General features: G+C 32.4%; 19 protein-coding genes, 6 long non-coding RNA genes, 2 other non-coding genes and 1 pseudogene across 33 annotated transcripts in view; 14 read left to right on the forward strand and 14 right to left on the reverse strand.

Annotated features, from left to right (window-relative positions):
• Window positions 1-406, reverse strand: part of LOC146926636 (uncharacterized) — a 3,844-nt gene extending 3,438 nt beyond the window's left edge. The window contains exon 1 of the mRNA XM_085700150.1: window positions 1-406. This exon is cut by the window's left edge and continues 14 nt beyond it. Coding sequence (XP_085556276.1) covers window positions 1-160 — 160 coding nt within the window. The 5' untranslated portion in view covers window positions 161-406.
• A 4,690-nt stretch (window positions 407-5,096) lies between these two features.
• LOC146926637 (uncharacterized) lies at window positions 5,097-7,928 on the reverse strand. The gene is made up of 4 exons (XR_015005455.1): window positions 7,606-7,928; window positions 7,431-7,503; window positions 6,824-6,976; window positions 5,097-5,297 (listed from the first exon to the last, which is right to left on the reverse strand). It is a non-coding gene; the product is annotated as an uncharacterized LOC146926637 (long non-coding RNA).
• A 5,070-nt stretch (window positions 7,929-12,998) lies between these two features.
• On the forward strand, window positions 12,999-14,202 carry LOC146926638 (uncharacterized). 2 transcript variants are annotated; one of them, XR_015005457.1, is made up of 5 exons: window positions 12,999-13,139; window positions 13,303-13,374; window positions 13,470-13,534; window positions 13,625-13,683; window positions 14,070-14,202. It is a non-coding gene; the product is annotated as an uncharacterized LOC146926638 (long non-coding RNA). The 2 variants fall into 2 exon arrangements; XR_015005456.1 differs by lacking the exon at window positions 14,070-14,202 and having other exon boundaries at window positions 13,625-13,759.
• A 581-nt stretch (window positions 14,203-14,783) lies between these two features.
• LOC146926639 (uncharacterized) lies at window positions 14,784-16,732 on the forward strand. Its single transcript, XR_015005458.1, has 2 exons — window positions 14,784-15,321; window positions 16,223-16,732. It is a non-coding gene; the product is annotated as an uncharacterized LOC146926639 (long non-coding RNA).
• A 3,028-nt stretch (window positions 16,733-19,760) lies between these two features.
• On the forward strand, window positions 19,761-24,404 carry LOC146926640 (uncharacterized). The gene is made up of 4 exons (XM_085700142.1): window positions 19,761-20,204; window positions 21,476-21,654; window positions 23,111-23,474; window positions 24,065-24,404. The coding sequence occupies exons 1-4, from the start codon at window positions 19,818-19,820 to the stop codon at window positions 24,143-24,145; spliced, it is 1,011 nt and encodes a 336-aa protein (XP_085556268.1). The 5' UTR covers window positions 19,761-19,817; the 3' UTR covers window positions 24,146-24,404.
• A 1,637-nt stretch (window positions 24,405-26,041) lies between these two features.
• Window positions 26,042-27,971, reverse strand: LOC146926641 (uncharacterized). The gene is given in 3 exon segments (XM_085706946.1): window positions 26,042-26,327; window positions 26,489-27,321; window positions 27,961-27,971. Coding segments are annotated over 3 exon segments (885 nt in total). The 3' UTR covers window positions 26,042-26,286.
• A 641-nt stretch (window positions 27,972-28,612) lies between these two features.
• LOC146926642 (receptor-like protein 6) lies at window positions 28,613-31,889 on the forward strand. Its single transcript, XM_085700151.1, has one exon. The coding sequence runs from the start codon at window positions 28,646-28,648 to the stop codon at window positions 31,751-31,753; it is 3,108 nt and encodes a 1,035-aa protein (XP_085556277.1). The 5' UTR covers window positions 28,613-28,645; the 3' UTR covers window positions 31,754-31,889.
• A 465-nt stretch (window positions 31,890-32,354) lies between these two features.
• On the reverse strand, window positions 32,355-33,620 carry LOC146926643 (uncharacterized; annotated as a pseudogene).
• On the reverse strand, window positions 32,648-34,991 carry LOC146926644 (receptor-like protein 6). The gene has a single exon (XM_085708100.1). The coding sequence runs from the start codon at window positions 34,979-34,981 to the stop codon at window positions 33,770-33,772; it is 1,212 nt and encodes a 403-aa protein (XP_085564226.1). The 5' UTR covers window positions 34,982-34,991; the 3' UTR covers window positions 32,648-33,769.
• Window positions 34,992-36,222: 1,231 nt separating this feature from the next.
• LOC146926645 (uncharacterized) lies at window positions 36,223-39,796 on the reverse strand. The gene is made up of 6 exons (XM_085700152.1): window positions 39,501-39,796; window positions 39,051-39,282; window positions 37,971-38,198; window positions 37,170-37,877; window positions 37,027-37,086; window positions 36,223-36,527 (listed from the first exon to the last, which is right to left on the reverse strand). Exons 1-6 carry the CDS (start codon window positions 39,672-39,674, stop codon window positions 36,487-36,489), a joined length of 1,443 nt encoding a protein of 480 aa, XP_085556278.1. The 5' UTR covers window positions 39,675-39,796; the 3' UTR covers window positions 36,223-36,486.
• An 8,007-nt stretch (window positions 39,797-47,803) lies between these two features.
• Window positions 47,804-51,785, forward strand: LOC146926646 (uncharacterized). 2 transcript variants are annotated; one of them, XR_015005461.1, is made up of 7 exons: window positions 47,804-47,949; window positions 48,113-48,184; window positions 48,280-48,344; window positions 48,435-49,013; window positions 49,128-49,190; window positions 50,022-50,131; window positions 51,033-51,785. It is a non-coding gene; the product is annotated as an uncharacterized LOC146926646 (long non-coding RNA). The 2 variants fall into 2 exon arrangements; XR_015005462.1 differs by having other exon boundaries at window positions 47,811-48,014.
• A 2,782-nt stretch (window positions 51,786-54,567) lies between these two features.
• Window positions 54,568-59,211, forward strand: LOC146926647 (uncharacterized). Its single transcript, XM_085700153.1, has 4 exons — window positions 54,568-55,011; window positions 56,283-56,461; window positions 57,918-58,281; window positions 58,872-59,211. Exons 1-4 carry the CDS (start codon window positions 54,625-54,627, stop codon window positions 58,950-58,952), a joined length of 1,011 nt encoding a protein of 336 aa, XP_085556279.1. The 5' UTR covers window positions 54,568-54,624; the 3' UTR covers window positions 58,953-59,211.
• A 1,637-nt stretch (window positions 59,212-60,848) lies between these two features.
• LOC146926648 (uncharacterized) lies at window positions 60,849-63,013 on the reverse strand. The gene is given in 3 exon segments (XM_085706947.1): window positions 60,849-61,134; window positions 61,298-62,130; window positions 63,003-63,013. Coding segments are annotated over 3 exon segments (885 nt in total). The 3' UTR covers window positions 60,849-61,093.
• Window positions 63,014-64,476: 1,463 nt separating this feature from the next.
• Window positions 64,477-67,752, forward strand: LOC146926649 (receptor-like protein 6). The gene has a single exon (XM_085700155.1). The coding sequence runs from the start codon at window positions 64,509-64,511 to the stop codon at window positions 67,614-67,616; it is 3,108 nt and encodes a 1,035-aa protein (XP_085556281.1). The 5' UTR covers window positions 64,477-64,508; the 3' UTR covers window positions 67,617-67,752.
• A 682-nt stretch (window positions 67,753-68,434) lies between these two features.
• LOC146926650 (receptor-like protein 7) lies at window positions 68,435-71,724 on the reverse strand. The gene has a single exon (XM_085700154.1). The coding sequence runs from the start codon at window positions 71,698-71,700 to the stop codon at window positions 68,581-68,583; it is 3,120 nt and encodes a 1,039-aa protein (XP_085556280.1). The 5' UTR covers window positions 71,701-71,724; the 3' UTR covers window positions 68,435-68,580.
• Window positions 71,725-72,849: 1,125 nt separating this feature from the next.
• On the reverse strand, window positions 72,850-76,649 carry LOC146926651 (uncharacterized). The gene is made up of 6 exons (XM_085700156.1): window positions 76,198-76,649; window positions 75,756-75,987; window positions 74,593-74,817; window positions 73,784-74,491; window positions 73,641-73,700; window positions 72,850-73,288 (listed from the first exon to the last, which is right to left on the reverse strand). The coding sequence occupies exons 1-6, from the start codon at window positions 76,369-76,371 to the stop codon at window positions 73,248-73,250; spliced, it is 1,440 nt and encodes a 479-aa protein (XP_085556282.1). The 5' UTR covers window positions 76,372-76,649; the 3' UTR covers window positions 72,850-73,247.
• Window positions 76,650-82,256: 5,607 nt separating this feature from the next.
• LOC146926652 (uncharacterized) lies at window positions 82,257-86,269 on the forward strand. 3 transcript variants are annotated; one of them, XR_015005464.1, is made up of 7 exons: window positions 82,257-82,439; window positions 82,603-82,674; window positions 82,770-82,834; window positions 82,925-83,504; window positions 83,616-83,677; window positions 84,508-84,617; window positions 85,517-86,269. It is a non-coding gene; the product is annotated as an uncharacterized LOC146926652 (long non-coding RNA). The 3 variants fall into 3 exon arrangements; XR_015005466.1 differs by having other exon boundaries at window positions 85,615-86,269; XR_015005465.1 differs by having other exon boundaries at window positions 82,272-82,504.
• Window positions 86,270-88,921: 2,652 nt separating this feature from the next.
• On the forward strand, window positions 88,922-93,093 carry LOC146926653 (uncharacterized). The gene is made up of 4 exons (XM_085700157.1): window positions 88,922-89,365; window positions 90,622-90,800; window positions 91,794-92,157; window positions 92,747-93,093. The coding sequence occupies exons 1-4, from the start codon at window positions 88,979-88,981 to the stop codon at window positions 92,825-92,827; spliced, it is 1,011 nt and encodes a 336-aa protein (XP_085556283.1). The 5' UTR covers window positions 88,922-88,978; the 3' UTR covers window positions 92,828-93,093.
• A 2,873-nt stretch (window positions 93,094-95,966) lies between these two features.
• On the forward strand, window positions 95,967-97,347 carry LOC146926654 (lectin-like protein At1g53070). Its single transcript, XM_085700158.1, has one exon. It carries the CDS (start codon window positions 96,152-96,154, stop codon window positions 97,199-97,201), a length of 1,050 nt encoding a protein of 349 aa, XP_085556284.1. The 5' UTR covers window positions 95,967-96,151; the 3' UTR covers window positions 97,202-97,347.
• Window positions 97,348-98,082: 735 nt separating this feature from the next.
• Window positions 98,083-98,156, reverse strand: TRNAI-UAU (transfer RNA isoleucine (anticodon UAU)). Its single transcript has one exon. It is a non-coding gene; the product is annotated as a tRNA-Ile (tRNA).
• Window positions 98,157-102,080: 3,924 nt separating this feature from the next.
• Window positions 102,081-104,708, reverse strand: LOC146926656 (tubulin beta-2 chain). The gene is made up of 3 exons (XM_085700161.1): window positions 104,236-104,708; window positions 103,104-103,373; window positions 102,081-102,987 (listed from the first exon to the last, which is right to left on the reverse strand). The coding sequence occupies exons 1-3, from the start codon at window positions 104,627-104,629 to the stop codon at window positions 102,302-102,304; spliced, it is 1,350 nt and encodes a 449-aa protein (XP_085556287.1). The 5' UTR covers window positions 104,630-104,708; the 3' UTR covers window positions 102,081-102,301.
• A 3,252-nt stretch (window positions 104,709-107,960) lies between these two features.
• Window positions 107,961-108,034, reverse strand: TRNAI-UAU (transfer RNA isoleucine (anticodon UAU)). Its single transcript has one exon. It is a non-coding gene; the product is annotated as a tRNA-Ile (tRNA).
• Window positions 108,035-114,118: 6,084 nt separating this feature from the next.
• LOC146926658 (tubulin beta-2 chain-like) lies at window positions 114,119-116,903 on the reverse strand. Its single transcript, XM_085700159.1, has 3 exons — window positions 116,411-116,903; window positions 115,170-115,439; window positions 114,119-115,053 (listed from the first exon to the last, which is right to left on the reverse strand). Exons 1-3 carry the CDS (start codon window positions 116,802-116,804, stop codon window positions 114,368-114,370), a joined length of 1,350 nt encoding a protein of 449 aa, XP_085556285.1. The 5' UTR covers window positions 116,805-116,903; the 3' UTR covers window positions 114,119-114,367.
• Window positions 116,904-117,578: 675 nt separating this feature from the next.
• Window positions 117,579-118,586, forward strand: LOC146926659 (uncharacterized). Its single transcript, XR_015008137.1, has 3 exons — window positions 117,579-117,852; window positions 117,977-118,067; window positions 118,192-118,586. It is a non-coding gene; the product is annotated as an uncharacterized LOC146926659 (long non-coding RNA).
• Window positions 118,587-122,596: 4,010 nt separating this feature from the next.
• LOC146926660 (uncharacterized) lies at window positions 122,597-124,584 on the forward strand. Of its 2 annotated transcripts, XM_085700163.1 has the most exons (2): window positions 122,597-123,535; window positions 124,222-124,584. In XM_085700163.1, exons 1-2 carry the CDS (start codon window positions 123,007-123,009, stop codon window positions 124,278-124,280), a joined length of 588 nt encoding a protein of 195 aa, XP_085556289.1. In that variant the 5' UTR covers window positions 122,597-123,006; the 3' UTR covers window positions 124,281-124,584. The 2 variants fall into 2 exon arrangements, with proteins under 2 accessions (XP_085556289.1, XP_085556288.1); XM_085700162.1 differs by lacking the exon at window positions 124,222-124,584 and having other exon boundaries at window positions 122,602-123,800.
• Window positions 124,585-125,243: 659 nt separating this feature from the next.
• LOC146926661 (heme-binding-like protein At3g10130, chloroplastic) lies at window positions 125,244-126,442 on the forward strand. The gene has a single exon (XM_085700164.1). It carries the CDS (start codon window positions 125,518-125,520, stop codon window positions 126,262-126,264), a length of 747 nt encoding a protein of 248 aa, XP_085556290.1. The 5' UTR covers window positions 125,244-125,517; the 3' UTR covers window positions 126,265-126,442.
• Window positions 126,443-127,057: 615 nt separating this feature from the next.
• LOC146926662 (protein transport protein yos1-like) lies at window positions 127,058-132,394 on the reverse strand. 2 transcript variants are annotated; one of them, XM_085700166.1, is made up of 2 exons: window positions 132,241-132,394; window positions 127,058-127,466 (listed from the first exon to the last, which is right to left on the reverse strand). In XM_085700166.1, the coding sequence occupies exon 2, from the start codon at window positions 127,461-127,463 to the stop codon at window positions 127,230-127,232; it is 234 nt and encodes a 77-aa protein (XP_085556292.1). In that variant the 5' UTR covers window positions 127,464-127,466; window positions 132,241-132,394; the 3' UTR covers window positions 127,058-127,229. The 2 variants fall into 2 exon arrangements, with proteins under 2 accessions (XP_085556292.1, XP_085556291.1); XM_085700165.1 differs by lacking the exon at window positions 132,241-132,394 and adding an exon at window positions 130,136-131,242.
• A 1,349-nt stretch (window positions 132,395-133,743) lies between these two features.
• On the forward strand, window positions 133,744-137,603 carry LOC146926663 (fructokinase-like 1, chloroplastic). The gene is made up of 2 exons (XM_085700167.1): window positions 133,744-134,529; window positions 136,610-137,603. The coding sequence occupies exons 1-2, from the start codon at window positions 133,834-133,836 to the stop codon at window positions 137,300-137,302; spliced, it is 1,389 nt and encodes a 462-aa protein (XP_085556293.1). The 5' UTR covers window positions 133,744-133,833; the 3' UTR covers window positions 137,303-137,603.
• The last annotated feature ends 3,604 nt before the right edge of the window (window positions 137,604-141,207 follow it).

Genomic DNA, 141,207 nt, shown 5'->3' on the forward strand with positions numbered 1-141,207 from the left:
AATTAGCGATGAAAGAAGAAGCTTCGATCCGAAACAATTTACGAGTTTCAGTGAAATTGTTGTCACAGAGGTATCTATCAACGATGAAAGCGATCTGGATTGGAGTGACTTTGCCTTTGCCGAAGGATTCAGGTTTCTTGGATTTGGATTGTTTAGCCATTTTTGTTGTGTTTGGTTTTTGGGTTTGAGATTTGGTTTTTGTCGCTATTGTGAAATGTGTGTTGTTATTTATTTAGGGTTTGTGAAAAGTTGAAAAGAGTGAAGAAGGAGGGAAGAAAGTGTGGTTGTGAAAGGCGCGGGAGGGTTTTTTTGGGTTTTGGTTTGAAATTTATTGACTGTTTTGGCGGAAACTACAAAACAGAACGTTGCTAACCGCGCGGAGTACTTTTCTTTTTGGTTTTTGACTGATTCACTATCTTTTTCAATTGTGAGAATAAAGGGGGAAAATATTATCTAGAAAATGAGAGAGAGGATAAGTAGTATGTGAGAGAGAATCTCCTCAATGATAAAAATATTAATGTACTCCCTCTGTCTGGATGAACTATTTCACAATATACATTATTGATTTAATATACTTTGACCATATTTTTTTTACTAATTCACAAAGATAAATAATATTATGTAAGATGTTGTTGGATTTGTCTCGATGAATATTTTTACAATATTAAATTTTCATAAGTTTTTTTTAATAGAGAATTGAATATATCAAAGATAAAACATATGTATTAGTACGTGTGTCGAGGAGGAATTAAGTTTTGAGTTGACTTTTTCTCCCTCCAACTAGCAACAGACCCGTGCTAAGCACGGGCCCGTGCTCCGCACGGGTTAGGCGTCAAAGCGAAGGCTACGCTTCAAAACGTATTGTAATGTTATATGCATTGAGAAAAATAATAATGATAAAGTTAACGTTAATGATAAAAGGGAAAATTGACCTTCATTAAGATTTTCTTAAACACAAGCATCCCCTTTAGTTTTTTAAACACACTAATCTCCCTTTTTTTTTCTATCCAATTTCATTTCAATTGCAAATACATAATTTAATTTCAGTCATTTTGATTTCATATATCTTGTATTTGTTTTCTCTTTTGGCAATTAAGTTGAATGAGGTTTTTATTCCCCCACAATGGAGAAAAAACAACAACAATTATTTTTACCACCAAATAAAATCAAACACCGACAATTACATAAAATAGTAAAAGAGAATACAGAAATGGGACAACTCTTCTTTCTTTCCTTCAGTTCTTAGGAAGTTTAATTTGCTTTGGTTAAGCTCTTCCTTATCTTAAATCAGCAGAGAATAGGATTTTGGTGGATGGACATTGTGGTTGTTAACTAATGAAAAGGAAATAATATTTGATATATCCATTTTATTATGTTAAAGTTTCAAAATTAAACACCTTGAGGAAGGTTGGTGTAATTTACTAATGATAAAATCATTGAAACAGTTATTAATAAATATTACAAAAGTGGTAGACTCATTAATGATAAAGATGTTGTTATGAGTCCGTGTATGAAATATACAACTATATTATTTAGTGACTTATTGATCATTTATCTCGTGTTTTTTATAGTATACTTCTAGATGATATAATAATTAATAATCTACAACAATGTAAAAAATTATTTCATAATATGACATTAAGATAAACAAAAAAATGCAAATTATTTTTATGAAAGAAGCAATCTTAACAATGTGTAATTTTGTGAAAGGTAGTTTTTGTTTTTTACAAATGAAAAGTAGATGTATGTCTTGTAATAAAATATTAATCCTGTGTATAATTTGCAAAGGAGAAATATTTTGTAACATTCTTAAAATTGTGTTATTTTGTGACTATCAATCAGATATAATCGAATAAATTTAGATGCAAAAATAGCTATCAAATGAGAAATAGTTCTGTATTTTTTCTTTTTTATTTTCTCACTTAAAATATTGTTCCTTTGTTTTGTTAAGTATCGACGTTAACTGTTTCTTCCATATATACTTTTTATATTATTGATAACTGAAAGTATTTATTAATGTTTTTTATTAATATTTTTTATACTAAATATTTAAACAATTGTCATTTTTCATTGGATTGCCTAAAAAAGAAAAATGCGTGGGAAGGTAGTTTTATTGCATCCTTAAAAAGAAAAACTCAAGAAGGTAGTTCTATTACATCCTAAAAAGGAAAAACTCATAGGAAGGTAGTTTTCTTGCATCCTGTTGCATCAAATAGACCCAGTGTAAGATAAAATCACATGAACGTCATAAAAATTATTTTTAGTAAATGTAAATTAAATATAACGTTTGTTTTTATAGGAAAAAACGATTTTGTCTTTCAATAATTTAGATATTTTTTTTAGAGATTTTATAAAATAACATTATCAATTTTTTGTTTGTTTATCGTAATAACAATCACTTCTTTAAAAAAATAATTTAATGTGTTTGGATGCAACGATATAGTATAGACTTTTTGTTATAAAATTATCTGCATCTTTTGATTCATATTTTCTCCCCCTCTAATTTTTTTTTTTTTTGAAAAGTTACTATAATATCTTTTTATCTGAGGTTGTTTTTAGATTTTTTGTTGATCATGGTTTTAAAATAAAAATTATAATAAACAGATATAATTCTCTTTAAAGTGATGAAGATTGCTCTTCTCAATTAAAAAATTACTCTTCCACGCCTAAAATGACCTTCAATACCCCCAGCGACACTTAACTTTCGTTCGCTCCTTAACATTCAACTTAGGAGCGAACTGTAGTTAACTGCCGTTAAGAGTATTTTGGTCATTAACTTTCATAATTAGAGAATATATTTAGTTGTTGTTTAAATACAACTCTATAAAAAAAAATAGGGTTAATTATGTTTCTAGTCCCTATAAAATAGTGACCTTGTAAGTTTAGTCCCTACTTAATTTTAATAGCATTTTTAGTCCCTATAAAAAAAATTTACTTATAATTTTAGTCCCTGCTAAAACAAAGTTTGATTAATTATCCTTAAACTCTTAAATTTTTGAACGATTTTTTTGAGACAAGATTAGAACACTATGAAAGGTTCGTTTACTAAAATTTAGAATTTTCTGACATGAAATAAATTAAATATGAATTTTTTAAAACGACAAAAGTTAAAGATAAAAAGTAATAAAATCTGGATGTAGAAATCAAATTTTGCAATAATTTTTTGCGGACGAACTTTTAGTAATGTTCTAAACATGTCTGCAAAAAATTGTTCAAAAATTTAAGAGTTTAAGCATAAATTAAACAAATTTGAATTGAGTAGGGACTAATACTCAGTGCAGAAAAACAAAATTAGGGACTAAAAATGCTATTAAAATTAAGTAGGGACTAAACTTACAAGGTCGCTATTTTATAGGGACTAGAAACATAATTAACCCAAAAAAATATTGTCACAAAATCATCTCAATATTTTAACAGTTTTTTTCTCTCTCTTCTAAATATGATCAGTTGTTACATAATACACAAATTGTTTAAAATATGCCGAAATGTCAAATGATTATGATGTGGAAAAATTGTGTTTTTGTTGATCTTTAATTTCATAACAGAGAAGGAAAAATTGTGTTTTTGCCGATCATTAACTTTCATAATTAGAGAATAGATAAATGAGAGATTTTTTGAAAAAAAATAAGAAACTATTTTGTATTTTTATTATAAATTTAATCAAATAATTTTTTTAAATAATTTAGTTTAATTATATACAACTATATAAAAGGAGTTTTTTGTTACAAAATGATCTCAATCTTTTAATAATTATTTTCTCTCTCCTCGAACAAAATACACAAAGTATGCTTAAGTGTCAAATGATTATAATGGGACAAAATTGTGTTTCTGCAAATCATCGACTTTCATATTAGAGAAAAAAAAGTGTGTTTTTACTGATTGTTAACCTTCATAGAGAATGAATAATTTAGAGAATTTTTGAAAAAAAATATATAAGAATCTACTTTGTGTTTTAATAACATCACATTTTTTTAAATAATTTAATTTGTTTAGATATAACTATATAAAAGAATTTGTTTGTTACAAAATCAACTCAATCTTTGGTGAGTTATTTTCTGTCTCCTTGAAATATGATTTTTTGCTACAAAAGACTCATAATGATTAAAATATGTTGAGATGAGATGTCAAATGATCATGATATGACAAAATATATATTTTTTTGTCATTAATTTTCATAATTAGAGAGAGATTATAGGAAATTTTTTTTTGTTTGGGATTAAAATTAAGTTAGTTAATTCTTTTAAAAAAAGATTAAGTTAGTGTGAAAATTTGTTTTCATCGGGTTAAGATTAAGTTTGTTTTGTTCTTTCAAAAAAAAGATTAAGTTTTTTTTTTTGCAAAGAAAAAAAGATTAAGTTAGTGTGTTTTACTTGAGTGAGTTTGTTTTAATTTGTTTTTTAGGAGAGAAAAATCAGGTGCGATTGAACCAAAAGACACAAAAGGATATAATTTTGATGACGTGTCAAAAAATTAAGAAAGGGCAAGATTGTATTTTTGGTAGTCATTAAGTTTCATATATAGAGAATAGATTATACTCATAAGTAAATTTCACTGTGTGGTTATTTTGTTGGTGTCGTTCAAAAATAATAAAATTTATATCAAGTGTTATATTTTTTTTTAAGATATTATGTTTGTTGGTTTGTTGGTGTTGTTGAAAAAGATAAGTATGGTTCTTTTACATTATTAAAATGTTAAATATTTATTATTATTTGTACTTTTTTTTTTGAGAAAATTTATTATCTATACTTATAATTTTAATCAATTTATTTGTAACAAGAAAATGTGGTCCAATTTGAGACATGTAAACCAATTAATTTGTAAGAATTTTTCTTATATTAAAATAAATCATCTACAAATTGACCAAATGTTGGCAGCAATAACGTGATAATGATCAATCATAAAATCTCTCCACGAATCCGTTGGAAAAATTCAATGCTCTTCCTTGTCTTGAGAGATAAAAGGTAAAGTCAAAGATTGCAAGCCACCTCTGAGTCTTGGAATAGTTTTGCAACAAATCAACTTACTATTCAAAAATTAAAATTTTGAAAGCCTTCTTTATAACACCCATACTAAATTTATCTAGAATATTTAGCATGTGCGTTAAACTTAGTATTGGATACATTAAAATTACAATAAAAAAAAATTTCTCCAAATAAATTATAGAATTACTTGTCTTATACATCTGAAAGAGTATCAATGACGTTTACAAAATACATGCAATGACAAGTAAAACATAATTTTCCAGCTTCTTCTGCTACTTCATCACGAAATGTTCAGCTTGCGCACCACCTGAGAATCTGAAATAAAATAAAAGGGATTGGGGTGAGACAGGATGTCTCAGTGAGTTCCACCTATCCTAGGTTGTAGGCAATCACAGGGAACCTAGGATCGCCATCTGTCTCTAAACTTAACCCATTCCGGGTTTATACTGTTTTATCATGCATAACTGAGCGATCGGGGGATAACTAGGATCGCTATCTGAATTACTAATATAATTCTAATACTAATGACAAAATCATAAACATAATCATAATGTCTGTCATATTATGTTAGAAATGTTAGCGTTGAACAAACAATATTATCTGAGTTGATTTTACGGAATAAACCCAGGTGGAGTAACCCCGGAATTTATTCCACTCTGACCGGTATTAATTTCCAACTGGCGGGAACCCAACTGACGGGGATACCGGACTCCTCTGATTATTGTGGGGCCATCCTCACGGATAGTGCCCGTTCCAACTGGCGGGAACCTTTCGTATCCAACTGGCGGGATAGCGAAAGCCACATTTTAAACATGTTTTAATATTGTAACTTGAACTGATTTTCTGATAACTGAGTTAATCCTCAACTCTACTACTGACGGGGAGATAGAGAGGAATAACTTATCTTAACTGATTTTCTTATAATAACAACATTCTGAAACTGGTAATAAAGACGTAGTGATTCTGTCTTTATTCTGAAATTAATTCTGATACTAACCTATTTAGGTTCTAGGCATATCGTTGTCATATGCCATTCCTAAAAGGTTATAAGATATTCACATATCCTGATAAAACTAACTTCGACTAATTAAGCCGAAATTCCATATTTAAAGTTCCTTATTTTCCAAACTTTGGAAATCTACCCATGAATTGCTTTCATGGCTAATTCGTTCTAAATGCATCTCTTAGGTCAATGTACAATAAATATGTAATGGCACCTAAGTTGGAGGATTGCATAATATTCTTTGTCACATAGTAGAAAAATATAATTCTATATCAATGTGAACATGTTTATGTTACCATCCATGTTGGAGGATCCTAGAAACAATTTTGGCCACATAGTCGAATAAAATGAATATTTCATATTCTAGCCAAGCAATGGCTATATTTATGTATGCTAAACCTTATTATAAAATCATTTAAAAAAATGTAACCAATTTTGGTAACCAAGGCAAGTGTTAAATTCTAATATTTCCTCAACAATTTTATATAAGTAAAAGCACTATATGCCTTGTCTACCAATTTCCCCCAACATCTACACTAACATAAACATATTCCTAATATAAAGGAAAATTTAGAATGAACTAGTAACCAAAACATGTGACAATTCTATTTTCCAAATTATATATATGTGTATATCAATCTTCAATTCAAATTCTATCCTCCAACCTTAGGACTAAAGTGGTATTGCACATTAACATAAGAAATATTAGAACAAAACAATGGGATTCTAGCAATGCTATAATTATGCCAACATATTCTAGTAATTCATAATCACATATTAACATTCTAATGGTATAGTTTACTACCCAAAGGTGGGTTTTCTAACTAAAGGAACTCACCTTGACATTTTTCCGAGGTCTCCATGCTGCTTGGGTCCCAATTAAGCTCCTAATGTGCTCCATAAGCACTTTTCTCCAAAACAACTTAACCACAACTTATGGCCTCTGCGTGTTCCGAATTCATTCCAAACTTCAACCGACACAACCAAACACCTATGAACAACTTTCAGGTCATTTACTCAGCAACTTAAACTTCAAAATCTCTTATTTTGCAATTTCCATGCCCAAACCCGTATAGCTTTTTCTGCAGATTTTCAGCACTAAAGTCCAACTTCTAATGCATTTTCTGAATTCATTTCTATTCCGAAGTACATGAAACTTATATCCAAATTGAAGGGAATTTAGCATAGAATCTAAATATCCAATAATTACTTAATTCCAGGTTACACATTCAAACCCGTGACGAAAACATCACATATATGCCATTCAAATTACGTCTCAAAAATCATGAATTCCAATTTAGTCACTTATAACCACATCTAGCGGTTAATTCACAACAACAACAATTCATCAAGTTGTTATACCACTTTCCCATAATAATTTCTTAAATCCCAAGTCTATAATTTCCATCCATTCTCCAAAAATTCAAACTTAATAGTGAACTCACCTTGAATATGATTCCATAGCTCCTTATGCATCAAACAAATCACTACCACAATCACCACAACATAATTGCATTCCTAAAGCATAGAATTGAACAATTCAACAAAGTAACATTAGAGGTGATGGTGGTGGAGTTCAACCCTCATATGAAAAAAAGAGGAAGAAAGTTTGAAGCTTACCTAGTTATTATTCCACACATGGTTGCTCCAAAAAGCAAGCTTAGATATTGGTTTCCTTGAGATTTAGAAGTTAAATGAAGAATTGGAAAAATGAGAGAAGAGGGGCGATTGAGCTAAATGGAGAAAAGGTGTGATTTTTGAAACTTGGCTCTTGCTTAAACCACTCCTAAGAACTCATATGCATGATTTTTGTAGTGATTCCATGAAAGATTGAATGAATTTGGAGGTTGGGATTCATGGTGGTGAAGGGTCGGTTATGGCTAGAGGGAAGGAGGAGAAAAATGTTGACTTTTAGAGAGAGGAAGTATGTAGAAAAATGTAGAAAAACATGGACTTTGTAATTTAAATAATATTGAATGGCAAAGTTACCCTTTTACCCCTTGCTAAAAAAAATCTCATGGATAATTTGAAAAATAGCTGACACAGATAAATGACAGTGTTGTTAAGCGGGATATTACATTCTTCCAAGAGTGTTTTCATCTCTAGTATATGCAATCGACATTGTCTGGTATATTAAAATTTAAATGGAGATGATAAAACTCAATCAACGCTTGCATTCGTCTACTTAAGCAATCTTCACTGTATTTGCAAATTATGCATATCAGTTTTAGATTTTATTGACAAATGACAAGGTCCTCTTTCCGTTAAGACTAATCAATTTTTGAAGCAATTTGGGATGATCTACAATCAATATTCTTAAATGCTACTTTCAATATCACTCGTCGTTTTGAGTACACTTGTCTGATTCAAAATGAACATTTAAACAATAAGCCTTATCTTCGTCTATGATGTCTAAAGCGCGTTTAATTCTAAATATATTTCATTGTAGTACACTCGTTCTTCTCCCATAAGGGTTATTGAATGTTCTTTACTTCTACAATTAGTTGTGATTTTGAGCACGGTCAGTTAGGGTACCGGACACAACACTTAAAGGCACCAACTTTTTAAATTAAATAACACGTATAATATGTATAAATACTTGGAAGAAATTTTCTTTAATAACATTTATAAATGACTAAATGAGTAACAATTTTTGGTTTATTTTGAAAAAAATGAATGAAAGACAAAGAAGAAAATTTAAAAGAACACATGAAGAGAAACAAGACATAAAAAATAAGGTTTAAACGCACTTTTTACCCCCAAAGTTCACAAAAGTTGCAATTTTAGCCCCTTTTAAAAAAATGGCAAAAATGACCCCATGTTTACCTCCTTTTGCAAGAAAAAAAGGGTTGTTCTTGTTATTGTTTGAGAGATAAAGTAAAGAAAAGGGGAAATTGTTGAAGATGAAAATTAGTTTTGATTTTTGGTTTTTAATTGAATGATTTTATGAAAATCAAAAGGTTGAAAATGAGGATGTTTTGCCTCCTTTTTCCAAAACTTTGATTCACGTGCGCCTTTTTTTTTTTTGCTTTTTGATTTATTTAATTTCATTTATATATATCTAGCATTTTTATTTAATTTTTAATTGAAAAAAAACAAATGTGGCGTGCCATGTAGGCTTGACCAAGTTAAAATTGACGTTTTGCAAAAGGGGCTAGACATGGGTCACTTTTGCCATTTTTTTTAAAAGGGGGCCAAAATTGCAACTTTTGCAAACTTAGGGGTAAAAAGTGCATTTAAGCCAAAAAATAATTTATGCTAAAAAATAATTTATGCTAATTTTCAAAGTAATGAATGCAGCAATTATAATTTACCAAAAAAATGAAACATTACAAAAATTTATATAATTATTTATGAAAAACTTGTTTTTTTTTTGGTAGTGAAAAAAAAAACTTGTTATTTAAAAGATAATAGATGCATCTACATTGTATATAAAGAAAATACATGAATTTGGTATGGTTTTTTCCATTTCCAATTTTACCCTTCATTAAAACTAGGGTTAATAGTGCTTTACCCCTTGTAATATAGGTCATTTCCGGTTTTACACCCTGTAAAATGTTTTTTTTGATTTACCCTCTTTAAAATATTTTTGTTTTGATTTACCCCCCTAATAGGTCATTCAAAAACCAATTTTTTATTTTTTTTTCAGAAATTCTGGTTTTTGAATGACCTATTAGGGGGGGTAATTCAAAACAAAAATATTTTACAGGGGGTAAATCAAAAAAAATATTTTACAGGGTATAAAACCGAAAATGATCTATATTACAGGGGGTAAAACACCATTAACCCTTAAAACTATCTTTTTTACTATTTTATCCTTCTTATAATATAACTTAAACTATCGATTAAAAAATAGTTAAATTCCATTAAAATATGAACAACCTCACCACAATAGGAAGAATGTTATCTATAACAAATTACGCAGAAAATAAGACATGTTGGGTTAGATTATTTATATTTTATAATAATTTTATATTGTTGATATCATTGAAAAAGATAAAATTTTATATTAGACATATTGTTGGTGTAATTTAAAAAGATAAGCATGTTGTTACAATCTAAAATGACAAACATTAATACATATAATTTTAATCAAAATCTAACTAATTTCATACAAAATATTGTTTATAATTTACATGTGTTAACGCAATAAAATGAACGAAAAGATGGATACATCGTGTCTATCTGAACGCTAATAATATATAAATGTAACGAGGGTTATAATTTACCATCAATTTATAGTTGTAACATATATAATTCTCGAAAAAAACTAACATATAATATTCATTATCACATTACATGTGTGACTCTAATTTTATATTTAATACATAAAGAATTTTGAAAAATGATCCAGAATTCATACATGAAGTTAGTTGGTGGTATTTTTAGTGATTGATATGTTTGTAGTTGGTTGACGGTATTTTGACATTTGATAAGCATGACTCTTTATTTGACATTTGATGTGAATGACTCCTAGCGTCATATTCAAAACATGAGAATGAGGTAAATATCATTTGTCTATGATTTATCAACTATGGAAAATTTATTTATTTTAATTTAAATTTAATAATATATATTATTTTTGCTTTAATCTTTTTTTTAAATTAAAACTGTAACAATTAAATTTCTAAGTCAAAAGTAGTATTTTCAACTTTATATCAAGAGTATCCCAGTTTTTTTTTTTTTAAGGAAGAGTATCCAAGTTTGATCTCTAGTTAGAATAATATTTGATATGTTTTACTTACCTCCTCATTTAATTTCATACGATCAAAAACTCGTTTCTTTAAAAATTTAAAAGATAAAATCAAACCTTAAACTTCTATCAAACTTTTAGAACATTACCACTCAAAATGGCGAACTTGCTTATTAATTTTTTTTTCCAAATTCTTTTAGATGGCGATCATGCCTTTATTTTTTTGTTAGTTAGGATTTTTTAATTAAATAACTACCTTTTAATTAAAATACAATTCATGCAAATTGGCAGAATATATCGAAAACAACACAAATTCAACTTCATTAGAGTTTTGAAATTGATGGATTTGGGAACAAACTCACAATATTCGAGTTAATAGTATGAAACGAAAAACGTCTACAAAAGACTAACAAAATCAAAGTGACCAAAATATTCATGTTTCCATATTTGTAACACCGACAGCCAAATTGTATTCTTAACGGAACTAAAATCTAAGCTAAGGTGTCAATGTGAATCATATGAACACTACAACAAGATGAGAAATCAAACAGTGATGCATTGAGATGATGAACAAAACAACACCACACTGATACGTCGAAATCATAAAAAACATGAAAGTGAAACCTTGACAGTAAGACGAACCAATTATGTGTGGTACCACTTATTTAGTTAAGTAGGGGAAAACAACGTGATTTTACACCCAAAAAATTAATCATTATCACATACTCCCTCCGGTCTCAAATATAAGAAAAGATTCTTTTTTTAGGTTCATTGAGTAGTTAATGTATCTAGTCTACATTGTAAAGCAAATACATTAATTATTCAATGAACCTAAAAAATGAATCTTTCCTTATATTTGAGACCGGAGGGAGTACTTATCTTCGATGAATGAAGAAGTTAGGTGCAATGTAAAGCTTCCCTCTAAAAACCAGGCTCCTCGTAGTATATGCTTTCACTCTTTATTGCACTATCCTATTTTCAAATAGGAGCACGTTTGTGGACATTTTATATCAGTGAACACAATTTGAGAGAAAGAACGAGATAAGAGATTGATGTGATGTTTTTAAACTGAGGGACTTGGTGGGATATATAATGATTTTCCTTCTTATGTTTTATATTTAACTCATGATTGATCCCTTCTCACTTTTAGGGTCATTACTTCAGCTATCCTTGTCCGAACTTAATCATCATGTGATAAATAAAAGGTCAAATGAACATCAAAGATCTTTTAAATCTAAGGCTTTGTATCAGACTAATCTGTTTAGTTATTTTAGTTCAAATTGTTCCTTTATGTCGGTAAAAATGAAGAAGTTAGTCATTGAATTTAGGCTTAAACGCACTTTTCCCTTCTAACTTTTAAAATGTAATGATTTTGATCCCCTGTTAAAACATAGTAGAAATGATCCTTTATATTTAGCCGCTTTTGCAAAATATCAAATTTTAACTTAGTCAACGCCTATATGTCATGTCACTTAAGCGACAAGGAAGCCATTTGTGCATTTTTCAAATTTAAAATAAATGAAATTGTCACGTGTGTATTTCTATAATTAAAAATAAATAAATAAAAAAGATAGAAGCATGTGATCTTCTTTTATCCAATTTCCCTCACTTCTTCTTCTTATTATTCTTCATGATCTACATCATGTGTTTTGGAACCAGAAAACAAAATCCTTAAAAAAAAATCCAAACCATAAAACAAAATTCAACGGGGCCAAAATCCTCAAAATTAGCTTATTGCAAAAGGGGCTAAACATAGAGATCATGTTTGTTGTTTTTTTTAATAGGGGTCAAAATCGCTATTTTTTAAAAGACAAGGGGGGAAAGTACGTTTAAGCCTTTACTTTATTTATTTTCTGTAACAAATTGATCTCCTTTTTATCCAAATTTATTATAAAAAAATGCTTACATGACCATTTAACGTCACGGTGGAAGGTCCAAAAAATATTTAGAACACTAAACATGATTACTTAATACATTGTATTCTTAATTTAATCTTAATTTTGCAGATGAATTTCATCAAAAAACGTTATAAATCAAGTAATCGATTTATTTTGTTCCAAATAAGATTGAACAATAAACCTATGAATCCTAGTTTAGAAAGAGGTGAATTTATACCTACCAACTTAACAATCTTATTTACTAAAGCTTAACCCTTGAAGCTAACCCTAACCCTAATATTTTCCCTTTTCTGAGCCATTGGATCTTGCATATTTAGGCGCCATTCAATTTTAGTCATTGATCATATTTCATATTTATCTCTTCTATTTTTCGAAACAACTATTTCATATTTATCTCTACTTCAGCTTATCCCCCAAGCTAACCCCAACCCTAATATTTTCCCCAAGCTACGATAACCGCACTCCGCTTCACGGTGCTTCTCTCCACCGCTGAATCCATGTCACGAGATGCATAATCGAATTCGACGTCGGATGTCAACACTCAAGATTGTTGGAAAAACACGGTAATTCTTATCTTCCTCTACGTTTTTCTCTTTCGGCGTGTTCGCACCGGCGACAACCATTGAAGGTTCATTTGCAGATCTAATCTTATTTTATGTAATGGAGTTGCTGCAAAACCCTTAACAGATCTCTTGAGAATGATGTTTATTTCAATGGTGGTTGTAGGTATTGAAGTGACAGTATAGCTTCCCATGGTTCTCACACTACCGTTTTTCGATTTTTCTTTAACAAATAAATGTAAGTGTTTGCTGGGGTTTGGTTTGTATATCAATTTTGGGATTTTCGTGCTGGGATTTTACCAATCAAATTAATTTTTCTTTTTTCCTGTGAAGGTTTAGTGGCAAATTAGCTTTAACAGTTAAGTACATGTTTCTGTTTACTTCCCTTTTAGTTTAAGGTACTTTACTTCTTCATTGTCTTTTTTCTTAGATCAGAACTCCCTCATATATGTTTTCGCTAATCAAATTAATGTTTATGTTTTTTCCAGGTCATATTTGGTTCGCTCCCGACAAAAATAATTGAACACGGATGAGCTTTTTTAATGTGGTACTCATAGATGCGCATGTTTAGATTTGTATATCAACATTTTTCTTTTCACCTTATTCCTATTTTACTACTAGAATTTTTTGACTGAGTTTGTCTTTCAAAACTGTTTTGAAATCCACTGTTGAAGAGAGAATATTTGGTAATTAATTCTTTGGTTATGTTAAGAACTAGATTATGAGCGTATGCAAATTTATGAAAAGTTGTTGGAAATAAACTGAAAACAACTTGAAAAATGATTTATAATAAGGGATGTGTTTTATGATTTTGTTGGTTTTGCCTATCTACTTTGAGCTAAATATTTTGCGACTCTCATTTTGACATGCTTCAATGACAATGTATTGTCATACGTCTCAATGGTGATGACGAGTGGTTCTACGGTGATGAAGATAGGAATTCCAAGAGGACAGTGTGAAGATGATTAGAAGCTTTGAAGAGATATAGTTAAAGACTATTTACTTTGTTGAATACACCAATGCAACTTTTAGAACCTGTCGGCGACAATTGGGTTTCCACCATTGAGGTAGTGCTGAGATCTGCTTCTCTAATGGTAGTTGAATTTAGAGCAATTTAATTGTTTACTTTTCTTTGATTTTTATTGTTTTTGCTGAATTTTATTTTTTTTTTTCCTTTTCAGATCCTATCAATAGCATTTATCCTTAGAGTGAGAAATTTTTTTGGGTTGACTTTGCAAAAACAGGTTCGTTTCTTTGGGTATTTGAATCATTTTGTGTTTTAATGTTTTCAATGGTCTTATTTTCATTAGTAAGCTTTGTAATTAACTAGAGTTGATGCTTTAAAAGAGTTTAAGAGTAATCCATCATAAGTTACTTTGAGCAATTTCAGACCTTTTGGCTATCTGACATGAGTGATTAATATGTTTACTCTATCCAAGCAACTGATTGTTATATTGCTTTCAATTTGAAACATGGCCAAGGTAACAAGGTTCTACCTCATATTTTATTTGTTATGACTTCCAATGCGTTTATCTTATTGCATTGATGTAGCACAACCAAAATCTGGATATAGTAAGAAAATAATTAGTGTGTTTCTTAAGAATTCCATTGCAACGTTATACTAATCTATGATGTTTGCATTTTTAGCTTTTTTCCTTTGTAACGATTCAACGACATTAAATCACGTTATCTCTAAAATAACAAAAAACAAGTTTATTTAGGGGTCTTTTTCTTCATATCATTTTTTTTTCATATCTTAATTAGTGACTGTGTGAGACAATGTTTTTTTGCTACTTAATTACTCACCATGTTTCATATGCCTTTCTGTTTCATTGTGTTGTTGCTACTAAAAAATCAGGTTTATATTTTGTAGCTCCTTTTTTTTATTTCTATCTTCTGGTTTGGATGGCGATAGAAATTAGTTCATCCTCCCTGACTATTTTGGTCATCTTGATCGTTGGCTAGGCTTTAGAGCATGATGTTTTGTCCCTCATTCATTGTTTCTTGCTACAAGTTCCTGTTTTTCTCTTTTCTCTTTCTCTATGACAATTGTTCTTTCCATATGCACATTGAAGGATCAAGTATCTTAGGAGGGTTTCTGATTGTAGATCCCCTTTCTTGGTGATCTGACACCGGCTTTAATAAAGGAAATCAGTTGGCTGCACATTTGGCCATTATTTGCTTGGTGAGTCCGACCCAAAAATATTTTGATGATCTCATTGTTGCCTTTAATCATGTTTCTTCTGTTTAATCTTCTTAGAGTCTTCCTCATCACAAATCAAATTTGGTTATTTCTTTGTTGAAAAGTATGCTTTCCTGGTGATATTTTTTCCTTTAAATTTCTTCAATCATGTTTGATTGATTAACTATTATGGAGATTTAAGATAAACATGATAGTAGGATGATTTGGTTTGATCATTGGAGTGGATCTCTTATCCTTTATAGATTCACATTCCAGTCAATAAAATAAAAAAAAGCTTGAATTGGTCTCTTAAAATAGGTCCACAGAACCATTCAAGAATATTCTTCAATTCATCACTTAGCTAAAATGAAGCACTGCTTTTACCTTTAATTGTTTAACATGCTCATAAATTTAAAACATTTTGATTGCCTTATTTTATTTTCAGGCCATTTTGACAGGTTGTAAAAGTCTTATTTAGTATTGATGTAGATTTATAGAACAAAGTCTACATTTATGCTTGTGTTATGATTTTGGTAGTAATTTATTTTGATTTCCTTAGTTTGCTTCATTGATAGAGATGTTAGAAAATATAATATCTCATTTTGTATATGCACTGCACCAAGTTATGTGACTATAGAATATATTTTAGTAATGATCCTCTGCACATGGTTCCTTCACTTCCTTTAGGGAGAGGAATATAAGAGTAATTCTATGATCAACATAATGTAAAAATTTCAAAGTTTTATTTTGTGAAATTTATTTGTATTTTTACCCTAAAACAAATCTTAAGGTCTTATTTTCACTCATATTTATAGTTCATTTCAAAGTCGATCAGCCAGAAATCAGTGCTTCTAATACAATTATTATTACAAGTTGATTCTTCTTAATTTTTTTTTATATGTAGACGAGAATGCAAGTACTGCTGTGTTTGTTTTATGAGTGTAGTTAGTGCCTCGAGAGTGTCTTTTGAGGTAATGCTGCTGCTGTCCTATGGTGTTTCAGAGTGCTTCGGCTGTGGGGTGGTCCATGTACCGTTTTTGTTGCTGCTGTCATGACAGAACAGCAGCTGTTGGTGCTGTTTTCTGTCTGTTGCACAGCATGTCTGCTGTTGTTTTGGTTTGGACAGCTGCTGTCTGTGTTAGGAGCTTTCCTGGGGCAGTTTTGGGTTGGAAGAGGCATAGCTATGTGATTGAATTTTGGTGATTGTAATTAGAGTTGAGAGTCATAGCTTACTCATGGTTGAAAATCATAGCATGCAAACTGTCTCTGAGATAAACTGTGCAGATCAATTGTTGTGAGGTGTAAAATGAATATATCGAACTATCACGTGCAATGCGAGGCTGAAGGAAACATGCACCTGGGTTGTATATCAAACAGATATAGGTGAGGTCTTGAAAAATATTATTCTTTACTAGATTTTGTTTCAAAATCTATTTCCCAAATCAAATTATTATTGCAGTGACTTAGGCCTATCAATGAAAGTAATTGTGGCAAAACCTGACTTTAGTTTAAGTTATTTTATTAAGATGTATGTATTGTTAGTTCCTTATTAGTTAGTTATAATTGTACTTTTCTCTATCAAAGGCATTTGATGTACACATTTCGAAATGAATGTTAATATACGTGGAAATCAATGGATAATGGAGTAGTTTTCTTATGATAGGGTTTGTTTTAATTTATTTTTTGCAAGTGGGTAAATACACACCTTTTCAGATTTACTTTTGATACATTAGTTGACATGTAATTTTTCTTTTAAAGTTAGTTGACATGTAAATATAGCCGTTGAAGTTGTCTTCAGGTTGAGTTTTCCATGAATGGGTTACAAATTCTACTAAATTAGAACAGAGAGATGAAGATCCTATCAAAAATGAAAACAGTAATGAATATTTTTTATATTTTTCAACTGTATGTAGCCTTAAATTTAAACATACATAATCCAAATTCTTACCATATTTTCTCTCAACAAAAAAAAAAAATCATACTTAAGCCATTAAATTTTAGTCTTTTTTTATTTTAAACGTGATGATAGTCTTTAAAATATCATACAATTATAGTTTGTATAGAAAAAAGGCTAACAACTTTAGGTCTCCGTTCCTCAATTGTGGAGTAATTTGAGAGGCTAACTACTATAGATCTCTATAAAAAAAATGCGGATATGATTTTTGAGTAAAATAAACAACTACGCATCTATTAAAAATGATTGACATTAAGAGTTAGGTTAAAGAAGTGATTTATTATTGATGGTGTGTGTAAAGATTTAACATGACTTTAATTTTTTCTTATAAAACTATTCTATGTTTCTATATAAGTCGATGATCATATCGCCTATTTCATCACATTGTTGGATTTTGCTGCAAGTTTATATCTACAATGAAACAATACCATATATTTTGTTGATATATAGATTAGCATTTACATAATTTCGTATCGACTATTTCAATGATGTATATTAGGAAAATGATTCTTGGACACCCAAACTCAAATCTATCTGCGGTGAGAAAAAAAATTAAAAAGAGTGAAATGATAGATGTGATAAGTTAATAATATGATATAAAGAAATATATGGGAAGAAAATGTGTATTAAAAATGAAGGTGTGAAGACATAAGTTGTCTATATAACTTATGAACTTCACAAATAAGTTTTCAAGTGGAAGGTGGAACTCGACCTCTTAGATTAGTCGACTCATGAACCAGATACCAAAATTTTAAAAAAATTTATAAAATTTGTTTAGAAATATTAAGCATATTAAAATATAGTTTTTAAATGCCACTCAAAGGTTCCTTCAAAAATAATGCCACTCAAAGGTATATAAAGATGCTTTTAAGTTCTTTTATGTGTTTTTAACAGCACGGGTCAAAAGTCTAGATGGGTTGAAAATAATGATGAAGATGGTGATGATACTGACGTGACTTCAAATGTCGTCTATAGAAAAGTAGTATTTTGTAATGTATGATAATTAATGTAAAATGTACGGTTTTCGAACTTTATTAACGTCACTATGAAATGACTAATGTAATACATTTTTATCATATGACTTATTACACTACAATTCTAATGTACGATATTATTTATTCATGTTTGTTTAGTCGGTAGGACCCGTGCATTGCACGGGTCGATGATCTAGTAGACATTTACATAAACACTTTTTAATTAGTTTGATGGAAAGAGAGTAACGCTAAACCTAAATCACCCCATGATGCATATGGCCTAAATAAAAAGAGAAAAAATATTTCATACATCCCAAAATAATTTATTTACTCGGTTATTTCACACATATTAAAAAAAACTATATAAACAAGGGGGGGGGGGGGGGGGGGGGGGGGGGGTGGGGTTCGTCTCATTTTTTTTTCACACTTCCTCTCTCTATCTTAAAGTATTTGCACTTTAAAATGTTAATGTAATATTCATCCCCCCTATATATCTTTATTTATTGATCTTCGTTTTGGCATAACATTTTTACTAGTTATATAATTAATAAAGGTGACAACCGGTAATATAGGTTATTACATTACATCTATCCCCGTAATTTACTAGCCATCTTTTCACACTTCCTCTCTCTATCTTAAAGTATTTGCACTTTAAAATGTTAATGTAATATTCATCCCCCTATATATCCTTATTTATTGATCTTCGTTTTGGCATAACATTTTTACTAGTTATATAATTAATAAAGGTGACAACTGGTAATATAGGTTATTACATTGCGTCTATCCGCGTAATTTATGAGAAATTGAACGACTGCATGATATGTAGCATCTAATCAGTGACTATTTAGGGATTAATGGTTTTAATTAATTTTAGCCATTTTGAAATGGTAATGCTCGTTGTTGATGTTTTGTGAAAAGAGTAAAGAATATGCTATGGAGATGTAAGATACAACATGAAAAAGAGTTTGATGAAGTATGAAGATACAACGCTAGGAAGTGATACAAAGATATGTTGTTGTGGATCGTCCTGGGTGGTCGTATGATTGTACGAACTCATGTGGTCCTTGCTTATCATTGCTTAAGGGTCGAGTTCTATGAGCTGGCGCTAGTCATTGCTTCAAGCTCCCCTATTTCTTTGTTGGAGTGTAGTATATCCATAACTCTTCTTTATCTATTAATTTAACTTTTTCATGTTTTCATTTATGTCTTTTTTCATTTTTGTTTTTTGTGGTTAAGCTCGTATTGAGTTAAATCCTTTCTCGTGGTTTTGACATGACGAGGTTATGATATTCTTTGCTTAATATCATATCAATTTAAGTTTTTTTATCACTTAAGTCATTGAAGTTAATTAATTGTAACGAATTTGTCCTTTTAAGTATTATTCGTACCACTTAGGTCTTTAAGTTATTTAATGTAACTTTTAACCCTTGAATAACTTATATTTTTAAGATATTAAATCCCCCAAATTGTTAGGGTTAGGACTTAATTGGTATGGAAAACACTTGAAGACAATTAATAATAGAGATTGGTATGCTTGGAACTTTGGAAGCTTAGATAGATAGAAGTAGAAGATGAAAGGGATGCTAACGCTTCACCTATGGAATCCACCACCACGCTTCTACACCCCCTCTCTCTCCACCAAACCCCCTCTCTCAATCTCCGCCACCTCCGTCACCTCCACCTCCTCCCCGGAAATCCTCACTGCAAAAGAACGCAGGCGCTTACGCAACGAACGAAGAGAGAGCAACGCAACAAACTGGAAGGAAGAAGTTGAAAATAAACTCATTCAGAAAACCAAAAAAGAGAATAAATCATGGATGGATGAACTCAACCTTGATAATCTCATGAAGTTAGGTCCTCAATGGTGGGTTGTTCGTGTTTCTCGTGTTAAGGGTCAGTATACTGCTGAAGCTCTTGCTCGTTCTTTGGCTAAGTTTTTTCCTGATATCGACTTTAAGGTTTGTGTTTTTGTGTTTTTAAGGTTGCTGTTTTTGCTTTATGGTTTCAAAATGTTGTTTTGTGTTGTTCATTTTGTTATGGATAAGAATAGAAATGGTTCTTTTTATTGTGTGTAGTTTTTTCTTAACCATCCGGTTCTGAGGGGAAAAAAGTCTTGGGAATACGGTGTTTTGTCGGAAGTTAAGTAAAGTCTGGCTAATGATTATTCTAGTTAGGAATAGAACTTGGTTCTTCGAAATGATTTGTCTTTAACGGAGCTCATTAACTATTTGAGCTCAAATACTTGGTTATCATGTGTGTGTCTGTTTAGTTTATGTCTTTGTTTGAAGGAGACTTTGGATTTATGTGGATGGAGGGCTTTGGAGGCAGAGGGAAAGTATGTGTAAATATTGCGAAGTTTCATTTTTATTAGAAACAAGAAAAAAATGAATTAGGAGATTGAGTTGAATGTGAATCATTTAGGAGGTTGAGTTGAATGTGAATCATTGTTGGGTTGGGTATAACTCATAGTTTACGGATAAGTGGCCATGTCGCTAATTGGGGGGAGCGAGGGGGGAAGTGTCCGCAGTATGGCTCAAGGGTAATATTATAAACTAGACCGAAGTATTTAAACTCAAAATATAATCGCTTGAATAATAGGCATAATTGGCCGGATTCTGTGATGAAATCCTGTGCATTCTTTGTCTGATTTTTTCGTATCTGTTTTCTTTTGAACCAGGCTGTATGTTCTAACAGTTGATGTAGTCCTTTACGCATCCGTCAATTTGAACTTTAAAATGGAAGAAATTTTAAAATGATCATTGAAATTGAAAATTTTCGATCATATTGATCATTTTGGATACGTCAATTTAGTCTTAAATTAGTTCAGATGGACTAATGTGATTGAAAATTTTCAATTCTAGGAATCTTTTTGTAATTTCGTTAACTTGAGAGAGAAATTGCTTGATCATTAATTTCATGGACTGAAGGTGATTCGCTCATATAGTTTGTGCTGATCGTGTTTTACTCAACTCCAGACCAAACTGTGACGGTTCATTTTCCCTAGATGTTGCAGGGTTATAGACTAAAATATATTACATAAATTCATTTACAATAAATATTTTACCCTATCTTTTTTTGGTTTAAAACTCTCCATCCAAACATATTGATTGGAGCTTGTAGCTAACAACCCTACCAGCTGAGGAGATAAGAAAGCGAAGTAATATGATGAACAATTAAGAAATGTTGTTTGGTTGTTTATTTATTGATCCGTGGTAATGTTTGGTTTTAGGTATATGCTCCAGCTATCCATGAGAAAAAGAGATTGAAGAGTGGTTCCATCTCTGTAAAATCAAAACCTCTGTTCCCGGGTTGTATTTTTCTGAGATGCGAACTGAACAAACCATTACATGACTACATAAAAGAGTACGAAGGTGTTGGTGGCTTTATTGGATCCAAGGTTGGAAATACGTAAGCATCTTCTGCTTGTGTTTAATGCATTGCTAATTTTTGGCAGTTACATCTTTTGCAACATATAATTTTAGCAAAAAATTAGATCAAGTTCGCTATACCATGTTCATCAAGTCCTCTAACAAAACAATGAATTGTGAATAGTTTCAAAATTCCGCAACATATTTGAAGTTGTGTCTAGGAGGAAACGAAGCACATATGCGACACTGTGTCACCTACGCAAACACTGATAATAATTCAAAACACTGAATATAACTACATGTGTAAGTGTCGTGCCGGTGTCTGACTCTGACATGTATCGGAAAACAGACACACCTTTAATCGTAAGTGTTGGTGCTATATGGCTGGATGTCATTAGTTTTACTGCTTCCTATTCATTCATAATAAGAAGTATTAATATGCCATTATTTGATTTGAGAACTTGATGACATTGATATAGAACTTGATTCAAGTTTTGTCTTCTAGGTTTTTGTCGCCCTATTTTCTCTGAAATCTTTTTATGGATTGGTTGGGTCTTAAGCCAAGCAAAATACATAAACCGAGAAGTTGAATATTTATCTTTGATTGGTTAATTAATTATTACAGATCTAACAACAATCTACAAAACAATTCAGCGAAGCAATCATCTTAATGTAATTTATAGTTTTCCTTCTTGTTTCCCTTGGTTTATCTGATAGATTAATGAATGCTTAAAGCTTTGTTTTTACGATATACTTCATATGGTTATCAGTATCTTACGATACATGCCAATCGTGTCTCTATTTGATGTTAAACTGAATCCAATCGATAGGAATCTCTTGTATGTATCTATTTGGACACGAATCCCATCTCGAATCCTGATTCACTATGATGAATCCTGATTCATTCAATCGAATCACTACCTAAACTTAGTGTAGTCAGCCACTATTTTGTCAACTTTGTATAACCAACCCCTTTTCTTTTGTCATTTGATATATAATTTGAATCTTGAATTATTTTGAGGTTCATATATAATATATCATCTTATAATTTTGTTACATGACTTGTTTTTTTTATATTTAAAAGTGACATATTTTTATTGGCAATGCATCTTACAATTGATGCTAAGTTTCGATTCACGATTCAAAAAATAGGTATTATGATTCACGAGTTGAATTTTGATTTGATAACCATGATACTTTGTACCGAATGATCTACTTCTATAAAGTATACGTTATATTGAACGGTATACTTTCTTTGATTATAGTTCATACTGAGTGGTATTCATTATAACTTAACTGATTAAGTTGTGATGAATCAAGTTATTACTTACTAACCTTATTTTATAAGACTTTATATTGGATGGTGTTTTTTTTTGGATTTCGTATGCTTGTAATTATTAATTTCGGATATTAAAGAACCTTTTGTCTAATGTCTCAATGTATACTCTTTCCTGTTAAGCCTAAGTTGAACCTCTCAATTGTTTTATCATTTGCAGAAAAAGGCAGATTAATAAACCAAGGCCAGTAGCTGAGGATGATATGGAAGCAATCTTCAAACAGGCAAAGGTGGAGCAAGAAAATGCTGACAAAGCATTTGAAGAAGAAGAAGAAGAGAGAAAGGCTGTCGTAAACTCTGGGAATCCCAATAAAGAGTTAGAATCGGATGTTTCGAAAGCTATTGTCGATTCAAAGCCCAAAAGGAGCTCTAGAAAAACCTCTAACCAACTAACAGTCACAGAAGAAGCTTCATCAGCTAAAAAAAAACCTAAACTTGTCACAGGTTCTGCCGTTCGAATTATATCTGGATCATTTTTAGGGTTTGCAGGCACTCTCAAGAAGCTGAACCGCAAAACCAAAATGGTGAGCTTCCTCCTTCACTAGAATTAATTGAAATGAAGATTAAAAGCTATGCATTGACAATGTAAAACTTTTTTACATTAGCATCCAATCAGATTTCACCATGATATCACTTTGTGATATTACTTCCTAAAATATCTGCATAAACATCTATGTAGTTAGATTTGATTGGATGACTGTGTCAAAGAGTTTTGCATTGTCATATATAGTTGTAAAACTCAAAAGATAACACAAGTTTATGTGATGAAAATTGCTCGTGTCTATGTGAAACTTAAACTGGTTTTGAAAGTTTAAAATAATGTGTGATTTGATGGGTCAATGATAGGAAATAGATCAGAAATTTGTAATATTTATTTTTATACTGAAATGACGAGTTCACTCAAATCGGTTTGCACCGGTTTGCCCATGAGTGAATGATGTCATTCCCAATTTAGATACACATCAGATCAAATAGGCTGCTCGGACCGGCCATAGGTTCAGTTCTCGATCAGACTTGTCGGTCCTTTCCGAGTCTAATTACACTGCACAAAACACACAAATTGTATTTGTCTTTCTAGTTCTCTATATTAACTCATTTAACCGTCTTTATGCAGGCCACCGTGCATTTTACCATATTCGGAAAAGAGAACATAGTAGACCTAGATGTTAGTGAAATTGTTCCAGAGACTAACTAATGCCGTTAGGTTCTCTCCTTTTCCTGATGGTATGTTTCACTCTGAAAGTAAAACTTCGAAGAGTCGCGGACTGCGTGCTCTTTCAGATTTTTCCACTTGTCGATGAAGTCCATTTTTTAAAGAAAAGCTAAATGCATTTTTACCTAGTGCATACTTGTATATTATATTATTGTGAGACATGTACTGGTGCTTACTGAGCCTAAAATTTGAAGGGGATTTGTTGCAGTATGCGTTTGTTAATGAACATTTCATGACTGAATCTCTCATCCAATGTTTTAAAAAACAGTTGCAACCAAAAATGTGGCTGCAATGTTAAGGTTCCTGCAATTGTCTCACAACTTGTATCAATTTTTCGAAATACCAATATTCATCTGACTTCATAAAAGGGATAGAGGGTTTTGCAACATGTTCAAATGTGCTCAATAAAGAATTAGGATAATATGTACATTTTGTATTAGCTACTTAATTTTGTTTAAATTAAAATGTCAAAGTTTGTCATTTAACAGTTTCACAGGTCCGATACCATCATTTAGTATGGCCAAAAACCTTAACCACATAGACCTTTCTTATAATAGTTTAAGTGGTGAGGTTTCATCCTCTTTTCACATTGAAGGACTGCTGAATCTTGTTAACCTTGACTTGAGTTTTAATTCTATATACTAATTTCATTTCTCTGTCAAATTATAGTGTTGATTATGTTTAACTAGGCATGGATTATGCTGAAGAACTTAGAAGAGGTGGAATTTCCTTGATTATTTAATTGTAGTACATATGTATGAAGGATTTATAGTGCATGACTGTGGCTCTGAGTAAACATTAGTATAATAGATTGCAAGATACACACTTCTGAATTTATTCTAGTACACTCATTAGTAACTAATGCTACTACCACCTTAAAACTGTGTAAGTTTGTCCATATAGTCCCCACGAAAGAATCGTCAAATGACTGGAGTTGAGTGCCTGTTGGGATCTTCCCCACGAAATGATTGAAGGAGAGGTTCAAGTAAGAAAGGAATGACAAACTTGCAAGCTGCACTGGAATTTCACCAACCAAAGAGTTGTTTGACAGGTCTAATGACTCCAACTGTTTCTGGTTTCCTATAGAAGATGGTATTTCACCTGAGAGATAATTGTTTGAAAAGTTGAGAACATGAAGTGCTTTGAAGTTCATCATCACTTCTGGTATTTGACCTTCAAAATGATTGGATTTTAAATCAATGGTTGTGAAGATTGTTAGAATTTTTGCATACTTAATTTCTTGACCTTTATTGGAAACTGTTACACTATCATGGTAATATGAGTAGACGTTCTTTCCCATGCGGATGAATTCTGATTTAGAATCATTTTCATCATGCGTCATTTTTTCCCATGCTTTGAAATATTTTTCTGGTATTTTTCCATTGAAATTGTTTAAAGCAATGTCCACAATTTGAATCATTTTTCATGGCTTATTTTCTAAAATTTAAATCTCAAAATCATTTTATTCAATGGTACCACTAAAATTTGAATGAGTTTAAAGAATCTAATTAATTTAAATTTGAGTTTTTCTTCAACAAAAAGTTATTTAAAAGATATAATTATTTAAATAAGTTTATCTAGACTTATCACATCAGCACTGACATAGACGTATCTACTGTGATTTGAATTCAATTCCAAAATTCTCTAATTGGTATATTGTACATTAATTTCATTGCAAATCTTCAATAACTTTAACCTTCAAAGACAAATGCCAAGTGCAAATTCTGAACTCATAAGTTGATTCCTTGCATGTTTAGTCTTTCCTTCACCTCATTCTATTACAAAGTTTAGTTGTTTCACAGCATTTCAACCAGGAAAATATTGCTCCAAGAATTTTTAGACTTGAATGATAGACAATTAACCATGTTTAGCATCTAATAAGTCCAACTAAAAGTTAATCTATTGATTAAACCAGAACAAGAAAGGTACTTATCTACAATCACAAAAATCACTTTTAGCTTTTCCTTGATGGCCATTGACCAAACAGGTTCAAAGGTTAAGGAAAAAATTAATGGTGTTAACATCCTAAATCAATGATAGCTACATTCGTTGGGGCTATAACCATAAGAGTCTGTTGCAGCAACTGTAGCAAGTTGGCCTGAGTCATTCTTCAAACTCCCTCATTAACAATTCTCCTGATCTAAGCAGCTCTGGTTCTTTTTCTCTGAAAGCAAAATATAGCAGTTAATATTTCTGATAGATAGCAAAGTATTTAAACATATTGATGTAGAAATCACATCAACAATATTATACTTAAAAGGGGTAATATCATGTCATGAACTAACTATACCAAATTTTATACTTAAAAGAATTGCGTAAATTTACCTTGGCTTAAAATTGTTATGCTTCTTGTGAAGGTATTTGCTACATTTGAACAATCAGAGCCTGGAAAAGTGAAAAATTCAGTAAACTGTGGGAAAGGTCAAAATTAAGATAATTAAGATAGAGCTTCTACTGAAGTTGATGGTAGTTCCGGGATAACTTGATTATCATTTGAAACAATTGAAAAATCAACACCCTCACAAGAAAAATCCAGATCACTTAACATTTCAGCAAATGAGAAGTCTGAGCTAAACGTATCAAAATTAGGGAAATCAAGGTCACATAAGTGAACTTCGCTGTTAGACTCTGATGTAGAAATCTCATTAGGCAATGATTTGTCTGAATCAAAGCTCTGAGGCATATCAGAAGAATCAAAATTCAACCTGCTTCTTACATGATCCCTCTTACTTGCCTTGTCTGAATTCATTTTAACGGGTGAAATGCAATGACTACTCTCTATATAAGCCATTTGTTTTGCAGGGCTAACCATAACTCTCTTGGTTGAAATTACAGTGTAACAAGTAGATGTACCCTCTACGTTGCTAGGTGCAGCCTGAGAAAGCTCGGGAGGGGATATATTTGTATTGTTGTGACTGGAATTTGTTCTCGGAGGTGTCTTTGGAACTTTTGAATTGGTTGGGATAGAAGTTCTTGCCGGATTGAATAAGCATTTCACAACACTGGATCCTTGAACCTGTGTTCCACTTGGTACAGAGTTCGCAGCCGATGATTGAGTTGCAGAAGAAGGGTGATAAACTACTTGATGATTGACTGCTTTGTTTGATTTTGGCAGTGTGTCTTGACCTGAGAATGAGGACAGAATAAATATTTTGTATCTTTAATTGATTGTATCTATAAAAACTACAATATTGCAAGATTTAGGCCCGTTTGTTTAAGATTTTTTTCAAAAAAAATCAATTTTTGATGTTAAAAAAAATCACTTTTTTTATTTTCAATTGTTTGTTTAGGATTTTTTTATAAACCATTTTATCAAAAAAATCTATTTTGACACTAAAATGAAAATTCATTAGGATTAGCTATTCTCAAAATCTATTTTTTTTAAAAACAAGGAGGTAACACGTGTACAAGTTAAAACTTTTTTTTTTTTAAAATGGATTTTTATGGGTAGTAGGCAAACAAAAATAACTTCAGATTTTTTTAAATGGATTTTTAATTATTATTCTTATAGATTGTCATGACTATCTTGATATGTATATTAGCAAGTTCTTGGTGGCTATGTCATTGTTCAAGGGAGGGCTGATGCACCATGAATCTTTGTGGAGTAAAGGTATTACTTTTTCAGGGTGATGCATACTAAGAAATCTACCAAGAATTTCAATGAATCTAAGAGTAGTAAAAGTTATCAACCAGGGAGTTTGCAAAAGAAATGGAGAATTTCTGTGTATTTCATTCTTTAATTCATGATCAGCTTCCAATTTTTAAATGCTGCAACAGAAATTACAAGAAGTGAGTACAGTGTCACCATATATTAATTCTATTATTTATGACAAAAATGATTATACAATTCAATTCAACAACAAAAATCAAAATCTATAGAAATGACTATGATTACTGTCATTGATGTGGACTCAACTCAACTATTAGCAAAATCTTTGCAGATAATTAGGCTTGCAAGAAAACTGTCTATCTGCGATGTGGGTGCATTAAAGGTTGACAGCGACACTACAAAAGAGGAAGAACAACAACACAGAAAGTAACACAATAAGGATTTTTAAGTTTTCCACTTGAGTGCTAATTGAGAAATAGTGTTTGTAGAAGAACCATCTTCATTGAGTGCATTAGAAGCGGCTCCTACAAGTGACCCTACATTGATGTGCCTAATTGACTTTCTTGATTCCAATCTCCTACAAAGACACTCAATGTTGTCTTGCCCTTTTTAAGGTAACATTTTTCTCATCCACAATGGACGACCCAAAAAGATAATGTTTAATATGGAAAGTGGACAGCTATAATGGAAGACTTGGAAGTCATCATTAATATCACCTGATAGAAAAATGTGGTCATGTTCCACGAAATTTCTCTCATGACTTTTAGCCTGTTCCACAATACAAAACACATACAGATTGTGTATGCATATTTCTGAAACTCTATAAAACAAACCATTTGTGTTGTTGTTGTCACTCAGAGTATTAATCAACAATGAGATCAATTACATTACTTTCATTGTTTTCCTTCCTTATCTATTACTACTTCATTTTTTTCAGTTTCCAAACCTCTCTTGCCTCTACCAAATGTCTTGAGGATCAACAATCATTGTTGCTTCAATTCAAAAACAATCTCACATTTCATCCTGAAAATTCCACCAAACTAATATTGTGGAATAAAAGCATTGCATGCTGCAACTGGAGTGGTGTTACTTGTGACAATGAGGGATATATTATTGGCCTTGACCTGAGTGAAGAATCTATTTCTGGTGGAATTGACGAATCAAGTAGTCTTTTCAATCTCCTACATCTCAAGAAACTGAACTTGGCTGATAATTATTTAAATTCTTCCATTCCATCATCATTCAACAAGTTGGTGAAGTTAACTTATCTTGATTTGTCATATAATGAATTTGTGGGGCAGATTCCAATAGAGATTTCCCAGCTCACGAGGTTGGTTACTCTTGATCTCTCTTCTGATGCTGACACAAAACCTAAAATCCCAAATCTACAAAAGCTTACCCAAAATCTCACCAATATTAGGCAAATGTATCTAGATGGTATAAGTATAACATCTTGGGGACATGAATGGAGCAATGCTTTGTTGCCTCTACATGACTTGCAAGTGTTAAGCATGCATAACTGTAGTCTATCAGGACCCCTTGATTCTTCCCTTTCAAAACTAAAGAATTTATCCATCATTAGTCTTGCTGAGAACAATTTTTCATCCCCAGTGCCAGAAACATTTGCCAATTTTAAAAACCTAACCACTCTCAGTCTTCACAGTTGTGAATTGACTGGTACATTTCCACAAAAGATCTTCCAAATTAGAACATTGTCAGTTATTTACTTATATCACAACCCCAATCTCCGTGTTTATTTTCCAAACTACTCACTTGGTGAATATCTTCATAGCATTAGCGTGAGAAACACAAGCTTCTCTGGAGCATTTCCACAAACCATTGGCAACATGACAAGCTTAATCCTATTGGATCTTTCTCACTGTCAACTATATGGAACACTTTCAAATTCACTGTCAAACCTCACACACCTTAACTACCTAGACCTTTCTGATAATGATTTGAGTGGTGCAATTCCCAATTCATTGTCAAACCTCACACACCTTACCTTCCTAGACCTTTCTGATAATGATTTAAGTGGTTCAATTCCTTCATACCTTTTTACACTCCCATCATTGGAGAAGATTTGGCTTGCATCCAACCAGTTTAGTAAATTTGACGAATTCATAAATATGTCTTCCTCTGTATTACAATACCTTGATTTAAGTAGCAATAATCTATCAGGGCCTTTTCCAACATCTATCTTCCAGCTCCATTCACTTTCTATCCTCTATCTTTCCTCTAATAAGTTAAATGGGTCACTACAACTAGATGACCTTTTGAAGCTCAGAAATTTAACTGATTTAGACCTTTCATACAACAGCATATCAATCAATGAGAATGATGCAAATGCTGATCGGACTGCCTTTCCCAAATTTGAAACTATGTATTTGGCCTCCTGCAACTTGCAAACTTTCCCTAGATTCTTGAGAAATCAATCAACATTGATATCTCTGGACCTTTCAGCTAACCAAATTCAAGGAGTTGCACCCAATTGGATTTGGAAACTACAAAGTCTTCAACAACTTGATATTTCACACAATTTTCTCACGGAGTTGGAAGGTTCTTTGCAAAATATTACTTCCAACCTTGATATGATTGACCTTCATAACAACCAACTTCAAGGATCAATACCTCTTTTTCCTAAATATGTTAATTATTTGGATTACTCAACCAACAAATTTTCTGTTATCCCACATGATATTGGTAATTACCTGTCTTCCACAGAGTTTCTATCTCTTTCAAATAATAGTTTACAAGGAAGCATCCCTCATTCCCTCTGCAAAGCTTCGGATCTTCAAGTGCTTGATATCTCCTTCAACAACATTTCTGGAACAATTCCTCCATGTTTAATGACAATGACTAGTACCCTTGAGGCACTAAATTTGAGGAATAACAATCTAAATGGCTCTATACCAGATATGTTTACAACTTCTTGTGTTGTAAGCTCTTTGAACTTCCATGGAAATCTCTTACATGGGCCAATTCCCAAGTCTCTCTCCCACTGCACATCATTAAAGGTATTGGACATTGGATCGAATCAAATTGTTGGTGGTTTTCCATGCTTTTTGAAAAACATACAAACACTTGGTGTCTTGGTTTTGCGGAACAACAAATTTCATGGTTCCATAGAATGTTCACATTCACTAGAAAAAAAGTCTTGGAAAATGATTCAAATTGTGGACATTGCTTTGAACAATTTCAATGGAAAAATACCTGAAAAATATTTCACAGCATGGGAAAAAATGACGCATGATGAAAATGATTCTAAATCAGACTTCATCCGCATGGCAAAGGACATCTACTCATATTACCAAGATAGTGTGACAGTTTCCAATAAAGGTCAAGAAATTAAGTATGATAAAATTCTAACAATCTTTACAGCCATTGATTTCTCATCAAATCATTTTGAAGGACCAATACCAGAGGTGCTAATGAAATTTAAAGCAATCCATGTTCTCAACTTTTCAAACAATGCTTTCTCTGGTGAAATCCCATGTTCTATAGCGAACTTGACACAATTAGAATCCTTGGACCTCTCAAACAACTTTTTGGTTGGTGAAATTCCTGTACAGCTTGCAAGCTTGTTCTTCCTTTCTTATTTGAACTTATCCTTCAATCATTTGGTGGGGAAGATCCCAACAGGTACTCAACTTCAGTCATTTGAAGCATCTTCGTTTGAAGGTAACGATGGACTATATGGTCCTCCATTGAATGGAACACTATATGGTCAAGGGCCGGATAAGTTGCACTCACAGCCAACATGCGAAAGGTTAGATTGTTCAACTGACTGGAATTTTTTAAGTGTGGAGTTGGGATTTGTTTTTGGGCTCGGAATCATCATTGGTCCCCTCTTGTTTTGGAAGAAATGGAGAGTAAGTTATTGGAAACTTGTAGACAAAATTCTCTGTTGGATCTTCCGGAGGATGTATTTTGAATATGCAACTGATAGAGGACAGACATACAGAATTTTAAGGTGGTGATAACGTCAGTGCTAGGGATTAAAATAATGTTTTGCGTTTACATTTAAGTTGTACTTTGTGTTAGTCCTTTGTGTGTGAGTCATTGAGAATTGTGGTGATAGTGTTTCATTCAAAATAGAAATATATGTTAATTTATAACTATAAACATCATAATCAAACTGGAAGCACAAAGAGGATACAAATCCAAAATCAAGATATAGAGCCTTTAAAACTTTATATATGAACCCAATTACTTCATTTTGGTAAAACAATTGCTTAATTTGATTTTCTGATTGTCAGCTAGATAATGACATCATTTGACATACACATGGATACCATTCTCTGCCTAACATCTTGTTAACTTGTTCTCAATTGTTTTATTCACATATTTTTAAATTAAGATATCGAATTATTATGTTCTAAATTTTAAAGGTCTAACTCGGTTCCTGTGATTTCCAAATTTTGAAAGGTGGTGAACATAATTACACTAATAATGCAAGCTTTAGAAGTAGAAGTTTATCCAGCATAATAGTGTATGAGAGTTGACATACATTCTGTTCAAGGTCATGGTGATAAAGAATATTTTATTTACCATGAAATGGAATATACGAAAGCCAATGAATCATATATATGATGTCACCTTGACACTGCATTTTATTGTTTATGGAAAACCTTATTTCCATGGAATGACATTTCTGCTATATAGTTTGCATACAAAATTTTACATTAATTCTAAAAAAGTTTTGATTTTCATACAAAATGTTACGTTGATTATTACTTTCATTAAACTATAATGTTCTGTCATTCGCTGCTATGAGGGAGTTCCCACCTCCTTCTGGTTATAAATAACTTGCAATTGGAATTATTCTATTTACTTGTATCAAGGATCTGAATGTGGCTCTGAGTAAACATTCATATAATAAATTGCAAGATACACACTTCTAAATTTATTCTAATACACTCATTAGTAACAAATGCTACTACACTCCCATCTTAAAACAGTGTAAGTTTGTCTTCCTTGTTTTCCATATTCAAAATGCATCCAAGGGAATATCCAGCAAAGAATTTTGTCCATGAGTTTCCAATAACCTACTCTCCATTTCTTCCAAAACATGATGGGACCGATAACACTTCGAAGCCCAAAAATATATCCTAGTTCCACACTTAAAAAATTTCAATCAATTGAACGAGATAGCTTTCTTCTTCTACATGCTGGCTGAGGATGTAATTCCTGCTTTTTATCATATGATTTTCTAGTCAATGGAGTTTCATATAGTCCGTCGTTTCCTTTAAAGGAAGAATTGTCAAATGATTGAAGTTGAGTGCCTGTTGCTATTTTCCCCGTAAAATGATTGAAGGAGACGTTCAAGTACGAAAAGAACGACAAACTTGCAAGTTGCACCGGAATTTCAACAATCAAAGAGTTATTTGAGAGGTCTAGAAGATGGGATTTCACCTGAGAGTTAATTGATTGAAAAGTTAAGAACATGAAGTGCTTTGAAGTCCATCATTACTTTTGGTATTTGACCTTCAAAATGATTGGATGATAAATCAATGGCTGTGAAGATTGTTAGAATTTTAACCAACTCCATTCGTTGACCTTTATTGGAAATTGTCACACTATCCTGATAATATGATTCCTCATTCTCTTGAGAGTGTATAAAGTCTGATCGAACATTATTTCCATTTAAATTGTTGAAATCAATGTCCACAATTTGAATCATTTTCTATGGCTTATTTTCTATTGAATTTTAACATTTTGAGGAACCTGAAGTTTGTTGTTCCGCAAAACTAATACACCAAGTGTTGGTATATTCTTCACGAAGCACGGATAACCACCAACAATTTGATTTGTAATAATGGGAGTGTAAATAGGAAGGCAGGAATGATATCGTTGATAGAATTGTTACTTAAGTCAATGGTGACAAGATTCCACAATCTTTTAATGTCTAAGAAAGGAACATGGCCAGTGAATTTGTTAGATGACAGATCCAAGTTACTGAGGCGTGTGAGGTTTGACAATGAATTTGGAATGAATTAGGCCCCAACTTTCGTGTTAGGAATGATACCATTGATAGAATTGTTACTTAAGTCAATGGTGACAAGATTCTGTAATCTTTTAATGTCAAAGAACGGAATAGAACCAGTGAATTTGCTAGTTGACAGATCCAAGTGACTGAGGTGTGTGAGGTTTGACAATGAATTTGGAAGGGTTCCATTAAATTGACAAACAGAAAGATACAATTCAGATAAGTGCCCCAAGTTGCCAATAGAGCTAGGTAATGCTCCAGAGAAATTTGTGACACTGACTCTAATTCTACGAAGAGATTCACTTAGTGAGTTGTTGGGAAATGAACCACGGAGATTTTCGTTGGAAAATAAGTCAATAACAGACAATGTTCCAATCTGAAAGATCTTCTGTGGAAATGTACTGGATAATGCACAAAATGCAAGACTGAGGGTAGTCAAGTTTTTAAAATTTGCAAATGTTTCAGAAACTCGAGATGAAAAATGGTTCTCATCAAGAATAATGACTGATAGGTTCTCTAGTTTTGTTAGGGAAGAATCAAGAGGACCTAATAGACCACAGTCAGACATGCTCAATTCGTGTAGGTCACGCAATGGCAACAAAGCATTGATCCATTCATGTCCCTTAGCTGATATACTTACACCATCCAGATATAATTGCCTTAGATTAGTCATATTTTGGACAAGCTTTTGTAGATTTTGGGGGCTAATTGTCAGCCCTTGCAATAAAAAATAGTGAGGAGAAGAGATATCAAGAGTAACCAACCTTATAAGCTGGGAAATCTCTATTGGAATCTTCCCATGAAATCTAGCATCTGTAAGATTCAGATATGTCAACTTCTCCAGCTTGTTGAATGCTGATGGAATGGAAGAATTGAAATTGTTATAAGCCAAGTTCAGTTTCTGGAGATGTTGGAGATTGAAAAGACTACTTGAATCGTTAAATCCACCATGGATATCTTCGTCACTAAGGTCAAGGCCAATAACATGTCCTTCACTGTCACAAGTTACACCAATCCAATTGCAGCAAGCAATGCTTTTATTCCAATGTTTTAGTTTATTGGAACTTTCAGGGTAGTATGTGAGACTGTTCTTTAATTGGAGTAGCAATGATTCTTGATCAGCAAGACATTTGGCAGAGGCTAAGGAGATTTGGAAAGTGATATATATGCAATAGCAGAAGAGAAGGAAGGAAAACAATGAAAGTAATGTAATTCTCATTGTTGTTTACTCTTGCTGATAACCACAACACAAATGGTTGTGTTATAAAGTTGTAGAAACAACCTTCACTGAGTGGAACAAGTCCAAAGTTTTAAGGGAAATTTCTTTGAACATGATCCATGAAGATGTTGCAAAGTCAACTATGCCTTGCATTATTTCAAACTAAATGGGTGCTTTTCAAAATCTTATCTATGTTGGACAAATTTTCTTTTCGAATTTTGGATTACTGAAAGTCAAAACAATGACCCTACAATGTCTTTTGAAATAAATGCTTGACTACAAATCCACCATAACTCTAACCATTGACAAAGTATGTTGTTATAGTCATTGATTCTTTTCTTTCATAAGTATGTTGTTATAGCCATTGACAAAAAAATTCTGCACTCAATATTAGTCCTTACTCAATCCAAATTTGTTTAATTTATGCTTAAACTCTTAAGTTTTTCAACAATTTTTTACAGGCGTGTTAAGAACGTTATTAAAAGGTCCTCCGAAAAAAATATCCCAAAAATTTGATTTCTACATCCATATTTTTGTTACTTATATCTTAAATTTTTGTCGTTTTAAAAAATTCATATTTAATTTATTTCATGTTAAAAAATTATAGATTTTAGTAAATGAACCTTTCATAGTGTTCTAAACTTGTATAAAAAGAATCGTTAAAAAATTTAAAAGTTTAAGGATAATTAAACAAAATTTATTTTAGCAGGGACTAAAATTATAAGTAAATTTTGTTTTGTAGGGATTAAAAATGCTATTAAAATTAAGTAAGGACTAAACTTACAAGGTCGCAATTTTGTAGGGATCAAAAACATAATTAACCCTAAAGTCTTATATCTAAAAATTTAAACTCATTGCACTCAAGAAAGAAAGACAAATGCCAAGTTACTTAAAAATATATAATTCTTTAACTAAGTTTATCTGGACTTAACACATCAGCACTGATATAGACATATCTACTGTGACTTGAATTCAATTCCAAAATTCTCTAATTGGTATATGTACATTAATTTCATTGCAATTCTTCAATGAAATTGTATGAGATTGTACCTCACATAATCTAACTTTAACCTTCAAAGACAAATGCCAAGTGCAAATTCTGAACTCATAAATTGATTCCTTGCATGTCTAGTCTTTCCTTCACCTCATTCTAGTACAAAGTTTAGTTGTTACACAGCATTTCAACCAGAAAAATATAACTCCAAGAATTTTGAGACTTGAATCATAGACAATTAACCATGTTTAGCATCTAATAAGTCCAACTAAAAGTTATCTATTGATTAAACCAGAACAAGAAAGGTAGTTATCTACAATCACAAAAATCATTTTAGCTTTTCCTTGATGACCATTGACCAAACAGGTTCAAAGGTTAAGGAAAAAATTAATGGTGTTAACATCCTCAAACTGTTGCAGCAAGGATAGCTACATTAGTTGGAGCTATGACCATAAGAATCTGTTCCAGCAACTGTAGCAAGTCGGCCTGCGTCATTCTTCAAACTCCCTCATTAACAATTCTCCTGATCTAAGCAGCTCTGGTTCTTTTTCTCTGGAAGCAAAATATAACGCAGTTAATATTTCTGATAGATAGCAAAGTATTCAAACATATACATATAATATCTCATGAATATTCGAAGTGTTTAGATCTTAAAAAAATGTCATTTGGACTTGAAATGTGATAATGCACAAATTTGTCATCTATAAGATCTTTTTAGTTCAAATAAAGAGTAACCAATTGAAGATTTTGAAAAACAGTCTACAACAACAAATGTGGCTGTAACATCAAAGTCTTTGATGTCACTGCATGTGCATCGCAACCGCAAATGTGACAACAGCAACCATATTTGATTAAAACTTTCCACAACATAAATATCGCAACATAACCCTACCACAATTTTAAATCTTGGTTGAACTATCATATCGCAACACAACCCTACCACAATTTTAAATCTTGGTTGAACTATCATGTCATGGACTAACAATACCAAAAGCTTAAGTTGTTAAATCACATCAACAATTTTATACTTAAAAGAATTGAGTAAATTTACCTGGGCTTAAAATTGTTATGCTTCTTGTGAAGGTATTTGTTACGTTCGAACAATCAGAGCCTGGAAAAGTGAAAAATTCTCCGTAAATTGTGGGACAGGTCAAAATTAAGATAATTAAGAAGATAGGCAATTATTTTCGTTACCTTTTATGTTCATATTTTTCTCACATAGAGCTTCTACTGAAGTTGATGGTAGTTCCGGGATAACTTGATTATCATTTGAAACAATTGAAAAATCAACACCCTCACAAGAAAAATCCAGATCACTTAACATTTCAGCAAATGAGAAGTCTGAGCTAAAGGTATCAAAATTGGGGAAATCAAGGTCACATAAGTGAACTTCGCTGTTAGACTCTGATGTAGAAATCTCATTAGGCAATGATTTGTCTGAATCAAAGCTCTGAGGCATATCAGAAGAATCAAAATTCAACCTGCTTCTTACATGATCCCTCTTACTTGCCTTATCTGAATTCATTTTAACGGGTGAAATGCAATGACTACTCTCTATATAAGCCATTTGTTTTGCAGGGCTAACCATAACTCTCTTGGTTGAAATTACAGTGTAACAAGTAGATGTACCCTCTACGTTGCTAGGTGCAGCCTGAGAAAGCTCGGGAGGGGATATATTTGTATTGCTGTGACTGGAATTTGTTCTCGGAGGTGTCTTTGGAACTTTTGAATTGGTTGGGATAGAAGTTCGAGCCGGATTGAATAAGCATTTCACAACACTGGATCCTTGAACCTGTGTTCCACTTGGTACACAGTTCGCAGCCAATGATTGAGTTGCAGAAGAAGGGTGATAAACTACTTGATGATTGACTGCTTTGTTTGATTTTGGCAGTGTGTCTTGACCTGAGAGTGAGGACAGAACAAATATTAAAATCAACGATTTCATGACACATATACATATCAGATGCACAAGCTAGGAGACAAGTACAACTATACCTGAGACAGGAATTTTCCTGCTGGTAGTGGATGATCTACCACGAGGTCTTTTAGCAATTGAAGGTACATGCTCCACTGCTCTGGTATTTTTTCTCTTTCTGTCAGATACACTCAAAACAGGTGTTTCAAAGCTTCCATTCTCTGAATTGGTGTTGTTAGACTGAGGCACTGAGAGCATATTTGATGTGGTCTGTGTCGCAGGGGAAGCAGCAGCAGTAGGAGGAGCACCTGAAAAGTCCAATGTTCAATCAGTTTTCATTTCAATTGAAACTTAGTCCTAAAGTGTGGTTTTAATACTGAATCGATAATCATTCTTGGCTTGCAAAGTTGCAGACTTCAAACACAACAGATGAAAATTGTGACGAAGTGAAGATATGTACAAGTCCCCATTGTTCTACTCAGAATCAAAAAAAACCTTGTAGTATGAATGTTATGTAACTGTCAAGTACAAAATGTTTCATACATAAAAACACCAAATTGAACATTGTCAGAGAAATTCATTCAATCATGTACAGTTTATGACATTCTTTGTTTAGAATTACAGTCTGCAACCAACCACAACTAACACTCAGCCACAACTTTTAGCAGAACATATTCACACATGATTTTGTTCTTTTTCATTGTTATTTAAATATCTTGTGTATCTTTAATTGATTATATCTATAAATACTACACTATTGCAAGAATTAATCTGCAATCACAATTCACAATATCAACCTTGAATGACGACACAGTAGATTGCAATTCTCAACAATATCAACCACTCATCGGATCACAATTCTCCGCAATATCAAGAACCATAACACAACCACAGCTACAATTTAAAACCCTGAGTGTATAACTATGAAGCACGTACACTCCTCGGATTAGACGTGTCCTAAGTTCAGATATGTGTTTGTGTCAGCGTCGTGTCCGTATTCGTGCTTCATAGGTGTCTAATAATTAACAAGCCTAACAAAAACATAACTAACATCACCTAATCAAGTAAACACACTCACACATAACCTAAATTAAAACAAAATCATCCAAAAAAAAAAAAATACTTTTCAACCCTAATTAATCAAGAAAATGTGTTCTCACCGAGATTCGATTGAGGAGGAACTGCAGAAGGCACTCCATTCGCATTGGTCAACGGAATACTTTTACTAGCATTGTAAACATTCATAACATTCTGCACACCATTCAAAAACATCTGAACCCGGTTCTTCTCTTGTTCCATACAAACCCTTTCTTGATCCAACATCACCTTTTGCTCCTTCAAACATATATACTCATCAAGCATCTCACCTAAACTCATCAAACTCTTCGGCACCTAAAAATCAACCAAACCAAAAACAAACAAACAAATAAATATATAAATAAAGATCCAATCTTTACCAAAAAAACAAAACGACCCATTTGAGTAAATCTAAATAAATACAAAAATTAACCAAAAGGGGTTGTAAAAAAACTCAAATGGGTATCAAGAAAACGACCCATTAGCGAAAATTGAATGAAAACAAAAATTAACAAAAAGGGTAGTTGAAAAACCTCGTTGATGGGTGAATTAGCGATGAAAGAAGAAGCTTCGATCCGAAACAATTTACGAGTTTCGGTGAAATTGTTGTCACAGAGGTATCTATCAACGATGAAAGCGATCTGGATTGGAGTGACTTTGCCTTTGCCGAAGGATTCAGGTTTCTTGGATTTGGATTGTTTAGCCATTTTTGTTGTGTTTGGTTTTTGGGTTTGAGATTTGGTTTTTGTCGCTATTGTGAAATGTGTGTTGTTATTTATTTAGGGTTTGTGAAAAGTTGAAAAGAGTGAAGAAGGAGGGAAGTGAATGTGGTTGTGAAAGGCGGGATGAGGTTTTTGGTTTGATATTTATTGACTGTTTTGGCGGAAACTACAAAACAGAACGTTGCTAACCGCGAGGAGTACTTTTCTTTTTGGTTTTTGACTGATTCACTATCTTTTTCAATTGTGAGAATAAAGGGGGAAAATATTATCTAGAAAATGAGAGAGAGGATAAGTAGTATGTGAGAGAGAATCTCCTCAATGATAAAAATATTAATGTACTCCCTCTGTCTGGATGAACTATTTCACAATATACATTATTGATTTAATATACTTTGACCATATTTTTTTTACTAATTCATAAAGATAAATAATATTATGTAAGATGTTGTTGGATTTGTCTCGATGAATATTTTTACAATATTAAATTTTCATAAGTTTTTTTTAATAGAGAATTGAATATATCAAAGATAAAACATATGTATTAGTACGTGTGTCGAGGAGGAATTAAGTTTTGAGTTGACTTTTTCTCCCTCCAACTAGCAACAGACCCGTGCTAAGCACGGGCCCGTGCTCCGCACGGGTTAGGCGTCGAAGCGAAGGCTACGCGTCAAAACGTATTGTAATGTTATATGCATTGAGAAAAATAATAATGATAAAGTTAACGTTAATGATAAAAGGGAAAATTGACCTTCATTAAGATTTTCTTAAACACAAGCATCCCCTTTAGTTTTTTAAACACACTAATCTCCCTTTTTTTTTCTATCCAATTTCATTTCAATTGCAAATACATAATTTAATTTTAGTCATTTTGATTTCATATATCTTGTATTTGTTTTCTCTTTTGGCAATTAAGTGGAATGAGGTTTTTATTCCCCCACAATGGAGAAAAAACAACAACAATTGTTTTTACCACCAAATAAAATCAAACACCGACAATTACATAAAATAGTAAAAGAGAATATAGAAATGGGACAACTCTTCTTTATTTCCTTCAGTTCTTAGGAAGTTTAATTTGCTTTGGTTAAGCTCTTCCTTATCTTAAATCAGCAGAGAAGAGGATTTTGGTGGATGGACATTGTGGTTGTTAACTAATGAAAAGGAAATAATATTTGATATATCCATTTTATTATGTTAAAGTTTCAAAATTAAACACCTTGAGGAAGGTTGGTGTAATTTACTAATGATAAAATCATTGAAACAGTTATTAATAAATATTACAAAAGTGGTAGACTCAATAATGATAAAGATGTTGTTATGAGTCCGTGTATGAAATATACAACTATATTATTTAGTGACTTATTGATCATTTATCTCGTGTTTTTTATAGTATACTTCTAAATGATATAATAATTAATAATCTACAACAATGTAAAAAATTATTTCATAATATGACATTAAGATAAACAAAAAAATGCAAATTATTTTTATGAAAGAAGCAATCTTAACAATGTGTAATTTTGTGAAAGGTAGTTTTTGTTTTTTACAAATGAAAAGTAGATGTATGTCTTGTAATAAAATATTAATCCTGTGTATAATTTGCAAAGGAGAAATATTTTGTAACATTCTTAAAATTGTGTTATTTTGTGACTATCAATCAGATATAATCGAATAAATTTAGATGCAAAAATAGCTATCAAATGAGAAATAGTTCTGTATTTTTTCTTTTTTATTTTCTCACTTAAAATATTGTTCCTTTGTTTTGTTAAGTATCGACGTTAACTGTTTCTTCCATATATACTTTTTATATTATTGATAACTGAAAGTATTTATTAATGTTTTTTATTAATATTTTTTATACTAAATATTTAAACAATTGTCATTTTTTATTGGATTGCCTAAAAAAGAAAAATGCGTGGGAAGGTAGTTTTATTGCATCCTTAAAAAGAAAAACTCAAGAAGGTAGTTCTATTACATCCTAAAAAGGAAAAACTCATAGGAAGGTAGTTTTGTTGCATCCTGTTGCATCAAATAGACCCAGTGTAAGATAAAATCACATGAACGTCATAAAAATTATTTTTAGTAAATGTAAATTAAATATAACGTTTGATTTTATAGGAAAAAACGATTTTGTCTTTCAATAATTTAGATATTTTTTTTAGAGATTTTATAAAATAACATTATCAATTTTTTGTTTGTTTATCGTAATAACAATCACTTCTTTAAAAAAATAATTTAATGTGTTTGGATGCAACGATATAGTATAGACTTTTTGTTATAAAATTATCTGCATCTTTTGATTCATATTTTCTCCCCCCTCTAATTTTTTTTTTTTGAAAAGTTACTATAATATCTTTTTATCTGAGGTTGTTTTTAGATTTTTTGTTGATCATGGTTTTAAAATAAAAATTACAATAAACTGATATAATTCTCTTTAAAGTGATGAAGATTGCTCTTCTCAATTAAAAAATTACTCTTCCACACCTAAAATGACCTTCAATACCCCCAGCGACACTTAACTTTCGTTCGCTCCTTAACATTCAACTTAGGAGCGAACTGTAGTTAACTGCCGTTGAGAGTATTTTGGTCATTAACTTTCATAATTAGAGAATATATTTAGTTGTTGTTTAAATACAACTCTATAAAAAAAAAAATTTGTCACAAAATCATCTCAATATTTTAACAGTTTTTTTCTCTCTCTTCTAAATATGATCAGTTGTTACATAATACACAAATTGGTTAAAATATGCCGAAATGTCAAATGATTATGATGTGGAAAAATTGTGTTTTTGTTGATCTTTAATTTCATAATAGAGAAGGAAAAATTGTGTTTTTGCCGATCATTAACTTTCATAATTAGAGAATAGATAAGTGAGAGATTTTTTGAAAAAAAATAAGAAACTATTTTGTATTTTTATTATAAATTTAATCAAATAATTTTTTTAAATAATTTAGTTTAATTATATACAACTATATAAAAGGAGTTTTTTGTTACAAAATGATCTCAATCTTTTAATAATTATTTTCTCTCTCCTCGAACAAAATACACAAAGTATGCTTAAGTGTCAAATGATTATAATGGGACAAAATTGTGTTTTTGCAAATCATCGACTTTCATATTAGAGAAAAAAAAGTGTGTTTTTACTGATTGTTAGCCTTCATAGAGAATGAATAATTTAGAGAATTTTTGAAAAAAAAATATAAGAATCTACTTTGTGTTTTATTAACATCACATTTTTTTAAATAATTTAATTTGTTTAGATATAACTATATAAAAGAATTTGTTTGTTACAAAATCAACTCAATCTTTGGTGAGTTATTTTCTGTCTCCTTGAAATATGATTTTTTGCTACAAAAGACTCATAATGATTAAAATATGTTGAGATGAGATGTCAAATGATCATGATATGACAAAATATATATTTTTTTGTCATTAATTTTCATAATTAGAGAGAGATTATAGGAAAATTTGTTTTGTTTGGGATTAAAATTAAGTTAGTTAATTCTTTTAAAAAAAGATTAAGTTAGTGTGAAAATTTGTTTTAATCGGGTTAAGATTAAGTTTGTTTTGTTCTTTCAAAAAAAAGATTAAGTTTTTTTTTTTTTGCAAAGAAAAAAAGATTAAGTTAGTGTGTTTTACTTGAGTGAGTTTGTTTTAATTTGTTTTTTAGGAGAGAAAAATCAGGTGCGATTGAACCAAAAGACACAAAAGGATATAATTTTGATGACGTGTCAAAAAATTAAGAAAGAGTAAGATTGTATTTTTGGTAGTCATTAAGTTTCATATATAGAGAATAGATTATACTCATAAGTAAATTTCACTGTGTGGTTATTTTGTTGGTGTCGTTCAAAAATAATAAAATTTATATCAAGTGTTATATTTTTTTTTAAGATATTATGTTTGTTGGTTTGTTGGTGTTGTTGAAAAAGATAAGTATGGTTCTTTTACATTATTAAAATGTTAAATATTTATTATTATTTGTACTTTTTTTTTAGAAAATTTATTATCTATACTTATAATTTTAATCAATTTATTTGTAACAAGAAAATGTGGTCCAATTTGAGACATGTAAACCAATTAATTTGTAAGAATTTTTCTTATATTAAAATAAATCATCTACAAATTGACCAAATGTTGGCAGCAATAACGTGATAATGATCAATCATAAAATCTCTCCACGAATCCGTTGGAAAAATTCAATGCTCTTCCTTGTCTTGAGAGATAAAAGGTAAAGTCAAAGATTGCAAGCCACCTCTGAGTCTTAGAATAGTTTTGCAACAAATCAACTTACTATTCAAAAATCAAAATTTTGAAAGCCTTCTTCCAAGAGTGTTTTCATCTCTAGTATATGCAATCGACATTGTCTGGTATATTAAAATTTAAATGGAGATGATAAAACTCAATCAACGCTCGCATTCGTCTACTTAAGCAATCTTCACTGTATTTGCAAATTATGCATATCAGTTTTAGATTTTATTGACAAATGACAAGGTCCTCTTTCCGTTAAGACTAATCAATTTTTGAAGCAATTTGGGATGATCTACAATCAATATTCTTAAATGCTACTTTCAATATCACTCGTCGTTTTGAGTACACTTGTCTGATTCAAAATGAGCATTTAAACAATAAGCCTTATCTTCGTCTATGATGTCTAAAGCGCGTTTAATTCTAAATATATTTCATTGTAGTACACTCGTTCTTCTCCCATAAGGGTTATTGAATGTTCTTTACTTCTACAATCAGTTGTGATTTTGAGCACGGTCAGTTAGGGTACCGGACACAACACTTAAAGGCACCAACTTTTTAAATTAAATAACACGTATAATATGTATAAATACTTGGAAGAAATTTTCTTTAATAACATTTATAAATGACTAAATGAGTAACAATTTTTGGTTTATTTTGAAAAAAATGAATGAAAGACAAAGAAGAAAGTTTAAAAGAACACATGAAGAGAAACAAGACATAAAAAATAAGGTTTAAACGCACTTTTTACCCCCAAAGTTCGCAAAAGTTGCAATTTTAGCCCCTTTTAAAAAAATGGCAAAAATGACCCCATGTTTACCTCCTTTTGCAAGAAAAAAAGGGTTGTTCTTGTTATTGTTTGAGAGATAAAGTAAAGAAAAGGGGAAACTGTTGAAGATGGAAATTAGTTTTGATTTTTGGTTTTTAATTGAATGATTTTATGAAAATCAAGAGGTTGAAAATGAGGATGTTTTGCCTCCTTTTTCCAAAACTTTGATTCACGTACGCCTTTTTTTTTTTTTGCTTTTTGATTTATTTAATTTAATTTATATATATCTAGCTTTTTTATTTAATTTTTAATTGAAAAAAAACAAATGTGGCGTGCCATGTAGGCTTGACCAAGTTAAAATTGACGTTTTGCAAAAGGGGCTAGACATGGGTCACTTTTGCCTTTTTTTTTAAAAGGGGGCCAAAATTGCAACTTTTGCAAACTTAGGGGTAAAAAGTGCATTTAAGCCAAAAAATAATTTATGCTAAAAAATAATTTATGCTAATTTTCAAAGTAATGAATGCAGCAATTATAATTTACCAAAAAAATGAAACATTACAAAAATTTATATAATTATTTATGAAAAACTTTTTTTTTTGGTAGTGAAAAAAAAAACTTGTTATTTAAAAGATAATAGATGCATCTACACTGTATATAAAGAAAATACATGAATTTGGTATGGTTTTTTCCATTTCCAATTTTACCCTTCATTAAAACTAGGGTTAATAGTGCTTTACCCCTTGTAATATAGGTCATTTCCGGTTTTACACCCTGTAAAATGTTTTTTTTGATTTACCCTCTTTAAAATATTTTTGTTTCGATTTACCCCCTAATAGGTCATTCAAAAACCAATTTTTTATTTTTTTTTTCAGAAATTCTGGTTTTTGAATGACCTATTAGGGGGGTAATTCAAAACAAAAATATTTTACAGGGGGTAAATCAAAAAAAATATTTTACAAGGTGTAAAACAGAAAATGATCTATATTACAGGGGGGTAAAACACCATTAACCCTTAAAATTATCTTTTTTACTATTTTATCCTTCTTATAATATAACTTAAACTATCGATTAAAAAATAGTTAAATTCCATTAAAATATGAACAACCTCACCACAATAGGAAGAATGTTATCTACAACAAATTACGCAGAAAATAAGACATGTTGGGTTAGATTATTTATATTTTATAATAATTTTATATTGTTGATATCATTGAAAAAGATAAAATTTTATATTAGACATATTGTTGGTGTAATTTAAAAAGATAAGCATGTTGTTACAATCTAAAATGACAAACATTAATACATATAATTTTAATCAAAATCTAACTAATTTGATACAAAATATTGTTTATAATTTACATGTGTTAACGCAATAAAATGAACGAAAAAGATGAGAAATCAAACTTGGATGAGAAATCAAACAGTGATGCATTGAGATGATGAACAAAACAACACCACACTGATACGTAGTGAAACCTTGACAGTAAGACGAACCAATTATGTGTGGTACCACTTTTTTTTTTTTTTGAGGGAAAATGTGTGGTACCACTTATTTAGTTAAGTAGGGGAAAACAACGTGATTTTACACCCAAAAAATTAATCATTATCACATACTTATCTTCGATGAATGAAGAAGTTAGGTGCAATGTAAAGCTTCCCTCTAAAAACCAGGCTCCTCGTAGTATATGCTTTCACTCTTTATTGCACTATCCTATTTTCAAATAGGAGCACGTTTGTGGACATTTTATATCAGTGAACACAATTTGAGAGAAAGAACGAGATAAGAGATTGATGTCATGTTTTTAAACTGAGGGACTTGGTGGGATATATAATGATTTTCCTTCTTATGTTTTATATTTAACTCATGATTGATCCCTTCTCACTTTTAGGGTCATTACTTCAGCTATCCTTGTCCGAACTTAATCATCATGTGATAAATAAAAGGTCAAATGAACATCAAAGATCTTTTAAATCTAAGGCTTTGTATCAGACTAATCTGTTTAGTTATTTTAGTTCAAATTGTTCCTTTATGTCGGTAAAAATGAAAAAGTTAGTCATTGAATTTAGGCTTAAACGCACTTTTCCCTTCTAACTTTTAAATGTAATGATTTTGATCCCCTGTTAAAACATAGTAGAAATGATCCTTTATATTTAGCCGCTTTTGCAAAATATCAATTTTAACTTAGTCAACGCCTATATGTCATGTCACTTAAGCGACAAGGAAGCCATTTATGCATTTTTCAAATTTAAAATGAATGAAATTGTCACGTGTGTATTTCTATAATTAAAAATAAATAAATAAATAAAAAAAGATAGAAGCATGTGATCTTCTTTTATCCAATTTCCCTCACTTCTTCTTCTTATTATTCTTCATGATCTACATCATGTGTTTTGGAACCAGAAAACAAAATCCTTAAAAAAAAATCCAAACCATAAAACAAAATTCAACGGGGCCAAAATCCTCAAAATTAGCTTATTGCAAAAGGGGCTAAACATAGAGATCATGTTTGTTGTTTTTTTTAATAGGGGTCAAAATCGCTATTTTTTAAAAGACAAGGGGGGAAAGTACGTTTAAGCCTTTACTTTATTTATTTTCTGTAACAAATTGATCTCCTTTTTATCCAAATTTATTATAAAAAAATGCTTACATGACCATTTAACGTCACGGAAATATTTAGAACACTAAACATGATTACTTAATACATTGTATTCTCAATTTAATCTTAATTTTGCAGATGAATTTCATCAAAAAACGTTATAAATCAAGTAATCGATTTATTTTGTTCCAAATAAGATTGAACAATAAACCTATGAATCCTAGTTTTGAAAGAGGTGAATTTATACCTACCAACTTAACAATCTTATCTTATTATTATTATTATTTACTAAAGCTTAACCCCTGAAGCTAACCCTAACCCTAATATTTTCCCTCCACTTTTCTGAGCCATTGGATCTTGCATATTTAGGCGCCATTCAATTTTAGTCGTTGATCATATTTCATATTTATCTCTTCTATTTTCCGAAACAACTATTTCATATTTATCTCTTCTGTTTTCCGAAACAACTATTTCATATTTATCTCTACTTCAGCTTATCCCCCAAGCTAACCCCAACCCTAATATTTTTCCCAAGCTACGATAACCGCACTCCGCTTCACGGTGCTTCTCTCCACCGCTGAATCCATGTCACGAGATGCATAATCGAATTCGACGTCGGATGTCAACACTCAAGATTGTTGGAAAAACACGGTAATTCTTATCTTCTTCTACGTTTTTCTCTTTCGGCGTGTTCGCACCGGCGACAACCATTGAAGGTTCATTTGCAGATCTAATCTTATTTTATGTAATGGAGTTGCTGCAAAACCCTTAACAGATCTCTTGAGAATGATGTTTATTTCAATGGTGGTTGTAGGTATTGAAGTGACAGTATAGCTTCCCATGGTTCTCACACTACCGTTTTTCAATTTTTCTTTAACAAATAAATGTAAGTGTTTGCTGGGGTTTGGTTTGTATGTCAATTTTGGGATTTTCGTGCTGGGATTTTACCAATCAAATTAATTTTTCTTTTTTCCTGTGAAGGTTTAGTGGCAAATTAGCTTCAACAGTTAAGTACATGTTTCTGTTTACTTCGCTTTTAGTTTAAGGTACTTTACTTCTTCATTGTCTTTTTTCTTAGATCAGAACTCCCTCATATATGTTTTCGCTAATCAAATTAATGTTTATGTTTTTTGCAGGTCATATTTGGTTCGCTCCCGACAAAAATAACTGAACACGGATGAGCTTTTTTAATGTGGTACTCATAGATGCGCATGTTTAGATTTGTATATCAACATTTTTCTTTTCACCTTATTCCTATTTTACTACTAGAATTTTTTGACTGAGTTTGTCTTTCAAAACTGTTTTGAAATCCACTGTTGAAGAGAGAATATTTGGTAATTAATTCTTTGGTTATGTTAAGAACTAGATTATGAGCGTATGCAAATTTATGAAAAGTTGTTGGAAATAAACTGAAAACAACTTGAAAAATGATTTATAATAAGGGATGTGTTTTATGATTTTGTTGGTTTTGCCTATCTACTTTGAGCTAAATATTTTGCGACTCTCATTTTGACATGCTTCAATGACAATGTATTGTCATACGTCTCAATGGTGATGACGAGTGGTTCTACGGTGATGAAGATAGGAATTCCAAGAGGACAGTGTGAAGATGATTAGAAGCTTTGAAGAGATATAGTTAAAGACTATTTACTTTGTTGAATACACCAATGCAACTTTTAGAACCTGTCGGCGACAATTGGGTTTCCACCATTGAGGTAGTGCTGAGATCTGCTTCTCTAATGGTAGTTGAATTTAGAGCAATTTAATTGTTTACTTTTCTTTGATTTTTATTGTTTTTGCTGAATTTTATTTTTTTTTTTCCTTTTCAGATCCTATCAATAGCATTTATCCTTAGAGTGAGAAATTTTTTTGGGTTGACTTTGCAAAAACAGGTTCGTTTCTTTGGGTATTTGAATCATTTTGTGTTTTAATGTTTTCAATGGTCTTATTTTCATTAGTAAGCTTTGTAATTAACTAGAGTTGATGCTTTAAAAGAGTTTAAGAGTAATCCATCATAAGTTACTTTGAGCAATTTCAGACCTTTTGGCTATCTGACATGAGTGATTAATATGTTTACTCTATCCAAGCAACTGATTGTTATATTGCTTTCAATTTGAAACATGGCCAAGGTAACAAGGTTCTACCTCATATTTTATTTGTTATGACTTCCAATGCGTTTATCTTATTGCATTGATGTAGCACAACCAAAATCTGGATATAGTAAGAAAATAATTAGTGTGTTTCTTAAGAATTCCATTGCAACGTTATACTAATCTATGATGTTTGCATTTTTAGCTTTTTTCCTTTGTAACGATTCAACGACATTAAATCACGTTATCTCTAAAATAACAAAAAACAAGTTTATTTAGGGGTCTTTTTCTTCATATCATTTTTTTTTCATATCTTAATTAGTGACTGTGTGAGACAATGTTTTTTTGCTACTTAATTACTCACCATGTTTCATATGCCTTTCTGTTTCATTGTGTTGTTGCTACTAAAAAATCAGGTTTATATTTTGTAGCTCCTTTTTTTTATTTCTATCTTCTGGTTTGGATGGCGATAGAAATTAGTTCATCCTCCCTGACTATTTTGGTCATCTTGATCGTTGGCTAGGCTTTAGAGCATGATGTTTTGTCCCTCATTCATTGTTTCTTGCTACAAGTTCCTGTTTTTCTCTTTTCTCTTTCTCTATGACAATTGTTCTTTCCATATGCACATTGAAGGATCAAGTATCTTAGGAGGGTTTCTGATTGTAGATCCCCTTTCTTGGTGATCTGACACCGGCTTTAATAAAGGAAATCAGTTGGCTGCACATTTGGCCATTATTTGCTTGGTGAGTCCGACCCAAAAATATTTTGATGATCTCATTGTTGCCTTTAATCATGTTTCTTCTGTTTAATCTTCTTAGAGTCTTCCTCATCACAAATCAAATTTGGTTATTTCTTTGTTGAAAAGTATGCTTTCCTGGTGATATTTTTTCCTTTAAATTTCTTCAATCATGTTTGATTGATTAACTATTATGGAGATTTAAGATAAACATGATAGTAGGATGATTTGGTTTGATCATTGGAGTGGATCTCTTATCCTTTATAGATTCACATTCCAGTCAATAAAATAAAAAAAAGCTTGAATTGGTCTCTTAAAATAGGTCCACAGAACCATTCAAGAATATTCTTCAATTCATCACTTAGCTAAAATGAAGCACTGCTTTTACCTTTAATTGTTTAACATGCTCATAAATTTAAAACATTTTGATTGCCTTATTTTATTTTCAGGCCATTTTGACAGGTTGTAAAAGTCTTATTTAGTATTGATGTAGATTTATAGAACAAAGTCTACATTTATGCTTGTGTTATGATTTTGGTAGTAATTTATTTTGATTTCCTTAGTTTGCTTCATTGATAGAGATGTTAGAAAATATAATATCTCATTTTGTATATGCACTGCACCAAGTTATGTGACTATAGAATATATTTTAGTAATGATCCTCTGCACATGGTTCCTTCACTTCCTTTAGGGAGAGGAATATAAGAGTAATTCTATGATCAACATAATGTAAAAATTTCAAAGTTTTATTTTGTGAAATTTATTTGTATTTTTACCCTAAAACAAATCTTAAGGTCTTATTTTCACTCATATTTATAGTTCATTTCAAAGTCGATCAGCCAGAAATCAGTGCTTCTAATACAATTATTATTACAAGTTGATTCTTCTTAATTTTTTTTTATATGTAGACGAGAATGCAAGTACTGCTGTGTTTGTTTTATGAGTGTAGTTAGTGCCTCGAGAGTGTCTTTTGAGGTAATGCTGCTGCTGTCCTATGGTGTTTCAGAGTGCTTCGGCTGTGGGGTGGTCCGAGTACCGTTTTTGTTGCTGCTGTCATGACAGAACAGCAGCTGTTGGTGCTGTTTTCTGTCTGTTGCACAGCATGTCTGCTGTTGTTTTGGTTTGGACAGCTGCTGTCTGTGTTAGGAGCTTTCCTGGGGCAGTTTTGGGTTGGAAGAGGCATAGCTATGTGATTGAATTTTGGTGATTGTAATTAGAGTTGAGAGTCATAGCTTACTCATGGTTGAAAATCATAGCATGCAAACTGTCTCTGAGATAAACTGTGCAGATCAATTGTTGTGAGGTGTAAAATGAATATATCGAACTATCACGTGCAATGCGAGGCTGAAGGAAACATGCACCTGGGTTGTATATCAAACAGATATAGGTGAGGTCTTGAAAAATATTATTCTTTACTAGATTTTGTTTCAAAATCTATTTCCCAAATCAAATTATTATTGCAGTGACTTAGGCCTATCAATGAAAGTAATTGTGGCAAAACCTGACTTTAGTTTAAGTTATTTTATTAAGATGTATGTATTGTTAGTTCCTTATTAGTTAGTTATAATTGTACTTTTCTCTATCAAAGGCATTTGATGTACACATTTCGAAATGAATGTTAATATACGTGGAAATCAATGGATAATGGAGTAGTTTTCTTATGATAGGGTTTGTTTTAATTTATTTTTTGCAAGTGGGTAAATACACACCTTTTCAGATTTACTTTTGATACATTAGTTGACATGTAATTTTTCTTTTAAAGTTAGTTGACATGTAAATATAGCCGTTGAAGTTGTCTTCAGGTTGAGTTTTCCATGAATGGGTTACAAATTCTACTAAATTAGAACAGAGAGATGAAGATCCTATCAAAAATGAAAACAGTAATGAATATTTTTTATATTTTTCAACTGTATGTAGCCTTAAATTTAAACATACATAATCCAAATTCTTACCATATTTTCTCTCAACAAAAAAAAAAAATCATACTTAAGCCATTAAATTTTAGTCTTTTTTTATTTTAAACGTGATGATAGTCTTTAAAATATCATACAATTATAGTTTGTATAGAAAAAAGGCTAACAACTTTAGGTCTCCGTTCCTCAATTGTGGAGTAATTTGAGAGGCTAACTACTATAGATCTCTATAAAAAAAATGCGGATATGATTTTTGAGTAAAATAAACAACTACGCATCTATTAAAAATGATTGACATTAAGAGTTAGGTTAAAGAAGTGATTTATTATTGATGGTGTGTGTAAAGATTTAACATGACTTTAATTTTTTCTTATAAAACTATTCTATGTTTCTATATAAGTCGATGATCATATCGCCTATTTCATCACATTGTTGGATTTTGCTGCAAGTTTATATCTACAATGAAACAATACCATATATTTTGTTGATATATAGATTAGCATTTACATAATTTCGTATCGACTATTTCAATGATGTATATTAGGAAAATGATTCTTGGACACCCAAACTCAAATCTATCTGCGGTGAGAAAAAAAATTAAAAAGAGTGAAATGATAGATGTGATAAGTTAATAATATGATATAAAGAAATATATGGGAAGAAAATGTGTATTAAAAATGAAGGTGTGAAGACATAAGTTGTCTATATAACTTATGAACTTCACAAATAAGTTTTCAAGTGGAAGGTGGAACTCGACCTCTTAGATTAGTCGACTCATGAACCAGATACCAAAATTTTAAAAAAATTTATAAAATTTGTTTAGAAATATTAAGCATATTAAAATATAGTTTTTAAATGCCACTCAAAGGTTCCTTCAAAAATAATGCCACTCAAAGGTATATAAAGATGCTTTTAAGTTCTTTTATGTGTTTTTAACAGCACGGGTCAAAAGTCTAGATGGGTTGAAAATAATGATGAAGATGGTGATGATACTGACGTGACTTCAAATGTCGTCTATAGAAAAGTAGTATTTTGTAATGTATGATAATTAATGTAAAATGTACGGTTTTCGAACTTTATTAACGTCACTATGAAATGACTAATGTAATACATTTTTATCATATGACTTATTACACTACAATTCTAATGTACGATATTATTTATTCATGTTTGTTTAGTCGGTAGGACCCGTGCATTGCACGGGTCGATGATCTAGTAGACATTTACATAAACACTTTTTAATTAGTTTGATGGAAAGAGAGTAACGCTAAACCTAAATCACCCCATGATGCATATGGCCTAAATAAAAAGAGAAAAAATATTTCATACATCCCAAAATAATTTATTTACTCGGTTATTTCACACATATTAAAAAAAACTATATAAACAAGGGGGGGGGGGGGGGGGGGGGGGGGTGGGGTTCGTCTCATTTTTTTTTCACACTTCCTCTCTCTATCTTAAAGTATTTGCACTTTAAAATGTTAATGTAATATTCATCCCCCCTATATATCTTTATTTATTGATCTTCGTTTTGGCATAACATTTTTACTAGTTATATAATTAATAAAGGTGACAACCGCTAATATAGGTTATTACATTACATCTATCCCCGTAATTTACTAGCCATCTTTTCACACTTCCTCTCTCTATCTTAAAGTATTTGCACTTTAAAATGTTAATGTAATATTCATCCCCCTATATATCCTTATTTATTGATCTTCGTTTTGGCATAACATTTTTACTAGTTATATAATTAATAAAGGTGACAACTGGTAATATAGGTTATTACATTGCGTCTATCCGCGTAATTTATGAGAAATTGAACGACTGCATGATATGTAGCATCTAATCAGTGACTATTTAGGGATTAATGGTTTTAATTAATTTTAGCCATTTTGAAATGGTAATGCTCGTTGTTGATGTTTTGTGAAAAGAGTAAAGAATATGCTATGGAGATGTAAGATACAACATGAAAAAGAGTTTGATGAAGTATGAAGATACAACGCTAGGAAGTGATACAAAGATATGTTGTTGTGGATCGTCCTGGGTGGTCGTATGATTGTACGAACTCATGTGGTCCTTGCTTATCATTGCTTAAGGGTCGAGTTCTATGAGCTGGCGCTAGTCATTGCTTCAAGCTCCCCTATTTCTTTGTTGGAGTGTAGTATATCCATAACTCTTCTTTATCTATTAATTTAACTTTTTCATGTTTTCATTTATGTCTTTTTTCATTTTTGTTTTTTGTGGTTAAGCTCGTATTGAGTTAAATCCTTTCTCGTGGTTTTGACATGACGAGGTTATGATATTCTTTGCTTAATATCATATCAATTTAAGTTTTTTTATCACTTAAGTCATTGAAGTTAATTAATTGTAACGAATTTATCCTTTTAAGTATTATTCGTACCACTTAGGTCTTTAAGTTATTTAATGTAACTTTTAACCCTTGAATAACTTATATTTTTAAGATATTAAATCCCCCAAATTGTTAGGGTTAGGACTTAATTGGTATGGAAAACACTTGAAGACAATTAATAATAGAGATTGGTATGCTTGGAACTTTGGAAGCTTAGATAGATAGAAGTAGAAGATGAAAGGGATGCTAACGCTTCACCTATGGAATCCACCACCACGCTTCTACACCCCCTCTCTCTCCACCAAACCCCCTCTCTCAATCTCCGCCACCTCCGTCACCTCCACCTCCTCCCCGGAAATCCTCACTGCAAAAGAACGCAGGCGCTTACGCAACGAACGAAGAGAGAGCAACGCAACAAACTGGAAGGAAGAAGTTGAAAATAAACTCATTCAGAAAACCAAAAAAGAGAATAAATCATGGATGGATGAACTCAACCTTGATAATCTCATGAAGTTAGGTCCTCAATGGTGGGTTGTTCGTGTTTCTCGTGTTAAGGGTCAGTATACTGCTGAAGCTCTTGCTCGTTCTTTGGCTAAGTTTTTTCCTGATATCGACTTTAAGGTTTGTGTTTTTGTGTTTTTAAGGTTGCTGTTTTTGCTTTATGGTTTCAAAATGTTGTTTTGTGTTGTTCATTTTGTTATGGATAAGAATAGAAATGGTTCTTTTTATTGTGTGTAGTTTTTTCTTAACCATCCGGTTCTGAGGGGAAAAAAGTCTTGGGAATACGGTGTTTTGTCGGAAGTTAAGTAAAGTCTGGCTAATGATTATTCTAGTTAGGAATAGAACTTGGTTCTTCGAAATGATTTGTCTTTAACGGAGCTCATTAACTATTTGAGCTCAAATACTTGGTTATCATGTGTGTGTCTGTTTAGTTTATGTCTTTGTTTGAAGGAGACTTTGGATTTATGTGGATGGAGGGCTTTGGAGGCAGAGGGAAAGTATGTGTAAATATTGCGAAGTTTCATTTTTATTAGAAACAAGAAAAAAATGAATTAGGAGATTGAGTTGAATGTGAATCATTTAGGAGGTTGAGTTGAATGTGAATCATTGTTGGGTTGGGTATAACTCATAGTTTACGGATAAGTGGCCATGTCGCTAATTGGGGGGAGCGAGGGGGGAAGTGTCCGCAGTATGGCTCAAGGGTAATATTATAAACTAGACCGAAGTATTTAAACTCAAAATATAATCGCTTGAATAATAGGCATAATTGGCCGGATTCTGTGATGAAATCCTGTGCATTCTTTGTCTGATTTTTTCGTATCTGTTTTCTTTTGAACCAGGCTGTATGTTCTAACAGTTGATGTAGTCCTTTACGCATCCGTCAATTTGAACTTTAAAATGGAAGAAATTTTAAAATGATCATTGAAATTGAAAATTTTCGATCATATTGATCATTTTGGATACGTCAATTTAGTCTTAAATTAGTTCAGATGGACTAATGTGATTGAAAATTTTCAATTCTAGGAATCTTTTTGTAATTTCGTTAACTTGAGAGAGAAATTGCTTGATCATTAATTTCATGGACTGAAGGTGATTCGCTCATATAGTTTGTGCTGATCGTGTTTTACTCAACTCCAGACCAAACTGTGACGGTTCATTTTCCCTAGATGTTGCAGGGTTATAGACTAAAATATATTACATAAATTCATTTACAATAAATATTTTACCCTATCTTTTTTTGGTTTAAAACTCTCCATCCAAACATATTGATTGGAGCTTGTAGCTAACAACCCTACCAGCTGAGGAGATAAGAAAGCGAAGTAATATGATGAACAATTAAGAAATGTTGTTTGGTTGTTTATTTATTGATCCGTGGTAATGTTTGGTTTTAGGTATATGCTCCAGCTATCCATGAGAAAAAGAGATTGAAGAGTGGTTCCATCTCTGTAAAATCAAAACCTCTGTTCCCGGGTTGTATTTTTCTGAGATGCGAACTGAACAAACCATTACATGACTACATAAAAGAGTACGAAGGTGTTGGTGGCTTTATTGGATCCAAGGTTGGAAATACGTAAGCATCTTCTGCTTGTGTTTAATGCATTGCTAATTTTTGGCAGTTACATCTTTTGCAACATATAATTTTAGCAAAAAATTAGATCAAGTTCGCTATACCATGTTCATCAAGTCCTCTAACAAAACAATGAATTGTGAATAGTTTCAAAATTCCGCAACATATTTGAAGTTGTGTCTAGGAGGAAACGAAGCACATATGCGACACTGTGTCACCTACGCAAACACTGATAATAATTCAAAACACTGAATATAACTACATGTGTAAGTGTCGTGCCGGTGTCTGACTCTGACATGTATCGGAAAACAGACACACCTTTAATCGTAAGTGTTGGTGCTATATGGCTGGATGTCATTAGTTTTACTGCTTCCTATTCATTCATAATAAGAAGTATTAATATGCCATTATTTGATTTGAGAACTTGATGACATTGATATAGAACTTGATTCAAGTTTTGTCTTCTAGGTTTTTGTCGCCCTATTTTCTCTGAAATCTTTTTATGGATTGGTTGGGTCTTAAGCCAAGCAAAATACATAAACCGAGAAGTTGAATATTTATCTTTGATTGGTTAATTAATTATTACAGATCTAACAACAATCTACAAAACAATTCAGCGAAGCAATCATCTTAATGTAATTTATAGTTTTCCTTCTTGTTTCCCTTGGTTTATCTGATAGATTAATGAATGCTTAAAGCTTTGTTTTTACGATATACTTCATATGGTTATCAGTATCTTACGATACATGCCAATCGTGTCTCTATTTGATGTTAAACTGAATCCAATCGATAGGAATCTCTTGTATGTATCTATTTGGACACGAATCCCATCTCGAATCCTGATTCACTATGATGAATCCTGATTCATTCAATCGAATCACTACCTAAACTTAGTGTAGTCAGCCACTATTTTGTCAACTTTGTATAACCAACCCCTTTTCTTTTGTCATTTGATATATAATTTGAATCTTGAATTATTTTGAGGTTCATATATAATATATCATCTTATAATTTTGTTACATGACTTGTTTTTTTTATATTTAAAAGTGACATATTTTTATTGGCAATGCATCTTACAATTGATGCTAAGTTTCGATTCACGATTCAAAAAATAGGTATTATGATTCACGAGTTGAATTTTGATTTGATAACCATGATACTTTGTACCGAATGATCTACTTCTATAAAGTATACGTTATATTGAACGGTATACTTTCTTTGATTATAGTTCATACTGAGTGGTATTCATTATAACTTAACTGATTAAGTTGTGATGAATCAAGTTATTACTTACTAACCTTATTTTATAAGACTTTATATTGGATGGTGTTTTTTTTTGGATTTCGTATGCTTGTAATTATTAATTTCGGATATTAAAGAACCTTTTGTCTAATGTCTCAATGTATACTCTTTCCTGTTAAGCCTAAGTTGAACCTCTCAATTGTTTTATCATTTGCAGAAAAAGGCAGATTAATAAACCAAGGCCAGTAGCTGAGGATGATATGGAAGCAATCTTCAAACAGGCAAAGGTGGAGCAAGAAAATGCTGACAAAGCATTTGAAGAAGAAGAAGAAGAGAGAAAGGCTGTCGTAAACTCTGGGAATCCCAATAAAGAGTTAGAATCGGATGTTTCGAAAGCTATTGTCGATTCAAAGCCCAAAAGGAGCTCTAGAAAAACCTCTAACCAACTAACAGTCACAGAAGAAGCTTCATCAGCTAAAAAAAAACCTAAACTTGTCACAGGTTCTGCCGTTCGAATTATATCTGGATCATTTTTAGGGTTTGCAGGCACTCTCAAGAAGCTGAACCGCAAAACCAAAATGGTGAGCTTCCTCCTTCACTAGAATTAATTGAAATGAAGATTAAAAGCTATGCATTGACAATGTAAAACTTTTTTACATTAGCATCCAATCAGATTTCACCATGATATCACTTTGTGATATTACTTCCTAAAATATCTGCATAAACATCTATGTAGTTAGATTTGATTGGATGACTGTGTCAAAGAGTTTTGCATTGTCATATATAGTTGTAAAACTCAAAAGATAACACAAGTTTATGTGATGAAAATTGCTCGTGTCTATGTGAAACTTAAACTGGTTTTGAAAGTTTAAAATAATGTGTGATTTGATGGGTCAATGATAGGAAATAGATCAGAAATTTGTAATATTTATTTTTATACTGAAATGACGAGTTCACTCAAATCGGTTTGCACCGGTTTGCCCATGAGTGAATGATGTCATTCCCAATTTAGATACACATCAGATCAAATAGGCTGCTCGGACCGGCCATAGGTTCAGTTCTCGATCAGACTTGTCGGTCCTTTCCGAGTCTAATTACACTGCACAAAACACACAAATTGTATTTGTCTTTCTAGTTCTCTATATTAACTCATTTAACCGTCTTTATGCAGGCCACCGTGCATTTTACCATATTCGGAAAAGAGAACATAGTAGACCTAGATGTTAGTGAAATTGTTCCAGAGACTAACTAATGCCGTTAGGTTCTCTCCTTTTCCTGATGGTATGTTTCACTCTGAAAGTAAAACTTCGAAGAGTCGCGGACTGCGTGCTCTTTCAGATTTTTCCACTTGTCGATGAAGTCCATTTTTTAAAGAAAAGCTAAATGCATTTTTACCTAGTGCATACTTGTATATTATATTATTGTGAGACATGTACTGGTGCTTACTGAGCCTAAAATTTGAAGGGGATTTGTTGCAGTATGCGTTTGTTAATGAACATTTCATGACTGAATCTCTCATCCAATGTTTTAAAAAACAGTTGCAACCAAAAATGTGGCTGCAATGTTAAGGTTCCTGCAATTGTCTCACAACTTGTATCAATTTTTCGAAATACCAATATTCATCTGACTTCATAAAAGGGATAGAGGGTTTTGCAACATGTTCAAATGTGCTCAATAAAGAATTAGGATAATATGTACATTTTGTATTAGCTACTTAATTTTGTTTAAATTAAAATGTCAAAGTTTGTCATTTAACAGTTTCACAGGTCCGATACCATCATTTAGTATGGCCAAAAACCTTAACCACATAGACCTTTCTTATAATAGTTTAAGTGGTGAGGTTTCATCCTCTTTTCACATTGAAGGACTGCTGAATCTTGTTAACCTTGACTTGAGTTTTAATTCTATATACTAATTTCATTTCTCTGTCAAATTATAGTGTTGATTATGTTTAACTAGGCATGGATTATGCTGAAGAACTTAGAAGAGGTGGAATTTCCTTGATTATTTAATTGTAGTACATATGTATGAAGGATTTATAGTGCATGACTGTGGCTCTGAGTAAACATTAGTATAATAGATTGCAAGATACACACTTCTGAATTTATTCTAGTACACTCATTAGTAACTAATGCTACTACCACCTTAAAACTGTGTAAGTTTGTCCATATAGTCCCCACGAAAGAATCGTCAAATGACTGGAGTTGAGTGCCTGTTGGGATCTTCCCCACGAAATGATTGAAGGAGAGGTTCAAGTAAGAAAGGAATGACAAACTTGCAAGCTGCACTGGAATTTCACCAACCAAAGAGTTGTTTGACAGGTCTAATGACTCCAACTGTTTCTGGTTTCCTATAGAAGATGGTATTTCACCTGAGAGATAATTGTTTGAAAAGTTGAGAACATGAAGTGCTTTGAAGTTCATCATCACTTCTGGTATTTGACCTTCAAAATGATTGGATTTTAAATCAATGGTTGTGAAGATTGTTAGAATTTTTGCATACTTAATTTCTTGACCTTTATTGGAAACTGTTACACTATCATGGTAATATGAGTAGACGTTCTTTCCCATGCGGATGAATTCTGATTTAGAATCATTTTCATCATGCGTCATTTTTTCCCATGCTTTGAAATATTTTTCTGGTATTTTTCCATTGAAATTGTTTAAAGCAATGTCCACAATTTGAATCATTTTTCATGGCTTATTTTCTAAAATTTAAATCTCAAAATCATTTTATTCAATGGTACCACTAAAATTTGAATGAGTTTAAAGAATCTAATTAATTTAAATTTGAGTTTTTCTTCAACAAAAAGTTATTTAAAAGATATAATTATTTAAATAAGTTTATCTAGACTTATCACATCAGCACTGACATAGACGTATCTACTGTGATTTGAATTCAATTCCAAAATTCTCTAATTGGTATATTGTACATTAATTTCATTGCAAATCTTCAATAACTTTAACCTTCAAAGACAAATGCCAAGTGCAAATTCTGAACTCATAAGTTGATTCCTTGCATGTTTAGTCTTTCCTTCACCTCATTCTATTACAAAGTTTAGTTGTTTCACAGCATTTCAACCAGGAAAATATTGCTCCAAGAATTTTTAGACTTGAATGATAGACAATTAACCATGTTTAGCATCTAATAAGTCCAACTAAAAGTTAATCTATTGATTAAACCAGAACAAGAAAGGTACTTATCTACAATCACAAAAATCACTTTTAGCTTTTCCTTGATGGCCATTGACCAAACAGGTTCAAAGGTTAAGGAAAAAATTAATGGTGTTAACATCCTAAATCAATGATAGCTACATTCGTTGGGGCTATAACCATAAGAGTCTGTTGCAGCAACTGTAGCAAGTTGGCCTGAGTCATTCTTCAAACTCCCTCATTAACAATTCTCCTGATCTAAGCAGCTCTGGTTCTTTTTCTCTGAAAGCAAAATATAACACAGTTAATATTTATGATAGATAGCAAAGTATTTAAACATATTGATGTAGAAATCACATCAACAATATTATACTTAAAAGGGGTAATATCATGTCATGAACTAACTATACCAAATTTTATACTTAAAAGAATTGCGTAAATTTACCTTGGCTTAAAATTGTTATGCTTCTTGTGAAGGTATTTGCTACATTTGAACAATCAGAGCCTGGAAAAGTGAAAAATTCAGTAAACTGTGGGAAAGGTCAAAATTAAGATAATTAAGATAGAGCTTCTACTGAAGTTGATGGTAGTTCCGGGATAACTTGATTATCATTTGAAACAATTGAAAAATCAACACCCTCACAAGAAAAATCCAGATCACTTAACATTTCAGCAAATGAGAAGTCTGAGCTAAAGGTATCAAAATTGGGGAAATCAAGGTCACATAAGTGAACTTCGCTGTTAGACTCTGATGTAGAAATCTCATTAGGCAATGATTTGTCAGAATCAAAGCTCTGAGGCATATCAGAAGAATCAAAATTCAACCTGCTTCTTACATGATCCCTCTTACTTGCCTTATCTGAATTCATTTTAACGGGTGAAATGCAATGACTACTCTCTATATAAGCCATTTGTTTTGCAGGGCTAACCATAACTCTCTTGGTTGAAATTACAGTGTAACAAGTAGATGTACTCTCTACGTTGCTAGGTGCAGCCTGAGAAAGCTCGGGAGGGGATATATTTGTATTGCTGTGACTGGAATTTGTTCTCGGAGGTGTCTTTGGAACTTTTGAATTGGTTGGGATAGAATTTCGAGCCGGGTTGAATAAGCATTTCACAACACTGGATCCTTGAACCTGTGTTCCACTTGGTACACAGTTCGCAGCCGATGATTGAGTTGCAGAAGAAGGGTGATAAACTACTTGATGATTGACTGCTTTGTTTGATTTTGGCAGTGTGTCTTGACCTGAGAGTGAGGACAGAACAAATATTTTGTATCTTTAATTGATTGCATCTATAAAAACTACAATATTGCAAGAATTAGGCCCGTTCGTTTAAGATTTTTTTCAAAAAAAATCTATTTTTGTTGTTAAAAAAATCACTTTTTTTATTTTCAATTGTTTGTTTAAGATTTTTTTTTTTTTATAAACCATTTTATCAAAAAAATCTATTTTGACCCTAAAATGAAAAGTCATTAGGATTAGCTATTCTCAAAATCTATTTTTTTCAAAAATAAGGAGGTAACACGTGTACAAGTTAAAACTTTTTTTTTTAAATGGATTTTTATGGGTAGTAGGCAAACAAAAATAACTTCAGATTTTTTTTAAAATCACTAAAAAAAATCCCTAGATTCATTTAACACAAAATCTATTTATTTTTTTAAAGCCGAAACAAACACACTCAATAGCCACACCAAAGTAGAGGTAAAAAAAGGAAGAAACAATGTTGGCCTTCCCTTTGAAGAATCAAATCAAATTTGAAACACATAAAAATAAACACTTCTTTGTTAATTACATGGACTAAATTTGTAATTTGACTACTCATTCTGCTATTATTCCTATAGATTGTCATGACTATCTTGATATGTATATTAGCAAGTTCTTGGTGGCTATGTCATTGTACAAGGGAGGGCTGATGCACCATGAATCTTTGTGGAGTAAAGGTGTTACTTTTTCAGGGAGATGCATACTAAGAAATCTACCAAGAATTTCAATGAATCTAAGAGTAGTAAAAGTTATCAACCAGGGAGTTTGCAAAAGAATACAATTGTTTGGGAAAAGAAATGGAGAATTTCTGTGTATTTCATTCTTTAATTCATGATCAGCTTCCAATTTTTAAATGCTGCAACAGAAATTACAAGAAGTGAGTACAGTGTCACCATATATTAATTCTATTATTTATGACAAAAATGATTATACAATTCAATTCAACAACAAAAATCAAAATCTATAGAAATGACTATGATTACTGTCATTGATGCAGTGGCGGAGCCAGACAAAAAATTATGGGGTGGCCGCAATCAAAATAAACTAAAATATATAAATTATATAATATACAATACGACCCATTTCGGTTTTGTTCATACATACTAGTTTAATTTCAATACTGTAATATCATTCAAATTACATGGTTTCAATGTTTCATTCATACTAGTTTAATTTCAAGTCCTGTTACACTTTACTACTAACTAGCAAATCAAGTGATTTGTAACTAACTAGCAACAGCCATGATTTGTAACTATTTCCAAAATCAAATAACAATGTCGATTCCAACAGCCATGATTTGTAACTATTTCCAAAATCAAATAACTATCATTTTTTACTAGGGTTATGGAAAATTGAATGTGAAACCAAATAAAAAACCAAATTCAACACCAAATAAGACAGTAGGATTCGAAAATCAAAGTTAAAAAATGAAATCAGTATGATTTTCACTTACAACTGTCAATTAGGTTTTGTGCCTTTGTGGAAAGATGGAGTCGGAGAAGGACGAAATTGATACTGAGTTGAGAGAAGTGTGAGTGATGGAAGGATCAGAAAAAGGAAGTGCCTTTGTGGAGGAAGTGTTGAACGTCCATGGCTGAGGAGGGAGAGTGAAACGCGTTTTCTTTGTTTGTCGCCAGAGAGAAGAAGGAAAGAACATACGCTTCACTTCAGAAAAAAATGTGAGAATGGGCCACTTGTAATTTTCATTTTGAGTCAGGGATAGTGCAGTAATTTCCTGTATATAAAAAAAATTAAAAAAAAAAGAATGGGGTGGCCGTGGCCTCCCCTTGTCCTTGAGTGGCTCCGCCACTGCATTGATGTGGACTCAACTATTAGCAAAATCTTTGCAGATAATTAGGCTTGCAAGAAAACTGTCTATCTGCGATGTGGGTGCATTAAAGGTTGACAGCGACACTACAAAAGAGGAAGAGCAACAACACAGAAAGTAACACAATAAGGATTTTTAAGTTTTCCACTTGAGTGCTAATTGAGAAATAGTGTTTGTAGAAGAACCATCTTCATTGAGTGCATTAGAAGCGGCTCCTACAAGTGACCCTACATTGATGTGCCTAATTGACTTTCTTGATTCCAATCTCCTACAAAGACACTCAATGTTGTCTTGACCTTTTTAAGGTAACATTTTTCTCATCCACAATGGACGACCCAAAAAGATAATGTTTAATATGGAAAGTGGACAACTATAATGGAAGACTTGGAAGTCATCATTAATATCACCTGATAGAAAAATGTGGTCATGTTCCACGAAATTTCTCTCATGACTTTTAGCCTGTTCCACAATACAAAACACATACAGATTGTGTATGCATATTTCTGAAACTCTATAAAACAAACCATTTGTGTTGTTGTTGTCACTCAGAGTATTAATCAACAATGAGATCAATTACATTACTTTCATTGTTTTCCTTCCTTATCTATTACTACTTCATTTTTTTCAGTTTCCAAACCTCTCTTGCCTCTACCAAATGTCTTGAGGATCAACAATCATTGTTGCTTCAATTCAAAAACAATCTCACATTTCATCCTGAAAATTCCACCAAACTAATATTGTGGAATAAAAGCATTGCATGCTGCAACTGGAGTGGTGTTACTTGTGACAATGAGGGATATATTATTGGCCTTGACCTGAGTGAAGAATCTATTTCTGGTGGAATTGACGAATCAAGTAGTCTTTTCAATCTCCTACATCTCAAGAAACTGAACTTGGCTGATAATTATTTAAATTCTTCCATTCCATCATCATTCAACAAGTTGGTGAAGTTAACTTATCTTGATTTGTCATATAATGAATTTGTGGGGCAGATTCCAATAGAGATTTCCCAGCTCACGAGGTTGGTTACTCTTGATCTCTCTTCTGATGCTGACACAAAACCTAAAATCCCAAATCTACAAAAGCTTACCCAAAATCTCACCAATATTAGGCAAATGTATCTAGATGGTATAAGTATAACATCTTGGGGACATGAATGGAGCAATGCTTTGTTGCCTCTACATGACTTGCAAGTGTTAAGCATGCATAACTGTAGTCTATCAGGACCCCTTGATTCTTCCCTTTCAAAACTAAAGAATTTATCCATCATTAGTCTTGCTGAGAACAATTTTTCATCCCCAGTGCCAGAAACATTTGCCAATTTTAAAAACCTAACCACTCTCAGTCTTCACAGTTGTGAATTGACTGGTACATTTCCACAAAAGATCTTCCAAATTAGAACATTGTCAGTTATTTACTTATATCACAACCCCAATCTCCGTGTTTATTTTCCAAACTACTCACTTGGTGAATATCTTCATAGCATTAGCGTGAGAAACACAAGCTTCTCTGGAGCATTTCCACAAACCATTGGCAACATGACAAGCTTAATCCTATTGGATCTTTCTCACTGTCAACTATATGGAACACTTTCAAATTCACTGTCAAACCTCACACACCTTAACTACCTAGACCTTTCTGATAATGATTTGAGTGGTGCAATTCCCAATTCATTGTCAAACCTCACACACCTTACCTTCCTAGACCTTTCTGATAATGATTTAAGTGGTTCAATTCCTTCATACCTTTTTACACTCCCATCATTGGAGAAGATTTGGCTTGCATCCAACCAGTTTAGTAAATTTGACGAATTCATAAATATGTCTTCCTCTGTATTACAATACCTTGATTTAAGTAGCAATAATCTATCAGGGCCTTTTCCAACATCTATCTTCCAGCTCCATTCACTTTCTATCCTCTATCTTTCCTCTAATAAGTTGAATGGGTCACTACAACTAGATGACCTTTTGAAGCTCAGAAATTTAACTGATTTAGACCTTTCATACAACAGCATATCAATCAATGAGAATGATGCAAATGCTGATCGGACTGCCTTTCCCAAATTTGAAACTATGTATTTGGCCTCCTGCAACTTGCAAACTTTCCCTAGATTCTTGAGAAATCAATCAACATTGATATCTCTGGACCTTTCAGCTAACCAAATTCAAGGAGTTGCACCCAATTGGATTTGGAAACTACAAAGTCTTCAACAACTTGATATTTCACACAATTTTCTCACGGAGTTGGAAGGTTCTTTGCAAAATATTACTTCCAACCTTGATATGATTGACCTTCATAACAACCAACTTCAAGGATCAATACCTCTTTTTCCTAAATATGTTAATTATTTGGATTACTCAACCAACAAATTTTCTGTTATCCCACATGATATTGGTAATTACCTGTCTTCCACAGAGTTTCTATCTCTTTCAAATAATAGTTTACAAGGAAGCATCCCTCATTCCCTCTGCAAAGCTTCGGATCTTCAAGTGCTTGATATCTCCTTCAACAACATTTCTGGAACAATTCCTCCATGTTTAATGACAATGACTAGTACCCTTGAGGCACTAAATTTGAGGAATAACAATCTAAATGGCTCTATACCAGATATGTTTACAACTTCTTGTGTTGTAAGCTCTTTGAACTTCCATGGAAATCTCTTACATGGGCCAATTCCCAAGTCTCTCTCCCACTGCACATCATTAAAGGTATTGGACATTGGATCGAATCAAATTGTTGGTGGTTTTCCATGCTTTTTGAAAAACATACAAACACTTGGTGTCTTGGTTTTGCGGAACAACAAATTTCATGGTTCCATAGAATGTTCACATTCACTAGAAAAAAAGTCTTGGAAAATGATTCAAATTGTGGACATTGCTTTGAACAATTTCAATGGAAAAATACCTGAAAAATATTTCACAGCATGGGAAAAAATGACGCATGATGAAAATGATTCTAAATCAGACTTCATCCGCATGGCAAAGGACATCTACTCATATTACCAAGATAGTGTGACAGTTTCCAATAAAGGTCAAGAAATTAAGTATGATAAAATTCTAACAATCTTTACAGCCATTGATTTCTCATCAAATCATTTTGAAGGACCAATACCAGAGGTGCTAATGAAATTTAAAGCAATCCATGTTCTCAACTTTTCAAACAATGCTTTCTCTGGTGAAATCCCATGTTCTATAGCGAACTTGACACAATTAGAATCCTTGGACCTCTCAAACAACTTTTTGGTTGGTGAAATTCCTGTACAGCTTGCAAGCTTGTTCTTCCTTTCTTATTTGAACTTATCCTTCAATCATTTGGTGGGGAAGATCCCAACAGGTACTCAACTTCAGTCATTTGAAGCATCTTCGTTTGAAGGTAACGATGGACTATATGGTCCTCCATTGAATGGAACACTATATGGTCAAGGGCCGGATAAGTTGCACTCACAGCCAACATGCGAAAGGTTAGATTGTTCAACTGACTGGAATTTTTTAAGTGTGGAGTTGGGATTTGTTTTTGGGCTCGGAATCATCATTGGTCCCCTCTTGTTTTGGAAGAAATGGAGAGTAAGTTATTGGAAACTTGTAGACAAAATTCTCTGTTGGATCTTCCGGAGGATGTATTTTGAATATGCAACTGATAGAGGACAGACATACAGAATTTTAAGGTGGTGATAACGTCAGTGCTAGGGATTAAAATAATGTTTTGCGTTTACATTTAAGTTGTACTTTGTGTTAGTCCTTTGTGTGTGAGTCATTGAGAATTGTGGTGATAGTGTTTCATTCAAAATAGAAATATATGTTAATTTATAACTATAAACATCATAATCAAACTGGAAGCACAAAGAGGATACAAATCCAAAATCAAGATATAGAGCCTTTAAAACTTTATATATGAACCCAATTACTTCATTTTGGTAAAACAATTGCTTAATTTGATTTTCTGATTGTCAGCTAGATAATGACATCATTTGACATACACATGGATACCATTCTCTGCCTAACATCTTGTTAACTTGTTCTCAATTGTTTTATTCACATATTTTTAAATTAAGATATCGAATTATTATGTTCTAAATTTTAAAGGTCTAACTCGGTTCCTGTGATTTCCAAATTTTGAAAGGTGGTGAACATAATTACACTAATAATGCAAGCTTTAGAAGTAGAAGTTTATCCAGCATAATAGTGTATGAGAGTTGACATACATTCTGTTCAAGGTCATGGTGATAAAGAATATTTTATTTACCATGAAATGGAATATACGAAAGCCAATGAATCATATATATGATGTCACCTTGACACTGCATTTTATTGTTTATGGAAAACCTTATTTCCATGGAATGACATTTCTGCTATATAGTTTGCATACAAAATTTAACATTAATTCTAAAAAAGTTTGATTCTCATACAAAATGTTACGCTTGATTATTTCTTTCATTAATCTATAATGTTTCGCCAATCGCTGCTATGAGGGAGTTGCCACCTCCTTCTGGTTATAAATAACTTGCAATTGGAATTATTCTATTTACTTGTATGAAGGATCTGAATGTGGCTCTGAGTAAACATTAGTATAATAAATTGCAAGATACACACTTCTGAATTTATTCTAATACACTCATTAGTAACAAATGCTACTACACTACCATCTTAAAACAGTGTAAGTTTGTCTTCCTTGTTTTACATATTCAAAGTGCATCCAAGGGAATATCCAGCAAAGAATTTTGTCCATGAGTTTCCAATAACCTACTCTCCATTGTTTCCAAAACATGATGGGACCAATAACACTTCCAAGCCCAAAAATAAATCCTAGTTCCACACTTAAAAAATTCCAATCAATTAAACAAGATAACTTTCCACTTCTACATGTTGGATGTGAATGCAATTCCTTCTTTTTATCATGTGATTTTCTAGTCAACGGAGGTCCATATAGTCCTTCGTTTCCTTTAAAGGAAGAATCGTCAAATGACTGGAGTTGAGTGCCTGTTGGGATCTTCCCCGCGAAATGATTGAAGGAGAGGTTCAAGTAAGAAAGGAATGACAAACTTGCAAGTTGCACCGGAATTTCACCAACCAAAGAGTTGTTTGAGAGGTCTAATGACTCCAACTGTTTCAGGTTTCCTATAGAAGATGGGATTTCACCTGAGAGGTAATTGCTTGAAAAGTTGAGAACATGAAGTGCTTTGAAGTTCATCATCACTTCTGGTATTTGACCTTCAAAATGATTGGATGATAAATCAATGGCTGTGAAGATTGTTAGAATTTTAACCAACTCCATTTGTTGACCTTTATTGGAAATTGTCACACTATCCTGATAATATGATTCCTGGTTATCCTGAGAGTGGATAAAGTCTGATCGAACATTATTTTCATCATGCATAAACCGTTCCCATTTGAAATACTTTTCAAGTAGTTTTCCATTGAAATTGTTGAAAGCAATGTCCACAATTTGAATCATTTTCCATGGCTTATTTTCTAGTGAAGTTGAACATTCTAAGGAACCATGAAGTTTGTTGTTCCGCAAAACCAATACACTAAGTGTTGGTATGTTCTTCAAGATGCATGGATAACCACCAACAATTTGATTTGATCCAATATCCAATACCTTTAATGATGAGCAATGGGAGAGAGACTTGGGAATTGGCCCATGTAAGAGATTTTCATGGAAGTTCAAAGTCCTTAAGGTACAAGAAGGCGGAAACATATCTGGTATGGGGCCGGTGAGATTGTTCTTTCTTAAATTTAATGCCTCAAGGATACGAGTCATTGTCATTAAACATGGAGGAATTGTTCCAGAAATGTTGTTGAAGGAAATATCAAGCACTTGAAGATTTGAAGCTTTGCAGAGGGAATGAGGGATGTTTCCTTGTAAATTATTATTTGAAAGAGATAGAAACTTTGTGGAAGACAGGTAATTACCAATATCTTGTGGGATAACTGAAAATTTGTTTGTTGAGTAATCCAAATAATCAGAAGATTTAGAAAAAACTGGTATTGACCCCTGAAGTTGGTTGTTATGAAGATCTAATATCCCAATGGAAGTAAGATTTTGCATAGGTCCTTCCAAGTCGATAAAAGAATTGTGAGAAATATTAAGGACTTGAAGATATGGTAGTTTCCACATCCAATTTGGTACTATTCCATGAATCTGGTTATCTGAAAGGTCTAGAATGGTCAATCTGGATTGGTTTATCAAGAAACTTGGGATAGTTTTCAAGTTGCAGGATGCCAATCTTAGAACGTCAAAGTTGGGAATCGAAGACAGATCAACATTTGAACCTTTTCCATTGATTGATAGGTTGTTGTATGAAAGATATAAACTAGTTAAGTTTTTGAGCTCAAAAAGTTTATCTAGTTGGAGGGATTCATTAAACTTGTTAGAGGAAAGGTCGAGTGAATGAAGTGAACCGAGCTGAATGATGGATATTGGAAAAGGCCCTGATAGATCATTGCTGCTTAAATCAAGAATGTTCAATGAGGAAGATATGATTGTGAATTCTGCTAATATACTAAATTGGTTGAATGAAAGCCAAAGCTCTTGTAATAATGGGAGTCTAAATAGGAAGGAAGGGATGATACCGTTGATAGAATTGTTACTTAAGTTAATGGTGACAAGATTCCGCAATCTTTTAATGTCAAAGAAGGGAATAGGACCAGTGAATTTGTTAGATGACAGATCCAAGTTACTGAGGTGTGAAAGGTTTGACAACGAATTTGGAAGGGTTCCATTAAATTGACAAACAGAAAGATCCAATTCAGATAAGTGCCTCAAGTTGCCAATAGAGCTAGGTAATGCGCCAGAGAAGTTTGTGACACTGACTCTAATTCTACGAAGAGATTCACTTAGTGAGTAGTTGGGAAATGAACCACGGAGATTTTCGTTGGAAAATAAGTCAATAACAGACAATGTTCCAATCTGAAAGATCTTTTGTGGAAATGTACCGGATAATGCACAAAATGCAAGACTGAGGGTAGTCAAGTTTTTAAAATTTGCAAATGTTTCAGGAACTGGAGATGAAAAATGGTTCTCATCAAGAATAATGACTGATAGGTTCTCTAGTTTTGTTAGGGAAGAATCAAGAGGACCTAATAGACCACAGTCAGACATGCTCAATTCGTGTAGGTCACGCAACGGCAACAAAGCATTGATCCATTCATGTCCCTTAGCTGATATACTTACACGATCGAGATACAATTGCCTTAGATTTGTCAGATTTTGGAAAACCTTTTGTAGATTATGGTGGCTAATTGTCAGCCCTGGCAATAAAAAATAGTCAGGAGAAGAGATATCAAGAGTTACCAACCTTATAAGCTGGGAAATCTCTATTGGAATCTTCCCATGAAATCTAGCATCTGTAAGATTCAGATATGTCAACTTCTCCAGCTTGTTGAATGCTGATGGAATGGAAGAATTGAAATTGTTAAAAGCCAAGTTCAGTTTTTGGAGATGTTGAAGACCAAACAGACTGCTTGTATTGTCAAGTCCACCATAGATATATTCTGCACTCAAGTCAAGGCCAATAACATGTCCTTCACTGTCACAAGTTACACCACTCCAATTGCAGCAAGCAGTACTTTTGTCCCACAATATTAGTTTGGTGGAATATTCATGGTCGAACGTGACATTGTTTTTTAAGTGGAGTAGCAATGATTCTTGATCAGCAAGACATTTGGCAGAGGCTAAAGAGATTTGGAAAGTGAAAAAAATACAGTAGTGGCAGAAGAGAAGGAAGGAAAACAATGAAAGTAATGTAATTCTCATTGTTGTTTACTCTTGGTGATAACCACACCACAAATGGTTGTCTTATAAAGTTGTAGAAACAACCTTCCCTGAGTGGAAGAGACAAAGTTTTAAGGGAAATTTCGTTGAACATGATCCATGAAGATGTTGCAAAGTCAACTATGGCTTGCATTATTTCAAACTAAAAGTACTTTGGTGCTCTTCAAAATCTTATCTATGTTCAATTTTGGATTGCTGAAAGTCAAAAACAATGACCCTACAATGTCTTATGAAATAAATGTTTGATATTAACTCTGACTACAATTCTTCCTTTCGGTTGACTATGCTGACCATTGACAAAGTATGTTGATGTAGATCTTAACACATTTCATTTACTCTTTCACAAGTGTTGTTACTTTCTTTTCTTTTTTTACTATAAGTTGAGGAATTGGAAATGATATTTTGACAACCATTTTTTGACAACTTTTGGACAACTTTCTCTCTCATACTCACATGATATTGTTATCCTCTCTCTTCCTTTTTCTCTCTCCATTGGTTTTGACCAATAAGAAGTGAGAAAAACAAGGTTGTCAACAAAGTTGTCACTAAATGGATGTCAAAATATCATTACTCTATTTATTATTTCTTCTGAAATGTCAAATTTGGCATTGGCTTGTTTGGTGTGTAGGATAGGAGAGAGAGAGAGAGAGAGAGAGAGAGAGAGAGAGAGAGAGAGAGAGAGAGAGAGAGAGAGAGAGAGAGAGAGAGAGAGAGAGAGAGAGAGAGTTGGATGAGAAGGTGATATGATAGACACTTGTTTATATTGAAAATCTCAAACCAAAACCAAACAGCAATTGCAACAACAAAAAAAACTTGATGGTTCATTTCTTCCCTTTTGTATCTTCATCTTATGAATTATCTTTCATAAAGTCTTGTATTTAAAAATTTAAACTCATTGCACTCAAGAAAGAAAGACAAATGTCAAGTTGATTAAAAGATATAATTCTTTAACTCAGTTTATTTAGACTTATCACATCAGCACTGATATAGACATATCTACTGTGACTTGAATTCAATTCCAAAATTCTCTAATTGGTATATTGTACATTAATTTCATTGCAAAGCTTCAATACAATTGTATGAGATTGTACATCCCCTAATCTAACTTTAACCTTCAAAGACAAATGCCAATTGCAAATTCTGAATTCATAAATTGATTCCTTGCATGTCTTAAGTCTTTCCTTCATCTCATATCATTTAGTACAAAGTTTAGTTGTTACACAGCATTTCAACCAGAAAAATAATGCTCCAAGAATTTTTAGACTTGAATCATAGACAATTAACCATGTTTAGCATCTCATAAGTCCAACTAAAAGTTATCTATTGATTAAACCAGAACAACAAAGGTACTTATCTACAATCACAAAAATCATTTTAGCTTTTCCTTATTGACCAGACAGGTTCAAGGGTTAAGGAAAAATTTAATGGTGTTAACATCCTAAATCAAGGATAGCTACATTCGTTGGAACTATAGAATGTGTCACAGCTACTATAGCAAGTCGGCCTGCGTCATTCTTCAAACTCCCTCATTAACAATTCTCCTGATCTAAGCAGCTCTGGTTCTTCTTCTCTGAAAGCAAAATATAACATAGTTAATATTTCTGATAGATAGCCAAGTATTCCAAGTGTTAAAAAAGTGTCGTTTGTACTTGAAATGTGATAATGCACAGACTTGTCATCTGTAGGATCTTTTTATTTCAAATAAAGAGTAACCAATTGAAGATTTTGAAAAACAGTCTACAGAAACAAATACGGCAACAGCATCCATATTTGATTGAAACTTTCCACAACATAAAATATCAAAACACAACCCTACCCTATTGTAAATGGGATTATATCATGTCATGGACTAACTATACCAAAAGGTTAAGTTGTTAAATCACATCAACAATTTTATACTTAAAAGAATTGAGTAAATTTACCTGGGCTTAAAATTGTTATGCTTCTTGTGAAGGTATTTGTTACATTCGAACAATCAGAGCCTGGAAAAGTGAAAATTTCTCAGTAAATTGTGGGACAGGTCAAAATTAAGATAATTAAGAAGATAGGCAGTTATTTTCGTTACCTTGTATGTTCATATTTTTCTCACATAGAGCTTCTACTGAAGTTGATGGTAATTCCGGGATAACTTGATTATCATTTGAAACAATTGAAAAATCAACACCCTCACAAGAAAAATCCAGATCACTTAACATTTCAGCAAATGAGAAGTCTGAGCTAAAGGTATCAAAATTGGGGAAATCAAGGTCACATAAGTGAACTTCGCTGTTAGACTCTGATGTAGAAATCTCATTAGGCAATGATTTGTCAGAATCAAAGCTCTGAGGCATATCAGAAGAATCAAAATTCAACCTGCTTCTTACATGATCCCTCTTACTTGCCTTATCTGAATTCATTTTAACGGGTGAAATGCAATGACTACTCTCTATATAAGCCATTTGTTTTGCAGGGCTAACCATAACTCTCTTGGTTGAAATTACAGTGTAACAAGTAGATGTGCCCTCTACGTTGCTAGGTGCAGCCTGAGAAAGCTCGGGAGGGGATATATTTGTATTGCTGTGACTGGAATTTGTTCTCGGAGGTGTCTTTGGAACTTTTGAATTGGTTGGGATAGAAGTTCGAGCCGGATTGAATAAGCATTTCACAACACTGGATCCTTGAACCTGTGTTCCACTTGGTACACAGTTCGCAGCCGATGATTGAGTTGCAGAAGAAGGGTGATAAACTACTTGATGATTGACTGCTTTGTTTGATTTTGGCAGTGTGTCTTGACCTGAGAATGAGGACAGAACAAATATTAAAATCAATGATTTCATGAAAGATTAACGCATATACATATCAGATGCACAAGCTAGGAGACAAGTACAACTATACCTGAGACAGGAATTTTCCTGCTGGTAGTGGATGATCTACCACGAGGTCTTTTTGCAATTGAAGGTACATGCTCCACTGCTTTAGTATTTTTTCTCTTTCTGTCAGATACACTCAAAACAGGTGTTTCGAAGCTTCCATTCTCTGAATTGGTGTTAGACTGAGGCGCTGAGAGCATATTTGATGTGGTCTGTGTCGCAGGGGAAGCAGCAGCAGTAGTAGGAGCACCTGAAAAGTCGAATGCTAAATCAGTTTTCATTTCAATTGAAACTTAGTCCTAAAGTGTGGTTTTAATACTGAATCGATAATCATTCTTGGCTTGCAAAGTTGCACACTTCAAACACAACAGAAGAAAATTGTGACTACGTGAGGATATTTAGAAATCCCTATTGTTCTACTCAGAATCAAAATATGGTAAACTAACCCCCAAAAAAACCTTGTAGTATGGATGTTATGTAACTTTCAAGTCAAAATGATTCATACATAAAAACACCAAATTGAACCTGAACATTGTCAGAGAAATTCATTTGATCGTGTAAAGTTTATGACATTTTTTGTTTAGAATTACAGTCTGAAACCAAACCACAACTACAATTCAGCCATAATCTTTAGCAGTTGTCTGCATTTTGTGTAATCATGAAGTAAGTTTTACACGAGTACAATGCTTATAGACACAGTCATCACAATATCAAAATAATAAGAACATATTCACCCATGATTTTGTTCTTTTTCATTGTTCTTTAATTGATTATATCCATAAATACTACACTATTGCAAGAGTTAATCTACAATCACAACATCACTCATGAATGACAACACAGTAGATTGCAATTCTCAACAATAACAACCACTCATTAGATCACAATTCTCCGCAATATCAAGAACTATAACACGACCACATCTACAATTTAAAACCCTAAGTGTATAACCATGAAGCACGTACACTCCTCGGATTATAGGTGTCCCGGGTTCGGACATGTGTCCGTGTCTATGGCGTGTCCATATTTGTGCTTCATAGGTGTCTAATAATTAACAAGCCCTAACAAAAACATAACTACCATCACCTAATCAAGTAAACACACTCACACATAACCTAAATTAAAACAAAATCATCCACAAAAATAAATACTTTTCAACCCTAATTAATCAATAAAATGTCTTCTCACCAAGATTCGATTGAGGAGGAACTGCAGAAGGCACTCCATTCGCATTGGTCAACGGAATACTTTTACTAGCATTGTAAACATTCATAACATTCTGCACACCATTCAAAAACATCTGAACCCGGTTCTTCTCTTGTTCCATACAAACCCTTTCTTGATCCAACATCACCTTTTGTTCCTTCAAACATATATACTCATCAAGCATCTCACCTAAACTCATCAAGCTCTTCGGCACCTAAAAATCAACCAAAACAAAAACAAACAAATAAATATATAAATAAAGATCCAATCTTTACCAAAAACAAAACGACCCATTTGAGTAAATCTAAATAAAAACAAAAAATAACCAAAAGGGGTTGTAAAAAACTCAAAAGGGTATCAAGAAAATGACCCATTAGCAAAAATTGAATGAAAACAAGAATTAACAAAAAGGGTAGTGAAAAACCTCGTTGATGGGTGAATTAGCGATGAAAGAAGAAGCTTCGATCCGAAACAATTTACGAGTTTCGGTGAAATTGTTGTCACAGAGGTATCTGTCAACGATGAAAGCGATCTGGATTGGAGTGACTTTGCCTTTGCCGAAGGATTCAGGTTTCTTGGATTTGGATTGTTTAGCCATTTTTGTTGTGTTTGGTTTTTGGGTTTGAGATTTGGTTTTTGTCGCTATTGTGAAATGTGTGTTGTTATTTATTTAGGGTTTGTGAAAAGTTGAAAAGAGTGAAGAAGGAGGGAAGAAAGTGTGGTTGTGAAAGGCGCGAGAGGGTTTTTTTGGGTTTTGGTTTGAAATTTATTGACTGTTTTGGCGGAAACTACAAAACAGAACGTTGCTAACCGCGCGGAGTACTTTTCTTTTTGGTTTTTGACTGATTCACTATCTTTTTCAATTGTGAGAATAAAGGGGGAAAATATTATCTAGAAAATGAGAGAGAGGATAAGTAGTATGTGAGAGAGAATCTCCTCGATGATAAAAATATTAATGTACTCCCTCTGTCTGGATGAACTATTTCACAATATACATTATTGATTTAATATACTTTGATCATATTTTTTTTACTAATTCACAAAGATAAATAATATTATGTAAGATGTTGTTGGATTTGTCTCGATGAATATTTTTACAATATTAAATTTTCATAAGTTTTTTTTAATAGAGAATTGAATATATCAAAGATAAAACATATGTATTAGTACGTGTGTCGAGGAGGAATTAAGTTTTGAGTTGACTTTTTCTCCCTCCAATTATACTCATAAGTAAATTTCACCGTGTGGTTATTTTGTTGGTGTCGTTCAAAAATAATAAAATTTATATCAAGTGTTATATATTTTTTTAAGATATTATGTTTGTTGGTTTGTTGGTGTTGTTGAAAAAGATAAGTATGGTTCTTTTACATTATTAAAATGTTAAATATTTATTATTATTTGTACTTTTTTTTTGAGAAAATTTATTATCTATACTTATAATTTTAATCAATTTATTTGTAACAAGAAAATGTGGGCCAATTTGAGACATGTAAACCAATTAATTTGTAAGAAGTTTTCTTATATTAAAATAAATCATCTACAAATTGACCAAATGTTGGCAGCAATAACGTGATAATGATCAATCATAAAATCTCTCCACGAATCCGTTGGAAAAATTCAATGCTCTTCCTTGTCTTGAGAGATAAAAGGTAAAGTCAAAGATTGCAAGCCACCTCTGAGTCTTGGAATAGTTTTGCAACAAATCAACTTACTATTCAAAAATCAAAATTTTGAAAGCCTTCTTCCAAGAGTGATTTCATCTCTAGTATATGCAATCGACATTGTCTGGTATATTAAAATTTAAATGGAGATGATAAAACTCAATCAACGCTCGCATTCGTCTACTTAAGCAATCTTCACTGTATTTGCAAATTACGCATATCAGTTTTAGATTTTATTGACAAATGACAAGGTCCTCTTTCCGTTAAGACTAATCAATTTTTGAAGCAATTTGGGATGATCTACAATCAATATTCTTAAATGCTACTTTCAATATCACTCGTCGTTTTGAATACACTTGTCTGATTCAAAATGAACATTTAAACAATAAGCCTTATCTTCGTCTATGATGTCTAAAGCGCGTTTAATTCTAAATATATTTCATTGTAGTACACTCGTTCTTCTCCCATAAGGGTTATTGAATGTTCTTTACTTCTACAATCAGTTGTGATTTTGAGCACGGTCAGTTAGGGTACCAGACACAACACTTAAAGGCACCAACTTTTTAAATTAAATAACACGTATAATATGTATAAATACTTCGAAGAAATTTTCTTTAATAACATTTATAAATGACTAAATGAGTAACAATTTTTGGTTTATTTTGAAAAAAATGAATGAAAGACAAAGAAGAAAATTTAAAAGAACACATGAAGAGAAACAAGACATAAAAAATAAGGTTTAAACACACTTTTTACCCCCAAAGTTCGCAAAAGTTGCAATTTTAGCCCCTTTTAAAAAAATGGCAAAAATGACCCCATGTTTACCTCCTTTTGCAAGAAAAAAAGGGTTGTTCTTGTTATTGTTTGAGAGATAAAGTAAAGAAAAGGGGAAACTGTTGAAGATGGAAATTAGTTTTGATTTTTGGTTTTTAATTGAATGATTTTATGAAAATCAAGAGGTTGAAAATGAAGATGTTTTGCCTCCTTTTTCCAAAACTTTGATTCACGTGCGCCTTTTTTTTTTTTTTTGCTTTTTGATTTATTTAATTTCATTTATATATATCTAGCTTTTTTATTTAATTTTTAATTGAAAAAAAACAAATGTGGCGTGCCATGTAGGCTTGACCAAGTTAAAATTGACGTTTTGCAAAAGAGACTAGACATGGGTCACTTTTGCCATTTTTTTTAAAAGGGGGCCAAAATTGCAACTTTTGCAAACTTAGGGGTAAAAAGTGCATTTAAGCCAAAAAATAATTTATGCTAAAAAATAATTTATGCTAATTTTCAAAGTAATGAATGCAGCAATTATAATTTACCAAAAAAATGAAACATTACAAAAATTTATATAATTATTTATGAAAAACATGTTTTTTTTTTTGGTAGTGAAAAAAAAACTTGTTATTTAAAAGATAATAGATGCATCTACACTGTATATAAAGAAAATACATGAATTTGGTATGGTTTTTTCCATTTCCAATTTTACCCTTCATTAAAACTAGGGTTAATAGTGTTTTACCCCTTGTAATATAGGTCATTTTCGGTTTTACACCCTGTAAAATGTTTTTTTTTATTTACCCTCTTTAAAATATTTTTGTTTTGATTTACCCCCCTAATAGGTCATTCAAAAACCAATTTTTTATTTTTTTTTCTTCAGAAATTCTGGTTTTTGAATGACCTATTAGGGGGGGTAATTCAAAACAAAAATATTTTACAGGGGGTAAATCAAAAAAAATATTTTACAGGGTGTAAAACCGAAAATGATCTATATTACAGGGGGGTAAAACACCATTAACCCTTAAAACTATCTTTTTTACTATTTTATCCTTCTTATAATATAACTTAAACTATCGATTAAAAAATAGTTAAATTCCATTAAAATATGAACAACCTCACCACAATAGGAAGAATGTTATCTACAACAAATTACGCAGAAAATAAGACATGTTGGGTTAGATTATTTATATTTTATAATAATTTTATATTGTTGATATCATTGAAAAAGATAAAATTTTATATTAGACATATTGTTGGTGTAATTTAAAAAGATAAGCATGTTGTTACAATCTAAAATGACAAACATTAATACATATAATTTTAATCAAAATCTAACTAATTTCATACAAAATATTGTTTATAATTTACATGTGTTAACGCAATAAAATGAACGAAAAGATGGATACATCGTGTCTGTCTGAACGCTAATAATATATAAATGTAACGAGGGTTATAATTTACCATCAATTTATAGTTGTAACATATATAATTCTCGAAAAAAACTAACATATAATATTCATTATCACATTACATGTGTGACTCTAATTTTATATTTAATACATAAAGAATTTTGAAAAATGATCCAGAATTCATACATGAAGTTAGTTGGTGGTATTTTTAGTGATTGATATGTTTGTAGTTGGTTGAAGGTATTTTGACATTTGATAAGCATGACTCCTTATTTGACATTTGATGTGAATGACTCCTAGCGTCATATTCAAAACATGAGAATGAGGTAAATATCATTTGTCTATGATTTATCAACTATAGAAAATTTATTTATTTTAATTTAAATTTAATAATATATATTATTTTTGCTTTAATCTTTTTTTTAAATTAAAACTGTAACAATTAAATTTCTAAGTCAAAAGTAGTATTTTCAACTTTATATCAAGAGTATCCCAGTTTTTTTTTTTAAGGAAGAGTATCCAAGTTTGATCTCTAGTTAGAATAATATTTGATATGTTTTACTTACCTCCTCATTTAATTTCATACGATCAAAAACTCGTTTCTTTAAAAATTTAAAAGATAAAATCAAACCTTAAACTTCTATCAAACTTTTAGAACATTACCACTCAAAATGGCGAACTTGCTTATTAATTTTTTTTTCCAAATTCTTTTAGATGGCGATCATGCCTTTATTTTTTTGTTAGTTAGGATTTTTTTAATTAAATAACTACCTTTTAATTAAAATACAATTCATGCAAATTGGCAGAATATATCGAAAACAACACAAATTCAACTTCATTAGAGTTGAAATTGATGGATTTGGGAACAAACTCACAATATTCGAGTTAATAGTATGAAACGAAAAACGTCTACAAAAGACTAACAGAATCAAAGTGACCAAAATATGCATGTTTTTCCATATTTGTAACACCGACAGCCAAATTGTATTCTTAACGGAACTAAAATCTAAGCTAAGGTGTCAATGTGAATCATATGAACACTACAACAAGATGAGAAATCAAACAGTGATGCATTGAGATGATGAACAAAACAACACCACACTGATACGTCAAAATCATAAAAAACATGAAAGTGAAACCTTGACAGTAAGACGAACCAATTATGTGTGGTACCACTTATTTAGTTAAGTTGGGGAAAACAACGTGATTTTACACCCAAAAAATTAATCATAATCACATACTTATCTTCGATGAATGAAGAAGTTAGGTGCAATGTAAAGCTTCCCTCTAAAAACCAGGCTCCTCGTAGTACATGCTTTCACTCTTTATTGCACTATCCTATTTTCAAATAGGAGCACGTTTGTGGACATTTTATATCAGTGAACACAATTTGAGAGAAAGAACGAGATAAGAGATTGATGTGATGTTTTTAAACTGAGGGACTTGGTGGGATATATAATGATTTTCCTTCTTATGTTTTATATTTAACTCATGATTGATCCCTTCTCACTTTTAGGGTCATTACTTCAACTATCCTTGTCCGAACTTAATCATCATGTGATAAATAAAAGGTCAAATGAACATCAAAGATCTTTTAAATCTAAGGCTTTGTATCAGACTAATCTGTTTAGTTATTTTAGTTCAAATTGTTCCTTTATGTCGGTAAAAATGAAGAAGTTAGTCATTGAATTTAGGCTTAAACGCACTTTTCCCTTCTAACTTTTAAAATGTAATGATTTTGATCCCCTGTTAAAACATAGTAGAAATGATCCTTTATATTTAGCCGCTTTTGCAAAATATCAATTTTAACTTAGTCAACGCCTATATGTCATGTCACTTAAGCGACAAGGAAGTCATTTGTGCATTTTTCAAATTTAAAATAAATGAAATTGTCACGTGTGTATTTCTATAATTAAAAATAAATAAATAAAAAAGATAGAAGCATGTAATCTTCTTTTATCCAATTTCCCTCACTTCTTCTTATTATTCTTCATGATCTACATCATGTGTTTTGGAACCAGAAAACAAAATCCTTAAAAAAAATCCAAACCATAAAACAAAATTCAACGGGGCCAAAATCCTCAAAATTAGCTTATTGCAAAAGGGGCTAAACATAGAGATCATGTTTGTTGTTTTTTTTAATAGAGGTCAAAATCGCTATTTTTTAAAAGACAAGGGGGGAAAGTACATTTAAGCCTTTACTTTATTTATTTTCTGTAACAAATTGATCTCCTTTTTATCCAAATTTATTATAAAAAAATGCTTACATGACCATTTAACGTCAAGGTGGAAGGTCCAAAAAATATTTAGAACACTAAACATGATTACTTAATACATTGTATTCTCAATTTAATCTTAATTTTGCAGATGAATTTCATCAAAAAACGTTATAAATCAAGTAATCGATTTATTTTGTTCCAAATAAGATTGAACAATAAACCTATGAATCCTAGTTTAGAAAGAGGTGAATTTATACCTACCAACTTAACAATCTTATTTACTAAAGCTTAACCCTTGAAGCTAACCCTAACCCTAATATTTTCCCTTTTCTGAGCCATTGGATCTTGCATATTTAGGCGCCATTCAATTTTAGTCATTGATCATATTTCATATTTATCTCTTCTATTTTCCGAAACAACTATTTCATATTTATCTCTACTTCAGCTTATCCCCCAAGCTAACCCCAACCCTAATATTTTCCCCAAGCTACGATAACCGCACTCCGCTTCACGGTGCTTCTCTCCACCGCTGAATCCATGTCACGAGATGCATAATCGAATTCGACGTCGGATGTCAACACTCAAGATTGTTGGAAAAACACGGTAATTCTTATCTTCCTCTACGTTTTTCTCTTTCGGCGTGTTCGCACCGGCGACAACCATTGAAGGTTCATTTGCAGATCTAATCTTATTTTATGTAATGGAGTTGCTGCAAAACCCTTAACAGATCTCTTGAGAATGATGTTTATTTCAATGGTGGTTGTAGGTATTGAAGTGACAGTATAGCTTCCCATGGTTCTCACACTACCGTTTTTCGATTTTTCTTTAACAAATAAATGTAAGTGTTTGCTGGGGTTTGGTTTGTATATCAATTTTGGGATTTTCGTGCTGGGATTTTACCAATCAAATTAATTTTTCTTTTTTCCTGTGAAGGTTTAGTGGCAAATTAGCTTTAACAGTTAAGTACATGTTTCTGTTTACTTCCCTTTTAGTTTAAGGTACTTTACTTCTTCATTGTCTTTTTTCTTAGATCAGAACTCCCTCATATATGTTTTAACTAATCAAATTAATGTTTATGTTTTTTCCAGGTCATATTTGGTTCGCTCCCGACAAAAATAACTGAACACGGATGAGCTTTTTTAATGTGGTACTCATAGATGCGCATGTTTAGATTTGTATATCAACATTTTTCTTTTCACCTTATTCCTATTTTACTACTAGAATTTTTTGACTGGGTTTGTCTTTCAAAACTGTTTTGAAATCCACTGTTGAAGAGAGAATATTTGGTAATTAATTCTTTGGTTATGTTAAGAACTAGATTATGAGCGTATGCAAATTTATGAAAAGTTGTTGGAAATAAACTGAAAACAACTTGAAAAATGATTTATAATAAGGGATGTGTTTTATGATTTTGTTGGTTTTGCCTATCTACTTTGAGCTAAATATTTTGCGACTCTCATTTTGACATGCTTCAATGACAAATGTATTGTCATACGTCTCAATGGTGATGACGAGTGGTTCTACGGTGATGAAGATAGGAATTCCAAGAGGACAGTGTGAAGATGATTAGAAGCTTTGAAGAGATATAGTTAAAGACTATTTACTTTGTTGAATACACCAATGCAACTTTTAGAACCTGTCGGCGACAATTGGGTTTCCACCATTGAGGTAGTGCTGAGATCTGCTTCTCTAATGGTAGTTGAATTTAGAGCAATTTAATTGTTTACTTTTCTTTGATTTTTATTGTTTTTGCTGAATTTTATTTTTTTTCCTTTTCAGATCCTATCAATAGCATCTATCCTTAGAGTGAGAAATTTTTTGGGTTGACTTTGCAAAAACAGGTTCGTTTCTTTGGGTATTTGAATCATTTTGTGTTTTAATGTTTTCAATGGTCTTATTTTCATTAGTAAGCTTTGTAATTAACTAGAGTTGATGCTTTAAAAGAGTTTAAGAGTAATCCATCATAAGTTACTTTGAGCAATTTCAGACCTTTTGGCTATCTGACATGAGTGATTAATATGTTTACTCTATCCAAGCAACTGATTGTTATATTGCTTTCAATTTGAAACATGGCCAAGGTAACAAGGTTCTACCTCATATTTTATTTGTTATGACTTCCAATGCGTTTATCTTATTGCATTGATGTAGCACAACCAAAATCTGGATATAGTAAGAAAATAATTAGTGTGTTTCTTAAGAATTCCATTGCGACATTATACTAATCTATGATGTTTGCATTTTTAGCTTTTTTCCTTTGTAACGATTCAACGACATTAAATCACGTTATCTCTAAAATAACAAAAAACAAGTTTATTTAGGGGTCTTTTTCTTCATATCATTTTTTTTCATATCTTAATTAGTGACTGTGTGAGACAATGTTTTTTTGCTACTTAATTACTCACCATGTTTCATATGCCTTTCTGTTTCATTGTGTTGTTGCTACTAAAAAATCAGGTTTATATTTTGTAGCTCCTTTTTTTAATTTCTATCTTCTGGTTTGGATGGCGATAGAAATTAGTTCATCCTCTCTGACTATTTTGGTCATCTTGATCGTTGGCTAGGCTTTAGAGCATGATGTTTTGTCCCTCATTCATTGTTTCTTGCTACAAGTTCCTGTTTTTCTCTTTTCTCTTTCTCTATGACAATTGTTCTTTCCATATGCACATTGAAGGATCAAGTATCTTAGGAGGGTTTCTGATTGTAGATCCCCTTTCTTGGTGATCTGACACCGGCTTTAATAAAGGAAATCAGTTGGCTGCACATTTGGCCATTATTTGCTTGGTGAGTCCGACCCAAAAATATTTTGATGATCTCATTGTTGCCTTTAATCATGTTTCTTCTGTTTAATCTTCTTAGAGTCTTCCTCATCACAAATCAAATTTGGTTATTTCTTTGTTGAAAAGTATGCTTTCCTGGTGATATTTTTTCCTTTAAATTTCTTCAATCATGTTTGATTGATTAACTATTATGGAGATTTAAGATAAACATGATAGTAGGATGATTGGTTTGATCATTGGAGTGGATCTCTTATCCTTTATAGATTCACATTCCAGTCAATAAAATAAAAAAAAGCTTGAATTGGTCTCTTAAAATAGGTCCACAGAACCATTCAAGAATATTCTTCAATTCATCACTTAGCTAAAATGAAGCACTGCTTTTACCTTTAATTGTTTAACATGCTCATAAATTTAAAACATTTTGATTGCCTTATTTTATTTTCAGGCCATTTTGACAGGTTGTAAAAGTCTTATTTAGTATTGATGTAGATTTATAGAACAAAGTCTACATTTATGCTTGTGTTATGATTTTGGTAGTAATTTATTTTGATTTCCTTAGTTTGCTTCATTGATAGAGATGTTAGAAAATATAATATCTCATTTTGTATATGCACTGCACCAAGTTATGTGACTATAGAATATATTTTAGTAATGATCCTCTGCACATGGTTCCTTCACTTCCTTTAGGGAGAGGAATATAAGAGTAATTCTATGATCAACATAATGTAAAAATTTCAAAGTTTTATTTTGTGAAATTTATTTGTATTCTTACCCTAAAAAAAATCTTAAGGTCTTATTTTCACTCATATTTATAGTTCATTTCAAAGTCGATCAGCCAGAAATCAGTGCTTCTAATACAATTATTATTACAAGTTGATTCTTCTTAAATTTTTTTATATGTAGACGAGAATGCAAGTACCGCTGTGTTTGTTTTATGAGTGTAGTTAGTGCCTCGAGAGTGTCTTTTGAGGTAATGCTGCTGTTGTCCTATGGTGTTTCAGAGTGCTTCGGCTGTGGGGTTGTCCGAGTACCGTTTTTGTTGATGCTGTCATGACAGAACAGCAGCTGTTGGTGCTGTTTTCTGTCTGTTGCACAGCATGTCTGCTGTTGTTTTGGTTTGGACAGCTGCTGTCTGTGTTAGGAGCTTTCCTGGGGCAGTTTTGGGTTGGAAGAGGCATAGCTATGTGATTGAATTTTGGTGATTGTAATTAGAGTTGAGAGTCATAGCTTACTCATGGTTGAAAATCATAGCATGCAAACTGTCTCTGAGATAAACTGTGCAAATCAATTGTTGTGAGGTGTAAAATGAATATATCGAACTATCACGTGCAATGCGAGGCTGAAGGAAACATGCACCTGGGTTGTATATCAAACAGTTATAGGTGAGGCCTTGAAAAATATTATTCTTTACTAGATTTTGTTTCAAAATCTATTTCCCAAATCAAATTATTATTACAGTGACTTAGGCCTATCAATGAAAGTAATTGTGGCAAAACCTGACTTTAGTTTAAGTTATTTTATTAAGATGTATGTATTGTTAGTTCCTTATTAGTTAGTTATAATTGTACTTTTCTCTATCAAAGGCATTTGATGTACACATTTCGAAATGAATGTTAATATACGTGGAAATCAATGGATAATGGAGTAGTTTTCTTATGATAGGGTTTGTTTTAATTTATTTTTTGCAAGTGGGTAAATATACACCTTTTCAGATTTACTTTTGATACATTAGTTGACATGTAATTTTTCTTTTAAAGTTAGTTGACATGTAAATATAGCCGTTGAAGTTGTCTTCAGGTTGAGTTTTCCATGAATGGGTTACAAATTCTACTAAATTAGAACAGAGAGATGAAGATCCTATCAATAATGAAAACAGTAATGAATATTTTTTATATTTTTCAACTGTATGTAGCCTTAAATTGTTGGACTTAATATTAAATTTAATCATACATAATCCAAATTCTTACCATATTTTCTCTCAACAAAAAAAAAAATATCATACTTAAGCCATTAAATTTTAGTCTTTTTTTTTTATTTTAAACGTGATGATAGTCTTTAAAATATCATACAATTATAGTTTGTATAAAAAAAGGCTAACAACTTTAGGTCTCCGTTCCTCAATGGTGGAGTAATTTGAGAGGCTAACTACTATAGATCTCTATAAAAAAAATGTGGATATGATTTTTGAGTAAAATAAACAACTACGCATCTATTAAAAATGATTGACATTAAGAGTTACGTTAAAGAAGTGATTTATTATTGATGGTGTGTGTAAAGATTTAACATGACTTTAATTTTTTCTTATAAAACTATTCTATGTTTCTATATAAGTCGATGATCATATCGCCTATTTCATCACATTGTTGGATTTTGCTGCAAGTTTATATCTACAATGAAACAATACCATATATTTTGTTGATATATAGATTAGCATTTACATAATTTCGTATCGACTATTTCAATGATGTATATTAGGAAAATGATTCTTGGACACCCAAACTCAAATCTATCTGCGGTGAGAAAAAAAATTAAAAAGAGTGAAATGATAGATGTGATAAGTTAATAATATGATATAAAGAAATATATGGGAAGAAAATGTGTATTAAAAATGAAGGTGAGAAGACATAAGTTGTCTATATAACTTATGAACTTCAAAAATAAGTTTTCAAGTGGAAGGTGGAACTCGACCTCTTAGATTAGTCGACTCATGAACCAGATACCAAAATTTTAAAAAAATTTATAAAATTTGTTTAGAAATATTAAGCATATTAAAATATAGTTTTTAAATGCCACTCAAAGGTTCCTTCAAAAATAATGCCACTCAAAGGTATATAAAGATGCTTTTAAGTTCTTTTATGTGTTTTTAACAGCACGGGTCAAAAGTCTAGATGGGTTGAAAATAATGATGAAGATGGTGATGATACTGACGTGACTTCAAATGTCGTCTATAGAAAAGTAGTATTTTGTAATGTATGATAATTAATGTAAAATGTACGGTTTTCGAACTTTATTAACGTCACTATGAAATGACTAATGTAATACATTTTTATCATATGACTTATTACACTACAATTCTAATGTACAATATTATTTATTCATGTTTGTTTAGTCGGTAGGACCCGTGCATCGCACGGGTCGATGATCTAGTAGACATTTACATAAACACTTTTTAATTAGTTTGATGGAAAGAGAGTAATGATGCATATATTTTATGACTGAAAAAGATAGATGCACATAAAAAAAAAACTAAAATAACTAACTACTAACAAACGCTAAACCTAAATCACCTCATGATGCATATGGCCTAAATAAAAAGAGAAAAAATATTTCATACATCCCAAAATAATTTATTTACTCGGTTATTTCACGCATATTAAAAAAACTATATAAACAGGGGGGGGCGATTTCGTCTCTTTTTTTTTCACACTTCCTCTCTCTATCTTAAAGTATTTGCACTTTAAAATGTTAATGTAATATTCATCCCCCCATATATCCTTATTTATTGATCTTCGTTTTGGCATAACATTTTTACTAGTTATATAATTAATAAAGGTGACAACTGGTAATATAGGTTATTACATTGCATCTATCCCCGTAATTTATGAGAAATTGAACGACTGCATGATATGTAGCATCTAATCAGTGACTATTTAGGGATTAATGGTTTTAATTAATTTTAGCCATTTTAAACTAGTAATGCTCGTTGTTGATGTTTTGTGAAAAGAGTAAAGAATATGCCATGGAGATGCAATAAGATACAACATGAAAAAGAGTTTGATGAAGTATGAAGATACAACGCTAGGAAGTGATACAAAGATATGTTGTTGTGGATCGTCCTGGGTGGTCGTATGATTGTACGAACTCATGTGGTCCTTGCTTATCATTGCTTAAGGGTCGAGTTCTATGAGCTGGCGCCAGTCATTGCTTCAAGCTCCCCTATTTCTTTGTTGGAGTGTAGTATATCCATAACTCTTCTTTATCTATTAATTTAACTTTTTCATGTTTTCATTTTTGTTTTTTGTGGTTAAGCTCGTATTGAGTTAAATCCTTTCTCGTGGTTTTGACATGACGAGATTATGATATTCTTTGCTTAATATCATATCAATTTAAGTTTTTTTATCACTTAAGTCATTGAAGTTAATTAATTGTAACGAATTTGTCCTTTTAAGTATTATTCGTACCACTTAGGTCTTTAAGTTATTTAATGTAACTTTTAACCCTTGAATAACTTATATTTTTAAGATATTAAATCCCCCAAATTGTTACGGTTAGGACTTTAATTCGTATGGAAAACACTTGAAGACAATTAATAATAGAGATTGGTATGCTTGGAACTTTGGAAGCTTAGATAGATAGAAGTAGAAGATGAAAGGGATGCTAACGCTTCACCTATGGAATCCACCACCACGCTTCTACACCCCCTCTCTCTCCACCAAACCCCCTCTCTCAATCTCCGCCACCTCCGTCACCTCCACCTCCTCCCCGGAAATCCTCACTGCAAAAGAACGCAGACGCTTACGCAACGAACGAAGAGAGAGCAACGCAACAAACTGGAAGGAAGAAGTTGAAAATAAACTCATTCAGAAAACCAAAAAAGAGAATAAATCATGGATGGATGAACTAAACCTTGATAATCTCATGAAGTTAGGTCCTCAATGGTGGGTTGTTCGTGTTTCTCGTGTTAAGGGTCAGTATACTGCTGAAGCTCTTGCTCGTTCTTTGGCTAAGTTTTTTCCTGATATCGACTTTAAGGTTTGTGTTTTTGTGTTTTTAAGGTTGCTGTTTTTGCTTTATGGTTTCAAAATGTTGTTTTGTGTTGTTCATTTTGTTATGGATAAGAATAGAAATGGTTCTTTTTATTGTGTGTAGTTTTTTCTTAACCATCCGGTTCTGAGGGGAATACCGTGTTTTGTCGGAAGTTAAGTAAAGTCTGGCTAATGATTATTCTAGTTAGGAATAGAACTTGGTTCTTCGAAATGATTTGTCTTTAACGGAGCTCATTAACTATTTGAGCTCAAATACTTGGTTATCATGTGTGTGTCTGTTTAGTTTATGTCTTTGTTTGAAGGAGACTTTGGATTTATGTGGATGGAGGGCTTTGGAGGCAGAGGGAAAGTATGTGTAAATATTGCGAAGTTTCATTTTTATTAGAAACAAGAAAAAAATGAATTAGGAGATTGAGTTGAATGTGAATCATTTAGGAGGTTGAGTTGAATGTGAATCATTGTTGGGTTGGGTATAACTCATAGTTTACGGATAAGTGGCCATGTCGCTAATTGGGGGGAGCGAGGGGGGAAGTGTCCGCAGTATGGCTCAAGGGTAATATTATAAACTAGACCGAAGTATTTAAACTCAAAATATAATCGCTTGAATAATAGGCATAATTGGCCGGATTCTGTGATGAAATCCTGTGCATTCTTTGTCTGATTTTTTCGTATCTGTTTTCTTTTGAACCAGGCTGTATGTTCTAACAGTTGATGTAGTCCTTTACGCATCCGTCAATTTGAACTTTAAAATGGAAGAAATTTTAAAATGATCATTGAAATTGAAAATTTTCGATCATATTGATCATTTTGGGTACGTCAATTTAGTCTTAAATTAGTTCAGATGGACTAATGTGATTGAAAATTTTCAATTCTAGGAATCTTTTTGTAATTTCGTTAACTTGAGAGAAATTGCTTGATCATTAATTTCATGGACTGAAGGTGATTCGCTCATATAGTTTGTGCTGATCGTGTTTTACTTAAACTCCAGACCAAACTGTGACGGTTCATTTTCCCTAGATGTTGCAGGGTTATAGACTAAAATATATTACATAAATTCATTTACAATAAATATTTTACCCTATCTTTTTTTGGTTTAAAACTCTCCATCCAAACATATTGATTGGAGCTTGTAGCTAACAACCCTACCAGCTGAGGAGATAAGAAAGCGAAGTAATATGATGAACAATTAAGAAATGATGTTTGGTTGTTTATTTATTGATCCGTGGTAATGTTTGGTTTTAGGTATATGCTCCAGCTATCCATGAGAAAAAGAGATTGAAGAGTGGTTCCATCTCTGTAAAATCAAAACCTCTGTTCCCGGGTTGTATTTTTCTGAGATGCGAACTGAACAAACCATTACATGACTACATAAAAGAGTACGAAGGTGTTGGTGGCTTTATTGGATCCAAGGTTGGAAATACGTAAGCATCTTCTGCTTGTGTTTAATGCATTGCTAATTTTTGGCAGTTACATCTTTTGCAACATATAATTTTAGCAAAAAATTAGATCAAGTTCGCTATACCATGTTCATCAAGTCCTCTAACAAAACAATGAATTGTGAATAGTTTCAAAATTCCGCAACATATTTGAAGTTGTGTCTAGGAGGAAATGAAGCACATATGCGACACTGTGTCACCTACGCAAACACTGATAATAATTCAAAACACTGAATATAACTACATGTGTAAGTGTCGTGCCGGTGTCTGACTCTGACATGTATCGGAAAACAGACACACCTTTAATCGTAAGTGTTGGTGCTAATGTATCTATTTGGACACGAATCCCATCTCGAATCCTGATTCACTATGATGAATCCTGATTCATTCAATCGAATCACTACCTAAACTTAGTGTAGTCAGCCACTATTTTGTCAACTTTGTATAACCAACCCCTTTTCTTTTGTCATTTGATATATAATTTGAATCTTGAATTATTTTGAGGTTCATATATAATATATCATCTTATAATTTTGTTACATGACTTGTTTTTTTTATATTTAAAAGTGACATATTTTTATTGGCAATGTATCTTACAATTGATGCTAAGTTTCGATTCACGATTCAAAAAATAGGTATTATGATTCACGAGTTGAATTTTGATTTGATAACCATGATACTTTGTACCGAATGATCTACTTCTATAAAGTATACGTTATATTGAACGGTATACTTTCTTTGATTATAGTTCATACTGAGTGGTATTCATTATAACTTAACTGATTAAGTTGTGATGAATCAAGTTATTACTTACTAACCTTATTTTATAAGACTTTATATTGGATGGTGTTTTTTTTGGATTTCGTATGCTTGTAATTATTAATTTCGGATATTAAAGAACCTTTTGTCTAATGTCTCAATGTATACTCTTTCCTGTTAAGCCTAAGTTGAACCTCTCAATTGTTTTATCATTTGCAGAAAAAGGCAGATTAATAAACCAAGGCCAGTAGCTGAGGATGATATGGAAGCAATCTTCAAACAGGCAAAGGTGGAGCAAGAAAATGCTGACAAAGCATTTGAAGAAGAAGAAGAAGAGAGAAAGGCTGTCGTAAACTCTGGGAATCCCAATAAAGAGTTAGAATCGGATGTTTCGAAAGCTATTGTCGATTCAAAGCCCAAAAGGGGCTCTAGAAAAACCTCTAACCAACTAACAGTCACAGAAGAAGCTTCATCAGCTAAAAAAAAACCTAAACTTGTCACAGGTTCTGCCGTTCGAATTATATCTGGATCATTTTTAGGGTTTGCAGGCACTCTCAAGAAGCTGAACCGCAAAACCAAAATGGTGAGCTTCCTCCTTCACTAGAATTAATTGAAATGAAGATTAAAAGCTATGCATTGACAATGTAAAACTTTTTTACATTAGCATCCAATCAGATTTCACCATGATATCACTTTGTGATATTACTTCCTAAAATATCTGCATAAACATCTATGTAGTTAGATTTGATTGGATGACTGTGTCAAAGAGTTTTGCATTGTCATATATAGTTGTAAAACTCAAAAGATAACACAAGTTTATGTGATGAAAATTGCTCGTGTTTATGCGAAACTTAAACTGGTTTTGAAAGCTTAAAATAATGTTGATTTAATGGGTCGATGATAGGAAATAGATCAGAAATTTGTAATATTTATTTTTATACTGAATTGACGAGTTCACTCAAATCGGTTCGCACCGGTTTGCACATGAGTGAATGATGTCATTCCCAATTTAGATACACATTAGATCAAATAGACTGCTCCAACCGGCCATAAGTTCGGTTCTCGATCAGACTCGTCGGTCCTTTCCAAGTCTAATCACACTGCACAAAACACACAAATTGTATTTGTCTTTCTATTTCTCTATATTAACTCATTTAACCGTCTTTATGCAGGCCACCGTGCATTTTACCATATTCGGAAAAGAGAACATAGTAGACCTAGATGTTAGTGAAATTGTTCCAGTGACTAACTAATGCCGTTAGGTTCTCTCCTTTTCCTGATGGTATGTTTCACTCTGAAAGTAAAACTTCGAAGAGTCGCAGACTGCGTGCTCTTTCAGATTTTTCCACTTGTCGATGAAGTCCATTTTTTAAAGAAAAGCTAAATGCATTTTTACCTAGTGCATACTTGTATATTATATTATTGTGAGACATGTACTGGTGCTTACTGAGCCTAAAATTTGAAGGGGATTTGTTGCAGTATGCGTTTGTTAATGAACATTTCATGACTGAATCTCTCATCCAATGTTTTAAAAAACAGTTGCAACCAAAAATGTGGCTGCAATGTTAAGGTTCCTGCAATTGTCTCACAACTTGTATCAATTTTTCGAAATACCAATATTCATCTGACTTCATAAAAGGGATAGAGGGTTTTGCAACATGTTCAAATGTGCTCAATAAAAGAATTAGGATAATATGTACATTTTGTATTAGCTACTTAATTTTGTTTAAATTAAAATGTCAAAGTTTGGATGGTTAGTAATTAGTATATGTCAATCAGTTTTGGTGTTAACTTTGATACCAGATATATATATAATATTTTCTTAAACTGTTCAACGTGCACACTAAGTCACTAGCTTAGGTCGGCCATAAATATTACAACCAATATGACATGACATTGAACCTATTATGATTAACTTTGTACATATATTAAACAAATCTACATTTTAATTAATAGTTCTACATTTGAGAAAAAAAATTTGACATCAAAATTGTGATTTCTTTTTGTGATGTCAAATATGGTGTCATTTTAAGGGGATCAAATGGTAGACCAGCAGGATGGTATAGGATGCCATTCAATTCACCAATCATACCAAATTTGATTGAATCGTGAATTCAGATTATTCAGTACACCATAATTAATTCATGTGTAATTATTGAAAATAATGCTGGAATAAACAAAATCATAGGCCTTACTTCAAACCCCACATGTTGTTGGTCATTGCTTCCATACGTGTGATGTGTCGTGGAGAGCACCATCCTGTTCGGTTGAGACTATATCCTAGATTAGATTTTATTTTTGAGAGCAAATTTTGATTTTTATTAGTATAAAATATGCAATTAATTCATTATTTTTTAACAAGTTATTTTGTTCAAAACTTTTAAGTATTAGTGGCTTGTTTTTTGAGAGAAGTATTAGTGGCTTGTTAAAATCAAATTCTTTAGCACTACCTCTCATCTCTAATACTAGAGGAGAAAAACAAAAATCACAAAGACGAAGATATTAGAATATTGTTTCCTGAAAGAAGATGTTGAAATATTTATTTATTATAAAATATTAGATTGAGGGTATTTTTTTTAATTAATTAGATTGATTATTTTTTGAAGGAAATTAGATTAATTATTTATCAATTAGGATTCTTGATTGATTTGTAATTTTTTGTATTTTTTAAAAAAAAAGATCAATATGAGTTTTTGTATTTTAAAAAGGTATTGAGAAGCTGTCGATCCTAAACTATTTTTTTGACAAAAATCTATGTTAAACTTTTTTTTAGAGGATCTATCTTAATTTTTTTTATCGTATTTTCTCGTATTTCTTGCCCTTAATTTTATATATTTTTCTAGTTTTCAAAATTGAATTCCCTTATTAGTTATCCTCTCTCTTCCTTTTTCTCTCTCCATTGTTTTTTACAATAAGATGTGAGAAAAACAAGGTTGTCAACAAAGTTGTCATCAAATAGATGTCAAAATATCATTACTCAAATCGCTATCATCTCTTCACTGTTTTTTTTTGAACGGCTCTCTTGAATATGCTTTTATTGTTGTATGAGAATAATTTTGATGAGTGTAGAACTTTTTATGGTATTATCAATCAATTATAAATTACTTATACAACATTCATCTTATCTTAATTTAGATATGATCTTCATTGTTAAGCCTCTATGATTTAGAGCTAGCATCTTATAAGGTTTTGTGTTACATCAAACACAAACTCATTTTTTAATGTGTCATGTAGTGGCAAATCCTCTATGATTAATTCTTTGGCACCTTGACTGTACTAAGCGAGAAAATTGAGAAAACTAGAAAAAAAAATTAACAAGCAAAAAATAATTATATTAACAACAACGGAAAATCCTTAGTAGCATAAAGTGTGTTAAAAAGAACCTAAAAAGTTTACAACCAAACAATAGTAATCAAAGGAAACAAAAATAAGTTAGTCGATCCTTAGTAGCATAAAGTGTACTAAGAAGAACCTCAAAAGTTTACAACCAAACAATAGTAACTAAAGGAAACAAAATTAAGTTAGTCGATGTCCATACAAACAAAAGGGCTCGACCACCATATATGAAAGTTTGAACCAAAATTGACATCATAAGCTTTTAGCCACCAAAAAAAATGTAACTTAACTTTTTCTAAAAGTTGATGAATTGTATTTTCCTTGTTCTTAAAAACTCTATTATTTCGTTCATTTCACAAAATTCAAAGACAATATAATGACATGTTCACGATTATAGGTTGGAAAGGCATAAAGAATATTCCTTTATTTGAGTGGAAAAGAAATCCTATATAACAAGAGGACTATGTAAGACATAAGTTTGTCTATATAACAAGATGTTAAAACAACTTTGTGATTCTCTCCACCATTTTATTGCACTTTATGTTTGTTTATCGCGGTATACAAGACATATATTGTATCATTGAATCAATAAAACATGTCATTAAATTAAATAAGATATTTTTTTCGTGTATAAATCAAATAAGATATGAAATGACTTATTGATTTTTTTATAGTTGATATGAATCTAATCGTAAAAATTACACTTTTTTTTTTAGACGTAAAGATTACATTTAAATGGTGCAAATAATATTACTAATTCACATTAACAAAGTTTGTTTATTATAGGTGCTCTCATCAAAAGGAATGATTTTTCTACAAAAGAAAAAAAAAACATCCAAAAAGTTCAATCCCACGAATCCTAAAATTAGCTGGTTCACAAATAATTGAGTGGACCAAATTAACATCAAAATTTTAAAAGATAAAACTTAAATAAAAATTCCAAATATATCCAAGATTGAAAGTTCCCACTTCCCACAAGGAATATCACAAAAATAAATAAACAATAAAAAATTTCCATTATTATATTCCCTTGGTCATCTGCCACTGCAAAAAAGTGAACCACCATGTTGCATAACACAACAAAATTCATTAAATTTTCACAACACCCAATCCAACTTTCCCATTATTTTTTTCACTTTCTTCATTTCATATCATAAAGTTTCAACCTTTATGCTTCAAATGGAATCAAAATCAATCATCAAACCCTAAAATCAATAACCACCCAAATTTTCATTTTCACTATGGCTTCATTCACAACTACCCTTTACTTCAAATCCTTAATTTTCATCATTTTGTTCATAAAAACCCTATCTTTTGACCCAATTCCTTTGTTTTCCTTTGCTGATTTTGAAAAAGATCTGAAATTTAAGTCCAATGTTGGATTTTATGGTAATGCAAAAATTGTCAATGGTGAGTCCAAGATTCAATTCTCTGAATCTGGGAGAGTGATTTACAAGAAACCCATCAAGGTTTTTCAAGGTAAACCTAAGCAATTAGTTTCATTTTCAACTTATTTTACATTTTCAATCTCAATGGAAAATGAGGGTGGTTTAGCTTTTGTTATGATTCCAAATGGTGTTAAAAGTGTTAAAGGTGATGTTTTTAATAAAAGTTCATCTGGGTTTTCTCTTGGATTGAAAAATAATGATTTTCAAGGTATTAGTGTTGAGTTTGGTGGTTATAAGGATGGTAAAAATGAGATTTTGATTAGAAATGGTGTTTCAAGTGAAAGCTACTTTACAAATTTGGCAATAAAAAGTGGTGAAAAGTTGCATACTTGGATTGATTATGAAGCAAGTTCAAGGAGGTTAGAAGTGAGGTTGAGTAAACATGGAAATTCAAAGCCATTGGATCCATTGTTATGGAACAAAATTGACATATCTAATGTCTTGAAGGAGGAAGAAATGTTTGTTGGATTTAGTCATGTGAAGGGGAATAATGTTTTTCTGTATTCATGGAGCTTTGTTATGAGGAATTTTCCACCACATTCAATGCATTCAGAGCCACTTGATCCTAATGTTTCTGTTAAAAAGAGTGAAACTTCAATGGTTGTTAAACCAAAGGAAAAGGCAAAGAAGAATGATTGTGTTTTAAGAGTTCTTGCTGCAATGATATTTGGTACTGGTTGTGGAGCATTGACAGCATTCACTGTGCTTTATTTGTGGACAATCTTTGGCAATAAACGTGGTGCAGTTGTTCCAGAAGGATGTTCTATGCAACCTTTAGATGTTGAGTATAGGAAAGTTAAAATTGTTGTAGATAATAAAACCATTGGAGATGGTAATAAGTAGATCTTCTTGAGATAACTATCTGGTTTGAAACTTGTTTGTAAATTTAGTAGGTTTTGATCTGATGTATGATGATGATTCCTAATCTATATGCTTTTTATTACATTGTCTGCTATATAAAGAGACTCTAAATTTTGGTGTTTCTTGTATTTAGTAAGTTTTGCTCTTAAGAACTATCTATTTGTTTTTTCTTACAATGTCTATGTTGATCAAATTGAGATTGAAATTAAATAGTCTCTGCATCAAATGCTGCTTATTTTTTTTTATGAACGATGCTCAAATTTAAGCGTTTTGTTTGTTTTAAAAGACCAATTAAAGTTGTAACAAAAAGAAAAAAGAAAGACCAATTGAAGTTGTTGATGTATGTACTGGGTGGTACTGGCAGAGTGTGAATTGGTAATTGTCCACTAGTCTTAGCTAAACTGACAAAAATGCCGAAATTGCTTAGAAACGACGCTATGACCGGGGTTTAAACTCAGGTTACTCAATTGGTAATTTAAGCGTTGTTTGGTACCATTAGGGGTGGCAATCGGCTAGGCCGAGCTAGGTTTTGCGAAGCTTAAGTCTAGAGATACTAGTCTGAACATGTTGACTTGATACGCTTGATTTTATAAACAAAATATATTAAACTTGTGGTCTCGGTGGGGCTCGAACCCGCGACCTTCGGCTATGCTTTTATTTTTTTTTAAACAAAATATATAAACTTAAGCAAGCCTTGTTTGGTACCATTAGGGGTGGCAATCGGCTAGGCCGAGCTAGGTTTTGCGAAACTTAAGTCTAGAGATAATAGTGAACACGTCGGCTTGATACACTTGATTTAATGATCGGCTTGATACACTTGATTTAATGATTTTATTAAACAAAATACAAAATATATAAACCTATGGTCCCGGCGGGGCTCGAACCCGCGACCTTCGGCTCATAAGACCAACGCTCTAACCAACTGAGCTACGGGACCTTACATTTCTTTTCCTTTGGTGAAAATATTTAATAATTGCAAGGCTCATGGAAACATTGATCTCCTTTTTTTTTTCCTTCCTTTTTTGTCAAGGTATGCATACCAATTTAGAGGTGGCAAAATTGATCAACCCACTCTTTTTGTTTGTCCTGCCATTAAACCCATCTCAAATGGAAAATTGCTTTTTTGACATACAAAAGTTCACAATGACACAAGTAAATTACCTTAGAGCCCCCAGCGGTAGTTAACTACCGTTCATAAGATACAATTTAAAAGAAAACCTTGACATTCTAGGAAAGAGAAACACATGGGTGAGTCAAATTTCTTTCTTCAGCTTTCTTCTTCCTCATGTTGTTGTTGTGGGATGATTTCTTCATCTTATCATCTCTTTCTCTATTAGAAATTGGAATCATTGTTTTTTTTATTTTATTGTTAAAAAACATAATCTCAACTTTTGTTTGAAAGCCATCAAAAGAGGAACATTTGTTGAAGAGCACAATCACAATCTGCCATGGAAGAATTAACAATTGGATTTTATTATGATTGATTTATGTTCTTAAAATATTAATTTTGAATAGAAAAGCATAAGACACAAAAAATACCAATTCACCATTTTTGGTTGTGAAATGTCAGTGGAAGAAAAACAGAAGGAAAAAATGGGTTCAGGTTTTGTTGACATTGATTCAATTTATTTGTATTTGTTTTATGTGATTGAACCCAATTCTTGTTCCTAAAAAAGAGCAACAACAACAGCAAGTGTGAAGAATCAAACCCACAAGAATGAAGAAAGTGAATTGCAGTGCAGATACTTTTCTCTCTCATCAATATGAACGGTAGTTAACTACTGTTGGAACCAACAGTAGTTAACTACTGAAGGGGTTTTTGTTCGAGCCTGGTGATTGTTTGGCAACCGATTTCCCCTTATTGTATTTTTTTTCTTCACCCGAGCTTATTAGTGCTTCTTGCACGGGCTTGTCGGTTAATAATATTTTGCCGTTTCAAAAAAAAAAAAAAAAAAACAGTAGTTAACTACTGTCGGTTAGCCCAACGGTAGTTAACTACCGCTGGAGGCATTTAAGTATTTTACTTGTGTCATTGTGAACTTTTGTATGTCAGAAAAGCAATTTTCTCTCAAATGAGGCAGAGTGGGCCAAGTTAGATAGTGGGTCGAAACTACCCACCTCGCTTGCGACCGATTAGTAGTACAAAAAAAATAAGATTTTAAGGGGTTTGGTCTACCAAAACATATATTCTTCAAAACTAGTTCATTGAAATTCAAGGTAATCCAATAACTATTACATAAGCAATGCAATTTAAAATATATTGTCATGTAGAGAAAAAAAAATTAGAATTGATTATAGTTGTTTAAAGTGGATTATGAATGTATTCAAACATAAATCTTTGGCTAAAATGCACTTTTGACCCCCTATATTTGCCATGGTAGCAATTTTGGCCCCCTATTAAAAAAAATCACTTTCTAGCCCCCTAACTTCACCCCATTTTGCAACTCATAGGCCCCCCTCTGATTTTGACCGGGTCAAAGGGCACTGTGTAATATAAAATTTAAAGAAAAATAGAAATAATTATAATAGCCTTATGATTAAAAATCAGTGGTCAAGATTAAAAGAGCTCACATGCTCCCTCTCTTCCATGTACACATATTTTCCCTCCTCCACTCATTACTTCATCTTCTCTTTCTTCTCTCAAAGAAACAACACGAGCAACTCTCTCACCAAAAATGTTTTCCACCACCGTAAACTTCAGCCACCAATCTCCCCACTCCGATCTCCTTTCGCCACACCACCACTACCATTGAAACCTTCTCTTCTTTCTCTTCAAAAACCACTCATTTATTTTAAAATTGGTTAAACTTAAAAAATATCAATCACTGCCTTCTCTCTTATTTTCCGGCCACCATGAATTCCATTTTGAGAAATTAATTTGATATTCTTCTTCCCCATAAGATCCACCATAAAACCCTTAAATTTATTTCTCAATCGGAGCAACTTTTTTTACAACCACCGCGTCGGAGTTCTACGTCTGTTCAATGCTTGTTCGCAAAGACGACGAAGTTCAGGTCGTTCGTGGAACATTCAAAGGTCGTGAAGGTAAGGTTACTCAGGTTTACCGTCGCAAGTGGGTGATTCACATCGAACCATTACTCGTGAGAAAGTTAATGGATCCACCGTTAATGATAGTGTAAATCCTTTTAAGGGCCGTGATGCTGCTGATAAGGAGAATGGGACTAAGTTTGCTCCTGAGGATGTTATGCAGACAGTTGATTAGGGTTCTTGAATCTTAATTTATGTTTTTTGATTCTGGTATTGGAAAATTAGTATGATGAAATTTTGTTTGATTTTGTACTGTTTTAATGTTAAGCAAACTTTTTGATATATCTATTAGATTTTTATTATGTTGAGATTTTGTTTGTGATGAATGAATCCATAATGCCTAGCATAAAAAGATGAGGGAGTTTTACCTTTTCTGGATATTATTTGGGATTTTTAAGATCTGTGAAGATGATATGAGAACAAGAGAAGAGAAAAAGAGATGGGGTTTATTAGACTGAAGGGACACAATAACACTTATATTGAATCTTTTAATCTTGACCATTGATTTAATCTAAGGCTAATAATTATTCCTATCATTATTTTCCATTTAAATTTAATTCAATAATAAGGTCAAAATTAAAGGGGCCTATGAATTGCAAAAAGAGGTGAAGTTAAGGGGCTGAAAAGTGATTTTTTTTAATAGGGGGCCAAAATTGCTACCATGGCAAACATAGGGGGCCAAAAGTGCATTTTAGCCTAAATCTTTTTACCTTCAACTTAGTGTGTGTTTGGTTCAACTTTGAATATAATTGATTCTGACAGAATTGATTCTGATAGAATTGATTCTGACAGAATTGATTCTGAGAGAATTGATTTATGTTTGGATACAATTATGTAGAATTGATTAAACAAACTGATTTATGTTTGGATACAATTATGTAGAATTGCTTTTGAATGTATAATTACTAAAATAGACATAGCTAAAGGAGAATTGATAAAGAAGGAGAATTGATAAAGGACAATAAAGAAAAATAATAGGTTGTAATAATAAAATATAATATTTACTGTTTATAATTGATTCTAGAAAAGCTAGAAGCTAGGATTTGTAGCTTCATGGAGAATTGCTTTTGGAGGATAAAAGCAATTCTGAAAAGCCAAACCAAACACGTTGTTTTTGGCTAGAATTGCTTTTGACACTGTAGAGAATTGCTTTTGGCTGGGCAGAAGCTGAACCAAACAGGCCCTTACTTTTGGTTATAATCAATTTTACAAAATCAATTCTCTCAAAATCAAATTTTATCGACGCATAACCAAACAAACACATAACAATTTAATTAAGTTTTAACTATTGGATTTGGTATGTCCACAATATATATATTTTTTAAAATGTTAACAAATTTCTTAACAATTTTACAGGATCAATTCTCTCAATAAATTTTTGATGCAGCCCAAACATAAACGTAACAAATTAGAGAACAATTCAATATTTAACTATTGGGTTTGACATGTCCACAATGAAAAAAAAATCGCTAACAAGTTTTCTAAAAACACTTCTAAGGACGCAAGTTAAAAAGACCAATATAGTATCATTTTCTTTGAAAATGCTCATTCAACTTTTTAAAAATTTAAAAACGGTTACTCCCAATCAAAAGTTTCTACTACATTTAGTTACTTTAAATAGTGCCTCAAGCAATAAACTGATTGTCAATATTGGTTCTAGTCACGGCTTCAAGCAATAAACTAATCAACTAAGATCAAATTCAAACTTAGGTCAGAGCAATAGATTTTAGTTTTGTTTGGTTGAAATAGAATAAAGGGGGCAGGCGATGCTCCACTTCTGCATTAGTATTTGACATCTATATAAGCAGCTTAATTAAGCAACTTTGGGAACTCAGACTAATTCTTAAAGTAATAATAGTTGTTTCAACAATAATATTGTCTTTTGATACCAACATTGTTACACAGAAACAGAAATGAAAACCAGAAACAATTTCATAACAGCCGGAACAAAAGTATCCCCTTACAACAGAGATTACGAACCGGCAACAGGAAGTTGCAGATATGTGTTATCCATTGCGAAAAGCATCAACATACTCACATCTCATCATGTTCCTGCTGATAATCCTCCTCTTCATCTTCATACTCATCCTCCTCTGCAGTAGCATCTTGATATTGTTGATATTCCGACACAAGATCATTCATGTTGCTCTCCGCCTCAGTGAACTCCATCTCATCCATTCCTTCACCAGTGTACCAATGCAAGAAAGCCTTTCTCCTGAACATAGCAGTGAACTGTTCACTCACCCTTCGGAACATTTCCTGAATTGAAGTCGAGTTTCCGATGAATGTAGAAGCCATCTTCAACCCTGTTGGTGGAATATCACAAACAGTTGATTTGACATTGTTTGGAATCCATTCGACGAAGTAGGACGAGTTCTTGTTCTGAACATTGATCATTTGTTCATCAACTTCTTTAGTGCTCATTTTGCCTCTGAAGATGGCTGATGCAGTGAGGTATCGTCCGTGTCTAGGGTCAGCAGCACACATCATGTTCTTGGAATCCCACATTTGCTGTGTGAGCTCCGGTACACTCAAAGCCCGGTACTGCTGAGAACCTCTTGAAGTCAAAGGTGCAAAACCCAACATGAAAAAGTGAAGGCGAGGGAATGGAATAAGATTCACAGCAAGCTTCCTCAGATCAGAGTTTAGCTGACCAGGGAACCTCAAACAACATGTGACACCAGACATGGTAGCTGATATCAAGTGGTTAAGATCACCAACTGCATCACAAAAAAGCAAACACCAAAATTAGAAACCTTTTTGAACAAATGTAACAAACTTGAAAACATATATGGATAAAAGAAAGTGATTAGAAATGAGGTATAAACTAGCTTACAGCTTGGGGTGGTAAGCTTGAGAGTACGGAAGCAAATATCATACAAGGCTTCATTATCAAGAACCATACATTCATCTGCATTTTCAACAAGCTGGTGAACAGATAAAGTAGCATTGTAGGGTTCAACCACAGTGTCGGAAACCTTTGGAGAAGGGAAAACAGAGAAAGTAAGCATCATCCTGTCTGGGTATTCTTCCCTGATCTTTGAAATGAGAAGTGTTCCCATTCCAGATCCAGTTCCTCCACCTAGTGAATGACATACTTGGAAACCTGCACAAACAAAAGAATAAAACACATCACACCCATTTCAAAATCAGCCTCATAACAATCAAAGTACACCCTCTTACATAAAAAAATACCCATATCATATAGTAAACTCAAAATTCATAAACAATGAAGTTATCATTTCATGATAGTAATACAAATCAAAGCAAGTCCCAATTAACTTAACAGCAACATGACATGGAAGTTTTCAACATTCCTGAGAAAAAGCTCACATGCAAACACCCAATTCAAAATCAGATGCAAAACTTAAAAACATACAACAACAAGCAGTCATTCAATTCTGACAAAAAATGCACTCATTTAATTGAAGAAAAAAAATGCATACATCAAATGCACAATCAGCCACAAAACAGGCAAAAGATCCACTCCATATCAAAATTAACACAAAGAAATCACAAAGCCACCCACAAAACACTATAAACTACGAAGCGCAAACATTCCTCGGATTAGGCATGTACGGGAGTAATACACCAACACATATGATACATTGAATTATATCATTTTCTGAAATTATCATCGGTGTGGCCGTGTCGTGTCAGTGTCCAATGTTCGTGCTTCATAGTAAATAAATCCATGTAGACTTCATTTCATTAAAGAAAACAAATTAAATTTTCACACAACAAATCAACAATCAGCCACAAATCATGCAAAATAACCCACCTATAGCAAAATTAACACATACCCATCACAAATTAACCCACAAAATTCTGTAAAAACCAATCAAACACTTCAATAATTTCATTTTCAAAAGAAGAATAATACACACAAGCAAATCCACAAACACTTCAAAATCAACAAAACCCTAAATTCCAAAAACAAGTAAAAAAAACAAGAAAGAAAATCATACCCTGCAAGCAATCACAATTCTCAGCTTCTTTCCTAACAACATCAAGAACAGAATCAATAAGCTCAGCGCCTTCAGTGTAATGCCCTTTAGCCCAGTTATTCCCAGCACCACTCTGACCAAACACAAAATTATCCGGTCTAAAGATCTGACCGTACGGTCCAGACCGGACACTATCCATAGTCCCCGGTTCAAGATCCATCAGAATCGCACGAGGAACGAACCGGCCACAACTAGCTTCGTTGTAGTAAACATTGATTCGCTCAAGTTGAAGTTCAGAGGTACCACCGTAGCGTCCGGTAGGGTCGATTCCATGTTCGGCGCAAACCACTTCCCAGAATTTTGCACCGATTTGGTTACCGCATTGGCCACCTTGAATGTGAAGAATCTCACGCATCTTGTTGTGAAGAAATTGAAATTAGGGTTTGAAAATGGAAGAGAAAGAGAGGGTTTGAAAATTAGGGTTTCTTGTGATTAGAGTGAAAATGAAAGAGAGAGTGGGTATTTATTTGTTTAATTTGAATTTTAGATTTTGGGAAATGAAATTCAAATTTGAAAATTTGAAATGACAGCTGTTTTTGTGGGACCGTTTGAGAGGGAGGGAAAAAAGGACAGATTATTAGAGTGGTATTTGCATATGGTATTTTGATTTTTTTCACTTTGGTCAAAACTCAAACGGCCAAATTTTATTGAGATTTGAAAACTTATTTTTTAGTACATAGATTTGTTTCTCCAAAAAATTGAAAGATTAGTTAATTAATTTAAGTATGCTTTTTGGAAGAGTGAAAAGTTATGAAAGAAAAAATTTAAAAATTAGTCCAATTAATATACTACTTTTTTGTATGTTTTTTTTTTTTTTTTATCTAGATTCCAAGTATAAAGTTAGTCATATCATACCATCATAATTGAATTATAAATGTGTATGTTTGAATCAATTTTAAAATCAAAAGCTACAAATAATAACTTCAATTAGAATTGGGGAATTAGTCACTTTAGTCCCTGAATGAGAAATGAGTAGTCATTTTAGTCCCTGAATGCAGAGAAATTGCAAAACAGTCCCTGAATATGACTCTGTTAGTCAATTTCAAGGACTAAAGTGACTAACGGAGTCTACATTTAGGGACTAAATTGACTAACGTAGTCTGCATTCAGAGACTAAATTGATTTACAGAGTATACATTCAGGGACTCTTTTGCAATTTATCTGCATTCAAGGACTAAACTGACGACTCCTTTCCAATTCAGGGACTAAAGTGACTAATCTCCCATTAGAATTACTTTGAGTCTCTAAAATCAATTTCTCAAAAAATTACCAAACCTAATTTTATAGAGTTAAAACTGCTTATGACATTTGATAATCACTTATAAGACATTTAAATGTGAAACTGAAAACATATCAAGTGGTAATAATCTCGGTTTCTTTAGTTCAAGGAGGGGGATTTGAACTCAATTTTGTCATGGGACGATATCAGTAGCAGTGGCGTATCTAGGATATTGAACGAGGGGGGCAAACATTTTCGTCTTTTAAAATTTTGAATTTTTATTATCATTGATTTTTTTTGCACAATTTAATCCTCCTTCTTCTACACAAATGATTTATTTGTGTCAATGTTACCAATTAAACTTATTCATTTTTTGGTACAAGTTATTTCACTTATTCTAATATTTACCACATAAAATGTGAATGAGTAGATCAATAATCGATACATATTGATAAGGCATAGTCTTTAAAGATAGAGAGAAAAACAAGGCAAAGGAGAAGAAAACATAATACTACTTTAATCTCTATTATAAGATAAAGTTAATTTTTAGATTTATTCAATAAATAATATATTCAATCTATATTAAGAACTAGATACATCATTTCTTAATGAATTTTATCTTATAATGGAGATCATATGGATGCAAAAGTGATAAGAAAGAAATAAGACAAAAGCAACAAATAATTCCTAATGAAGTAATACAATATATACTTCATTTGTACAAGTATGACATAGACGTTATGACGCGTCAAAAAAGTTATCGTAAAGTTGGACCCTCTCGGTTGAAGTGAGAGTTCTTTAGGCCTAATGTGCAAATTAACAATAGATCTTTGAGCTTAAGGTGCAAAACTTAAAATTCAGGGTGTGCAGAATGCAAAAGAATAAGGATATTAGTGTGTTTTTTTTTTTTTTTAAGTTGATGGTGTGCAGGTGCACACCCTAAGTACACACTGGATCTGATCCTGGTCAGTAGGAGGCGTCATCATTCAATTGTGTGTGTTAATAACAATGGTGTTTAAGTTAAAGGCGTTGAAGGTGTCATACATTTTGTTTTCAAGATATTTGATAATCAATTTAAAAGTGTTAGAAGAATCTAACTAGGATGAAGAATTTGCATTTCTATTCTCTTGGTGACAACATGTCTTCGAAGTTGGTTCTTTCTTTTAGTGAAAAAGAAGCAAAACATGCGGTGTGAGAATGTGATACTTGCAGAAGTTCGTGTTCAGATGGAATCAATATCGATTTCTTAAGAGAATTTTTAGTTGAAGGGGGATTTATGAGATTCTTGATCGAAGTTCATGCTAATGGGAGATTGGTGAACGTAATCAACAATAATTTTATTGTTTTTATTCCAAAAGTTGACCCTTTTATGAGTTGCCATATGGTTTCACTTGCGGATTGTGTCTTAGAAACTTTATCATTAGAAAATGTCTTGAGCACGTTTTCAAGATTTGACTTGGTTAAATGCTAGAAAATATTTGCAAAGTTGAGATGAATTTCCTGAACATCGTTGAACTTCATTTAGGGTGGGTAGAAAATCTTAAGAGCGGATATTTATCTCAGTTGTTTTTTCCATTCAAATGCTTAGCTCGATAATTTAGAGTGGTTCCTATTGTAAATCTTACATGTTGTAGTGTTCTACGAGTACAAGGAAAACCAAGTTATTATAAGGGTACTCTCTAACAGCATCATACTTACATAAGCGCTATGGTCGATTTATCACGTGTTCATTTTGTGTCCTTTTTAGGGAATAAACATGTTATGTCTAATTGTGCGCCCATGTGAGAATGTGTGCTTTTAATTTGATTGTTTATCTGTTGAAACGATGTTTTCATGAAACTGTGAAAAACCACGGTGAAAATCATGTGTGCACAGTTGGGGTTATATGTGATCATTGTGATATTAGTTTATTGATCATTGATTTCATATGATTTGGAATACGAATATGACTGCACATTGATTGTAAATATGTTACTACATATGATTGATGAATATATACATGAACAAGCATGTTGTTGGGATTTACACATGTCAGATTGGTATATAGGTTGTTGTGTTAGCATATATGACGAATCATATGCTCATGTATTTAATAGTTAAGGTATTGGTTCATGAGATTACACTCTGTTGTTAGTTTGTGAGAGACCACACCCTTGATAGCCTAAAAGCTAAAAGGTTTTTAGTATGGTCTGTGACCTTGACGTTTTAGCTAGACTTTTAAAAAGGTTTAAGTCTTCTCTATCTAAAGAAAGTCTAACCTAGCCTTAAAGCCCGGCCTGATTTATTCTCACCCTTACGTACCATTGACAAATAAAATTAAAATACAATGTAAATAGATCAAAAGGAGGATATCTTTGCTTGACTTTAGAAACAAAAATTGTATAAGCATGCATATATAACACGAGTCTTAAAAAAGTTAGTTCACTTCACTTTTTTTTGTTACAAATAAAACAAATAAATGAAATAATGGTCCCGGCGGGGCTCGAACCCGCGACCTTCGGCTCATAAGACCAACGCTCTAACCAACTGAGCTACGGGACCTTACATTTCTTTTACTCAAGTGAAAATATGCAATGGTTGCAAGGCTCATGAAAACATTAATCTCTCTTTTTCTTTCTTTCTTTTTTGTCAATGTATCCATACCAATTTATGGATGGAAAAATTGGTTAACCCGCTTTTGTCCCGCATTCAACCCATATGAAATGAGGCACATTGGGACAACTTAGATAGTGGGTTGAAACTCCCACCTCGCATGTGATAAGTAGTCTGGCACAAAAAAATTTTATTTTAAGGTATTTGGCTTGTCGAAACAAAAATCTTCGAAACTAGTTTACTGAAATTCAACATAATTCAATAATCATTCAAAGCAAATTGTCATGTAGCAAAAAAATGGGTTAATGGCTGCACAAAATATTACTTAATAGAAAAATAATTGTAAAAAGAGATGTTTTAAATTGATCTAACGAGCCAACCTATCCTACACCATTTTTTTTTCAATGGGTTAAGTAAGGAAAACCAACTTAAATGATAGGATACAAAATCTCAACTCTTCCCGCTGAGAATGATGGTTTACTCATAGGACTCAATCTATTTTACCACCCTACATACCAATAAATATGTTTATGAAAATATTGTATCAAAAAATTTAAGGATCTCAAACCTAACAAATTAGAGAAGAATATAAAGAAAATTGTTGGGTTAAGGTTATCCACAATTTTTAAAAAGGTATAAAACTTACTACATCAAACATAAATATGTGTAAACATTTTAATGAGCTTAATTTTAATATTATAAGTTTCGCATTTATGTTGACGTTGGCTTGGCGTACATAACCCGTTTTGCCACTCTACTTCACTTCTAGAAGAACTAAAATTGATTATTGAGGTTTAAAGTTGATTCTGATATAGTTGGAAAGAGTTTATTGATTGTTGATTTGATATGATTTAGAATAAGAATATGACTACACGTTGGTTGTGAAAATGTTACTACATATGATTGATGAATATATACATGAACAAGCATGTTGTTGAGATTTACACATGTTGGATTGGTATGTAGGTTGGTGCGTTGGCATATATGGTGAATCATATGCTCATGCATTTAATAGTTAAGGTTTTGGTTCGTGAGATGTTACACTTTGTTGTTAGTTCATGAGAGACTACACTCTTGAGTTGGTTCACGAGAGACTACACTTGTGTTGGTTCGTAATGATTACACATTTTAGTAGGAGTTACTCTACGACCCTCAATATAGTGGATTATATTTCAAAATTATTTGCATATGATGACCTATGATATGTGTCACACTCATTCAAAGTGTGCATCTCTAGGCTAGTTGTGCATCATATTATCCCGTATGTGGAATGTTTATATGGATGTTATTTACTATGTCATGTAGGCTTGCATATTGTATTTTTGTACATCTGTTGTTTATAAATCGTGACCATCTACTTTACCTGTGGAAATCTGGGTGTGGGTGCATCATACTTTCTTAGTGTCTTAGTTGTGGAGATTGTGATGACACTTAAGACGTGGCGAAGAGGTGATCTTGTTGGCAATCGAAGGCAGTTGGGATCAATGTCATTGGTGGATCCCAATATTATGTCATCTCAATATAGGATCCAGGATCAATCTAATTTGTGATTGTAGAGTCTTTTGTATTTATGTACTGTACTTATGAAATTGTTCTGTTGTAAGTGATATTATTTTGAGCAATGGATGTGTCTGCAATGTTTATACATTATTTCGCGTTTTACAAAGTGTATGATTTAATTTAAAAACTCCTTGTGGAAAATGACTTATGAAAATTTGTCATTGAAAGAATTTTTTACACTCTAATTTTTTTTTTGACAGAATTTTACACTCTAATTTTAGATTAAAGACGATTGTGGTTTTTTTAACCCAAGGTTTTTTTTTATTATTTTAAAAAGGGAAAAAATTGCACATTCATTGTTAAAAATTAGGGTGTTACAACAATGCTTTTAATCTTTATCCGTCTATTGTTCCAATTTTGAAATTTGTACCAACAAGTCATATTAATTTCTATTATAATTCAGTTTTTAGATATACTCTTTCCAACGTCGTTCACATTTTGTTTTAGGTTTAAAAGTTGGGTGTAGTAGACGTTCTCCTTCCATTCGTTTAATTATTTCTTTCAATCTTGTTTTTAGAAATAAGTTATGAAATGATGTTTGACTCGTGATCATTGTGGGTCAAATGAGTGCCTACTTTTAATATGGATCCCCTGTGATCTCTAGTCTTCACACCACTATAAATTATTAATAGTATCATCGTCACCATATCAAAATACAATATTTGTTTTATGAATTGCATGAGACTGTCTCGTAATGATGTGCTGCTCATTGAGGGCCTAATTTGGATATGAATGTCATAAGATCTCTAGTCTCACATAATCATGAATTGTTGATATAATCATTATGAGAGTAGCAAAATAAGTTATTTGTTTTGGATGAGACCATCTCATAATAATGTGTTTCTCAGTCCCTAATTTGGATATGGATGCCCCATGATCTCTAGTTTCACAAAACCATAAGTTGTTGATAGTATCATTGTGAGAGTAGCAAAATAAGTTTTTTTTTTTTTTTGGTACAAAAGAGGGCCAAAGCCCAAAGAGAAAGAAGACTTAAGAAATTAAACGAACATTCCTAGGCATGCAAGCCCCGGAAATATCATCAAACAAAAGACTCTGAAGCTCACTAGGTGGATTTTCCAGGACATGAAAATCTAGAGAATCCATCGAAATGCTGAAATTAGCAAGCCAATCCGCACTTCTGTTGCCTTCACGCCAAGTATGGGTAATTTTGACATTCCAACTCAAACTCAAAAGTTGTCGAATACGCTTGACCAAGGTAGGCGTCGTTTCACCAAAATTGCAATTTTCAGTAATCATATCGACCAAAATCTTTGAGTCACTCTCCACTATAAGATGAGTGGTATTCTCCCTCCACGCCAAGTCCAAACCTAGGTACATGCCCCACATTTCAGCATGAAAAGCATCACACATTCCAATCTTCTTGAAGTAGCCTTTGATCCATCTGCCATCAGAGTCTCGAAGAAGCCCTCCACACCCTGCAAGAGTACCAGATCCCTTCCAAGCACCATCACAATTAAGCTTAACCCAACCAATCTGAGGTCGCACCCAACCGATATATATAGTTTCCTTTTGATGCGGACTTTTTTCGCAACCAATCTGAGCAAAATAAGTTATTTGTTTTATGAATTGGATGACACCATCTCGTAATGGTGTGTTGCTCATTGAGGGCCTAATTTGGATGTGGACGCCTCATGATCTCTAATGTAACACAACCATAAATTGTTGATAGTATCATTGTGTAACCTATTTCTCTCTTTCAATTTTATATTGACTACGGTCTTGCTATTGTTATAAATTCTCACGTTTATAACACGTGATGAGAGTCCACTTATAAATTCTCAAGTTTAGAACACATGAGTGTGTCCACAAATGAGATGTCACTCACGTTATTATGTGCATGACTGTTAGCCGCAAGATTAAAAAAATAGGTAGATATAATTTAGTGTCAAACTAAAATATTTTTTTTACGTAAATTGGTGTCAAACTTTATATATATTAAATGTGTTTTTTATTTCTATTAAATGTGTGTTTTAATTTGATGCATACTCTTCAACTTGCACATTAAAGATTACTTGTTTTTAATGGATCACACTAAAGAGACTTAACCAAAGTGACATGACATTGAACCTATATGATTAACTTGTACACCTTTTATTTTAGAATGATTAACTTGTAAGCAACATTACAAGTTTCCTTTTTTGTTGTTATTGAAGTTAAACAACACTACTAGTTCAAAATACTGTGAATTAACTCCAAAACAGACAGAAAGAAACACATTAATCATAGAGTTTTCCATTTTGTTAAAGGTTATGCCAAGTGGACTTTGATTTAGATGGTATACCAGCAGCAGGGCGGTAGGATTCCATCCAATTGAACTTGCATTATTATTCAGAAACGTATAATTTATTTTAATCGTTAAAAATAGGGTTAAATATGTTTTTGGTCCCTATAAATATACCAATTTTTCGTTTTAGTCCCTCTAAAATTTTCTTTCAACTTTTAGTCCTCCAAAAATTTTCCATCTTCACTTTTGGTCCCTCTTTTAAAGTAAACAAATATGTAGAATTCATATTTTTGAATAAAATTTTGCATAAAAATTAATAATATTATAAGAATCTCTCCCAAAAAAATTTAGAATTTTTTAACAAAACATGAATTTAATATGAATTTTTATATATTTTATGGTTAAAAATTCATATTAAATTTATGTTTTGTTAAAAAATTCTAATTTTTTTGGAAAATATTTTTACAATATTCTACACATTTCTGCACAATTTCATTAAAAAAAAATACTAAAATTAACTTAAAAATAGGGACCAAAAGTAGTGATTGAAAATTTTATAGGGACTAAAAGTTGAAGGAAAATTTTAGAGGGACTAAAACGAAAAGTTGGTATATTTATAGGGACCAAAAACATATTTAACCCTTAAAAATATTGTCAATAAGACTATGTGCAATGGGAGTGTTTAACCTGACAGTCAACAAGGAAAACCACTGCAATGGCATGTTGAATCTGTGTTGAATGAACTGCTGCATGAGAGAGAGGATTAACAGATTCAACACCAATTAATCTGCCACAGAATGCCACGTGGCGGCGCGCAGTTGGACCGCAAAATTGAGAAAAGGATGCTCGCCAAATGATTTATCAAACATCAAATAAAAAATTTAAAAAAGCTGTTGTTCGCCAAATTGTTTATCAAACATGGGGCCATATCCATCAATTTTTTTCAATTGAAGGGTAGAAGGAAAAAAAATTGCAAAAAAGTCTGAGAAAATAAAAATACAAACACACAAAAAAGTCTGAGAAAATAAAAATAAATTATTTAAATAAATTTTGTTTTTACAAAAAAAAATGTTAAGTGTTTCTTTATTTTAATTTAATTATAATCGATAATTGTAATTTTATGTAATTATAAAAACAAAAATATAAAATTAAATAAGAATAAGAAATAAAAGGTGGTGGGGTAGAGTGTTGAATGAAAAAAAACCATTGGAGAGGTTAAAGTTGAATGAGTGTTGAATTAAGAGAGAGAAGATGATGTGGAGTGTTGGGAATTGAAAAAGTGGGTGTTGAAGGGTGTTTAATGTTGGTGACCATTGTAAATGGTCTAATGCTGCAAGTACAACCAACAAAGTCCTGGCCCTACCACAAACCCTACATGTGGTTGGTCACTTGGTCATTGCTTTCATTTTACTCACCACTTGATGCTAACATGTGCAGTGTAACGAACACTCCACTAGTAGTAAGGTTTAAGAACCAGATTTATATAAAAGAAATGAAGTTTAAGAACCAAACTAACAACAGAAAAAAAGTAACCAACAATATCACCTACTAGAAACGTTAATGAAGTTTCTCCACCCAAAAACATTTTTTATATCCACAATGCTCGTTCATGATATTTTATTTAAGAGATGAGTTTAGTTTCACTCTTGTCAATGTAATATTGATATAATTTTTTGTTAGAATCTATAAAAATACTGAATCAAATTGAAGAAAAAACTAAAGTAAAATCTTGAAGTTGTTATCTAACAAAATGCAATTAAGTTCATGTGATTATCTAAATTGAATCAAAATTATGGCGGTCATCTTCAACTAACGATTAAAGCTAACAAATGAATCATTTTGATTGTCGTGTTTCAATTTCATCGACAAATTTGCTAATCCGTGATTCAATGACGAATTTGACGAAATGTTACAATTCCAAGTAAGATGAAACAATAATTCCCATGAGCAGTTACGACAACTGAGAGTAAGGAGAGTGGAAATAAGAAAGAAAGCTAATGTGTTCAGTGCTCATCATACCACTGTTTTCCTTCGCTGATTTTAGAAAATAATAATTAAGTTCAATGTGGCTTTTTAAGGCATATTGAAATGAAAAGGTTACAAGATTAAGTTATCTTGTTCTGGGAGTTAAAAGTGTTGAAAGAAATATATAGATTGCTGCTTAAAAAGTGTTGGAATATGTTTAAACAATCAAGCTTCCCTACAAACATCTCACATAGAAACAGAAATAAAACAAACCCAAACATAGATTGCTACTTATATGTAATAGAATAATAGATTGCTGTTTAAACAATAATACTGTAATTCCCTACAAACATCTCACATAGAAACAGAAATAAAATCAGAATCAATTTCATAACAGCCAGAACATAAGTATCCCCCAACAACAAAGAGATTATGAACCGGCAACAGGAAGTTGCGGCATGCAGTGTTACACATATTCCATCTAGGAATCCACCGCAAAAAGATCACAAGCCTCAAGCCTCATCATGTTCCTGGTGATAATCCTCCTCTTCATCTTCATACTCATCCTCCTCTGCAGTAGCATCTTGATATTGTTGATATTCCGACACAAGATCATTCATGTTGCTCTCAGCCTCAGTGAACTCCATCTCATCCATTCCTTCACCAGTGTACCAATGCAAGAAAGCCTTTCTCCTGAACATAGCAGTAAATTGCTCACTCACCCTTCGGAACATTTCTTGAATTGAAGTTGAGTTTCCAATGAATGTGGAAGCCATCTTCAACCCTGTTGGTGGAATATCACAAACAGTTGATTTCACGTTGTTTGGAATCCATTCAACGAAGTAGGAGGAGTTCTTGTTCTGAACATTGATCATTTGTTCATCAACTTCCTTTGTGCTCATCTTGCCTCTGAAGATGGCTGATGCAGTGAGGTATCGTCCGTGCCTAGGGTCGGCAGCACACATCATGTTCTTGGAATCCCACATTTGCTGTGTGATCTCTGGAACACTCAAAGCCCTGTACTGCTGAGAACCTCTTGAAGTCAAAGGTGCAAACCCCAACATGAAGAAGTGAAGGCGAGGGAATGGAACCAGATTCACTGCAAGCTTCCTAAGATCGGAGTTTAGCTGACCAGGGAACCTCAAACAACATGTGACACCAGACATGGTTGCTGATATCAAATGGTTAAGATCACCAACTGCAACACAAAAGATCAATGAATATCAGAAACCATAGTAACAAACACAAAAAAAAAATTAGAACATAAAGATGAAAGAAGTCATTCAAAAAAGGGTGTTAAATTAAATTGCTTACAGCTTGGGGTTGTGAGCTTGAGGGTACGGAAGCAAATATCATACAAAGCTTCATTATCAAGAACCATACATTCATCTGCGTTTTCAACAAGCTGGTGAACAGACAAAGTAGCATTGTAGGGTTCAACCACAGTGTCAGAAACCTTAGGAGAAGGGAAAACAGAGAAAGTAAGCATCATCCTATCTGGGTATTCTTCCCTGATCTTTGAAATCAAAAGGGTACCCATTCCAGATCCAGTTCCTCCACCAAGTGAATGGCATACTTGAAAACCTGCACACACACCCGTTTCATAATCAGCCACAAGACAACAATTGTTTATCCTTTACATAAAAAACAAAATGCATGAACCCTAAAAACAAGAACGTTAGTCATCATGAACCCCGACTGTTGGTATTTCATGAGGGTAAAACAAATCAAATTGGAATCCCAATTAACAACATGGCATTCAAGTTTCCAACTTTTAATAAGAAAAAAAACAAACACCCTAAATCAAAATCACACACACAAATCAGCTCAAAATCAGCTCAGCCACAGAACAATAATAGTTTATAGTTTATCCTTTACATAAAGATGAACCCCAAGCACTAAATTTGAAAGCAAGAAAGTTAACATTGCTTATTACTTATTAGTAAATCAAAATCAAATAAAATCCCACTCAAGAGTAACATGGAAACATATCCATTATAAACTTAGAAAACAATAAAGTTCAAAAACTATAATGTTCATAAAAGCATTACATTCTTAGAAAAAAACACACAAAACCTTTTATAGAACACCCCAATTAAAAAATCACCCACAATACTTGTGAAACCCATAAAAGTAATCCCTCCATCAAAGATCAAAGGTAATATACAAATTCCACACACCGAATTCACAATTTGTAAATAAGCATACAAACGATACACCCTTTGGCTACAGTTTTATTAAAAAAAGAAGAGGTTAAATTTTCTTTTTAAAATAAATTACCCTGCAAGCAAATCACAGTTTCCAGCTTCTTTGCACACAAAATGCTATAAAATTCCAGCACAATTTCATATCATATAAAAAAATAAATAAAATAACAGATCCATACATAAAAAAAGAAAAAGAAAAGCCTAAATTTCAGATCCAGTTCAAAATCATGCAAAATATACGACATATGGCAAAATCAAGACATACCCATAACAAATTAACCCACAAAACACTCTTAAACCCTAAATTTAAAAATAAAATAAAATAAAAGATTAAAGAAAAAATCATACCCTGCAAGCAATCACTGTTTTCAGCTTCTTTCCTAACAACATCAAGAACAGAATCAATAAGCTCAGCGCCTTCAGTATAATGCCCTTTAGCCCAATTGTTACCAGCACCACTCTGACCAAACACAAAGTTATCCGGTCTAAAGATCTGACCGTACGGTCCAGACCGGACACTGTCCATAGTCCCCGGTTCAAGATCCATAAGAACCGCTCTAGGAACGAATCTTCCACCACTTGCTTCATTGTAATACACATTGATCCGTTCCAATTGCAGATCTGAATCACCGACGTAACGACCGGTTGGATCGATTCCATGTTCAGCACAAACCACTTCCCAGAATTTGGCTCCGATTTGGTTTCCACATTGACCACCTTGGATGTGAAGAATTTCTCTCATTTTGATTTTGGGATGAAAATCGAAACCCTAGAAATTGGGAATTTGAAGAGAGAGAAGAGAGAAAAAGAAAGAGTTTTTGAAATGAGTTTTTTGTTTTGTGGGGTTAGAAAATGAAGGTTGGTTTTTTATATAGGAAAATAATGTATTGAAATTTGGGTTATTTTTGTTTTTTGTTGCAACGGTTAGATTTTGAATGGAACGTTGTGATGTGAAAAGTGAGGTGTAATTAGTTTTTTTCTTATTTTTATTATATCTTTATTTGGAGATTTTTTTGAAATTTGAAAGTTGATTTGAGAAAACAGCTGGATGCTTTGCTGTTTTTGTGGGGCCTATTGAGTTTTTATGGGAGTAAAGGACAGACAGAGTGTAGTGATAAGTTTGGCATTTTTGTTGAGATTTGAAAATATTGCTTCATTCTAATAATAAAAAATGAAAAAGTTACGAATTAATTTAAGTGGTTTTTTTGAAGGAAAACCACATCTTATCTTACTTACTTAAAATCAAAGGTAGTCTGATGGGAGGAAATCCCTAACCCTAATTGCAGCAAGGGCCCACATTATGGTTAATCCCTTTGCCTAATCTTTGTTTTGGCGCCTTGCAATCTTACCCTAATTACCCAACTACCTGTATTAATTGAGCTTAGGTTAGCGCCCACTAAGTATTATCAATCCCCATGATGCATTAATTATCTATCAGCCATGTAATGCTTAGGAACAATAACAGCCGTATTTTTTGTTTTAACCAAAGCAAACTATCTGCATACCCTAGGCATCATTGAATGCCTTCCAAGTGAATATGCCTTGGAACAATCTAGACCAACTCAAAAAAACGAGCCAGTGTGCCAGGCCATGTCAAGTGCTTGCTATATAAACTAACATCCTATTTTATGGTTAGTCATGCCTTCATAAACCCTAAGCTCTTTCATTTGTCTTGATTCATTTGTCTAAGTAAAATTTGGTTTATCAAGTTTTGAAAATGTCGAGTTTGGACAATTTCCTTATCATTGCCAAGGACCAAGAAGCAGCTGATGCTCTTATTCAGCTGAAAGGTATGACCGAAAATATATACATATAATTCATTGTGTTAATATATGTATTTTATCAACCATGTTGTATCCTTCCTCAGCTAACTAATTGCGTCTGTTTTCTTTTGCACATTGTGACTTGATGAAGTTGATGACGTTCCACATGTATAGTTCAGGAATATTTCTGAGTTTGAGGTGAAAGTGGAGAAGAAGAATGGTAGAGTTTATTTTACTGAATGGTAAGATTCATGCCTCTCTAATTCAGTATCTTAAGTTTTAATTAATGAAGTATCTTCAGATTTATAACTGTTGTTGTTCATTAACATAAAAGCATTTTCATTTGGTATTTTTTTGTGCAATCAGAAATTGTATTGGCTGGGATTTTGTCAGGCAGCATGTCCGGCAGAGGAATGTGAAATGACCGTCGTTGATTACTTGGGCTACAGCTGGAAATGTTTGGACTTATGCTTATGCCGTAGTAATTTTCATGTTTTATATTGTAGAGTTGATCTTTGATCTACTTCAAGTTTTGTTTTGTTGTTGGAATTTTGTATCCCTGTTAAAGTGAATCAGTTTTACTTTTAACCAATGGTTTCTTTTTGCTATGTGTGTGATGTCTTTTCAATCTGATATTGAATCATGTTATATGATTAAAAATATGCTTCATATGGTATTTTATAAATTGTCTATAGATTGACTTATGTCGTTTTAAAAAACATCTATAAAATAACAATGGAAAAAAAAGGAATGATGTAAGAAAAGATGCTATATATATATATATATATATATATACACACATACACACACACACACACAAATATACCAACAGAATTTAATAGCAATCGTTTTATTACGCAGAGATATATAAAAAATCATTGGCAAGCATATAGCATGATAACAAAGATACATTCTTATTTATTTTTTTTGGTAGATTAGATACATTCTTATTTGTTTAGCTTAATAAAAAAGCAAAGTCTGTAAGTACACCATCATTTTATATGTACAATATACTAAGAAAATGTCATGATTGTCTTCAGATTCAGCAAGAAAAAGATAATATATGATGCTTGATATAACTAAAAGGGTTACCATGTATGATTTGCAGAATAAAAAAAAAAAATTATAGGATCTGCCACTACCTAATTGTCCATATTATGTTAGTATTGACTTTATTAAAAACGTGGTTATATTTAGAGATGGCCATTAATTTTGATAGCTTGATGTATGGACTTACTCCATATGAAGAGTTTTATTCAAGCCTGGTGTGAATGTTTTGTGTGTTCAATGTGATGAAGTAACACGTTTTTGTTTGAAAACCTATAAGGAGATGATTCTAATAGAGCATGTTTTTTTAATTATCATACAACTACTATCAAGATCTATTTTATTAGTTTAGGTGCTCACAGTTGATTAGGGCCCTAATTAACCAGTAATAGAACCATATATGTGCTATAAGTCTACGTTTATCAAGATCACATTTATTTGTTTTGTTGCTAGATAATGGTTAGGGTGCCAATTTGGTGTGCTCAAGGTGATAAGATCATTTGATAACTGCATAGCCATATATGTACTCATTAATGATAAGCATGGTATCTAATATAGTTTGTGTACTCAAGGTTTTTTTGTCCTTAGAAAACCGAGAACAAAAGCACAGTATGCTATGCTAACCATATTGTCATAACCATAGCAGCCCTAAGTTGTGTGCTCAAGGTGATAAGATCATTTGATAATTGGTTTGCCATATATGTACTCATTAATGTCCATCATATCTAATATAGTTTGTGTGCTCAAGGTATTTTGTCCTTAGAAAATGTAGACATATGTAGTTATTACAACAACACTGAGTCCTTCAACCATGAAACATCATTTATTGCATATGGGTTGTTTGTGTTCCTATAAATGCACAGTCAGGTGTCGTAAAGAGAAAGACTAATATTACTAATCATCTATAATAGACCTGTGCGATAGCACAGGTCAAAAGTCTAGTATCTTAAAAATTTAAAATAATTTTTAAGTACAAAGTTGATCTTAAAAAAATTAAACTACATATCTTAAAAATTTAAAATAATTTTCTACACGTTTCAAATGAACTAAATCATCAATTAATAGACTCATAAAAGAAGAGGAAGTCTGACTATAACATATAAGGAGAAAGAAAGTGGGCCATAATGTAATTTATTTTTCAAATTCAATTGTATTTTAGTAATTTTTCTTATTAAAAAAATATATTTTTTGGGGGTGGGCCACATCCCACCAACGTCTTAATGTGGCTCTGCCACTGTTTAAGGTCTCTAGTTGTCGTCGTCACCACCATCTCAAACCATCATTTAATATAAGTATTTCTTGCTTAAAAAAAATCATCGTGTTTGCACATCCTCTTCGTTTTGTGAGTGTTCTATTGTCTCTTTGGTCAAAATGTATTAACCTTGATATTCTAATTTTAAACCCTTTAATATTGATTGATGTCTTCTTAGTCTCCTTTCTTGTCCCTTCAATTTCAATCAAAAGACGTCATTTACTTAATCTCTAAATATTTACTACATGAACTAAACAGGGTCGTTCCTATGAATATAAATTGATGAAGTACTTGTCAGCCAAAATTTTATGTTATTATTTTCATTATTATATAATTCATAACTTTTATATTAGAATATAAATTTTCCTTAATACTAAGAAACCTTAGAGTGTATTTGGATGAATGAATGTTTTGAAGTAATGTAATGTGGATGGATGAATGTTTTGAAGTAATGTAATGTTTTGAAGGAATTCAAATACTTGTATGTGAATTCCATTGTTTGGATGATAATTTGGAGAATTTTTAAAATAATGGAAATTTATGAAATATTTTGTTGAAGTTAAATTTAAAGAATTTCGTCTCCGTGATCTTAGCTCAGTTGGTAGGGACATGCATTGTAATATTATGTTTTCTTTCCATATTCATTTGTTCTAACCATGAACGCACTTGTTCGGAACTCTAATCTAACCTTCATCAGGAGACAAGGATATGAGCTTCTTGGTTTACAAGGGAAAGAGAAAACACTCAAATCAGTCAGCTACAGATGCAGAAGAGCTAAACAAAGGAAAATCTTTCTCATAACATACAAACTATCTTCTTCTTCTCTTCTCTCCAATCGCCACATCATTTGACCCTTTTTTTTCAAACATCCATAAAATCTTTTTTTTTCAAACATCCATAAAATCCAGTTATTTAAAAGATTCATCTCATCTTATTCAAGAAATTGCATACACCAACATCTCAATCGCAAATCCTTTTCTTGTTCTTCTTATTCTTCTCTCGTTTTCCTGTGTCACAATCTTTTACTTTCTCGTTTTCCATCTGATCGAAATGATCGAAAGTCAGGGCCGGCCTATAGCCCGTCGAGGCTGGGCTATGACACCGGGTCTCGATTTTTTTGGGGCCCAAAACATTTTTTTTATATGTAAGGCACTTAATTAATATTTATATAGAGTTAATGCGCAAATATTTCAAACAGCTCATAGTGCTTCAGGGGCGCGCCTGCCTTTGATTGTGTGTTTGGATGTGGATTCAACTCCCACTAGAGTACTTTTATAATATCAATAATTTTTATTTTAGTGCCTTATTTAGTGGATGTGGGTTCAACTCCCACTAGAGTACTTTTATATCAATAATTTTTATTTTAGTGCCTTATTTAGTCTTTTGGGGCCCAAAATTTAATATTTTTTTCCATCCTTAAAAACTAAAACAGGGCCAACAAATTTGTTAAGATGGCCCTGTCGAAAGTCAAATGGGTTTCGTGTACTGAGACCCCAAAATCGCAAGGTTCTTGAAGAACAATGATGGTGTAAAGCAGATCGATGATGATGGTGGTGTAAAACGAACAAGCAAACTGAAAAAATGAGATGAATGGTGAAGGATGCATTTGGGGATTTAGGGTTTATAGATCCCAAATTTTGTTTTTCGGATGAACAGTCTGATTTTGTTTATACGTAAATCTATATTTTTAGTGTTGGATTTTTTGGGTTTTTTTTTGTTGGTATAAGTGATGAAGGCATGATGAAGTTGTATGAGGATGATGAAAAAGAGGAAGGAGGAAGATGAAGAAAGTGAAGAAAAATTGGTTGTTGTTGGTTCACTATAAGATATAATAGACCTTCATGATCCAACGATCCTTTTTTTTAAATAGATCGAACGGTATAAATTTTAAAAAATTAATAGGATCTATGGTGGATCACTTTAAGGTTGGTCCATCATAGACATTTGGGGTTAAAGTTAACAGTCAGGACTTTTTGACTAACGGAGCAAAAGCAAAGGGACCAAAACGTTGATTTTAGAACTTATGGGACCAAAATGAAAACAACAAATTAGTTAGGGACAAAAAGTCCAATTAAGCCATTTTTTTATCATTCTAAAATTGGTTTTAACTTGAAGCTAAGTGATTTTTATATGTATATTCCAATGTTTTCAAGTGGGGGGTGGGGATATCAGGGGTATGAGAAAAAAGAGTGTCTAAGAATAATTTACTCTTATAATTCGGTGTTGTCCAATAGATTTTAAAATTGGTTTTAACTTGAAGCTAAATGATTTTTATATGTATATTCCAATGTTTTCAAGTAGAATTAATTGTCTCCTTCAAAAAAAAAAATAAAGTAGAATTAATTGTCCTTAGCGATTCTAATTTGAAACAAAAATTTACATATTTTCTCCTCGACTTAATTTTTAGTCTCAATTTACCATAGAATTCGCCTTTTTATAATCATACAGCGCACTCTTAAAGAATGAAAAAGGATAAGCTCCACTATTCTCCTTTGAAAGATTTTTAAATCACACGCTCCAACCTTTATGCTAAGATTTACACAATATTTTGTACCTTTTAAAATTACACTTTGGACATTATGTCATACGAAAATACACTTCAAAAGTGCAACCAGCAAAGACCCACAACGTTGAATGAATATAGAGAACTTAATAACAACCATTCATTTTTTCATTAATTCCAACCAAAGTCTCATTTTGCTGCACCATCTTTTCAAACAAAAACTCAGATACATTTCAACTCATAGAATTATCAACGTTCCAAATAACTCTCCAAACCCTTTGCATGTCTTTCATTATATATATACAAAACTTAATGTCATTTCTACAATCCATCAAAGTCTCTTAAACCTTTAATTTTTCCAAAAATCTCAACATTTGATATGGGTTTAGTATTTGGAAGATTTAGTGCTGAGACACCAAAATATGAAATACTCAAAACCACACAAAACTATGTAATCCGAAAATATGCACCTTCTCTAGTAGCTGAAATCACCTATGATCCATCAACATTCAAAGGTGACAAAGATGGTGGGTTTAAGGTTTTAGTTGATTACATAGGAATTTTTGGTAAACCTCAAAACACAAAAACACAAAAAATTTCAATGACTTCTCCAGTTATCACAAAGGAAAGTTCTTCAGAAAAGATTGCTATGACCGTACCAGTTGTAACAAATGAGAAGAACAAGATGGTGACTATGCAATTTACTTTGCCTTCTATGTATGAAAAAGTAGAGGAGGTACCTAAGCCTATTGATGAGAGGGTTGTGATAAGAGAAGAAGGTGGGAAGAAATATGGGGTGGTGACTTTTGGAGGAGTGGCAAGTGAAGAAGTGGTGAAGGAGAAAGTGGAGAAGTTGAGGTTGAGTTTGGAGAAAGAAGGTTTTAAGGTTATTGGTGATTTTTTGTTGGGTAGGTATAATCCACCTGCGATTACAATTCCAATGTTTAGGACTAATGAGGTTCTGATTCCTGTTGAATGAACGTGATGGATAATGGATGTTTGTGATATTGATTTATGTACTTTATGTTTGTTAGGGTCTTGTTCTTTTTGCATGTTCTTGATGTTAAGAACTTAGAATATATGGTAATAATGAAGACATTTTTTGTCTAATGTGGACTTTATTCTTGTAATGGTTATATTTTCTATGTATAAAAGAATTTATCTTTGTAATCATTTTTTACTGTTAATTGTACCTACTTTGTGGATAACTAATTTCCCCAACCTAATTGACCATCTATTATTACTTTATTAGTAGTGTCTCTTCTATCGACTATGTTTTTTCTATCCATAAAGCTCAAACATGAAACCTTTTTTAAGGATTCAAATTCGGTATCATTCAAAAGAAAAATAAAATGATCAACTATTTATAATTTTTTAGAGTTAAATATATTTTTTATTTTTATAAATATTCAAAATTTTCGTTTTGATCTCCTTAAAATTGTTCTTATTAGGATGTAAAGCAAAACCTCTAGGCCAGTATGCAATAATGAATACTCATTCAACAGTGGAACCAAACAAAATAATATTCTAAAATTTAGATTTAGATACTTGAATTGGTATTGGTATTCATCCATATCTTTTAATCTCTTCACAGATAATTTTTGCCTTTTATGGTACTCTTATGGACGAGGCCAAATAAACCGATCAAGTTGACATAGCAAATCAGTACAACAATGCAAGAAGACCATCACGTTTACTGTCATAGAGGCCATTGAAGATTGAATACTCCAAAAGAGGAAAAGTGGTGGTGTTAAAGTATTCATGTCAGAGATGGATATACATGTTTCAAAATTATCTCAATTTTTATTTTATCTATTATTTTGGATATACTTCTCAATACTATCCGATATACTTGGATAACCCATGTATGAAGTCTAGTGAAGATGCCCATGTAGAACACTATAATTTTTGTTATACACTTTTTGTAAATTATGATTACAAATAACTGAGTCGGTCACATTCTCAAGCTGTTAAAATTCCACTTAAAATGCAATCAAATACTATTGATTTAACTATGTTCATGTTCCTTTCTTTTAATCATTCGGCTCGTAATCCGAAGTTCTAACATGAATAGTCTAGCTAATAATTGTTTCATCTAGGAATTGAATTTGGGTTCTTCGGAACGATTCATCATTTGATTAATCTCATTATTCACTTGAGACCAATTGCTTGGTTAACTATGTTCATATTTGTGGGAGTGTACTCCTCAAAATCTCAAGTTCGATTCTCCCCGATATCAATTTGAGTAGGCTAATTTAACTTATGCTCATGTTTGGATCGAATGTGAGTTTGGCAGAATCACGTAAATTATATTTTTGATATTCAACAAAATTATAATGTCACCGTAATTTTGTCAAACTTACTAAAAATCCAAACATACATTGAATATTAATTGTTAGTGATTTGGATTTAATTACAAAATAGTTTGAACTATGAATAATTTCTAAAATGCTTATAAAATTATACATGGACATAATAAAAAATGATTTTTTTTAGAGAAAATTATAAAGACTTTACCATATCTTAGAAATAATTTTGTACAAAAAAGGAATTTTATGTAAGAAAAAGCAAAAAGAGAAAAGTTCTAATTATAAATGGAGACCACAAACTGCATGGGGAATGTGGCAGAACAACATCCATTCATATTTTAACCAAAATCTCAGAATCTCGAATTGCTAAATGGTAACCCCTTCTCAAAGAAAACTCAAAATTCCATCTAATAGAGTTCTCTAGATTGCAAACTCTTCCATCACTTGCATGTCTTTATTATATCCTACACATATGAATTGATCTCGACTATTGATTTAAGATCAGTAAGAATACACGTACCTTCATCAAATCATCTTTATCGTTGATTTGAGATCAAACAGTTAATATCAATATATATGTCATGCATTTACCGCGTGGAATCCAAATCTCTTATCCCTTATTATATAAAGGGTTGAAAGCCACATCAACAACTCATCAAAATCTTCTTCTACCAACATCTTTCAACTCTCATTTTACACTTTCACATTCTCGATCCATAATGGGTATGGTATTTGGAAAAATTGGTGTTGAGACACCAAAATATGAAGTGACAAAAACCACACAAGACTATGAAATCAGAATATATGCACCTTCTGTAGCAGCTGAAGTCACATATGATCCATCACAGTTCAAAGGAAACAAAGATGGTGGCTTTATGGTTTTAGCAAACTATATTGGAGCATTAGGAAACCCTCAGAACACAAAACCTGAAAAGATTGCTATGACTGCACCAGTTATCACAAAGGGTTCTGCAGAGAAGATTGCTATGACAGCACCAGTTGTGACTAAGGCTAGTGAAGAAGGTGAGAAGAATAAGATGGTGACTATGCAGTTTATTTTGCCCTCCATGTATGAAAAAGCAGAAGAAGCACCTAAGCCTACTGATGAGAGGGTTGTGATAAGAGAGGAAGGTGAGAGGAAATATGGAGTGGTGAAATTTAGTGGTGTAGCTAGTGATGAAGTGGTGAAGGAGAAGGTGGAGAAGTTGAGGCTGAGTTTGGAGAAAGATGGTTTTAAGGTTATTGGGGATTTTTTGTTGGGTAGGTACAATCCACCTTGGACACTTCCAATGTTTAGGACTAATGAGGTTATGATCCCTATTGAATGAACATGATGTGTTCATGACATAGATTTCTGTACTTTCTGTTGGTGTTCTGTAATTTCTGTATGTTGTTGATGTTGAGAACTTGGAATATGTACTATGCAGTGATGTATGTAGTGATAAAGACTGTTGTTTCATTCAATTTTCACAATAAGATAGCAAATGAATGTTCTTCATTTCAGTACTTTCTGTTTGTATCCTGTCTTTCTTTTTTCCCTGTAGAGTTTACCCAAATTGTATCTCGAAAACTCGCCAGAATTCTGAAAAAGTCCAAGGATTCAAAACACGCTTACAGAAATAACATATTATCTACCACCGAAATTCCTCGATTCGGCATGAGATCGCATTCATGGCTTTGTCTTAATGTGCACAAACAAATCAATCTTGCACCATGCATAAGTTTGTTTTTCACTATTGGATCAACAATTCTCATCATATCCCATTTGATCCAATGGTAAAAGTAAGTTCTAGCATGATGCAAGACTTATCTCACTTTTGCACCATAGACTTGACACTAAGTCATACACTGCAGAACTCAATTTTCCTAGAATTCAAATTCAGGTTGTACATATTTTAACTGAACCAAGTGTGCTGTCAATGGTTCATATTTTCAAACCAATGTTCCATAGTAACTCATTTTATCACAAGCTAAAGAATCAAATAAAGTTGCAAGGTTTTAAAAGCGGTATGCAGACACAAGTGTAGTTGCAGTGCCAAGTTTTTTTTTTTTTTTTTTTTTTTTGCAATCGTATCACAATTTGATCACAATTTTTTTGCAGTATTCGAAATGCGAGTGCAGTTTTAAAACATCTTTGAAAAATTCAAAGGGACAATAATTTCAATACACTGATGAATTCTGATAGTTATACCTCAGTTGAATTTTCACAGGATTGTCAGCTTTAGCCGGTGCATAAAACTTAAAATTTACAACACACAACAAAGGACAGAGATCCACTATAACTCTCTTCAAATTAACCACTAAATAGTTTCACAATGATAATGATAATATTGAAGAGAATAAGGGGAAGTCTCAAGAATTGACAAGCGTAAATGAGTCCTATCACTTGTCCTTTAAGAGAATTCCTTCTAGGTCCTGTCATTTCTGCTAGTGTCCATCCTCGTCGAGCAAGGAATCGGTCCTCGTTCAAAATTGCCAATGCATTTGCAAAGAGAAGTAACCCTTCTAGCAAAGTCCAGAATCCCATCTTCTGCAACAAACACAAAGGGTGTTGTGGATGTTAGTACTCCAAGCAAAGCTATTATTGTTGATAATTGTATTATATTTGTATATGAAGAAGGAAAAGACCCTTTGGAGTAGAGTTATCTCTCCTATTCTCGTTCATTGAATAAAATTGTTCTTTCTTTTCATTCCACTCTACCAGTTAAATATGTATGGAAACACAAACCAGTGTGACACTCAGTGTTGTCAAACACAGATTGCAGTTCAAATTTCATAATGCTAAAGTGTTATAGTCGCTAGTTGGCAATGCTTACTACTACGACAGGTATCACAAATCAGTAGTGGTTTGTTAAATTTCTGTTATGCTATATGGCTATAGCCGCTATCTGACAACACTTGTAACATCTTACACTGAATTGACAATCATAAGATTTTTTTGGGTGAAAATAGAAAGAGATGTTGTGAAGATGACCCTTCCCTCGACAACTTTGCATGCCCCTTGAACATGACAATAAAATGCATCTCAACTTTTGCTTATCCTCTCAGCTAGATGGGAATGCAAACACAAACTAGAATAATGTTCTACTTTTCGACACAAAATTAACAACAAAAATTTAAAATATTAGATAAAAACAAGGAGATCCATAAATACTCATTCTCAAAACCAACCTTCAAAAGACTATATTACTTGCTAACTTAAACTCCACAGAGAACTCAAAAAAATCTAGAAGGTTGTGCAATATGATACTCGTCTTCACTCAATTACTTTCTTAGGTATCACAACTTCACTCAATTATTTCTTAGGTATCACAACTTCACTCAATTATTTCTTAGGTATCAGAACTTCACCATCTGTTTTTTTGGATATCACTCAATTATCACAGATCAAAAATACTCGTTCTCTAAGTATCACAACTTCACTACCTTAATTGTATAGAAACAACACACAACTATGAGATGGCACAACGCAGTGAAAAACATATAGCAATTGAAACATCTCAGATGTTTAAACATCTCATAAGAACTGAATGTAATTGTTTGTAATAAAAAACAATACCCCTTCAGGTTATTACCTCAAATCACAAAGAAAAACCAAATATCATGTGAACATGTCAGTGAAATCAAAAAATTATCATATGCACAAATCATGTAAATTATCCCCACAAAATAATCATGTGGAGAAAAATATGGACCCCAGACAACAGAGCTCCAAGCTGCCATACAGACAGAAATTTCACTATAATGAATTTAATCTCTTCTACAAAGTTAAAATCACAATAAAATACATCAAAGTTGGAAACAAAAGCAAAACGTGATTCTTAGTCAACAATGATACAACTACAATATCACAAAATCACCAGACAAGTTGCATGACATCACATCTCCGATTTTATCCATTTTTAGACCTACATTTTATATAAAAAAACAAGGCATTGTTACTTTTTAGTCCATCTCGTTGCAGAGGAACTAAAAACACGTGGTTTTTATGAAAGGTGGGACAAAAAATGGATAACAGATTTGAAAGGAATAAACTTGAAATGTCTGCAGTTTTATAGGGACTAAAAAACTTGGATTGACGGTCAGTTTGGCGGAATAACGATGTACCACCGGTTTTTTCAATGCAAAATCACAGGTGTTATTCTGTCAATGTGAAACATTGACATCCAAACTATGTTGGCACCTCAATGTACCACCAATAGCACCTCCAAAAGTATTATTCATAATGAAAAAGAAAACAAGGTGGGGGCATAAATCAAACCCACTGAAACAAGGCTAACAAAAATGAAATTTAGACAAGCCAAACCTAAACCTACTTGGGTTGGCCAGGTGGTGTTGGCTTAGAACCTTGAGTGTGCTCCTCTCAAGATCTCAGGTTTGATTTCCCCCGGTGCCAATTTCAGTGGGTTAGTCCATACAAAGCTTTGCTCTAATAGCTTTGACTTTAAATAGTCCCCCGCAAGTGGACGGTGGGATTGGACCCCTCATATTACTCAATCATTGGGCCGGATACCAAGTTTTCAAAAATAGACAAGCCAAATCTATCTTTAAAAAGGCTTCTCTCGAGCAATTGGGAAGAGCAACTAGGAAGGTTATCCCACCAAACTAAGTCATCTACAAAGAAACCAACATTGGTAATTCTATCGGTACATACATTCCCTTCCCTAAATGTACCAAACTCGAAATCTAAAGTTTCTAATAATATGTACCACCTTGATTTTTGGCAAAAACTACATTTTAGGACTTAAAAAAAAGCTATGGTGTCAATGTAATTTCATCAAACTCACCGTCTATGATACACAGACACTCTTCGGATTAGGGGTGTCCCGGTGTCGGACACGCGACACCGACACGACACCCATGATTACACTGAATTATGTCATTTTCTCAAATTATTAGTATTCAGTGTTTGTGTCATGTCTGGTGTCCGTGCTTCATAGCTCACCGTGATTTCAAAATACATTATTACAAGGTCTAACTTCTAGGATACAACATGCAAAACAGATTAAGGAATAAGCATCTTTATTAGAATATGAATAATCAACTATGGTTAGTTGATAGGTAAACTAGAGTTAGTAACTTGGTTAAGAGTTAGTTAGAGTTAGTTACATAACTAAACTCTATATATAGGAACACTCATGTATCATTTCATCATCTTTTATCAATTCTATTGATTCTCCTATGAGTCTCTATGGTTACCTTCCTCATGAATATCGTTACGCTCTCTTCCTTGCTGATCACTATGACCTTTATCCCTGGGAATCCATGATTCGTGACATGGTATCAGAGCGATACCCTAGGGATGAAGATGATGATGCTTCCGCTTCCGCTTCCGACATTGATGAAGATGAAGATTCTGTTGATGCAGATTATGCTCCTGCAATTCAGGAACCTTCAGCTTCTCATGATTGCATCCGATTCGGTAGTTTCGATTCTCCTATCATTCCGGTTTCTACTCCTTCAATCGAACCAAAATTTGATGGATTTTCCGTCAAGATTGGTGAGATTTCATGCGTTCTTGTTACTTCTTGCAACGACATCGTCGATGATGATGATTCTGTGTTAGTTGTGCACGAAGATGATGAGAAATTGCAAGTTCTTGAACCTGAATTGAAGAATCGCTGCTCTGATCTTGTTGTTTCTGGAGCGTCGGAAGAATTCGTCATTCACGCAACTCCGGTGAGATTGAGGAGCTCTGTTTACGGCGTCGCCGCCGTGAGGCCTTCCGCCTTGTGGTTGTTCGTCGGAAAACAGACTGAACCAATTGCTTTTGCTGTCGATAACAAGATTCATTCCTTTCAGTTACATGACGAATCAATCGTTGATTTCGATCCCGGTGGAAATGTTGGTTCGTGTTCGTTTTTCTCTGTTTTCGCAATTCTCCGTCAAATTCGTTTCCGGTTGTGGTGGATACCATGGGATCGAGGCAAGAAAGCGCGTTTGGAATAAGTTGCTTTGCAAAAGCACTTACTGAGTGGCTGATTGAAGAAATTCAGAAGCTGCTTAGAAGGATATTGCAGAAGTATATTCAGAATCAGAAGCTGTATTATTCAGAAGTATTTTTGTGGTTCAGAAGTTGTATTCCTCAGAAGCATTCTTTGTTGTTCAGAAGCATACGCTGTTCAGAAGCTGTTCTCAGAAGCTGTTTTTCACATTTGCTGAGTCCAAAGCAGAGCATCATTGCCACCGTCGTATCACAATGAGTATTGAGTTCATCGAGCCAACGACCAACGCTATCAAAGTAGTTCTGCGAGAAATATCATAAACAATAAGAGCACCAACAGCACCTCCAAATTCAACAGAGTAGCACTTGAATCGCAGCTTGTCCAGGTTGTTCACAACGTCAAGTTCAGAAGACGAAGGAAGAGGAGAAGAATATCTCTTCAAAGTCGTTATAATCGGCGACTCCGTCGTTGGAAAATCCAATCTCCTCTCACGCTATGCTCGGAACGAGTTCAATCTTCATTCCAAAGCAACAATCGGTGTTGAATTTCAAATTCAGAGCTTAGAAATTGATTCTAAAGAAGTTAAAGCTCAGATTTGGGATACTGCTGGTCAAGAACGTTTTCGTGCTGTTACTTCTGAAGAGGAGAATAGCTTCAGCATTTGTTTTTCCCAGTTGTAGTTCTGCATTCTCAACATCTCTATTGGGCATGGGCTATGGAAGGATCTGAATTTTGCATTGGGCTGCATCATTTCCCATTAGTTCTGTTATACTTAGTTCACCCCCTAGTTTACTTGGTCTACAATATAGTAAATAAATTGTAATTTTCATTGTATTTTCAAACTCAAATTGGTGAATTTTCCCATTTTGAGTTTGAGGGGGACTATTAGAATATGAATAATCAACTATGGTTAGTTGATAGGTAAACTAGAGTTAGTAACTTGGTTAAGAGTTAGTTAGAGTTAGTTACATAACTAAACTCTATATACAGGAACATTCATGTATCATTTCATCATCTTTTATCAATTCTATTGATTCTCCTATGAGTCTCTATGGTTACCTTCCTCATGAATATCGTTACGCTCTCTTCCTTGCTGATCACTATGACCTTTATCCCTGGGAATCCATGATTCGTGACAATCTTAAACCAACCAATCCCCACAAGTTTCTTAACTAAAAACCAGACTAACTAAAAATATATTTTCACTAGTGATCACTAAAAATTCCCATATGATCTCTGATGATAAATGACAAATTAAATTTCTCAAACAAGTTAATTAATCAAATGAAGAAGACATAATTGATTAAATTAAATTGAATACATAATGAATATAACAAGAAATTGAGATGAGTTTCTTACCTGTTGGAAAAGAAGGGAAAGGAGCAACCTACGAGGTTTTGAAACTGAGAGTGAAAGTGAAATAAAGAAACCCACTTCTTATAACAAAGAATTTTCCAGAGGAAGATATCTAACGGCTTGAACGGTTCTTGCCAACGTGTCTGCGTAAATATATCCGTTGGATTAAAGGTCTACGTGGTAAACCATGAAGTAACTCGTACCCGATCTCTTTTGCGTTAATACATATAAATTAGGCCAAATATCATCTTTGGTCATTTTAGTTTCGACAAAATTCCTAAGTTAATCCTTTAACTTTTGAAAGTTTCAATTATGTCCTGTTAGTTTGACAGAATTCTCAAGTTAGTTCTTTAAGTTTCGAAAGTTTCAAATAAGGTTTTTTAGTTGATAAACTATTTCACCGTTGCCCCTGTTGTCGGTCACGGTCTAACAGATGCTAATATAGCTATTAAGTTGTTGACTTGAATCAAAGTGATGACTTTTAAAAGCTCCACGTTGTTAGTCAAAATGATGACTTGGTCAAAATAATATTATTAAATTTACTCTAAAGGTTAACAAATTTTTATTTTAATTTAGAGTATAAAATATAATATAATAATAAATAATATTATTAAATTTACTTAAATAGGCCGGTCTAATAGGCCTAAGAGTTGTGAATCCCCGATACTTCAAAATAGATGACGTATCATATCCCTTCGTATCCTGCACCGATACCTGCCTGGTACTTTCCGATACATATCAAAAGAGTATCCGAAGATTAAATTTTATTTAAAAAAAAATAATAATCTGATACTTCCCGATACGTATCAGAAGAGTATCTGATAATTATCTTGTATTGATACCTGCCCCGATATTTCCCAATTAATGTTAACTAAAATAACTTAGCTCTTGAGTAGTGATGTGTTTTTTTTTGGATATAGTGCTTCTTTTTTAGATCGATATAGTATAACACTAACAATGTTTCTTTTGGATACAGTATAACACTGATGATGCTCTTTTTGAGATATATTGTGTATGTAATTGACTAATCATCATTCTTTTAATTGTGAATATTATTTATAGTTATGTTGATGCGCTTCGAGCCTATGATTTGTTTCTTTTGTTTGTTAATGTATTTGCATATTAAAAAAAATTGTTATAATTATACTGTACATTTAATTATATAATTTTTTTTATCAACGTATCCCTACCGTATCATATCTTGATTTTTGAAATTTATCTGTATCTGCGTATCGATGCAGTATCGTATCCTATCTGGGTGTCACAACCTAAAAAGCTTTTTGAATGACTATGATTTTTAAGTTAAATAGGCTTCTAAAAAAAAAAACCTGACGTGACCTAGTCTGTCGTAGGCTAGGCCGGCCCTTTAGTTCAGCATAGCTTATTCCCATCCCTAGTCACCATCCTTCAAACTTTTTTCTTTTGACAAGACCATCCTTCAAACTTGAAAGTAGCAAAAAACACCCATTTTTTTTTTTGAAGGGAAAAGCACCCATTTTATTACCTGGTTTGGATAACATACAATTTCAAAACCCCAACAACTCCATAGCATTTGTTTCTTATGATAAACCCTTCCATTAATCCAAACCCATAAAAATGTCCTCCTCAATCCTTCATCAACATAATCTTCTCCTTCTTCCTCTCTTTCACTCTCCAAAAACAACCTCACTTCTTTCTAAATCAAACACAACAACCTCAAAACGAAACATAACAACTCCTAAAGCTTCCACAACAGAAACACAATCCCAAACCATAAAACGACGCAACAAAAAAAATAACACAACCCAAAACGACACAACAAAAGAACAAGAACATGAACAAGAATTTGAAGATTACGACGATGGAATTGATTTCCCATACGATGACCCACCGTTAGTATGTTGTTTCGGAGCAGCACAGAGGGAGTTTCTCCCTACGGTGCGTGTGCAGGAGTTTCCCATGGACCCAGATATATACACAGAATGGAAGATGTTACAATGGAAGCCGCCGGAGTTCGCGCGAGCGCCAGGTGGGCCACCGTCGAATGTGGCGGTGGCCCATGTGCGGCTTGGTGGACGGGCGGCTTTGTTGGGGAAAGTTGGGGAAGATGAGTTTGGGGAGGAGATGGTTTTGGGGATGAATAAGGAGAAGGTGCAGACTAGAGGGGTGAAATTTGATTCGGGGTTTCGGACTGGGTGTAGTTATATGAAGGTGAAGTTTGATGATGATGGGAAGATGGGAATGGAGATTGTTAAGGAATGTGCTGAGGATTCTCTTAAGAGTGATGAATTGAATCTTTCTGTTTTGAAAGAGGTTTGATTTTTTGCTTAAATTCACTAGCATTATTAATTGTTATTTTTGCCACTTATAGGTTGTTTATTTTTTTTACTTAAAAACATAGTTATTACTATTAGATGAGATGTGATATGATATGAAAATGTGTCTATAAATCTGATGCATCCCTCGTCGTAAAATTGGTTTTGTAGGGTTAAGTTAGGTCCAACCTAAATTTTATGATGGTATCAGAGTCTATCCATGATTAGTTGAGCTATCAGCTATTGGCCACTCGGGTCACGCTCCAGATGGCCTTTCTTGGTTGTGATAGGGTTTGTTAAGAGTTAGTTACACATTAGATGAGACACAATCATAAAATGTGTTTATAAGTGGGAGGCCTCCCTCCCTTTACAAGCAGAGTTGGTAGGGTGAGTTAGGCTTTATCAATATTTTACGGTATGCGGGTCATATCTTGATTCAGTATAATTCTGAACACAGTCGATACAAGTCCCTATAGTGTATCTATTTTTGACATGAATTCTATCTTAAATGCAATTTGTTGAGATAAATCTTGATTCCTTATGATGAATCCCGTTTCATTCTAATGATTCACCACTAAAACTTAATGTGGTAAGTCACTTTTTATAGTTAGCCACTTTTCTTTTGTCATCTGATTTATTTTTTAGGTCCTTATATGATATATAAGCTTATCATTTTGTTATGTCAGTTGTTTTTACGTGTCATATTCTTATTGATAACATTATTAACATATCTTACTATTCATAATGAGATTCGGTTAATGAATTGGAAAATTGGTCTTGTGATTCACAATTCGTATCTGGATTTGATAATCTTGCTAAAGAAGTATAATCATACTTTGTTTCCATGTTATTTGGGGAGGGAAGCATTTTATGTTAGGTTCGGTGGTATAATATTAATAACATGTAGCAATGGTGAAAGTTTGTTAATGTATGAAGAAGATGGTTGTGCCTTTGTTAGGGAGAATGTTTGATAAATGTGATATTGTATGAAGTTGAATTTTTAAATATTTATTCAGTTAAAATCGAGTTTGAAGGGAAATGACTTATGTTTCAATTTTACTTTGAAGGCAAGTCTGATCTAAAATGTAGTATAATTTTTTGAATCTGATGTCAGAGCTATTTTTCAACACTCGAGTTTGAAGTGAAATGACTTATGTTTCAATTTTACTTTGAAGGCAAGTTTGATCTAAAATGTAGTATAATTTTTTGAATCTGATGTCAAAGCTATTTTTCAACACTTCTAGTCAAATTGAGGTTCATAACTCAAGCAAATTTATGTGTGAAAGGTAACCAAAACCTTTTCTGTTAGGTTAGTGCTATACTGACATTGGTAGAAATGGTGAAAGTTTGTTAATGTAAGAGTAAGATTGTTTTTCTTTTGTTAAGGAGAATGTTTGATAAACTCGATACTTTATAAAGTTGATTTTTTTTAATATTGATCAAGTTAAAATTGTGTTTGAAGGGAGGTGACTTATCTTTCAATGTTTTTATTTCGAAGGCAATTGTGATGTAAAATTTAGTATCATTTTTTCCATATAACGTTAGAGCTATTTTTCATCACTTCACGTCTAATTGAGGTTCAGAGGAAATTTTTTGTGTGAAAGGTAACCAGCCATTAGTATTCTGCAAAAATCATATATTCACTTGAGGCAAAATCGATTCTGATACATTACATTGTGGAATTGATTTTTTTAAGATAAAGCAATTTTGATATTTTACGACGTCAAATGGTTTTTGTATGGATTGTGACTGATATGGTTTGCAAGATAAGTTGGAATCATTTATGAAGTGTAAATTTACAGAATTTTGTAAGTCACACATGTAGAGTTTGGGAAGCTAGAATTTTTTTTCTCTCTTATAATCAATTCTACCCATCCCAAAATTGATTTTATTGACACTTTTGAAACCAAGGTCACTGCATTTTAGGGTGAAAATATTTGGCTTGTATGTTATTTTCGCAGTGATGGTAATATTTTTTATTTTTTCTTTGACGGTAATAGTTTGTTAATGTATGAGGAATACTCTTATGCATGGATTGTAAATAAAATTTGTTGACTTTTTTATGTGTACCACCGCAGGCTAGGATTTTCCATTTCAATTCAGAAGTTCTAACATCCCCTTCTATGGAATCAACTCTGTTCAAAGCAATAAAGTGGTCCAAGAAGTTTGGCGGCCTTGTGTTTTTCGACGTAAACTTGCCATTACCTCTGTGGAGATCACGCGATGAAACTCGAGAAATAATAAAAAAAGCATGGCAGGAAGCAGACATCATTGAAGTTTCAAGAACCGAGCTGGAATTCCTTCTAGACGAAGAACATTACGAGAGGAAGAGAAATTATAAACCACAGTACTATGCCGAAGATTACGAACAAACCAAGAATCGTCAAGAGTATTACCATTACACTGCCGAGGAAATCTCGCCTTTGTGGCATGATGGACTTAAGTTCCTTTTTGTGACTGATGGAACAATTAGAATTCACTATTATACCCCTTCTTTTGACGGGGTTGTGGTTGGAACAGAAGACGTGCTCATAACTCCTTATACTTGCGATAGAACTGGCTCTGGTGATGCTATTGTGGCTGCTATTATGAGAAAACTAACCACTTGTCCAGAAATGTTTGAAGACCAAGATGTTTTGGAGAGACAGCTACGTTTCGCTATTGCAGCCGGAATTATATCGCAGTGGACTATTGGTGGAGTTAGAGGTTTTCCTACCGAAAGTGCTACTCAGAATCTGAAAGAACAAGTTTATGTACCTTCCATGTGGTGATAAATATTGTTTGTGCAACTAGAATAGAAAACTTAGCACTGTCATTAAGCATTAGTTTGTAGTTAATTGTTTCATTGTTTATTTATGTATCCTTTATAGGAGTGATAGTTTCATCTCAAATGGGAGCAAGCAGAAGAAAACAATCAATATTATACAGAACTTGTTTAACTTGGCTCCATTTCATGTCACCAAAAACAACTTTTGAATAGTAGGTGGAGGGTGTCAATTCAAAACTTTGTAGTTGAGAATTGAAATGTTTATGTACCCTATTTTTGTAAGGGGTTTGTAGTTTGTGCTTCTAGTACTTGTTACTTCTGTATTGTTTGTGTTCTGCTTTAGTTTTATGTGCCCTCCTGCAACCAATACATGCTAGATTACATGTTTGCATTGTACTGGAGAATTCGTACATCTATGTTCTTGGCAGTGCTTATAATAATTGCTCTGTAACATAGAATAAACATATGCAGCATGTTATGATAAAGTACTCACATCACATTAATACGTAGTTATCGGCAATAATTTAAGCAAATGAAAGTAAAATGTAATCACATATGTTGGTGTTGTGTAGGACATTGACACGTGTCGGACACCAACTATGCTTTTGACATGAAGTGCAGCCGTATCAGTGTTACACATCTGTTACATATTACGACCTGTGTCGGAAGAAATTGGTAAAGAAAACGCTAGAGGAACTACTAATAATGGTGTGATTGACTAGATTCATACAATTCTGCTAAGCAAAACTCTGTCCAACGGTCTAAGAAAATGCTAGAGGAACTACTAATAATGGTATGATTGATACGAGCTGTTTCAGTGCTTTGTTTTTGGGTATCTTTTCCTGAGTTTTTGAAACATGTTCTTTTGTAATGGGTCTTCTTTCCGACTCTATTACATAAGATTTATGTGTATGATTAAACATTCAAAAAAGATGGAATGGGTGCCTTCCAATTTTACTAGTGGTTTCGAGTTTGAATTTAGTTTCACGAATAAATATCTACAATTGTGTGCAACAAACATATGGTTTAAACCAAAAAAATAATCAATTCAACTGGAAAATTTCTAACTTAGAATTGGATCAGAGATTCATAGTTCAATAGATTTATCACAGTTAAGTCGGATGACTAGTAAATAAATAAATAAATAAGTACTAAAAAAGTATTTCTTTGAAAAAATAAGGTTTAATCACCTATTGAGCCACCATTCAAACCAATTTTACTGAGTTCAGCCAAGTTCCATTCAATTTTAAGGAACTAAGAACTAGTTGTGGTTGAATCAAATTGCAAATTGACCAATTTTTATTCAACCAACAAATATAGTTTCTTTTAGGCCCTTTAATATTTCTCAAGACCCTTGATTTGTCCGGATTATACATTCCAAGCGTGCATTGTGTAATCCGGACAAATAAGGTGTTTTGAGAAATGTAGGGTGGGACAAGAAATCGCCATCAACTAAACTGATTGGTTCGGCCCGTTTGTTACAACATGCTTTCAAAAGTGGCCTGCACAAATGGGCTTTTGCCCTTCTTCAATCCAAAATTGCATCTAACACTTACTAAATACACACCCATTGAACACCCTGAAAATCACTTGGACATAGAAAATTGTTTTTTTTTTTTTTACGAAGCCAAACTAGCCCTGTGAAATTGAAACTCACGAGAATCAAATTTTTTACAAAGCCAAACTAGTATAGTAAAATTGACACTGGTGATAATCAAATCTGAGGCCATGAGAGAAACACACCCTAAGATATGTTCGATTATCTCAGGTGTCAATTTGGGTGGACTAATTTAACTTATTAAAAAAAAACACCACCGGACCAACTACCCAAGTGGTTTTAAACATAGAAAATTGTTATTTTCTTTTCAAACATCCTTTCTTGGACCATGATATTTGTTCTTTTCTATTATAAAAAATTGAGATTACATATAGAATATTGAATAACTTAGATACAACACTTAAACGAGAAATTAAACTATCAATGACAGCAGAAGATTTAGGAAACAAGATAATTAGAAGTGCACTTCCCACCATATGTACGAAAAAGTCCAATGACTAACGTGTTATTTCCTTTTCAACAAAGTCTTTCTTCAACGGTTCTTTGCTACTTTACCTTCCCTTATTTGATTGAGTCTATTTCACTTCTCTAGTTAGAGTCTATGTGTTTAGCAAAAAATAAGTATATCATATGTGTATGTGATAATTTAGCTAACAATTCTTGCTTTGGTCAAAAAAGAAGTATAGTATATGTGTTTGTGAAAATTCATCTTACAGTTCTCGCTTGGACTTGGGCAGTGATGGATCTTGACTCGAATAAAATCGTTATTTTTTACATCACATCACATGTTCGATCATTCTAATTTTAGTGGAGTGGTAACTAACAAGATCGATCACCGAACCATTCACTCACAAAATGAACTCTTACCACTACATCATTTGATAAAATTGACAATATTTGAACAACTTTGGACACAATATATATCTAACAAAAATAATAAAATTTTGAGGGGTGTCATGACACATCCCCACCTTAGAGAAGGTCTGCCCTAATAATAAAATGTTGAGGAGTGTCATGACACATCCCCACCTTAGAGAAGGTCTGCCCTAACCTTGTCACATGTCAACTAATTAGTTTTGGTATGACTGAAGTTCAAGGCCTAAATGAAGTGTGGCTTGACCGACACGATTTGATTAGTTTAAAGGAACTAAAAATTCGGTATTTTGAGACTTATTTAGTGGCTAATGATGGCAATATCTATTATTTCTTTGTAATATATTATTCCGTTAGACCCAACCCTCAGTTGCTTTTGTTTGTTTTAAACAGCCTAATAAATTATTTTAAAGGGTGTAGGGAAAGGTTGAAAATGAATTGAAAATTCCAAATTTGCTTTGGCATTGTAATCGTTGCCCTTATAAGTTATACCGTACCTTTCACATTGGCTTCAAATTTTTTCCATTCACCTCCACAAGACACTATATTATTTATTTTTGAGGGAAGAAACTATATTATTTATAATAATAGATATTGATCGTATTTGATCAGAATGTAACTGTCGAAACAGTGTTTTGCAGTGGTTGTGAGCGGTTGTCTTGAGTGGAACGGCGGAAGGTGTGTACCTGCAGACACTCTGACGCTCAAGTCAGTATTGAGTTTAGAAAAGGAGGTTAGGAGAGTAGAGAGAATCTAACATTAGGGGCTGTTGAGAGTCTCCTTTATATAGTGTGGAGGCGGAGGAGTCGTGGTAAGACACACATAGGGCTTCGACGGTTACAGTTTCGTTACCATTTAGGTTTGAATGAGTCTCCACCTTGCTACGAGCACCCTCCCTCATGGAGAAGAAATATGTTGCGATTAAGTGACCCAAATACTAGATTTAGGTCATTTTGGATTGTGCTTATAATAATGAGCCTAGGAGCGTTTGCTCGGTTCAAAACATATATTTTTAAATAAAATTATAATTTTATAATATTTTGTAAAATATATAAGTAGTTTAAAAATAAAATAATAATACTAATAATAAAATAAAAGTTAAAAATAACATGTGCAATCTTTTGCAGGAGAGAATACACTAAAAAATTGAACAAAGTCTACAAAAATACTCCAAATTTACCTTATATAGTAAGCATAGATGCAAAAAATTCGTGACCCCTTAGGTTAAGCAAACATATTCGGATGTCCAAACAGGGACCACATATATACAAAATTATCGGGAGAATGAGAGGTGATTTATAACATGAGTATCATTGACTGAAAATGGCCTTTTCATGCTGATTAAATATACATTATACAATTTGATTATGATGTAACTAAGCTTAATAGTCCACTTCACCACGCCAAAAAATTTATTAATTATAAATGTCAAGATTGAAAATAACATATTAACGGAAAATTTATCCATGTAGGGCAAA

The sequence above is a fragment of the Medicago sativa genome, chromosome 4, assembly GCF_051527215.1.
Source record: "Medicago sativa cultivar Bolivia chromosome 4, Bolivia_mono, whole genome shotgun sequence".
In the NCBI taxonomy this organism is placed as follows: Eukaryota; Viridiplantae; Streptophyta; class Magnoliopsida; order Fabales; family Fabaceae; genus Medicago; species Medicago sativa.

Bases quoted from the DNA above. Each gene is read 5' to 3' on its own strand.
- LOC146926640 (XM_085700142.1), top strand. From the start codon at position 19,818: ATGAAAGGGATGCTAACGCTTCACCTATGGAATCCACCACCACGCTTC. The intron at 21,655-23,110 runs GTAAGCATCTTC...TATCATTTGCAG, and splicing joins GGATCCAAGGTTGGAAATAC to AAAAAGGCAGATTAATAAAC. The intron at 23,475-24,064 runs GTGAGCTTCCTC...GTCTTTATGCAG, and splicing joins TGAACCGCAAAACCAAAATG to GCCACCGTGCATTTTACCAT.
- LOC146926642 (XM_085700151.1), top strand. From the start codon at position 28,646: ATGAGATCAATTACATTACTTTCATTGTTTTCCTTCCTTATCTATTAC.
- LOC146926644 (XM_085708100.1), bottom strand. From the start codon at position 34,981: ATGAGAATTACATTACTTTCATTGTTTTCCTTCCTTCTCTTCTGCTAT.
- LOC146926645 (XM_085700152.1), bottom strand. From the start codon at position 39,674: ATGGCTAAACAATCCAAATCCAAGAAACCTGAATCCTTCGGCAAAGGC. The intron at 39,283-39,500 runs GTTTTTCAACTA...GTTGATTTTTAG, and splicing joins CTAATTCACCCATCAACGAG to GTGCCGAAGAGTTTGATGAG. The intron at 38,199-39,050 runs GTGAGAACACAT...TGGACTTTTCAG, and splicing joins TCCTCCTCAATCGAATCTCG to GTGCTCCTCCTACTGCTGCT.
- LOC146926647 (XM_085700153.1), top strand. From the start codon at position 54,625: ATGAAAGGGATGCTAACGCTTCACCTATGGAATCCACCACCACGCTTC. The intron at 55,012-56,282 runs GTTTGTGTTTTT...GTTTGGTTTTAG, and splicing joins TTCCTGATATCGACTTTAAG to GTATATGCTCCAGCTATCCA. The intron at 56,462-57,917 runs GTAAGCATCTTC...TATCATTTGCAG, and splicing joins GGATCCAAGGTTGGAAATAC to AAAAAGGCAGATTAATAAAC.
- LOC146926649 (XM_085700155.1), top strand. From the start codon at position 64,509: ATGAGATCAATTACATTACTTTCATTGTTTTCCTTCCTTATCTATTAC.
- LOC146926650 (XM_085700154.1), bottom strand. From the start codon at position 71,700: ATGAGAATTACATTACTTTCATTGTTTTCCTTCCTTCTCTTCTGCCAC.
- LOC146926651 (XM_085700156.1), bottom strand. From the start codon at position 76,371: ATGGCTAAACAATCCAAATCCAAGAAACCTGAATCCTTCGGCAAAGGC. The intron at 75,988-76,197 runs GTTTTTCACTAC...GTTGATTTTTAG, and splicing joins CTAATTCACCCATCAACGAG to GTGCCGAAGAGCTTGATGAG. The intron at 73,289-73,640 runs GTAAATTTACTC...TTTTGCTTTCAG, and splicing joins CATAACAATTTTAAGCCCAG to AGAAGAAGAACCAGAGCTGC.
- LOC146926653 (XM_085700157.1), top strand. From the start codon at position 88,979: ATGAAAGGGATGCTAACGCTTCACCTATGGAATCCACCACCACGCTTC. The intron at 90,801-91,793 runs GTAAGCATCTTC...TATCATTTGCAG, and splicing joins GGATCCAAGGTTGGAAATAC to AAAAAGGCAGATTAATAAAC. The intron at 92,158-92,746 runs GTGAGCTTCCTC...GTCTTTATGCAG, and splicing joins TGAACCGCAAAACCAAAATG to GCCACCGTGCATTTTACCAT.
- LOC146926654 (XM_085700158.1), top strand. From the start codon at position 96,152: ATGGCTTCATTCACAACTACCCTTTACTTCAAATCCTTAATTTTCATC.
- LOC146926656 (XM_085700161.1), bottom strand. From the start codon at position 104,629: ATGCGTGAGATTCTTCACATTCAAGGTGGCCAATGCGGTAACCAAATC. The intron at 103,374-104,235 runs GTATGATTTTCT...TTGTTTGTGCAG, and splicing joins GAATTGTGATTGCTTGCAGG to GTTTCCAAGTATGTCATTCA. The intron at 102,988-103,103 runs GTAAGCTAGTTT...TTTGTGATGCAG, and splicing joins CAAGCTTACCACCCCAAGCT to TTGGTGATCTTAACCACTTG.
- LOC146926658 (XM_085700159.1), bottom strand. From the start codon at position 116,804: ATGAGAGAAATTCTTCACATCCAAGGTGGTCAATGTGGAAACCAAATC. The intron at 115,440-116,410 runs GTATGATTTTTT...GTGTGTGTGCAG, and splicing joins AAACAGTGATTGCTTGCAGG to GTTTTCAAGTATGCCATTCA. The intron at 115,054-115,169 runs GTAAGCAATTTA...TTTGTGTTGCAG, and splicing joins CAAGCTCACAACCCCAAGCT to TTGGTGATCTTAACCATTTG.
- LOC146926660 (XM_085700162.1), top strand. From the start codon at position 123,007: ATGGGTTTAGTATTTGGAAGATTTAGTGCTGAGACACCAAAATATGAA.
- LOC146926661 (XM_085700164.1), top strand. From the start codon at position 125,518: ATGCATTTACCGCGTGGAATCCAAATCTCTTATCCCTTATTATATAAA.
- LOC146926663 (XM_085700167.1), top strand. From the start codon at position 133,834: ATGTCCTCCTCAATCCTTCATCAACATAATCTTCTCCTTCTTCCTCTC. The intron at 134,530-136,609 runs GTTTGATTTTTT...GTACCACCGCAG, and splicing joins ATCTTTCTGTTTTGAAAGAG to GCTAGGATTTTCCATTTCAA.